The sequence below is a fragment of the Podarcis melisellensis genome (genome assembly GCF_964234715.1).
Source record: "Podarcis melisellensis genome assembly, chromosome: 1".
Lineage (NCBI taxonomy): Eukaryota > Metazoa > Chordata > Lepidosauria > Squamata > Lacertidae > Podarcis > Podarcis melisellensis.
In genome coordinates, this window is record NC_138528.1 from 29,521,312 (window position 1) to 29,665,490 (window position 144,179).

Below are 144,179 nucleotides of genomic sequence, written 5' to 3' on the forward strand. Positions count from 1 at the left end.
CCTTGCACATACAGTGCCTTTGACTGCTAAAATAGCTCACACTTTTGATTCTCCCTCGCCATTCTTGCCACCTAATTGGACACTTGAAAGGCAAGCAGCTCCAAAATCAAGGCAAAAGGGAGAAGAACAATAATATGTTGTACGCAGTGGCGTAGCGTGGGTTGTCAGCACCCGGGGCAAGGCAAGTAATTTGCGCACCCTAACCCGTGGATTTTAGTAGGGGCAGAGAGCTGCGAGTGTGAGTGCGCCCCCCCAGATGTTGCGCCCAGTGCGGCTGGCCCCCCCTGCACCCCCCACGCTACGCCACTCGTTGTACGATCTGAGATGGTTCGCAGAATATGGTTGAGAATGAAAAAATAAGGGAAATACTGGACAAACCCCTCCTCAATATTCTGTTGTATTTTCAGAAGTGCAGGAAAGGCTTATAAATATGCATGAAAAGACATGTGTAGCATGAGACATTTGGTCATTTTTATCTGGCTTGCCTGGTTGGCTCTGTAATATGTATGTGACCCTCCAAACACCACCAGAAAGCATTTCTAGAGCTGCCTCTAGGTGCCGTGTGCAGGTGTGCAAGGCTGGCACACTCAAGAGTAGTGTATGGAGCCGACTCGTACAGCGGGGAGCAGTGCTCTTCCCTCCCCAACTAGGCTGCTTCCACTGCACAGCCAGGTGTGCAGGATCTTTGCCTCCAGGCTGATAATTCCAAGACAGACAATTCCCTGTTTCCCTACAAGCAGCTATGAACTGGTTCTCACTCCAGTCTTGAATGCACAGGCTGCCCTCAAGGAAAGTCACACCAGGAAGCTCAGGAGAGATTGAGCTTGGAGAGGCACACAAAAATTCATTGGCGAAGGTGGTCAAAGACCTAGTGGCTGTTGATTTTACTGCTGGATTGTTTAAGAAGGCATGTAACTGATGATGTGTTAGCCCAAGGTATTTGGGTGTCCCCTAGTTGGCCTTGCATTTCTTCTGTTGGTATGGGTTTGTTGGTTTTGTAGAAGTCTTTTAGACAATGTAAACCTTTGGCTTGCCAGATTTTTATCTGGAGGTTTTGTGCTGCGTGTTAGAATTGTGGGTGACAGGCCAGCAGGGTTAGTGGGCATGGGGACAGCTTGCCTACTTTTCCCTTCCATGCTTTAAAATGATGCATTTTAACTGAATGAGTAAATGAATGTGATGCACCTGCATCAGAGACCTTGTAACAACCTGTGTTCACCCTGAGAAATTACTTTATTAGTATTATGTCAGCATTTTTGAGTCAGCTCCTGCAGCATCACACATTCTTTGAAGAAAAATGTTTAGGAGTTAAAAGCAAAAACTGTGAAACACTTCGTTCTCATGCCTGGGAAGCAGCCCATTTAGGGGCGGGGGTATGCTGTTTACAAGGTGATGCCAGGGACTGTCCCATCAAATGCATGTCAAAGCTGTATTGCTCCAATAATGCTTAAACAGTTTCCTACTCTGTGGCACTGAACCAAAATGGCCTTGTAAGAGTTGAAGTGCCAATAATAATAATAATAATAATAATAATAATAATAATAATAATTTATTATTTATACCCCGCCCATCTGGCTGAGTTTCCCCAGCCACTCTGGGCGGCTCCCAATCAAAGGTTAAAAACAGTACAAAACAGTTAAAAACAGATCAACCAGTCAACAAACACAGGAGGGAGTGGGTAGGGGAAGGGAGCAAATCAGAAGAAACAAAGGAACTTGTAAGATCCAGATGTATCCAGGAAATCTTCATAAATTCTCTCCCCCCCCCATTTTTTTTATTGATTTCCCAAATTTATAACAAACATCAAAAAAGAAAAAAGAAAACAAACAAACAAACAAACATAGATCCTAACTGTAATAATTCCATTTTTGTTAACATTGTTGGGTGACTTCCTCCAATCCCCCTGGCTGACTTTCTATATATATCATTGTACAGTAACAGTTTTCCAAAGCTATTTTCATATAAAATTTACTTAGTCAATTAACATCTTTCTTTCTTTTCATTTTAACTTTAAACATATTGTTCTATGACGTCACATATTTAAATCCTAGGCCAATCTGGTACTTGCAAGTATTTCTAGTTAAATTATCTTAACATATTTAGCTAAATAATCTTTAAATTTCTTCCATTCCTCCTGGTACTCCTCCTCCTTCTGGTCATGGACTCTTCCTGTCAGGTCGGCTAGCTCCCAAAAGTCCATCAGCTTCATCTGCCATTCCTCCACTGTTGGCACTTCTAGTGTTTTCCAATTTTTAGCCAGCAAAATCCTAGCAGCAATTATGGCATACAAAAACAGTCTAACATCTTTCTTGGGCAATTCCAAACCTATTATTCCAAGAAGAAAGGCCTCTGGTTTCTTAATAAATGTATATTTCAACATTTTTTTCAATTCATTATAAACCTTCTCCCAGAAGTCTTTCACCTTGGGGCAGGTCCACCACATATGATAAAAGGTACCTTCTTTTTCTTTACACTTCCAACATAGATTATCACTCTTGTGATAAATCTTTGCAAATTTTACAGGGGTTAAGTACCACCTATACACCATTTTCATAATATTTGGAAGTCCTCATAAATTCAGATACAAATGAGAATGGAACAATTCCAGCAAGTTGATTCCATACATGGAATAAGAACTTATTTTTGCAAAATGCATAGCAAATACCAGAATCCTTGTTTTGTTTTCAGCCAGCGGTTCGCACATGATAAAGGAGTATTCCTGCCTTCACGCTGTAAGCAATTTGCTACAATAATGGGTGTAGGATGCACCTCAATCATTGTTTCCTTAACTTAAAAACCTTACTAGGAATCTGTGACACAATTGTGGGCTTTTGAGCAATCACACAGATTTGTTTTCACAGATGTTGCACAGAGGTTATGCAATGCCGCCATCAAGTGCTTGTTATCGTCCTGCGGAGTTTTTTTGTATTAAAAGAGTTATTCTAATTAATGCAGATGGAGTCCAGAGAGAAAAGAAACAGCTAATACCTTGATGAGAGAATTTTAACAAAACAGAGTATACTTTGAGGAGAAAGAAACAGAGAGGTCTTGTATTTTATAGCATGTCTAGTACAGAGGTCAGGGAGACACAGAGATACAGATACAGATACAGAGGAAAGGCACTTTCTGAATAACACAGCCAATCAGAGCTCAAGTTCTCAGCAAGCATCATGCCACTGACTAGTTCCTAGGCAACACCTACACACAGAGAGACAGACACACATGGTTGGCTGATTAACTGTCAGTAGAATTAACCCAAAGGTTACTGACCAAATGATCCCTGCTGTACTACTTCCAACGTTTTGTCACTTTTCTTACTGCCAAAGTCTAAATTTGGATTCTTTTGGAAATGGATTTGCTACACAAGAACACTATGTTAGTGTTTCTGTTTCTTGTGATGAACCCACTTTCTTTGTGGTGGGTTATGAAGGTTCCCTTTTATCACACAAAGCTCATATACAAATGTAAGAGAGACCTGCGCAAAAGTGAAATGGTGCTGTAACGTCCTTTAATTCTGCTTTTCTGCATTTGGACAGAACATATGCTAGCTCTCTCACTCACATGTATATAGAGCGCATGGGAAGAAAGAAAATAGTTTTAAAGCAATACTTTTCCCTGCTCACAAAAACAGCTAGAATAGCAAGCCAGAGACCACCTGGGAAAGGTTTCAGTCACTGTGAACAACACACTGTAATTGTCGACATGCCATTGCCTTTTTAGCCAATCTTTTTCCTTCTCCTTTTGTTCTCTCCTGAGCTGCAACGAGAGAATATTTATGGGAACATTTCAAAGTCCGTGTTTATCTCACTATCTTCTTTCCAGGTGAGTGGAGCAAAACAAGTTCACCTTAGCTAATTTTTATTCAAAATTCTCGCCAAACTCTTAAAAGAATAGAAAAAATATATAATAAAAGGAGAGTCCCCCGCCCTGGTTTTTTGGAATAGTTTTTGAATAATCAGGAAATTCCAGTGAGACAGATTGTATAGAGCAGGCCAGGATTACCATGGCAACCGTAAGCAAGAGCCCAGAGAGTCAGGTAACAAAATTACAGTTGACTACAAGCAGCTTCACAAAATCTGGGCTGATTTTTTTTTTTTAACCTTTGCAGTTGTGAAGAAATATCTCCTTTGACTCAGTATAGTGGCATGAAGAGGACACTTTGACAGTGATGCTTCCGTTTGCGGTACAGAGATAGATTTCTAAATTATTGCAGTTAGACCTAATCTTCATATATCAAATAGGAGTCTCCAGTAAAAAAAATATATACAGCTGCTTCATACCGTTGAATATTATTATTTTGAATTTAACTAAAGGGGCAATCCTATGGCAAGATCCACCAGGATGAGTAGTTTAGGATGCAATGGATCTCTGGCTCATCCTGCAGATTCCTGGCTCAACCAGTGTCTTGAATTCCTATACCAATAATATAGAAAATTTTGCCACTTTGTAACTAAGCTAGGTTTTACTGCCTGTGCAATTTTTCTGACTGATGTATGGAAAAGCACATGAACCTGGCCTTTGATGGGTTTGTAAGTAAACGAATATGTGGTCTCCTTTCTATACCCCCCCCCCGCACCACTGGCAACCTAGAAAAGAACACCATTTTAAAGGCTTAGCTTATTTTCCCTCTGCCGGGTTTAGGCAGAGCAGTATCCCCACTGCTGAATGGGGTTTGGATCTGGTGTAACTCTATACTTGATTAATTTATTTACACCAACTTGATTTACACAAACTTCCTGTGCATACAATTGCTCCTTAAAACCGATTTCAAGTAATACACAGTATAACCTGCACATGCATGAAGTCTCTCTCCCCATGTGTATGTTCATTGCAGTTTCAATTATTTGAAGCTATTGCATTTCAATTTTCCATTCTCCTTTCTGATTTATCACCAAACATTTTTTCCCCAGCAGTACTTTTACACTGAAAATAAGAAATTTTAAGGGACTTGTTAAAAAGCAATTGAGAAGGAACTTGGCAGTCGTATAAACACATACCTAATAAATTGAGGTAAAAGCTGCAGTAGCTTGGGCATAAAGTGGTTACTGGATGCTCATAGCTTACATGTATTTTACAGGCAAAAGCTCTCCTTTACACAGAAGCACACCAGTCAGAAATGCTCTGTTCTTCTTTATTTTGTTCTCAGGATCAGTTCCCCAAATCTCAAATGTAATGTACTGTATATGGAACAGTCCTCAGTTTCAAGGTTTGAAAGATGTCTGGCAAAACAGATGCTGAAATTACTTCTTTATGTGTGTTCATCATGGCATAGACAGATTTTTAAAAAATGTGGCGCTGTGGGTAAAACCTCAGTGCCTAGGACTTGCCGATCTTATGGTCAGCGGTTCGAATCCCTGCGGCGGGGTGAGCTCCCGTCTTTCAGTCCCAGCTCTTGCCCACCTAGCAGTTTGAAAGCACCCCTAAGTGCAAGTAGATAAATAGGTACCGCTTTATAGCGGGAAGGTAAACGGCGTTTCCGTGTGCTGCACTGGTGCTGGCTCACCAGAGCAGCTTCGTCACGCTGGCCACGTGAACCGGAAGTGTCTGCGGACAGCACTGGCTCCCGGCCTCTTAAGTGAGATGAGCGCACAAACCTAGAGTCAGACACGACTGGCCCGTACGGGCAGGGGTACCTTTACCAGGGACGCGGACTTATAAAAAATATTGGGGGGGCCCGGGAAAGCTCATGAATAATAAATAAGCTCATGAATATGCAAATAAAGTGGCGCCGCCTCCTCGTGAGCGAATAGGGGAGAGCGTGCTGCGCCTATTAATCAGCTCCAAAGGAAATTGGGTGGAGCTTTTGCTCGGGAGGGAGGGCAGGAGGCATGCAGCCCGCCCCTCCCTGTGCATTTTGGGCTGGGGGAGGGGCGGCGATGGCGCTCTGCTGGAGGGGCGCCGGAGATTATTGGGGGGGCAGAGCCCCCCCAAACGAATTTTTGAGGGGGCTCGGGCCCCCTCAAGCCCCATGGAGTCGGCGCCTATGACCTTTACTATATTTTAGATAAAGGTAAAGGTAAAGGTACCCCTGCCCGTACGGGCCAGTCTTGACAGACTCTGGGGTTGTGCGCCCATCTCACTTAAGAGGCCAGGGGCCAGCGCTGTCCGGAGACACTTCCGGGTCACGTGGCCAGCGTGACATCGCTGCTCTGGCGAGCCAGAGCCGCACACGGAAACGCCGTTTACCTTCCCGCTGGTAAGCGGTCCCTATTTATCTACTTGCACCCGGAGGTGCTTTCGAACTGCTAGGTTGGCAGGCGCTGGGACCGAACAGCGGGAGCGCACCCCGCCGCAGGGATTCGAACCGCGACCTTTCAATCGGCAAGTCCTAGGCGCTGAGGCTTTAACCCACAGCGCCACCTGCGTCCCATATTTTAGATAGTACCACTAAAAACCTGGTCTTGATTAGTGAAGGTCTAGTGTGGGCTGATCCCCTTATTTGCAATTTGCTCACTTGAGCTAGGAATCCAACATTGTAAACTCAGATGAACAATCTCTACTGATACGAGATTTTTAATAGACATCCATTAAGATGAATTTTGGAGGATTCAGGGCAGGTACAAAACTCTGATATTTACAAATGGCCGATTCAGCATACCAGTACTGTTATACTCTTGTTGAAATCCTATCAGTAGCCCATCTCTGTTTAGAGACAGAGGCAGCAAAAGCAGTGATAGCCAACATTGCTATATCAAGGGGTCCAAGATTGCTTCCAAAATGTTTGCTATATTGCAGGTGGAATTCAATCTCATGCCAGTCAATTCCGGTTACACAAAGTTGAATTGGGGCTTCTGCACAACATAACTGCTTTCGAAAAATAAAAATGGATTTTTTTGCAGTAAGAAAAATGGCAAAGGAAATGCACTGGAAAGTATGGAGCAACAAATGCTCGATGTGTTTTTGCACAACCTCCCTGCCAGCAAATTGGAGTGAATCCTCAGTGGGTGCCACAAAACCTCCAGGCACACTTTGCACAAGCAAATCAGGATGAACACTGAATAAGCATGTCGTATGGAAGCGACTCAAGTGCTGAGATTTAAACAGCTGGCAATTAAAAGGCATTGCTCAAGAAACGCCCCGTTTCCTTCTGCACACCCTCACAGAAAGCCAAGCCAAACCCTTCCCAAAGAGGCAAGCTTGCATGTCGAGTTAATTTTGCTGGAGTGGCGCCTCAAGCCCCTTCCAAGTGCACTTCCTTCCTGCAATTCATGGGTTAATCTTTTCGAAAAGAGCATTTTTCATTTTGCCATCTCAGGAAGGAGGAAAAGGAGGAAGGAGAAGAGCGAGAGGGGTGGGGGAGGACTGGCGAAGGGAAGAGAGAAAAACCCTGCAGAGCCGAGAGGCTGCAGATCACAGGGCCATTCTGATAGCCTCCCGTTGCCATGGCAACGGCAACGGCATTTATCAGTTCCTTATGAGAGCAGGCACAGCAAATCTGCATTGCACATGGCAGCCTTCCAGCCTTTCAAATGAAAGAGCACTTTGAACCGCTGCCAAGTGGGGAAGGAGCGGGGCTGTCAGGCCTGCTTAATGCCGGCGCGTTGAGCTGGGGAGCCTCTCATCTTCCCAGAATCCTTCAGGGCTGCGGTGGGCAGCCTGCCAAGCCCTTAGCGGAAGCGAGCGGGGAGAGCAGCCAGGCCTCAGCCAGGCCCATTCACTGCGGAAGGGTGCTCAGAAATTTCCCACATGTGCCATGCCACAAAGGCAGACTGCACAATGGAAGCCAGAAGCGCCGCCACCTTCCTTCTTTCCCTCACTGCTGCTGGGGACACACACTAGCAAATGACCTCTTAGTAGCTGCCTGCACAGTGTGGCGTGTGTGTGTGTGTGTGTGTGTGTGTGTACAGCAGGTACGGCCCAAGACATTTTGGCACTTAAGTCAAACCACCAAATAGTGTCCATCCCACAGAAGGGGTGAGTGAAGATTGACATCAGTAACAGGCAAGGAATAAAGATTTACATGGGGATATGCTTCCGCGTGGATCCTGCTGCCTGAGGCAGTTGCCTCACCTGGCCTCATGGGTGGGCCAGTTGTCAGGTAGAGAATCTGCATGGTGAATGCTAAGCATGTCTGGAAGGCAGGCCCTGTAATTGGGGGGACGGGTGGTTGTGGAAGTTCAGCGCCAACACAGTCACGAGCCCTGAAGGTAGGCATTCGATAGAACCAGCTCCAGTGTGCTTCACCAGGACTGGAAGCTTGGAAGGAGAGGGGAATGATGTTCTCTGCTTTCTCAAGGGGGTGTTGTTATACATATGGCCTGGTGGTGTGACTGCAAATTAGCCGGGGAAGGAGAAAGCCCGTCTAAAATTTCACCTCGCATTTCACAATCTTGCTAGATTGCCTGAGACTGCCGCTATTCTTGCAGCCCCAGCGCTGCCTGCTTCTGCAAGGTGAAGATGACAGCACTGGTGGTTGGACGAGATCATTGTAAGAATTCAAGTTACAGCACAATCCTGAATGTACCTCCTAAGAAACAAATCCCATTGAGTTCAGTTGGTGTTTCTCTTAGGCAAGTGGGTGTGGAAGGTGGTTTGTGTTTATTGCCTACCTTTCCACTCTCATATCTTTGATGTGCCTTACATCGCAGTCAAAACAGTTCCATAATTCGATTACACTGCAGCCAGAAGAATAAAGTTCAACAATAGCAAAATCGACAGCAACCTGAAGATCCAAATTCCCATCAAAGGTGCAATCCTTAGGCAGTAATCCTATATATGCCTACTTGGCAGTAAGTCCTTTTGAACAGAGTGCATCTATGTTCTGAGTAAGCCTAGGATTGGGCTGTAAAGAGTGTGGATGTCTCTGGCAAGCATATTTTACCACTGAGGTGCCACAATAGGAGATACCCTGCAGCAGCTGCTCATCTGACTTCTGATGTCAGGGGCATCTAGAACAGGGACTCAAACAATGACTGCCAGCAAACAGGAATACTCCTTCAAGAGAATGCATGTCAGCAGTTTTGGGCATGGTTTACGCGCTTAATAAATGCTTAGCATTATTCATGTCCAAAACTCTCAACTGCGCTTGCATGGTGGAACATGTCTCTAAATGGAAATCCATTACATGCATTAAATTAGTCTCCCCCACCATCAACTCCCCATCAGCCCCCAGCCAGCATAGGTAAGGGTCATGGTAATGGGTGCTTTGGTCGAAAACATCTGGAGGGCACCAGGTTGTGGAAGGCTGCATCAAAAGGATTAATGAATCTCTGCCCATGAGAACTAGAAACTTTCCCTTTAAAAATGAAACCTGATATTTCCTGGATTTGAATCAGGCAAAGTCATGTATGAATATATGTGTGCGGTGTCTGGGTTTGGATGGCAGCGTAAGAGGAGCCGGTAATACGACACAAAATCAAATGTTCCGGCTACCTGTGAGTCTGAAATGTAGCTGTCACCTGTGAAAAATATGACCCTCCTGTGACAACACACACTGCTGAACATCAGTTTGTCACGCAGGACAAGGGAGATCAGAAAAGTAAACCGGGTCACCTATTCTAAACAAACGGCTAGGAATCGCCAGCGGATTAACAGGGTCGTGGTACGGCAGTGTGCCTGATATAACTGGATTTTCTCCCCCTGACCTCGTTCTGCGTTTTGCTGACATTGTGAGAATCTCTGGAACACGCTGGTGATGAATGCTGCAGTGGGGGGGGGGGAGGCTCTTGAGTGCGTTTCTTAAGTTCTCAATGAACAGCTTTCATGGGAACTTTACATTGTTTTGCATTACTCAAAGCACAAGGGCTTTTCCTGGCAATGGAAACAAATTGGCACAATTCTCCGGCTCCCCCCGCCTCTTTCTTTTTTAAATCTCTATGATCAAGGGAGGAACTCCATTTTCCAGTGCTAGTCATAAGCATTTAGCACAAACAGAATGAAAATCGACGCTCAGGCGCTTGGAAGGAGTTCAGGAAAGCAACGTCTGGCATTCATTCCAAAGTGGAGGTTTGGTTCAGTCCCAGCCCCATTAATGTCCACGGACTGTTTTCATTTCTCTACAGCCCACCGTTCAAGAGCTGTTTTCACTACTCTTTACTAAAGAATGTATTCCCAAGCATAAAATCATTCATACACATCCATGTCCAAATATTCTTCTTGCTCTAAATCTATCACCGATCTATGTACAGTGCACAAACACACAGAGGAATTAGTTAAAGATAAACTTGCAGCTGTAATGCTAATATTTTAAGATTTTTTTTTTTCATTTCCTGGCAGCTCAGTCCTATGGATGTTTCTTGGGGACATCCTCTTTTTAGGATGTCAGCCTACGTTTACATTCCTCAGTTCCCTTTTCTTAAAACAACACTGATCCGGAAATCAAATACAGAAACAACTCCGGGAATAAATCATATATTTCGGAATGTTTGGAGTCAAAACAGCAAGCGACAGAGAAGGGGTTGGAAATGAAATAATAGCATTGGACCAGCCCATTGATGAAGAAGCTGATATGGTTTAAAGAAACAAAGAAAAGGATGACCCAAATTTATGAAGATATTCCACTGCTGGCCATTAGTCACGATAGGGTAACAAATGCAGCCTCCCCCAGGCCAGTGTCTTCCAGAAGTTTTGGACTACAACTCCCATCAGTATGGAAGCTGTAGATCAAAAACTCTGGAGGGTGTCAAGTTGGGGGAGGCTGGTTTAATAAAACCTCCAAGTTTAGAGGCAGTATACCTCAGAATACTGTATCAGATAGTGTGGATAAGCAAACTGGATGAGCCAGTAGTGCATCAGCACTGCTGTCATAGTTGTGATACTATGATTTTTGAACTGGCACCGGTTGCCCATATCTGGAGACAGTGTCAGACCAGATGGACCATCAAGGCAGTTGTTTACAGGGCCAATACTTTTTTTAACAAACCCAACAAACTCCACCCAGAAAGTTTCCTAAAATTTCCATTACAGTAATTGGCAAAAGCCCATTTCATCTCTTTCATGGGCATTTTGCTACTGGGTAAAAGGTGTTTTATATCAAACTAGATCAAAGCTTGACCCACAAGCAACAGAGAGTGTTGTGGCACCTTCAAGACTAAACAGATTACATTAGTACCTTGGGTTACATACGCTTCAGGTTACATACGCTTCAGGTTACAGACGCCACTAACCCAGAAATAGTACCTCGGGTTAAGAACTTTGCTTCAGGATGAGAACAGAAATCGTGCTCCGGCGGCATGGCAGCAGCAGGAGGCCCCATTAGCTTAAGTGGTGCTTCAGGTTAAAAACAGTTTCAGGTTAAGAACAGACCTCTGGAACGGATTAAGTACTTAACCTGAGGTACCACTGTATGGCCAAAGCTTCCATGGCTTGAGTCCTCCATGAAGAAACATTGGAAAACTATATCAGAAGCAGGTTTACTTGTTTTCCTGGAGGTGAGAATCACTCAGCACTCCTGGATTGGCATCTTAGACCGAGGATGCGGAACTTGTGGCCCCCCAGTTATTGCTCATTCATTCATTACATTAATTTCCCATCTTTCTCCAAGGAGCTTAGTGTTCTTTGCCCCTGTTTTAGCCCCATAACAACCCTGTGAGGTAGGTTGGGCTGAGCTGGCTGGTGCAAGATCACCCAGTGAGCTTCACAGTGGAGTGGGGATTTGATCATGTGTCTCCACACTCCTAGCCCAACGCTCATCAGTCTCATGAGTCATGACCAATGTGAATATTGGGACTGCGGTCCAACTAGGTCTGGAGGAACACAGGTTTCCTCCCACCTGGGAGATCTACGCCTTCCAAAGTGGTCAGGGGAGCAGTTATGGAGCAATCCCATGTTATTATCACAACAACCTTGAAAGGTCAGGCTGAGGTCACTCAGTGAGCTGCCCGGAAGAACAGGGGAGATAAGGCTTATCTCTCGCCCAGTAACGCCAACAGAAGCAGAGTCCGAGTCGGCGGGAGATGTACGTAGGTATGAATTACGAGGAGGCTTCTTAGGATGCAGTCTCCAAACGTGCTATGAAGGGCGACTCAATCGCGTCTGCAACAAGGCCTTATAGTCCACAGCAGGGGGTTATGCCTGAATCCTTAGATTTCAAGGAAACCTGACACAATTTGCTGACAACTAAGTCTCCCTTAATGCAAGTGAATTAAACCCAAGCAGTTCGGTTTGGTTGCAAGACCCCGGAATAGAAAGGGGTGCACCTCCCTTATCCTGATCAATTGCCCCAATATCTTGCGAACAGAGAAATATCTTGATTCCGAATTCGCCTCGCTCATCTTAGGTAACCACACCATCCTCTCTAAACCACATTCGCCTCTCCAAACATCCTTACGTCCCCCCCTCCGCCAGCTCTTCCTCCTGATGCAAGCGAGCGTTCATAATGAGGAATATACCACTTAATCATACGACGGGTGCGTGTGTATCAGCGAATCTATTATTTTAGGCTGTTGGAGGTAATGAATATAACTCTATTTTGGGTCACGTTTGCTGAACCCATCCGATCCTCCTTTTCCCTTTTGCACCTTGGCTTTCTCTTAGAAATCATCCCCCTCCGCCCAAAATGACCCGTTTCATTCCCACTTAAAAAACAAAAGCCTTTTTCTCCATTCCAGGTTTTTCTTCGCCGTGGGTGTAGGCCAAAGCGAAGCTGCTGCCCCTATTTCGCTCAGCGTCTCGTTCTGATCGCCCATCTTGCTGGCTGAGCTTGCAACGCAAAGCTAATAACGTGCGGCGAATTTTGCACCATCACGAGAGTTGCTAGCGAGGGTCCCTCGGCGGGAATAGCCTTGGGGAAGAAAAATTACCGATGGTGTTGATTTAGTCGTGTTGATTGTTTATGCTCCCAGGAGGAGAGCTGAAAGCAGTCTGTGAAAGCGGGGCGGGCGGGCAGGAGCAGGAGCAGGAGCAGCAGCTGGGAGGGGAGGCCAAGGAAGGAAGGGAGGGAAGAGCAGGCCGCTATCTCGCTCCCTCTCTCTCTCTGCGAAGTACTCAGCAGGAAAATGGCTCTGGCCAACCTGCGGAAGCCGTGAAGCAGAAGGGCCACACACTCGAGCCCTCTTTTATGGGGTCAAGTTCACCGCATGTACTGTGTTAAAGGGAAACATAATGAAAATTATATATTTTGTAACATCTTTCTTGGGCAATTCCAAACCTGTTATTCCAAGAAGAAAGGCCTCTGGTTTCTTTATCATTGTATATTTCAACATTTTTTTTTCAATTCATTATAAATCTTTTCCCAGAAGTCTTTCACCTTGGGACAGGTCCACCACATATGAAAAAAGGTTCCTTCCTTTTCTTTACATTTCCAACATAGATTGTCCCAGTTATGATATATCTTTGCTAATTTTACAGGAGTCAAATACCATCTGTACATCATTTTCATTATATTTTCCTCCAGCCCTCTTTTATGGGTGAGGGGTGCATGAAGGGAGCCAAGAGCTCAGCGCCAGCAGCAGGAGCCCTTTGCACATGCAAGTAGACAGCTGGATCGCAAGCCAGAAGTCGAAAATGAGCCTGCCATCTTAAGCGTGCTTGCTGCTTGACAGGTGATTGCATGTTTAAAAAAAGCAAAGCAGCCTACTAGCACCGGCTTCAAAGGAAAGATGGTTAGGATCCAAAAGATTGTTATGTCTCGTTCCGAAATCTAACATCTGAGACAAATCCGCGCTGCCTATTTTAGTATTTTTAACCCACTGGGCCGTGAGTGACCGGCTCCGCCCCACAGAGTTGTCTGAAGTTGAATGTCACTTCTGAAATCCTAATAATGAGAGCAGCAGTAACCGTGGTGATGGGAAATGGTTTTTTTTTAAAAAATAGGATCCTCAACTCCCTGGTAGCTGTTGCAGAAGCTCGTGATGTTCTAAGGCAGCGTTCGCCAACGTGGCGCCCTCCACAGATTGTTGGGCTACATCTCCTATAAGCCCCTGGGGGCACCAGGTTAGCGAAGGCTGTCCTAAGGGGTCCTGCGTCGCAGAGCTCACAATGGGAGATGTTTTGTTGAGGGAGAATCCTAATCTGTTCATCATTTGTGTCATTTCTTTGGCGCTATTAAATGAGTGGCAGTCAGTATCCGGCATCAGCTGGTACGACGTGTCGAAAACGAAAGCAACTGCTGAGGCTTTTCTTGTCTTTTCTGTTTTTTAAGAGGCAATAATGCATAAGGTTTCAAGGGGAGATGCGGGTGTAGGGGAAGGGAATAAATAAGTCTTGGTTTTGTGTTGTCTTTTTTTAAAAAGAAAACTTTAAAAAAAACTTGTGAAGGGAAAGAAAATGTCACCTGAGCGAAGGGAACAAAGAGATGAAAGCATCGGAGCCACTTAAAACAGAAAAGAGAACATGAACACCTTTTTTTAAAGAGAAGTTTAAAATCTGAAAGGGGCCCAATACTTGAGCGGTTATCTTATCTTTTTTTTTTTAAGCGATGCAAAACACCGTCTGTGCAGTTTACAAGGGAACACCTCTGATGAAACGCAATTTTAAAAACACAGAATGGCGTCATAATTGTTATGCGAATAACTGGGGTGTTTTGACAGACATCTCCTGGCAGCGGAGGGGAGAACTTTTCATCTGACACCGATCTGGAACTGGTTCCTACTCCGAAGCATTTGTGGAATTCAGGAACACATTTCCCTGGCCCTCCGCGCCATACTCTTCTCTCCACCCTCCCCGCGCCGAGCTTGAAAAACAAAACCAGCTGCTTTGGGTCTCTATTTACAGCCATAGGCTTGCACGGAAATTGCCCTCTACCTATTTGTCTCTATAGAAAGGGCTGTCCGCCCCCCTCTCCTAGGACCACAGGATCAGGCGCCCCTTACTGGTGTGGGTTTATTATTATCATTAGTTTCCAGAGAGGGAGAGGTGTCTGTCTGTTGCAGTTTCAAAACACGGCAGGATGGTAGCATCAAGACTAACAACCCGATGATGGCGCGGCCTTTTGTGAACTAGATTTCCTTCATTCTAACTTTAACCCCAGTTGTCAGATGCATACACTCACCTGGCTTGGCTATAGATTTCGAGAGCAGGGTGGGGTTGACTGGGGCAGATTTGTTTTGAAAGACCCCATTAGATGGAAAGACACCTTTTTTGGAGACAGCCAACAGAGAGCCTCTGGTCTACTGCGTAATGATCTCTGCACCCAGGCAGAGATGTGAAACGAGTGTCTGTGTGTGTGTGTCATAAGGAACAACAGGCTGGAGAGCATCTTTTCGCTCCTAAATTTACGACGATGCGGAAAATCTGGAGCCAATATACCGAGCAAAGACAGCCGTCCTGTTTCCCCCATCCTCTTTTTTTTTATTAAATATTTTCCTTAAGACGCATTTAATACTGTCGTGCATTTGTTTTATGACTCCTTAATGGAGCATTGTGCTTTCTACTTCCTCGAGTCACTAATTGCATTGGAAAGGTGGCAGCTGGTTTGGGTTGAAGCAGACAACTCAACCTCGCCAAAACGACAACAACCACCTCCCGCGCACTCTTCCATCCCCTCCCCGATCCATATTTCATCCGTGATCGTCATATTCCCGTTAGTTGCTGCTAACCAACGCGGGAATGAACGGGAGCTTTGGAGAGGCTCGTAAGGAGTCCCCCTGCTCCACCGTGGGGAAAGAGCTGGCGGGGCCAGTTTGCTTTCTAGCGATGATTGATTCCTACAAAGCTGGATCTTCTCCGGCCAAGCGACGTGGGGTCTGCGGGCGAGCTGGAGCCCTAAACCCGAGACTCAAAGGACTGAACCGCTATGTGGGTCCGCTCTCCGCTGCTCCTGCTGCCTTAGCTCGTTCGCTCCTCTCCCCGCCCCCCGTTCATCCCCTCCCCCCCACTCTAATTCTCCTGTTATTCCACCCCCACACCTCGATTTTCTTTGTGTGCTATAAACCCATTCAGGCAGATGCATGGCCCCATTGTTAATAACTATTAATTTCATTTATTTAAATCCCCAGATTACATAAGTGCTAAATAAGCAACATGAGCGTAGCCATGATTTATGTTATAAGCAGGAGAGGCTTTACGTTGGCGGGCGGTGGGGGGGCAGAACCGAGTTATCTGCGACGCAATTGGTCAGTTTGTTAAGTATTTTTTTTTACTTGATTTTTTGGGGGGAGAGGGAAAGCTGCCCCTCCCGCCTTCGCCCATGATAAGGACCGGGGACCGGAGGGCTTTCCTTTTTCCATTTAAAACGTGCACATCTCAGAGGCCGGACACAGCTACAGAGCCAGCAGGACGCAGAAAGAAGACTCATCAGGCGCAACGTGACCCCAGCTCCTTCCTTTCTCCTCTTTTATCTTCGGTAGCTGCTGATAAACCGAGAACCCCTCCCTACTTCCACAACCCTCCTCCGGTAAAGGTGGCTTGGAGAGGTGTGGCCTCGCTTTTTGTGTTGGTTTCCTTTTTGCCTGTTGCACCAACTGTGCTTGCTTTGTGCCAGCTCCTCGCCCTGCAGAAGGTTCGAAGGTTTGCTCTGCTTGGTGTGGGGGCATGATATTTTAAAGCAGCGAGGTGAAGAGACTTAAACCCTCCAACAAGACGCACTACCTGTGACCTAGAAGCATCCCCCCCTTAACCCAAATATGTATCAATGATGGGTGTGACGCTGCACTATTCAGTGCTTGGGTGAACAGTTCATGTTCAAGGGCATTCTCATTCCATCATCACCATTATTTCCAAAGCACTCCCCCCCCAAAAAAAAATAGGGAGGGGGAATTTCCAAGGAAGATAGAGGGTCTCCAGTGTAGGTGCCAGCAGCATGCTCCCAAAGTTGGAAATCAAGGTTGATGAGTCATTGAGTAAAAACAAATAGGTACATGAGAAGGCAATTTTGCCCTGTCACTGAAATACAGGCCCACTCTCTAACTCACCCATTTGAAAGTGCTTATCTGGAAATATTCTGATATTCTTCCGCCACTCCTATCTTAACTGATATGAACGCAGACTTTATGGCTTCAAAACCAATCCAACTTTTTCTCCCTCCTGCTTCACACTTTGCTTGGCTTGTTGAAGAGTTGTGGCATGCTGGATTTCGACTTGGGCTTTGCTCATGCTGCACTGGGGAGCCAAGGAACCTGCCGATACCACCAGAGAGGTGAGGGTTAACCCCTCCCCCAGGGGCTCTATTCGGAAAGTGAGGAGTCGGGTGCTTTTAATCCAGAGGGTGCCTCACCATGAAGGTATCTGGCAATGGAAATCGGAAAGGCAAGCAAGAGAATGCTGCAGCAGAAGAGTGGGGCCTTCCAAGAACTGCCAAGCAGAAAGAGGAAGTCTCAGGCCAGAACCAAAGTTAGGCATCTTTCCCTCATGAAATCTCAATGGACAGAGAGCCCACAGGTCAAAGGAAAGGGAAAGCACAGCAGGAAACCTGCAGCCACACCAAAGTCCTTCAGGCAGAAACCAATTTCATCTGACTTGAGAACAGGACGAAGCTGGCGCAGGTCCAGTTTTGCTTCCATCCAGCTGGGCCAAGAGGCTGGCTGGCTGGCATCCGGGATGTTAAGCTCTTCTTGGACAATCCAGGGAACATCCAGTGAAAGGCGGCCAGACGCTCCCTGGACTCTTGTCCAAGGTCACGCTTGGAGAATCCAGGCGGAATTCCTCCAGTCCAGAAGATATCACTCCACTGCAGTGGTGGCGAAAAGGCAGCCTTGGAAACACTTTGTCGGTGGTCCAAAACAATGCTTTCATCCACTTTCTTTAGAACACACGGATTCTGACCTTGTGTCAAGGGATTCCCACTGCATTTGACAGAATTCTGAGATGTGCGTTAGAAACCAGACCCTTAAATACAGAGCCCAAAGGAGATTCCAGCATTGTAAAAAGCTAGAAAAGGCTCTTGGGAGAGACCTCTGCGAGTGCTTTGCCTTGATGACCATGTCAGTGACATGTTACAATGACCCAATTTCTATTCCAGCCAATTTCATCCTGTCTTCCTGTTGCCTGCTTCCCCCTCTAGCAGACATTTCCATGGCTGGGCCTACTTTTTGCCTTTCCCATACTGCAGTATTAAAGGCCATGCAACTTATCGAGACGGCGGTGGTACCCAGAAGGGAATGAAATGGGCTATTGCAGTGATGTTCCCAAAAGAAAGCCTCCATCCATCCAGGCAACTGGATGGAGAAGTGCTGGTGCCTAGTGTCTTTCCCACAGCTTCCATTACTGGACACTCACCCATGTTAAATGGGGCTACCTTTGAGTTAGCAGAACCAACATTGGAGGGTTGAAGCTTGAGATGACTGTGCGATCCTATGCATCTCTTATTCAGAAGCGAGTCCCCTGCAGTCCCATGGGACTTACTGGTACTATTGGTAAGTAAGTCCCTTTAAACACAGTGGGGTTTATTCAGGAATAAATGTGAAAAGAATTGTGCTGTAACAAAGCAGCCCCTTTATACATCACCTTGGAAGCAATGCCCATTAAGTTCAATGGGACTTTCTCCCAGGGACTTATATAGGACTGCAGCTTAAATCTTGACTGCAAGCATGTAATACTTGAAAGACAGTGGTGCTAATTTTAGCAGATGAAAGCTATTTCCTCAAGATTCCAAACAAGGATTGGTGAATCCTTGACACACACACACAGGGGTTGGTGACTGAAAGCTCTATGCAAACTGGGGAATGAATGTGTGTTCTGGTCCTCCTTGGTGACACTTGTAAACCCAGAAGCAGGTTGCCCTAATGATTCTGGATTGAGATGAAGCAGAAGGGCGTGGCCCTATGCATGCATAAGCACTCTGAATAAAAACAAAGGCTCTTTCAGTGTTTCTTCCCCCACCTCTCTTCCCTCCTCAGCAAAGAGCTAAGTAAATATTATTCCAAGGCAAGGGTTAGCCATCCCAACCCAGCTCATAATATCCTACGGTTTCTCCGCGGATAGCACCCTTTCTTCTCCCCGAGGAATGTTGACTCACCCTCGGGCAGCTCATTACTCTGCAAGGGCAGGAGTGTGAGTGGGTGACGCAACGCGGATCGCAGCCTGCCCAGGGACGCCTGGCAGGCAAGCCTCTTCGCAACCCGAGTCCCGGCAGGGAAAGTTTACGAGGATTGTTCTTTGGGGCGTGGGGAGAGCAGCTCCAGGCTCTGCAGGCACGGAAAGCGGCGAGCTGCGGGGAGAGGAAGCCGGGCTCACAGTCACCCCATTGCCTTGGCTGAGGGAAAGGGGCTTGGGCATGCAGAGCCAGCGAGGGCGGCAACTTCAAACAATAAGGGCGGCCCAGTATCTTAGGTCTTTGCGGTGGGGGGGGGGCGAGGGAGAAGCAGCATCAGAAAGACTCTCACCTGCTTTGGCCCAGTGGAGAGCCTCCCAGTTCCTTGCAATCCCAGGCTGTGGAAGGCAGGAAAATGGGCGCACAATGCTCCCTGCCTCCCTGATTTTACAGATAGATCTCACGGAAGTTCTTCACTCAAGAAAGTCTCTCTTTGAAACGGAGCTGCATTAGAGAGCCCAGCCTTAATAGCAGGGGGCTGCAGCATTGACAAAAATATTTGTGTGTGTCATTACAAGAAGATCCAAAGAGGGAGAAACATTCCGACTTGATACTTTTTGAAAATGATGTTCCTAGTAAGCGAGCGAGCAAGCTCGCTCCTCATGTAATTTTTAAACAAGGCAGACCAGCCTCAGGGTACCAAAGGAAGTGTCTCCAAATCCTCCTACATAGTCGCCTTCCATTTTGACAGCAGCGAATTGTGCCGTTGCCAGAGCCTAGAAGGAGCACTTAGCGCCGCCCAGAGCTGGAAGGAAAACAAAACAGGGCAAAAGCGCCTCACCAAAAAACCCCCCACAACAACCCACAACCCGACACGTTCGTGCAGGCAGGAAAACTCAGCCAGGAAGGCGCAATAGTATTCTCCTCCATGTGCTTTCCTGGCCGCGTTTTCCCTGTGGGGGAAGCTGCCTTGGAGGAGACGGGAAGAAGAGAGGGGCGGAGGAGGGGGAAGAGCCAGTGTTTAATTTTCCAAACATAGCCTTCGGTGTGCGTGTGTGTGAGAGAGAGTTTCCTTGGTTTCCAAGGGGCAGCTCGCCTCGCTTCAGCGGTTGTACACACACAAGGGGAGGAGGGAGGAAATGGGCAGGGTGCCGAGCATGCGCAATTTCCACGCAACAAGTGGGCTCCCTGTCCGTAGACACAGAGGAAGCGCGGGGCGGGAGGGGAGAGGAGAAGACGCGGGAGGGAGCTGCCCAGCCAGCCAGCCAGCCAGCCAGCGAGTGCTACGAAAGGGGAACTGCAAAGGCTGGGGGGGGGGGGAGAGCGCGCGCGCGGCGGTGACGTGAACGCCCCACCCAGGTGGCATCCGAGCTGGGGGGAGCGCGGGAGCGGAGCGAGCGAGAGGCCAATGGAGCGCCGCGCCAGGAGGAGGGGCAGAGCCGCACTCGGAACGCGCGGCGGCGGCGGCGGCGGCGGCGGCGGCAGCAGCAGCCCAGAGTGACACTCCGGCTTCCCCCTCGATTCGAATTCCGAGCGGCGCTCGAGGATGTGAGTGGAGGAGCTGGCGGCGCCGCCGCTGCTGCTGCTACTCGCGAGGATGCCGCCGCCGCCGCCAACCTGAGGCGCGCGCACCCGCCCGCCTGCCAAAACAGCACCCCGCCACCGCCAGACCGCCGAGGTGCTCGCTCCGGGGGCGCCCTTGGTCTCTATCCCGCTCTGTCCACCCGTCCTTCCTTCCCCAAAAACCTCCTCCACCCACCTTGCCGCGCTCGGGTCAGCAGCAGCAGCAGGTAGCGAAGCTCCGCTGGTCCCGTGCCCCCGCCCCGCGCTCAGCTTCCCTCCTCGGCGACGTCTCTTCTCGCCCACCCCTTTCCTCCACGCCGCCAACAGCGCGAAAGAAGAAGAGGAGGAGCAGCAGCAGCAGCAGCAGCAGGAGCCGCTTAGAGACACCGAAGAAGCGGCAGAAGCAGCTGCTGGAGGGAGGAAGGAAGGCGGGAGGGAGCGAGCGAGGGAGGGAGGGGAGCCAACCCCTCCCCGCGCCTCACGCCCCTCGCTCGAGGAGACTCGGAAGCGCTTCCCGCCAGGCCAGGTAAAAGGAAGGCGAGAAGGAAGGAACGGAGAAGCAGGGAAGGTTCCCCCCCCCGCCTCTCGCTCGCCCGCTGCCCCCCGCCCCCTCCAAAGAGCGGGAAAGCGGGAGCCAGTCCCACCCCCAGCGCAGGGTGGCCGGAGCAGGTTAGTGGCTGAGGCAGCAGCGCCCGCGCACCGGACAGAGCCCGAAGCCGCCCTCCTCGTCCCCCAGCAGCCATGTCGGCGGCGCAGGTGTCGTCGTCCCGGCGGCAGTCGTGCTACCTGTGCGATCTGCCGCGCATGCCGTGGGCCATGATCTGGGACTTCAGCGAGCCCGTGTGCCGGGGCTGCGTCAACTACGAGGGCGCCGACCGCATTGAGTTCGTCATCGAGACCGCGCGGCAGCTCAAGCGGGCGCACGGCTGTTTCCAGGACGGGCGATCGCCGGGGCCGCCGCCGCCTGTGGGCGTCAAAGCCGTGGCGCTGTCGGCTAAGGAAGCGGCGGCAGCGGCAGCTGCAGCAGCCGCGGCTGCCGTGCAGCAGCAGCAGCAGCTGAACCATGTGGACGCTGCCTCCTCGAAAGCGCCGTCGGGCCTGGAGCGCTACGGACTGAGCGAGCCGCGCAGCCGCTTCGAGTACCCGCCGCCGCCGGGCAGCCACGGAGGCCGCATGCCCAATGGCCTGGGCGGCCCCAACGGCTTCCCCAAAGCGCCAGACGACGGGCCGCCCGAGCTGAACCGCCAGAGCCCCAACTCCTCGTCGTCGTCTTCCTCGTCGTCGTCGTCGCGGCGAGCGGCGCACGGCGGCTTGGTGAGCGGCCTCCCTCCAGGAGGCGGCGGCGGCGGCGCCCAGCTCAACGTGCCGCCCAACCTGCTGCCGCAGACGCTGCTCAACGGGCCGGCCTCGTCCGGGGTGGCGCTGCCTCCTCCGCGGGGCCCTCCGGCTTCATCGTCGTCGTCCTCGTCGTCTTCGTCGTCGTCCTCGACGTCCTCCTCGGGCGACCCGTGCGGGAAGCGCCCCGGCTCGGTGTCGAGCAGCGGCGACCAGGAGCGGGAGATGAAGGAGAAGCAGCGCAACGCCGAGGCGCTGGCCGAGCTGAGCGAGAGCCTGCGCAACCGCGCCGAGGAGTGGGCCAGCAAGCCCAAGCTGGTGCGCGACACGCTGCTGACGCTGGCCGGCTGCACGCCCTACGAGGTGCGCTTCAAGAAGGACCACGCGCTGCTGGGCCGCGTCTTCGCCTTCGACGCCGTCTCCAAGCCCGGCCTGGACTACGAGCTGAAGCTCTTCATCGAGTACCCCAGCGGCTCGGGCACCGTCTTCTCCTCCGCCTCGGGCGTGGCCAAGCAGATGTACCAGGACTGCATGAAGGACTTCGGCCGCGGCCTGTCGTCGGGCTTCAAGTACCTCGAGTACGAGAAGAAGCACGGCTCCGGAGACTGGCGCCTGCTGGGCGACCTGCTGCCCGAGTCCGTGCGCTTCTTCAAGGAGATGGTGGGCGCCGACATGTTGCCGCAGCCCTACCTCGACGCCTCCTGCCCCATCCTGCCCACCGCCCTCGTCAGCCTGCCCAGGACCCCCACCACCTCCTCCTCTTCTTCCTCCGGCGGCGGCGGCGGCGGGGCGGGCGGGCCGGCCTCCAGCCGCGGGCCCGGAGCGGGAGGCGGAGGCGGCGGCGGCCTGCGCAAGAGGAAGGCCTCTCCGGAGCCTTCGGACTCGGCTTCGGAAGGCGGCCTGAAGCTGAGCGAGGAGCAGCAGCGGCAGCAGTGGATGGCCAGCCAGAGCGAGGCGCTCAAGCTCACCATGTCGGCGGGGGGCTTCGGCGGGGTGCCTCCTCCGCCGCCCCCTCCGCCGCTGGGGCCTCACTCCAACCGGACCACCCCGCCCGAGTCGGCCCCGCAGAACGGCCAGTCGCCCATGGCGGCGCTCATGTCGGTGGCCGACACGCTGGGCAACGCGCACTCGCCCAAAGACGGCAGCTCGGTGCACTCGACCACGTCGACGCGGAGGAACAGCAGCAGCCCCGTGTCGCCCGCCTCGGTGCCCGGCCAGCGCCGCAGCCTGGCCTCGCGCAACGGGGACATGAACCTGCAGGTGGCTCCCCCGCCGCCCAGCGCCCACCCGGGCATGGACCAAGTGCACCCGCAAAACATTCCCGACTCGCCCATGGCCAACAGCGGACCCCTGTGCTGCACCATCTGCCACGAACGCTTGGAGGACACGCACTTCGTGCAGTGCCCCTCGGTGCCCAGCCACAAGTTCTGCTTCCCGTGTTCCCGGGAGAGCATCAAGGCGCAGGGGGCCACGGGCGAAGTCTATTGCCCCAGCGGCGAGAAATGCCCCTTAGTCGGTTCCAACGTGCCTTGGGCATTTATGCAGGGCGAGATCGCGACCATTTTAGCGGGGGACGTGAAAGTGAAAAAGGAGAGAGACCCTTAAAAAACAAAACAATCCCAACAGCCAAGGCGACTCCCTTCAGACGCCTGAAGATGGAGAATTGTGAATATTGAGAAACAACCCGCGGGACAATACTGCAAAAAGTTTAGTCTTATGTATAGACCTTATTTTCGTCGTATGTTTCTATATTTTGAAACAAAGGTATGTACCCTTCTTCATTTGAAGGATAGAGCTGTTCTTTTTTCGTTTTGTTTTTGTTAAAACAGAATATAATATTGTTTGGTTACCACATAATACCTGTTTCTCATTTCTTTGGCAGTGTGTTGGCTAGGTACACAGTTAAATAGCCCTTAGCGATTACCTGCTGCTGGTGTGTATTTTTGTAAATGTATGCACTTCTCTAAAATAAGAAAATTGAAAAAAAAAACCTTTTCTTTTTGCCAAGGCCAGTGTTGATGCCTAAAAAAATGCTACAAAAACGGTGACAGCTTATGTTTTAAAAGCCCAGAGTGTTAGTCTTTTACTTTTACTTTCCATCTTTTATTGTTTGTTTTGTTTTTTAATTTCTTTTTGTTTGTTTGCAAAATGGTGGGAGTGGTATAGGGGTGGGATTTTTTTTGCAACTTTGTAAAGAAAAAAAATGTTTCAGTTTGTTTCTATTGACCTGAACATTTTCGATCTTCATGTTGTTTTTGTTTTTGCTTTATTGATGCACGAAAGCTTTTGAACACTAGAGCAAAATTGCTGTACATGGAAAACTTGCTCTGTTTGTCCTTTATACATTTCTGTAGTTAACAGAACACTGTAATGTGCCTTGGAGCTTAGTAAATTGTAATAAATTCAATTGATATTAATAGTTTCTGAGTAAGTTTTTCTTTTCCCAGTAGTTGAACAATAGGGAAGCCAAAATATGTTGCCCCTTTTGATTGCCTCACTATTCTGCTTCAAACCTGCGTTTTATTCTGTGTCATTTGTACATACACAACTAGAGATTTATCTAATGAGGCTATCTAACATATCTAGCCATTGGCACTGTGCCTGCTTACATTTCACCTTTTAATATTGACAGAACAGTTGCTGACTAAGCATTTCCTATTCACCATTCTTGCCTTTCATTTTCCCTTCCCAGCTGCAAGGATTTTCTGTTCCACAAGAGACATCTTTTGTGTGAGGAATGCAATGGAATTAAATACTAATACTACATTTTCATGCATGTTTACTCAGAGGTTAGTCCCACTGAGTGCAGTGTGGCTTACTTCCTGATAAGTGTGTGTAGGATTATAGCATGAATTGGTTTCAAGCCTTTTTCATTAAAAAGAATAACACAACAGTACTGTATCTAATAACATTACAGTACTAAAATGGTAGTCCTATGCACAGTATCTAAGAGTAAGTCTCAGTGAATTTAGTCAACTATTGCTGAGTAAACATACATAGGGTGATGGCAGTGGTGATCGTGGATGTTATTATTTTCATAAAAAATCACAAAGCTTTTAGGCACTAGCTAATTAGGTAGTGCAGAGGAGTGGTCAGGAAAGGTCTCCACTGAATTTTGGCATTGATGATACACACCATCCTAAGTACAAGGAGGATTGGTGATATGCCAGATTTATGTAGCATGTATTTTAGTTGTATGTAACTTGACAGCTTGAAAATAGTTCTTAATCAAATAAATCCTTATCTGTGTTTGGTAAGCAATAGGGGATGTAAGTTGCTTCCTCTTCCTCCACCCCATTGGAGAGCTTTTATTGACTTCAGTAAATGAAACGGCATTCCTCCTGGCAATGGACAAATGCATTCATTCTTGCTAAGTTTGCGAAAGTAACATTTGCATTTTGAGGAGATCTGGATTGGTAGAATGCCTATTGGGTGACCAGATCAACAGGCAGAGTAAACACACACAGGCCCCTCTGACTGGCTGGAAAATGCAAACAAACCTCGCCTGAACTTTGCCTTTTTTCCCCAGGGAAACAAACTAGAGAAAAGGTACATAACAATCCTCACACCAAAGTATCAACAATGTTTTGGGGCCCCCGGTCCATTGTGCCATAGGTTGCCAGCAGCCAGTAGCATTTGCACTTTTGGTGCACTGAAAAACAGATGTGAAAAGACATTTTAATACAGCCCTCTTGGCCTTTGAGTTTATATTTGGTTACTGCTAGTACTACAGTTTTGGTTTCTGTTCCTGTCAGTAGTGATAAATGAAGCTCTAAGGTTCAGGACTTTACTGTGTACCTAGATTACCAGAGCTGAGCCTCTTTGTAGTGTTTTTCTCTGCCTGTTTGGGATTCACCTCTGGATACTACTATGTTAATTATTCTTATTTTTTTAAAAAAAGATTAACTTTCTTTTTACTTTCTGCAAAGGATTATATTAATGCTATGGATCTCATAACCTACTGAAGTCTTTTTAGATTGGAATAAACATGTACAAAATAAGAATCCTAAGTTTTGTTCTGTTAAAAAATAAAAAGTTTTTTAAAATGTGTGATTAGCATACGGGAATATATATGGATTGAAATTATTTAAGTGACCAATGAGCAATATAGATGTCAGGCTGCAAACATAAATACAGGTACTATTTATTAGGAAGTAAGCTTCACTGAATACATGCTTCTTATTTCTGAGTAAACAGGAATAGGATTGTGCTGTACGTTTATCCTAATCCTAGAATTTTAAATAATAGAAATAATAGCATCAGTCACCAATATGTCATCAGAAATATAGCAAGTTCCTCCCCTCCCTATGGTGGATTTATTGTACCCAAATATTCCCCAGAGACTTCTTTTTAATTTGCAGGGTTTCTCCCCCTTTATTCATATTTATTTTCAAGGTAGTCTGACTCCTTCCCCCTTCCCCCTCCTATTTCTGTTGACAAGGAGACTGTCAAGAGACAGTGGGCATGTGTGAAAAACAAGCTTGCTGTGAATTGTAATACTGTAGTTAATTAAAGTTAACCATAGCTAGAGGGCATTTGTTGTATGGAGGTCTTCTGCAGCCATGTGACCTTTCATTTTACTCTGACCCATTAAGCAGCTAGTCTGGGCATATGAGCCAGCTTTCTTTGATCCTCACTGCAGAGGCTTTTCAAAAGTCATCTAGAGCTGACAAGCCATAATCTTTTCTTTTTGGTGGAGAAGGGTGTGCGTGTGTCACTTACTGGAATTCCTTCATTTCCCCTGCAATGCTAAGGGGTTTCTTTGCTTGGGGGTGGTAACTAAACATTTTGAAAATACAGCTTTCCAAGAGTAGCTTATTCCTTGCTATGTCCTAAAGCAACTGGGGGATTTTCGGGAACAAGGCAGAACATGCATATCAGGGGAGACATTTTTTAAAATGTTCAGAAATTCCTTAGCTGAGAAGCTATGGCAAACACAGCAGATATCTGCAGTAAAGAGGGATGGGCTAATTTTGAGGTGGTGGTGCTGAATCAGGAGGTGTGGTCCTAGTTATTCTGGCTACAACAAACGGAAACGGCAAAGCTGTGCCCTGCATAGAAATGTGGCTCAAGTGTCACTCAGATCCCATAAAGCCCAGTCGTTGTGCTTCAGGTTTCTGGATTTCATGCTCTTTGCACTAAGAGCCAATCTGCAACCGTGTCAGAAGAGATGCATCTCCTTGAGCTTTCTTCTCCAATTAGCCTGTTCTTTGTTTTTAAAGGGAGGCATGTTGTTTCCTGAGAGCAGCAGTGTGCTAGGGGGTTAGCAAGTCTCTCCTGCTTCTGGCCATTTTCTTCCTGCTGATGTGTTTCTCTTTCTCCCCCCCCATCCCCCCTCCCCCATTCATAACAGGGTTGCTTGTATTGTGCGCCGCAGTCCGTGCCAAAGTGACACATCCTGTTGATTTGCATTAGAGGACTGGAGTGTCACTGTTATGCTGACTCTTACAAAGTTAGTCTTGAAAGCAGCACAGCTTCCCCCTTGGCGTCGAGCCATTATTCTCCATTTACAGCGTGTAACTTCTATCAAAGCCACATATCTCCTCATATCAGTTACAAGAGCCGAAGGCCAGTGATTACTCTTTGCATGTCTCTTAAAGAAAACCACCTCTGGATTAACGGTTTGGGTGGAAATAGGATTGCAGCCTAGGATGGATGGCGATGGTGACATTTTTCTTTTTGGAGGGAGGCGAGACATCCTACAGTGAAACACATTAATTCTCCTGCTAGATTGGAAGTCCTTTAAGAGCACATGGAGAGAAGCGCATCTGTTTGTAGTCAAATACGAAAACAGTTCCAGGCAAGAGCATTTCCCTGGTGTGCATTTTTTTTTAAAGGCAAAAAGATGGTGCCTGTTTGTAGCAAGGTGGCTTGGTTCGAGGCGAATAGTATGGGATGGATTGCCCTCCTTGTGTGTGTGTGGGGGGGTGTGAATGTTAGGATGCCTGTTAAACTCAGTCCTTAGTCCTCCAAGCCCCTTTATCTGCTCGTTCGCTTTTAGGTGAGACATCCACGATTTTTTCAGAAGCCCCTTGGTGTTTTAGCCGGATGCTTCAACCAAGGGGAGCAGTATAAACAAAAATGCGGATTGGGGGCGGGGGGCAGGGAATCAAAAACAGCCACTGGCTAGGCTCTCTGGGGTCGTATTATCAGCCAGGACGGCCTGTTTCCCGTTCTGTGTATGTTTGTGTGGTTACACACTGGCACAACTCGGCTCTTTCCAGCTTTTGGCGGTCGTCTGAAAAGCCAAGGCGAAGCGCACATGTCCCCAGATTTCGCTGGCGCCGAGCGGGCAAGGCGGCATCCTTGTTGAGGTCCTCGACCCTTTTCGGAGGAAACTAGTTTCGCCTCAGTCAGCTTTGCCTCTGAAACCCCGCGCAACCCCTTTGCCCCTCACCTCCCCCCCGGCGCGGACGTCTGCTGATCACCCCCAGCTGCTGTCCTCCATTTTTGGAGAGAAAGTCGGCTGCAAAACAAAACACATTCCTGGGTGATCTCTGGGTGGCTCTTCTCTAACTGCAGATTCTCACTTCGCTCTCTCTTCCCGCCCTTCCTTCCCAGAGCGATGATGACTCTGCCCAGCTGTTCAACATTTTCCCCCCCTCCTCCTCCTCCGCCTGCCTGCCTGCCCCATGCCTAGAGCTGCTGAGGCTGGTTTGTTTTCAGGCTAAAAAAAGAAAAGCAGCTTTAACTGTGGCGGGTGAGGGAGGGAGGGAGAGAGGGCGAGCTCCGGCTGGAAACACCGCTCGGCTTGCAGCTTTCGCAGGGAGCTCCGCCTTTGGCTGCTCTGCAGAACCAAACCCTGGGAGAATCAGCCCTGGAATGCCGCGGCCTGCGAACACAGAAGGGAATTAACTCCACTTGACTGGGCCTCGGACTAGACAGTCACGTGTCTCTCTCTCCCCACACTCCCTCCCCCCAACATCGAGAAGGGCTCCGAATGGGGACACGCCACGCGCCTGCGCGGCTTCGAGGAGCCCGGGCAGAATTCCCCGCTGTCATCCTTTTCTTTCCCTGCTCCGGCCCCGCCAGCCAGGCTGCAGCGATGATACAGTCCCGCCATTGTTCCAGTGATATGAGGGGGCGTGGCGTTGTCGTGACAGGATTTGTTAACCTGAACAAACACATCAGGATTATTAATCTCGGGGCTGAAAGGCTCTTTCATGTGGGGCGGGGGGAAGGAGCTCGATCCCTGCCTGAACCATTATTATTATTATTACTCGCCCCCTTCACCCTAAGGTTCCAAATAGTTTTATAAAGCTACAATGGAATCACACACAAAAAACCCCCCAACTAGCGCGGCTCCTGACAACGCACGTCTCAGGTGTCAAAAGCCAGGGCAGAGGTGCCAGGAAAAGCCTTTCTGCGTCAATTCTCAGCAGAGAAATAGGCTCAACAGCTTCTCCATCCATTACTTTAGAAAAAGTGTTAAACCCTGTTGGTTCATCCAAGGCTGGATAAAGATGGTTGGGGGCCTTTCCCTGTCCCCCCGCAAAAGGTTACCCGCCAACTCCAACGAAAGGAATGCATGACACAGAAAACTCATACCGAATTAAAGTTTATTCATTTATTGTAACGTATGAGTATACCGCAGCACACGTAGATGGAGAGGCAAAGCAGTGAGCTGGCAGACAGCAAGAGGGCTTCTTGCAGACACAGGCCCTGGTGCAATTGCATCATTATAGTCCAGCTTTGGTTGCATCAAGTGCTTTCAGTAAAACCTGCACTTGCAAGACTTGTGTTTTCACCACTTGGGACCTGAACGTTGACAGTCTAGGGGTCTGAAGTGTCGCACTTAGTCGTTCACGTCCAGTTCAAATTCAGGGTACAACTCCTTGGTGGTCACCCCTCGGATCACCGCCAGCCTGCCCAACAGCATCTGCCCGGCGTCTTTTATCTCATTGTATTCATGGAGCAGAGAAATGTGGGTTTCTAATTCCTCCGGGCTGTATCCTTCAGCTGTCAGCTGCGCTATTTCCTGATCCAGGGCGAGGTCTTTGCGTTTCAGCTCTTCGATCTCGCGCTGCAAGGCGTCCTCGTCACTGGCGGGCTGGCAGGCCGTCGGAGAGGCGGGGACGGGAGACTTGAACCTTGCACTGCAGGCTCTCGGGGTCCCCCCGGGCGTCCTCCTCGAGAAAGGTCTGGCCGAGGGCCTCCCCCTGACTCCTGGACTCTGCTCCCATCCCCTAGCCAAGGGGCTGCCATCTCCTGGTTTATCCAGCGCGCCTTGGAAAGTGCGGGAAGGAAAGGCTCCAAAGGAAGCCGCGTGCCCTTGCAAGGGAGAGGGGGGAGGAGGAAGCGGCGGCGAGCTGAGAGGCAGGGTCTGCGCTTCACCTCGGCTTCAACTCGTAACCTCCCATCCGCGCTCCGCTCCCTTCCGCCCCGCCCCGTTACTACAACTACGCTAGTTCCGCTGGAATGACTCAGGGTAGGCAGAGCGGGAAGGGGCGGGAGAAGGAGCCGCCGCCGCGGTGCACCCTGGGAGGGTTTTCTCTCCTCTCGCCTGTGTGGGGTGGCTGGACCCAAGTTGCCTGCTTTGCCAGCGCTTAGCTTTGTTCCACGTCGAGGCGTCTCTCTCGTCCTCTTCCCCCACCCCCTCATCCACTTCTCTGTGTGGCTTACAACAGTCTAAAACCGCAGTGCCTTAAACTGCAGAGATGTGAAAGAAAAACAATTAAATGCACAATATTTCAAAATATACATAATGAAGGCAGAGTCTGCAGGGCTTTAGAAAAGGCTAGTCACACGCTTGTCCGAAGGCATTCTGCTGCCTGAGGAGGAACAGCGATTCCACACCCCAAAATTCGGGAAGGCTTAAATCTATTGTGCCGCCTGAGGTAGAAAATGCTGTAAGCGGCTCTCCCTCAATAACAACAATAATAAGGAACAAGAGCTAACAATTTGCTGTCATTTCATGATAATCCCAAATCAGTTGCCTGAATACTCAGTGGTGGGGTTGACCCTGCTACATACCCCCCCCCAAAAAAAAACCCAACCCAAACCTCCAGGAGAGAAGCCCTTGTTTTTTCAAGCTGTGCGTGATTTGGGTGCGCAAAGCACCAAGGGGCTAGGGTTTGCCAGGAGCCCCTGCTGTGCGTACATGCAGGCTGTGCATTATTTGCTGTCAAGTAAGGTTAGTGAAACCATCCTCATGAGACGGCTTCATAATACCTGAGGGACAAGCACCAGTGAAGTCATCTCCCTGCTAAATTATTGTAGGCGAAGCCCCCGTCACTACCAATATGCAGAGAACAATTTTCTGATAAGAAGTGCAGTCCTGTGCATGTTTTCTCAAAAGTAAATCTCACTATATTCAATGGAGTTTACTCCCAGAAATACGTGCTTGGAATTGCAGCCTCAGTCATTTACCCATGTGCTCAAAACATTTAGAAGCACATTTTTAGTTCTTAAATGTCATAAATATTAAATACGTAGTTCCAATGCTTAGATCAGGGAAGGGGAAACTGTGGTCCTAGGTAAGCCTGGCACAGGTTACAGTTTGGCCCAGAGGCTGTTTCCCCAAAACCATGCTTACCTGCCCCACATCTGACATCAGGTACGGAACTAGTAGGGCTATGGCTGTCAATGCACAATCCAGAGCCTTAAACAGTAACATTAGGTGGGAGGTGGGCATTGAGGCATTTAATCCTCTCATCTAGTTGTAGTTTACCCTATTTTTGTGCACGATATAGAAAAGAATCCTATCCCAATTCTGCTGCCTATAGTAACAATGATCTAACACTTCTGAGTGAAGGCTGAGAGTTGATCCTGTGCTCTCTTAACTCCACTGTAGCAGATGGTTTTTTGTCAAGTGAAAGGGGAGCAGCTTGAAAATAGCATAGTGGTCTGCATAGCACAAAAAGAAGAATGATCATGTGTGGACTGGTACATCATTGTTGAATTAACGGAACAGAGAAATGACTGCCTCTGCAGCTGTGTGCATGGAAGTAGGGGAAGGTAAGGTAGAACAGGTCATGTGATGATGATGATAATGATGATAATAATAATGATAATGTATGAAATGAAAGTGTGTACCCCCCAAAATGTTATTTGGCACAAAGCTTTATTCAGCTGGTCCAGGGTCGAATAAGAGCTGTTCCTTGTGTTGGTGCTGACCTTTAAAGCCCTAAACGGCCTCGGTCCAGTATACCTGAAGGAGCGTCTCCACCCCCATCATTCTGCCCGGACGCTGAGGTCCAGCGCCGAGGGCCTTCTGGCGGTTCCCTCATTGCGAGAAGCAAAGCTACAGGGAACCAGGCAAAGGGCCTTCTCGGTAGTGGCGCCCACCCTGTGGAACGCCCTTCCAGCAGATGTCAAAGCGATAAACAACTACCTGACATTCAGAAGACATCTTAAGGCAGCCCTGTTCAGGGAAGTTTTTAACGTGTGATATTTTACTGTATTTTTGGTTTTTATGGAAGCCGCCCAGAGTGGCTGGGGAGGCCCAGCCAGATGGGCGGGGTATAAATAATATATTATTATTATTATTATTATTATTATTATTATTATTATTATGCCGTACATTCTTCCCACAACTAGTTGTCAATTCTGTATTGTGCCACATTTGTTAGGATCCCCAGGAATTGGGAAGAAGGGATATGTTTCAAATGATGAACCCTGGAATAAAGCTCTGCAAGTTTGAAGATATACGCCTCAAGGAACTCAACGGAACTCAGTTTTAAGGAAGTGCACTTTGGATTGCGGCCCAAGTTACTAACCACTGCCGAGATGGAGCTTAGGGTTCATGTAATATGTTACAAAATGTTTACATGTATGCACAATTACATGTGTAGTAGGTTGCATGTTATTTCTTACACAAAAGGGTACATTTTCTATGAGTTTGTAAAACAGAAACAACATACAGCTTTAGAATTTCATGCATATAGAGTTGGGCTGTTATTTGGGGGAGAAAAACTGAATATAAACTGCTAGTTTCAATCTACTTTTCAGTCATTGGTTGGTGGTCTTTAACATTCTCCTGTTCACTCCAGAACTCTGCAGGACCAGGCAGCTCTTCCTTTTCATTTCCATTTGTTTTTAATATGCCTAGACCCCTAGGTAAATATGTCACAAAGACACAGGGAAGAGGTCAAAGTATTGAATATGTATGAAAATAAACAGACATCCCTTAACACCTTCTAGCCAGGAATAAGTCAAAACATTTGTTTTCAATATTTTCATGATTTATTCAGTACTGATAAGGCGCTGTCTGCTGTGCATACAAAAACCGCAGCTGCTTCTTTGAAGAACTTGCAGTGTGAATCTCAAGAGTTCAGTGACTCACTCTGGCTACCCTGGAGCAAGCGATGTTGGCACAACCTGACACTCCTAATATTTGGCAGGAACATTTTATAATGGGGTTCCAGCTGACAGGCAATTTAGTGAGATCAGTAGAATGCTGCTGCTGTTACATTGACACAAACCACCCAGAACTTCACCTCTCTTGCACTGAGGTATCAGAAAGCCTTTCCTGAGATACCAGATAAGAGCTGGAACTGGATGTCACTTCCCATGCCCTTATTTTCTTTTCCTTCTTTCATCCATAGACCTTAAAAGAACAATACACAAGGTTTTTCAATTCTTTCCCAGTTTTTATGGCTGCATAAAAAAGCAAATTGCACATGTTTTACAGGTTAGTACTTGAAACCCCTTTATTGAAGAAGGCTCTGTCATTTTGAAAGACTCCGTCTTCTGTGTCCTTCATCTTTTGTGTGATGATGCACAATTCACTGTTAAGTCTAGACATGTGTAGGGGGCCAGTTAAAGAAGTGTAGATGCAGTGTGGTGCTATACACCAATGTGCTCCATGTGCTCCTTGCAGTGGAGGATTGATTTCTGCATTCCATTCATTAAGCAAACAGAATCCTACAGAAGTACAAAATATTCTACTGACCCAGATTTTTGTCATGTTCAGACAATCCAGGGCAAGGGCAGTGCCCGCTGTAAATGGATTTCCTACTTTTCAGTGTTCTTTTTAATGCTGGCTTTCTCTTTGGCCAACTTGCTAAAGCTTTCTCCTTCAATTTTCTTCAGTTGTGAAATGTGGATATCTCTGATTTCACCACAGGATTGGGAGGCTTAATTATATCTCTATGAAATTCGTTGAGTCATTGAAGGCTGTTTTTAATGCTGTTGCCAAAATTGAAAGCAATGTATTTTTGGTATGGAGCAAAGCCCTTTTTTATTTTTAATTTTTTTACCTCACACCAATTATGGTTAACTTCTTTAGCTTAGGTGGGTGAATCCTCTCAGGAGTTAACCTTCCGCGCAGTAATGGATGTCTTTATAGGGCGTGTGCAACTTCATAAGCTGAAAGAATCAGCAGTTCTCTTTGGACAGAACAACCTAAAGAAAGCCTTGGCAGCCTCCATTTTTGTACTGAGAGGGGCACCTGCTGGTTTATGTGATAGGAACATGACCATAAAGCTGCTAATCTTCCCAAGGTTTATTAACATGATCAGTTAACCTGGGTCAATGGCCTTGTAATTTCTGATTTGTTTACATATTCAATGGGTGGATTAGAGGCTGAAATGAATAGAAAGAGAGGAAAGGAACCTCAGTAAAACTAGAGTTTCTTGATTAACTCCTCTTTCATTACTGGCTAAGGAATGTAAAAAAAAGTGTTTTAGTCTCTACTAAGCATATGTGGGGTTGGGACGCAGGTGGCGCTGTGGGTTAAAGCCTCAGCGCCTAGGACTTGCCGATCGAAAGGTCGGCGGTTCGAATCCCTGCGGCGGGGTGCGCTCCCGCTGCTCGGTCCCAGCGCCTGCCAACCTAGCAGTTCGAAAGCACCTCCGGGTGCAAGTAGATAAATAGGGACCGCTTACCAGCGGGAAGGTAAACGGCGTTTCCGTGTGCGGCTCTGGCTCGCCAGAGCAGTGATGTCACGCTGGCCACGTGACCCGGAAGTGTCTTCGGACAGCGCTGGCCCCTGGCCTCTTAAGTGAGATGGGCGCACAACCCCAGAGTCTGTCAAGACTGGCCCGTACGGGCAGGGGTACCTTTACCTTTACCTTAAGCATATGTGGGGGCACAGAGTTTCCTGAAAATCCATGTGGATGGAAGCTGTAGTCTCAGAGAAATCTGAGAAACAAATGTCAAATGTAGGGGCTTTCTGACATTACTACTTTCTCTTTCACACACACAGCTTGAAATTTGCATTCAGTGCTGACTTTAGTTGAATATATACTTCATTCATTCATTCATTCATTCATTCATTCCAGTCCTTCTGCCTGAAGGAGCCCACTATTGAAAAGGTCCTTTCCACTGATCATATTGGGATGGTCATTTCTGACAATAGTAAATCACCTGTTTAAGGAATGCAGTTCCCTACCCCTCTAAAGAACAGTGACTCTTTAACAGTGCTTCAGATATGGACCTTATTTTCAAATCTAGCCATGGTAATGATGTGAACATTTCCAGAAGGTGCTGAAAGAGAAGTACCACTCATCATGAGAATCATCTATGGAGATTCTATTTGTGTGGGCCATTCATAGTCCTGCAAAATGTAGTTTTGTTTTTGTTTTTGCTGGCTCTGAGTTTTCTACAGGGACATGGATTGCCAAAGCTGAACTTTTATTGCATTCCATTTTCTGGACTGGGCTTTAGCTTTTATGCAAACTTGGCTGCTCCTTTGCAGGCCCCCTTCTCCTGTGGGATCATATGGGCAACACTGAGTATTTTCAAGTAGTGATGTAGGTGTTCTGTGCCTCAGGAGAAGCTAGGGGTTATTTATTTTGATTTCTGGCAAGGTCATTATTTACTATTTTTATTATCTTTTTAGATACTGTGTTACCAAAGCATATGCATAAAGCCCTATGGCAAAGAATAGCAAATGAATGGAAATACATTAAATTAGTTTTAAAAGCCCATTTATAAGGAGCAATACTAAGAGCCTGGATGGAAAGTTCCAGTGTGTGTGTATTGGAAAGTTCCAGTGTGTGTGTGTATATATGTGTGTCTCAGGCAAGATGCCCTTAGTAAGAATAGGGAAGAAATTTGTTTCAGTTAACTGAATACACACTTCCCAGAACAATATGTGAACTGAAACACAGACATCCTTCTAAATTAGCATTTCTCTGAAGTTTAAATCCCAGTTCTCTAGGCAAATATACTGTACAGAAATTCATATACTGGGTAAAAGTCTGCATATAAATACAGGCAACTATCAAGGTGTGCACATTTGATGCACCCACAATGCTTGAGGATGTAAAAAAATAAAATTTACAAACTGATGTGGAAAATGTGGAGAACTGAAAAATGGAAAAATGAGAAACTGAAAGCAATAAAAACTAACAGATTTGCTCAGTTGATCCCTCCTCCCTCTTGATCTCTGGGCCCAGTCCCTGCATCAGCACTCATTTTTCCAGACAGTATAGCAGTAGCTCACATTGTTAATGCACACTTTTTATCAGTTATAGTCAGCAGTACTTGAATTCTGAGGAGAAAATTAGGGAGGTCTTCATTGAAACCAACAAGCCCAACTCCAAATTTAGCAGAATCACCACCCGCTTCCAGCCTCCTAAAAACAACACCTAAGTGTGCTGTGACAAAAGGCAATGGGTCTAACTCCCAGTGATTTTGAGCACAGAGGGCTCAGTTTGAGAGTGTCAGCCCAGCGCCTTCATATCAGCAAAGGCAAGCCCTCCTTCCCTTTGTGAAAGGTCATGGTGTTTAATGTTGAAAATGTAAATCATCCCGAAACTGCTGCTCCTGTAGTTGATGTTCCTGTCTGTACTTGTCAGTTGGAGAAACCTGACCTATTTTTGAAAAGATTTCAGAGTGACATTAGGCTGTGTCAGAGAGTGGAGACTGAGTGAGGAGGGAAGTAATTTATTTCAATAAGAGGCAAAAATTTCAGTGGCTCCAAATTATTGTCACTAGTTTAAGTCCACAAAAAAGAATGAAGCGTTTTCAGAGCAGCTGGCTTTCGGTAGGTGCAGTGATACCACTAGGGCCAGATGAATAGGTGCAGGTCTGGGGTTCCACAAGGCACCCACCCTGTGGGGTGAAACAGGATGGGACTGCCCCTTACCTTAAACATGCGAGATAGTCAAGGGTTGCTGTGTGTCTCAAATCAGTTAAAAGCAGAGGAGCAGACCAGGCAGGGTTTTCATTCCCTTTTTCTGGCCGGATGGCAATCCTGTATATAACCCAGATTCTGAACTAGGTAGTGTCTGCCCTGTTTGGTGAAATCATAGCAATGCAGACTTTAAGACTCCTTGGTCCTCGGTAATAAGCCTATTATTAAATGAAAGTTTAGAGGTATGAATGAATCAGTTATATAAATGGCACCTTGCTGAAGTGTGACTAAATAATGGATGGCGTAGACAGGCCAAGCCAGAATTGTTCAGAGCTGCTCCTCACTTGCTTGCTTTTGCAAGGCAAGCCACGTTTGGGTTTGACGCCATATTGACAAATACAGTGAGGTTTTAACATGGCGGTTGCTTGTGCTCAGATATCCCACCCACAATCTGAAGTCATTCATTCCCCATGATTCTACACAGTAGCACAGCAGTTTCCTGAGAACTGCTGATTAATCAGAGAACAGAGCCACTCTGTCCTACTGCTGGCTCCTGTCCCCCGCCCCCATCTCCCTTCTCTGAAAGACAAACTAGACATGATGCAGGAAGTTTGTGAACAGGATATGCTGCTTTAAACAAAGCAAAAACAAAAAGCAACCCCCTAATTATTAGCAGTCATGCGGGGAGGGAGATTTGCTTCCGATCTATAGTGCTTTCTCTCCCAACAACAACCAGCAGTGTTGGTATATGTATTTGTCATTTCAGTTGGGATGGTGAACTGATTGTGAAACGGATTAAGCCTTCCCTGCAATGTTTATTTGTGAAATCAGGTGTTAGCTCATAAAGCAGCTCCTAGGTCTTAGCTCATGACATTGACCTTCATGACATTGATCCTTCCAGCTGTTTGGTCCATGTCATACAAGTTGGGCAGTAGATTTCATGTTTCAAGTTGCTCAAACTTTTTCTTTTGCTAATTGCCCAAGTCCTCTGATGTGGCGTGGGCAGTGGATTCTCTCTTGGATGAAGGTGGCTGGCTGGAACATCTGAAAAGAAGTGTTGCAGAGGGTCACACTTCTGTCCTAAAGCTATGTGTCATTATTTGGAGTACATATTATTAAAGACCTGTAGTCTATTCTCCATAGCATTAAAAGCCCACCCAACCTCCTAAAGACTCTGTTTCTTGTCCATTTTTCAGCAGTGTACCATTTCCCCTTCAGTTGCAGTTAGGGATGAGCCATTGGTCATTGCTTTGCTATTTGAATTGCAGCACCATCTCAGTGATTCGTATCTCCCGTTCAAATGTTCTCAAGTAAAAGTTTTGGGGAAAGGTTTCTTTTAGACCTAGAAGGGCCATGCCAGTGAGAGTAGACTGGGCTAGATGAACCAGTCTGCTTAGTATCAGGGAGGCCTATGAGTTCATGTGTCCTTGGTCTGAAGACAGGAAGATTACAGACTGACAACAACCCATTTTTAGCCTATATGTTATGGTAAATGTCAGAAATGTTTGTTATCGCAAAGCTGCTATTTTGGACATTTACAAACTAGTCATGATAAATATTCTTTGGTGGTATGAAGGAAACAAAAATGAATTGTTGTGATTTACTGTGGGAACTTGCTTGAGTTTCAGTTTCTATATTAATGCTAGAATTTCTTTTATTTATGTTATTACATTCCAATTTGATGTTCCATATAAAAGATATCCCACTAAGTAATACTTAAGTCAATGAAATATTAAGTATTTATGTCCATTCATTTCAGTGTGTCTACTCTGAGTATGACTTAGTTGGCTTTCACTCACTGACAGATTGGTAAAGGTGTTGGTTTTTTTAAAGGCCTGCTGGACTTTTTTCCATAGCCTGCTTCCACACTCAAAAGAAGAAAAAGACAAACCACCATGTCAGTTACAAGCCAATCAATCCACTCTTGTATAGCTTTTTGATAAATAAAGAAACGGAACACCCTAGAAACACAAACAGCTTTTAAAAATCAAGGGTTTGTCTCACTTTCTGAGGGAAAATTTGCAGCATAAGTGTCTAAACTGTAGTGCCTCTCATGTTACATTTTCTCTCTGAATGCAGAAATCTACATGCAAAATATCAACGTACATACATACAACAATTATTTTCCCCTTTAAAATACATGGAAATTTTTTGGAACTGGTGTGTGTGTGTGTGTTCAATCCTTAAATTAGTTCATTCATTTCCTAGTTTATTTTAAAAGGGAAACTGTCAATTTACCCCACAGACCCCATTTTGCACTGATGTTTTCTGCCTGAATTCATAATGTAGCCTAAGATGCTCTCTAAGAAATAAAAGGCATGTTGACAACCCAGTCCTATGACTCACAGTGGATGCGTGTTAAGTGTTTTTCGAAGAGGAAGTGGCAACGGTTGCGACATCGCAAAGCGCCACATCACTCTGACACTGCAGGAGGATTTGCTGATGAAAAAGTCATCTGATAATAACACATTTTGTTCCATGCAGGCGGGATAGTACTGAGAGTGAAACCCTCCTCCCCTTCAAGCGATTTTATTCAGGATAAAGGAGGCTTTGTTCAGAGGGATGCCCTTCTAGCCGCCCATATACCATACTGGAAACATGCTAATGAGAACACATGTCAAACAGAAGGGGAAACATTTCAAGCCTTGTGCCAATTCACTATTGACTTAGTGTTTTCATTCACTCCAGTTCCCTGACTCACATATAGGACGTTATTTAGCAATGCATCCTCCCTCCCCCCCAGCTCCCCCCCCCCATGAAGGCTTTCCCCAGAGTGCCTCCTGTCTCATCCATGATTGACAACTGCAAGGCCCACACTATTTCTGTACCAATGATAACCGAGCCGGTTGTCAAGGAAATAATTATTTCTTGATTGCCTCCATTCCCACTGAATTGAATACAGAATGCAGTTTTTCTGCCATAATGAAGGAACGGGGGGGGGGGGGGGGAAGCATTTAAAATGTGGAACGCTTTATTCCAGCTTCAAAATAATTGGCTAAAATGTTTACAGTTGAAGCAGTATGTGCAAAAGTGAACATAATGGATATTTGGTTAATGAGTTTACCTCTTCCATACACAGGCATTGATTTTCTGTCATTTTGTATGTGTGTGTGGAATCCATTCAGTGAAAGTTTTCCACTATAAAATACAGCCTCCATTTGCTTCGTGTTTTTATTGTTTCTGAGATTTGTGATGGCACAACGATCGCTCATGTGTAACAGTTGGACCCTTATTACAGTGGAATTGTATACGAATATTGGAAAACATCAAAGAGGGATAATGTTACGGGATTAGTGAACTGATTCAGTGGGTGTTCTTCTGCAAAATGTACTTTTTAATTTTAATTTTTTTAAAAGAAGGTATTTGAAATGAAAAGGTGGTCTGCGACAATGAAAGATGAAAAATATTTGTTCAGACTAATAATTGGAGGATTTGCAACTATTTAATGAGACCCAAACACCTTTCATGTGCTGCAAAAGTGTGTGAAACAGGAAGCGGAATCCTAACTGGTAAAAAAAACATGAAATGAGGTGAAGTCTGACTAACTCATTGAACTATTTTCAGTGGCAGATCACACAAAAGTGTGCTGGACTGGACATATTTAAAAGCCTGCCAGGTTACTACGAGGGGCATGATGAATTCACAGTTGGCAGCACTGACCCTACCATTAAGCAGAGGGAGGCAGCTGCCTCAGGCAGCAGATTTTTGGGTGTCATGAACAGGCAGCAAATTGATAGATGTTTAATTGCTTGTAATTATAATTAATTATTATATTTTTACCGCCAGGGAGTGGAAGAGGTGCTTTCAGGATTTTCTGCCTCTATTGCCAAAATAACTTGACTGCCCTTGGGTTCTGCTGCACATTTTTACTTAGGGATGGGGGGCAAGATTTCTGCTCTAACTCGGGAAACAAAATGTATTGGGCTGGCCCTGGTACAAATGTCATTGTGATTTCTCATGAGGAAGCATATTTGATGCAGGAATATCACTCAATTGTGTATCTATCTAAATAATAATAATACATCCTCCCCCCCCCCCCCGTACACACAACTAATATTTCCATTGTACTAATGGAACATGCTTGGAATAGGTTTCCATAAGTGTTGAAAGCACCTTTAAATGGTACCCATTCTTTCGCTGGGGATTAGCGTAAATTGCCTTTCCTGTGATCACACCATTTTGTGATTTTCGTTTTTAACTTTTAGAAAGCAGCTGCCTGTTCTCCACCTGTAACAGCTGGGTGGGGGTGGGGAATTCATATGACTCTTTAGACTAGAGACAAGTGCTACGCTATCTTTCCAACTGTTGGAGTGTCCTGCCATTTTGGTGATATTATTCTACTGCCTTTTGAAAAGTTATTTGTTTGATGCTCCTCCACTCCAAACCTCCTCCCCACACTGTGTGTGTGTGTGTGTGTGTGTGTGTGAGAGAGAGAGAGAGAGAGAGAGAGAGGGAGAATGGGAGAGAGAGAGGGAGAATGGGAGAGAGAGAGAGAAAGAAAGAACGAAGAATGCTTATGCACATCTACACTTCAATGCTACCTGTTCTGTATGACAGGATACAATAGAATCATAGAATCTTATAGTTGGAAGGGACCCTAAGGGTCATCTAGTCCAACCCCATGCAATAAAGGAATCTCAGGTAGAGGATCCATGACAGATGACCATCCAACCTCTGTTTAAAAACCTCTAAGGAAGGAGAGTCCACCACCTCTCATGGGAGTCTGTTCCACTGCCGAACAGCTCTTACTGGCAGAAGGTTTTTCCGAATGTTTAGTCAGAATCTCCTTTCTTGCAACTTGAAGCCATTGGTTCAAATCTTACCCTCCAGAGCAGGAGAAAACAAGCATTCTCCCTCCTCCATGTGACAGCTTTAAGTTATTTGAAGATGGCCATCGTATCTTCTCTCAGTCTCCTCCTTAAACATACCCAGCTCCTTCAAGCACTCCTCATAAGGCTTAGTTTCCACACCCTTGATCATCTTGGATTCCCTCCTCTGCACACGTTCCAGCTTGTTAACATCCTTCTTAAATTGGACACGGTATTCCAAGTGTGGTCTTACTAAGGCAGAATATAGAATGATACTATTACTTCCCTTGATCTGGACAGTAGACTTCTGTTGATGCAGCCTAGAATAGCATTAGCTTTTTTTGCTGCTGCATCACACTGTTGACTCATGTTAAGCTTGTTGACTTATGTCATGGGTAGGCAAACTAACACCTGGGGGCCAGATCCGGCTCAATTGCTTTCTAAATCCGGCCCACAGATGGTCCGGGAATCAGCGTGTTTTTACATGAGTAGACTGTTTAAAATGTATTTAAACATTTATACATTTAAAATGTATCTCTGGGTTATTTGTGGGGCCTGCCTGGTGTTTTTACATGAGTATAATGTGTGCTTTTATTTAAAACGTATCTCTGGGTTATTTGTGGGGCATAGAAATTCGTTCATTTTTTCCCCCAAAATATAGTCCGGCCCCCCACAAGGTCTGAGGGACAGTGGACCGGCCCCTGCTGAAAAAGTTTGCTGACCGCTGACTTATGTTAAGAACAGGGCTGCAGAGAATGAATGGGAAAGCAACTGGAGATGGTGAAAGACTGAGTGTTCCCCGGTAAGGTTGTGCATGTTCCTGCATCGTGGCCACGGCTGCCTGACTTTTGATGAGAAAGGAGGCAGGCTCATACTGGAAAGCTTAGACTGCACCTTCTGCATTGGAAATAGTGGTAAAGAATGACGTAGCAACCATCTTCTATAGCATACAGTCTTGATCAATGCTGTTGTTTCCTGTGAGCATATAAAGAACGTTTCTGTAGATTCCTGGCCCTTTAAGAGAACACACAGCATCCCTGAGACTGGAATGCATAGAATGTTTCAGTCTTAGGAGAGCACAGATGTATTAACACTAGCCAGCATTCTGTAGTGAGGGAGTGAAAGCCAGTTTGGTGCAGTGGTCATCGTGTTGGTCTAGGACTTGTGAGTCCCAGGTTCAAATTGCCATGATTCTCACGGGTGAGCTTACCATGCCTTCAAAAATATCCCCTGCTGTCTAGATTCACAAACATATTAAGTGTCGCTGTGTAAATTAATAATGGGTATATGTGTTTTAAAGGACGCGGGTGGCGCTGTGGGTTAAACCACAGAGCCTAGGACTTGCTGATCAGAAGGTCGGCGGTTCAAGTCCTTGTGACTGGGTGAGCTCCCGTTGCTCGGTCCCTGCTCCTGCCAACCTAGCAGTTCGAAAGTACATCAAAGTGCAAGTAGATAAATAGGTACCGCTCTAGCGGGAAGGTAAACAGTGTTTCTGTGCGCTGCTCTGGTTTGCCAGAAGCAGCTTAGTCATGCTGGCCACATGACCCGGAAGCTGTACGCCAGCTCCCTCGGCCAGTAAAGCGAGATGCGCGCCGCAACCCCAGAGTCGGGCACGACTGGACCTAATGGTCAGAGGTCCCTTTACCTTTATATGCATTTTATTTATTTATTTATTCAATTTCTATACCGCTTAATTTTTTAAATAAAAACCTCAAAGCGGTGTACAGCATATTAAATCAATAAATCAGTAAAACAATAGCCGGGGGATGTTCCTCCAGCCCCATGAGGAGCTTCTTCAGTGGGGCTGGTGAGTGTGGGCCCTGCCCTCTAGGCCAGGTGGAAAGGGCCTTGTACGGAGCGGCCTTCACTCCTCACAGCCCTAAGTACTTGATGAATGGGTATATGTATGCATAGATGTGTGTGTGTGTGTGTATACACTATCTCTCAACTTGGCCTACCTTGCAAAGTTGTTGTGAGGCTCAAATGGTGTACATTGAAAGAGTCTGAGTTATGTACACCGCTCTGAGCTCCTTCAAAAAAAGCAGGATTTTAAAAAACCAAAAACTATAATATAAATATTATTGAATATTTTCTAGACATCAGAGCTTCATGTGTACAAACATTAATAGACTCACCAGATATGAACAGTGACAATCTCATCTCCTGTAGCATTCACAAGGTTTCACATTTGCAATTTCATACACACCCATTCATCAAGTCTTTCTTTACTCAGAGGCACATAACATGTGTTCAGTAATCTAGACAGCGGAGGATATTTTCGAAGACAGGGTAAGATGACTATAAACACACCCACTGATTAAAAGAAGCCAAGAAAATCTCAGTAGGAAATGAATTTGATCATTAATGTGGAACAATTTTCATTGATGAAGAAAAAGAAAAAAAGAAAGAGCGAGGGACACAAGCGGGTGGATAATTTAAGTCTTGGGTGATTAACAAAGGAACAGAGAAAGGAAACAGCCTTAAAAGAACTCTGCGGAGACATAGATGTGGATGAGACAGTTAATGTTTGCCTCTGGAGGATTATACTGTATCAAGGACTGTAAATGGAAGTGTTTTAAGATTTATATTTGTGTAGCTGAAAGGAAATTTTAGGTCAGAGGATTTGGACTTGTGTATAAAGTCTTGGCAAAAAAGGATAAATTTGTGTGAATAAGATGACATGAATAATATAGGACCATGTGGAAGAAATATGTATGTGAGTAGTACTGAGGAGATCGCTTTGTGGCTCTGTATGAGCCTGAATGCTGTCTGAGTGGGAGAGAAAGAAATGCCTTTGTTTCTAGACTCCTTGGTTCACTGAAAATAGCTCCTGGAAATGCCATTTCAGATTAGAGAGAGATGGCTGGAGAAGGGGAGATTTCATTACCTTCCTCTTTTATGTGATGTTTTCGAGATGGTAATGTAAGAGGAGAGTTATAAATAGATCCAATCACAGCTGCAGCATTCTAGAGTGCATGTTAATACCAGAGATATTTGGGGTGTTTCACTGTGTGCAGTAAAACCAAATGAGAAATGATGGCCGCCAAACAGCAGCAGAGACCACCTGACTTTCTTGATTTACCAGGCTGGAGTGTGAGGACAATAGGAACAGAAGAGGAACAGAAATCTATAAACTGCTGCATTTTCCAATGTCATCATTTAATTTTTTAAAAATGAGAAGCTTTGAAGGAAAAATTGAATTTTGCTGTTTTGAACGTGAAATGTTTGAACTGAAAATTCAAAATATGAATAATATAAATTTGTTGCAATTTCCAGAGGGAGTCTGTGGTATAAAAAACAAGAAGTCTGGTAGCACCTTAATATTCTCTCTCTCTCTCTCTCTCTCTCTCTCTCTCTCTCTCTCTCTCTCTCTCTCTCTCTCACACACACACACACACACACACACACACACACACAGTGATGCTGTAATAAAAGTCCTTATCCTTTAAGAGCCATTTAGCACAATTCATTTAGGATTGTAGGATTTTATATTGTTTTAATTTTGGTAGCCTTCAGATATGAAATCTCATAAACTATCAGATGCCAAATAGCAAATACTAATTACTCTTCTTTATTTATCAAATGCTGTAAATATCACTGCATAACTTGCAAATGCTATGATTAAAAATGCTATTGCATGGCAAGTATAAAATAAAATAAATTTAGGTACACCACTGGTTTGAAAAATCTTTTCCTGGGGAATCCTGGTTTCTTTAGCGTCAGATTACACCATCCTACATACAAATAGGAAAGTATGGATCTTTATGTATCCATAATAGGAGATATCAGCCGAGGGATATAACAGCAGGTGTGGTGAAACTCCAAGCTTTGCAGTACAAAGAGAGAGAGAAAAGCTTTTAGAAAAAAACTCTAAGGGGAGGGCAGAAAAACAGCCTAATTATAGCTGAACATATTCAGTGGGTGTGAATGCCCAACTGCTGATGGGAAGGGGCAAATAAACCAGAACACCAGACCAGAAAGTATGGTTGAGAAGGACATGACAGAGTGCAGAATACTGTACCTGGAACTGTGAACAGAAGCACTCTACACTGCAGCATTGTGTTGCAGGTTCCAGTTGTGTTGCTTTACATGTGTCTGAATGCCATTATTACTTTACTTTCATTATTATTAATAATTAAAAGTAGCTGCAGTGGCGTTGGCGTCCCCCCCATCCATATCCATGAGTGGAAAGTGGGTGTAATCCTTTCCCCTTGCACCATTTTTCCTTCTAACATTCCCCTGAAGCTGCGTATGGCATCCAATAGCTTTAGACTGGGGGATTTTCAGTGTGGGGAATAAAGGGTTAAACCTCCCCATTGTGGTTCCTGGTGTGCCCCAGGCTGTCTTCTCTCTCTCTCTCTCTCTCTCTCTCTCTTTTAAAGTAACATATAAGGAATCCCAAGCATGGAATTTGAAGACACAGTTAAAAGTGCAATTTGATCCGCCTTAGGCTTCCTCTGTGTAAAGATCAGCGAAGAGGCAGCTTGGTCACTGGTTATGTGACTGATTTCCTTCCACCCTGAGCCAGTGATTGGGGAACCCTGGCTGTTTCTAAGGCACACACTCAATTCACAGCGGGCTCTGGCGATGCCCGCCACTGCTCCATGTGAACTTAGTGGGCACATGCCCAGGAATCTTCTGCAAGGCGAGTAGGATGCAGAAGTTTCTTGGCAATGTGGGGAGTCTTCCCTGAAGGTCAGCGCTGGCGTCAGCATTGGCATCCTTGGGCAGCTGCCAGGGCCTTCTTGGTTCTCTCTCTCCCCCCCCCCCCGACCTAACACTCCTAGCAGCTCTCAGGTCATGCTTTTAATTCCTTACATTGCCCCTGTGTGCTGGCATTTGTAGAGGACATTGAGGACAATCAGAAAGGGCGGCAGGTCCCAATCCAGCACTGCTTGGAGCAATGCCACTGCAGTCGGGTAAGCCTTGCAGGGCCCACTGAAAAGGAGGGACATGTAAGAGCTGTTTGACTGTGGAACGGACTCCCTCAGGAGCTAGTGGACTCTCATTCGTTGGAAGCTTTTTAAGCAGAGGTTGGATGGCCATATGCCATGGATGCTTTGCTTGAGATTCCTGCATTGCAGAGGGTTGGACTAGATGGCTCTTAGATGCCTCTATACGGTGGTACCTCGGGTTACAGACACTTCAGGTTACAGATGCTTCAGGTTACAGACTCCACTAATCCAGAAATATTACCTTGGGTTAAGAGCTTTGCTTCAGGATGACAACAGAAATTGTGTGGTGGTAGTGGGAGGCCCCATTAGCTAAAGTGGTGCTTCAGGTTAAGAACAGTTTCAGGTTAAGAACGGACCTCCGGAATGAATTAAGTTCTTAACCCGAGGTACCACTGTAGTTGTATGATTCTATGTAGCCTAGCCCTGGCCCTACTGAAAGTAAAAAGCCCTGGCCCTAGCCCTGGCCCTACTGAAAGTAAAAAGCGTGCAGAGGTGGTTTTAGGGTAGCATGACCAGTTCAGTCATACTGGGTGCCGGCACCACAACAATTGTGTAGAATGCAGCGTGAGAGGCAGGGGCGCGTGCCAAATTTTAGCATCACATAAGGCTCACTGAAATTTGAGAACCCAAAGTCTGCCACTGAACTGTGCATGTCGAATGGTGGTGGGGAATCGCTGTGATATTCATACCATTGCATGTCAGGTACTGTGTGCCATTGCATGTCCCCTTCCAAATACTTGCAGGGGACCAATGATCAGGTATCAAACATCGGTTATCACAGACACCCGTACAAATACACAGTAAGTGTTGGGTATGTGAGCACTCAGACAAGCTGAAGATTATTCTACATCGGCATTTGCACAGGAGGATTTTGAAGAGAATTTTTTGGAGCAAGCATGTTTGCACTCCACAGCTAATACACACACACACACACACACAATGCATGCTAGCCTGGTTTGCTCTATGTCATGGGAATTCGTCCTGCGCTTTCACATACTTGTGTCTCCAAGATGAAGCTGTTCACAATCCGCCTCCAGTGCCTGAACTGAGCAAGGGGGGTGGAGGAAGGGAGCAGAGGTCACAAGAAAAAGGCTTCATGCGTGCAAAGCTTCAGAGGCAGCCAGTGATGTATTTTTAGCTGCTCTAGATTCCCTCTGCTGTCACGGCTGGGATGTGATGCTCATTTTATTGCCACGGGGATATGCCTAGAATATCAGGCTGCCTGAAAAACAGCCTATGCAGCAGAACCAGGGCTTGATTTAGCATTTGTGGCGCTGATCGCCCACATCCACCGTTGAGGAAGGTGAGGGGAAAATAGTCCTCCCTGTGCAGTTCCTGCGAGAGGCAGAGCGGTAAAAGCTGTGACTCACTGAGAAATATGGTTCTGCAGGAGCAGTGCGTCTGAACCACACCTTAATCTCAAGCTGGCTGTGCTTGGTCTGTCTAGAAAGACGAAGTGAGTTTTTTAAATTATGCAATCAATACATTTTCTAATCGTTTTTGTGGCCCGTGATTCAATGTTCTTTACTGCAAAATAAAATGAAGTAATGCAACGTCCCTGAACAAAGGATGCTATTATCTTCTTCACAATTTACAATTAACTCCATGCATTTATTACACAGCTAAGCATATTTACTCAGAGGGGATTCTCCCCCCAACACATATTCAGTGGAGATGATTTCCAGGTGTCATGGAGGGTTCAGAGGAAAAAATCAGGAAGCTAGAAAAGAACTTTATTTTCTCCTTTAAACAAGAACAGAGCAACAACATCCAGATACAACCAAGTTAAGTGCCACCTAGTGACTTAATTACATAATGATACGTGGGTGGCGCTGTGGCTAGGGCTTGCACTATGGGGTGAGCTCCTGTTGCTCGGTCCCAGCTCCTGCCCATCTAGCATTTCGAAAGCACATCAAAGTGCAAGTAGATAAATAGGTACCACTCCAGCGGGAAAGTAAACGGTGTTTCCTTGTGCTGCTCTGGTTTCGCCAGACGTGGCTTAGTCATACTGGCCACATGACCCAGAAAAACTGTCTGAAACCCCAGAGTCGTTCGCGACTGGATCAGGGGTCCTTTACCTGTTTTACCTTTACTATCCACAGGCTAGACAAATGCGCAAAGCAGAGGTTTTCAACCTTTTGGAGTCCTGGGGTCCCTTGACCAACTACATTCTTTCTGCGGCACCCCTGTGCGGTTCAGGAACCCAGTTATGTCACCCTTTGCCTGCAGAGCTGGCAGCCCCTCACCTCACCCCTTTTTGAACACCCTCCCTTGTGGAGTGTTCCCTTAGCCTCCTTTCTTCTCTTCTCTCCCTGGGAGTCCTTTGGGCAGCTGCACCTGCCACCCCTGGTCTCTGAGCTGCCCCCCTGCCCCAAAGAGAGGTGCCTTCTCACAATGCCCCCAGGGGCCTGGGAAGCACCTCCTGGCTAGCTCCAGAGGCACCATCCGTCTGGGGAGCTTGTAGCTAGGGCTGCTGCAGCAAACAGCTGTGCAAGCCTTTGGGAGGCAGAGACACAAGAGGACATCAGAGAAGGGAAGGAAGGAAATAGGAACAGAGACCAGTGTTTCCCATGGCACTCCTGACCATCATTCAAGGCACCCCAGGGTGCCCCAGCACACTGATTGAAAACCACTGGCGTAAAGGATACTTTTGGAGGCAGCAATACTTCTGAATATCAGTTGCTGGAAGCTACAGGAGGAGAGAGTGCTCTTGCGCTCTGATCCCCTATTTTATTTATAAAATACAGTGGTACCTCGGGATGCAAACGGCATCCGTTCCGGAGCCCCGTTCGCACCCAGAAGCAAACATAACTAGCGATGGCACATCTGTGTGTGCGTGCGTCACTTTTTGCCGCTTCTGCGCATGCGCGTGATGTAATTTTGAGCGTCTGCGCATGCGCAAGCGGCAAAACCCGGAAGTAACGCGCTCCGTTACTTCCGGGTTGCCGCGGAGCGCAATTCAAACACGCTCAACATGAAGCATATTCAACCCGAGGTATGACTGTACTTTGTGTTGCGGCAGGCTGTATAAAATGTGGTTGCAAACACGGGCTAACACTCTGCATGTTTGGGTGCACATGTTAGGTGCATGCATAGGGAATATCAGGGATCACCTCTCAGTGGTAGAGCACCTCCTTTCCGTGCAGAAACCTCCTTTCCCAGGTTCAGTTCCTGGCCTCTCCAGTTAATGGATTGGGCAGCTGCTACCTGGTAACTAACAAGCGATGGGAAAGGCCTCTCTATCTGCTCGAGATCTTGGAAAGTCACTGCCCACTCAAGGTGTCAGTACTGGGCTCAAAGAACAAGACTGACTGACAGTATGTTCCCTCAAGTTGTTTTTTAGAGGTTTTAGCGAAACTATTTACGTGAAACTATTTACTGTTGTCTTGTCTGGTCCCATAGAACATGAGCTATCAAAAAATAAAAGATGATGGCTTTGATTTAGGTCTCGTGGTATGCAACAAAGTGTGGCACATGACTTCAGTCTACAAATGGGGGACACCCCCCCTTGCCCACCTCCATGGTCTCAGCCAGCACTTTCAATGGGGTCTGCATGAGAACTGTGATGCCCACACAGAAGCATGTGCAAGTCCTAACCCAGCAATGAATATTTCTGCAAGAGCATCATAGGGCCAACTCTACTTGTTTCACATTTTCAGCACATTTCTGAAACTGGATATGTAGCTATAAGGTTTTGTTTTTTGCTATCTGTCGAAATTTACAAACATTCGACTATCTGTCGAATAATTTTGACATAATCTGTCGAATAATGTACAAACATTCATAGGACTGCAGTAAAGAAGTACAGTATATCTCCTATTAAAAAAATAAATCCATTTGCATTCTGCCTAAAACCATAACAGGCTGGAGTTCAGATTACGCCTGGTGTGTGGAAAGGACAGTTACTGAATGGATCATGTCTATTGCACACCTGCTTGTCCCTTAGATTAGCCTATCCACACAAGGGCTGAGTCACAGTGGCAGGAAGCAGTGATATAGGAAATTTGCTTGGATATTATTTCTTCAGAAGATTTCAGTCACAGTGGATTTCATTCTCCTGGGACGTCAAAGCTACATTCCGTTCTCAGGAGAGAAATAAACCCCAGCAGGCAATAGGCAATGAGACATTCTGCTTGCCTTCAAAGTGCATGAGAGAAAGTAGTTGTCACACAGCAAGGGAAATGTGTGGCAATCTTTAGGAATCTTGCAAGACCTGGTAAACAGAATCTTCATATCGCAGCACAATCTCTGAGAGAAAGCACACTCTCATTTGTCAGTAGAAAACAAAAGAAGGAGCGATGGCAAGCTACCTATGAAGACAGGCATTATGCTTGCACAATGAAGAAACCGACTTTGCAGTAAAATTTTATTAAAATCTCTCCTGATTACCCCCCCCCCACCCTATATTTGCAGCTCCCCCTACTCATATTTAGTCAGTGTCATTGATACAATGCACTGGGCACCAAACACAAAACATTCATTTTATATATGCATCTGCTTTAAAAATCTCTCCTCCCTCCAAAGATTTTGTTCTTTGATTTTATTTTGATAAAGTAGTCAGGCACATCTTTTGGATTCCATAGAACTTACTTTTGAGTAGGATTGTGCAGGTAGCTACAGTATTGCAAGTGAACATACAGAGTTGTGTATGAAACCTTATTCCCTTCCCCTTTCTTTTCTTTCTCCTCCTGTTTTTCTTGTCTGTTTGGATTATAAATTGCCTGGGCAGGAAGCAGTTTCTTCCCCCTTTTTGTAAAAAGAAACCTGGCACATTTTTGGTTCTATAAATAAAATGAAATGCAAAAAATACCGAAATCCCCACATTAGTTTATGACCGATATTTGCTGCAGCTATTCAGATGGTGCTTCCAGATGGGGGTGTTACATTTATTATTATTATTATTATTATTATTATTATTACTACTACTACTACTACTACTTGATTTTCCTATGTGTTTTTTGAGCAAGTTAGATTTCATACGTTTCTATTTTCCCCCAGTGGTAATCTTCATTGGTATTCTCCTGTTTGTCATCCAGCAACAGTGGAGGAAATGTATCAGGGTTATTTTTTGCTTTTTCATTTCTCCTTTCAATCATGCCTCCTCCCAGCCTCCATTTGTTTTTCTGTTCTGAACATGCATGGAGGTATTTCTGTAACTGTGCTTGCACATCTTTTGGGGGGGGGGGAATCCTCAGGAGGTGTGAAAGAGCAAACATTAGCAGCTCTCTCCAGCCAGGGACTGTATCATGTTTCACAATGAGCAAAATGGAAGCTTTTGGGGTTGGATGAGGATATTCATATTCCTTTATTTTCACTTTTGCTTTTTACTACTGAGGTCTTCTGTGCAAGAATGCTAAAGACCTTTATCATCATCATCATCTTTTTTATTTTTTTCAAGGCCACTGTATATACTGTACTGCATTTACCGTCTCCCAGGTAATGTTTCACATTTACTGTGCAGAGATCTTGAGAGAATACCTCTTCCAATCTGGTCATGCCTTTAGCACGCAGCAGCTACTGGAAATATTGATTGATTGACATGTATATCCCGTCCTTCATTGCATATGATGTTAGGATGGGTTAACAATACAGACTGCAGTACAATAAAATAGGAGCTATGGTTACAAGAGTAAAAACAATAAATTGCAATACTGTGGAAGCACAGAGCAAAACACTGATAAATGACTACTGGTTTAGGCCATACTCATATCTGTTCTGAAAGCCTGGCAGAAAAGAAAGGCCTTCAGCTGGTGCTGAAAGATGGGCAACAGCAGCACCAGACAAACATTGGTGGGGTAGGTGCTCCACAACCAGGAAGGCTCTCTGACAAGTCATAGATCCTCTGACCTCCTGTGTTGATGGAATGACCAGAGGTGCCTCCGCAGCAGATTGCAAAGAACACAAGCTTTTTCAGGTAATGGGTCCCAGGACATTTAGGGCTATAGACATCAAAACTAACACAATGAATTGACAAATAGATGACCCTCACTTTGGTACAGGGGATCAATGGAAACAAAATGGGCAAGTTGTTCTCAGCTGAGGAGCAAAGGGAAGTAGGGGTGTCAGTGTGCTACTCAGCCACCCAGAATGGCTGGGGTAACCCAGTCAGATGGGGGACATCTAAATAATAAATTATTGCTATTATTACTCCTACTGCTACCACTACTAGAAACCACATTCAGAATGCCACCACAAAACTGTCCCCTGCAAAACAGCATTAGCAAGTTTGCATATTAGCAACGACAAGTTAATTTCACTCAGCAGCTCTTCTGGAGTAAGAGAAAATGTGGATTAAATGTAAAACGTATGGGCTGCTGTTTGATGACAATGCTGCAATGCCAATACTGCAAAAAACAACATGCATACATGAGTACTTCCGATGCCACAATAAACTCCTATCTCAAGGCACTAACACTTAAACTGCTTCTAGCCCTTGGTATTGGTTTCAGGATCCATTCTGATGATGTTGTAATTCAGGCTGCTTGCAGCCAGCAGGTTCCCACAATGCTGGTTGTGCAATTAGGTGAGACACCACTGGAAACAAACCAGAAACGTGGGAAGCAAATTAGGAATGCAGAAAGCTGTACCTGGGGAAAAGAGGTGCAACATCACAGGCTGTTTTGCATGTACGATAGCCATTTGTTTGGGCTATGCCACCTGTGCTTCCCTTGCTATATACAATGCCGCAAGGCTCCAGCACAGTACTGTATATGCTACATGCTATATGAACGTGGGTGACGCTGTGGGTTAAACCACAGAGCCTAGGACTTGCCGATCAGAAGGTTGGTGGTTCGAATCCCCGTGACGGGGTGAGCTCCCGTTGCTCGGTCCCAGCTCCTGCCAACCTAGCAGTTCGAAAGCACATCAAAGTACAAGTAGATAAATAGGTACCGCTCTGGTGGGAAGGTAAACGGTGTTTCCGTGAGCTGCTCTGGTTCGCCAGAAGCGGTTTAGTCATGCTGGCCACATGACCCGGAAGCTGTAAGCCGGCTCCCTCGGCCAATAAAGTGAGATGAGCACCGCAACCCCAGAGTCGGCCATGACTGGACCTAATGGTCAGGGGTCCCTTTACCTTTTATATGCAATATAGGAAGGCTGCAATGTGAGATCAACACATAAGAGGGAGGATAGAGCACTTGCACTGCAGGCAGAAGGTCCCAGGTTCAGGGTCCTGTACTCCAGGTATGGCTGGGAAAGGGTTCTGCCTGAAGCTCTGGAGAGCCACTACCAGTCGGTAAACAATTCTGAGCCAGATGGAGCCAATAACATGATTCGGTGCAAAGACAACTTCATATGTAGTGGTTGGGTCCCCTTACTTGACATCTGCATCTGGAAAATTCCCAGTCTGTTCTGGAAGTGACTCCAGATTTCTGTCCCTCATTTTAACACAAAGTAACACACTTCAGGAACTGTGCTGTGGAGCAAAAGCAGGCAGAACGGTTGAAACTGAATAGATCCTGTCTGGATCAACTGGCAGCTTTTGCAGTGGATTTCCGCATGGGGCGGGCATGGAAACATTACACATCAGGAAAACACAGCAATTTCTGAAGGGGAAACATAAAGGGTTTGAGAATCCCTGGCTTAACTGGATCAAAATAATACAAAAGATGTCTTCTTTACATGTGCACCAGACTCTCAACAATATATCTCACCCTTCCTTTTCATCTTTATCCAAGTCAATTAAGCATCTTATGAAGCAGAAGGCTTTGAGTGGATTGGAGCTTGTTCTTGCCTTGCAAGGGAAAATGGAAAGTGGGGATTCCTTTTTTCTCCTCTCAGCTGGGCTGGGCAGCAGCATCCTTTTGTGAGCGCCAATGATGTCATCGGTAGCCTGGCTTCCTCCTCCTGTCTCCCCTCCCTTCCCAAGTCCTTTAAGGTGGGGGAGGGAGAAAAGTCATTAAGCACTACAGTAAAAGCTGATTCAGGCCACTGGGGTTTAGTCCTCTCAGAAAATGCGTTTGGGAGGAGAGATTGCAGAGTCTGCTCACTGCTGACCTGCTGAATTATGACTTTAATGCAGTCACTTTAATAACCCGACCACCAGATGCAATTTATGGCAGAGCAGGCGCCCAGGCGTTTTTCCTTTCTCTGATTACTACTCCCCTCCCCCAGCCCATTACTTCTCCCTGCTTGCTCTGCTAATGGAAAAATGTTATGTGTCTGTGTGTGATTTTTCTCTCCCTCCCTCCAAAAGCAAGACTTGTTTTCAGGAACTGGTGGGAAATGAGAACCTAATGCACGCAGCCGAACAAAAAAATGCCTCCTTCTTCCCTCTTCTTTTCTAAGGCTCCAACCAGGAAATCTGTAATGGAGTCTTATCTTCTTGTTCATTCTGCTTCTGGTGCCTTTAAAATCTCGCCTAAGGAAAGACTGGGGCAAACTAAGCAGTGGCCTAACTGAAGAGGAGTGGCACATGCTAAAAATGAATGGTTTTTGCAACGCACAGCCCAGTGTTTCTGCAATTCCTCAGTGATGTCATGATGACATGGATATCAGGACTGGTGAGAGGCATTGCCATCAACAAATCTACTCAAATGTGTTTACAACGGGACATTTACATACTACAGAAATGGGCTGGATAGATACTAAATGTGTTGTGTTTTAAGATTAATGTTTGTTTGTTTGTTTCAAAAAATTGATACACCGCTTGATTGTAAAAAAACCCAACAACCCTCAAAGCAGTTTACAAAAAGATAAAACAAGAAAATCGAGAAAAGTTCACATTCTTTAAAACATACAAAAATTAAATTACTAAAACATATCTCAGCTTTCTAAGTTTCTGGGTAGGCTTGCCTAAACAAGAATGCTTTTAGCAAGTGCTGAAAAGAGTACAGGGAAAGTGTCTGCTTAATCTCAGTTGGCAGGGAGTTCCAAAGTACAGGTACTGCGTAAATGATCGAGTTATTGCAAATGCAGAATGGGTATGAATGAGTCTTTATTTGTGTCAGCCATCAGCCATAGCAAAAAAAACAACAATACGATACACAAAGAATAGAAATAAAAAGTCAATTATATAAAATACATTTTAAGGTTTTGAATCAATAGTCAAATAGTGGCTCTCATTCTGATTGCCCCAGCTTAAAAACCTTGCAAGCTTTGCTGTCATTTGTTCTTCTTGATATGCCAAGAGAAAGGACACTGTGGCAGTGGGTGGGGAGAATGGGTATTATGTGGTAGCGACAATTCCGCCAATGTTTCAATTGTTGCAACAGCATCCCGGGACTGCCCAGAGTTGTTTAACAATCAATCCATCATCCAAGGGAACTCTGGGAATTCTAATTCTGGGAGGAGAACAGGGGTCTCCTAGCAACTGTCAGCACCCTTAACAAGCTGCAGCTCCCAGAATTCCTTGGGTGAGAGGGGGAAAGCCATGACTGTTACCATGGTGCCTTAAATGTATGGCCTGAATGTGGCCACAGGCTTAAAAGCAGTAGCACAGTTAAGTATTTTCAGACTCTAGATATAATGGGTTCCCTCTTTCGATCACTTTGCTTACTTTAAAATATGGCCACCCATTTTGCTGCCTGAGGCAATGGACAAGATGGTGCCGCCCTCTGTTCCATTTACAGAAGCTAACTGGCAGTCGAACCTGACTTCAATGCTGGCAATGGGGCACTGGGCTAGCCTAGGGTGTATATGAGAGGTCTGTGGCAGGCATAGCTCTGATCTCCAATAGAGAGGAATGGCTGGGAGGGCTCAGGAGAAATGGGAGGAAGGGGAAGAGGTCTGTCTCTCAAGCATAGCCTGCAAGTGTCCCCCTGCCCCAAATGGGACATCCCGTTTTCTCACGTGAGAGCACAGCAGACATTTTGGGTGCTGTGATCTTGCACGATTTTGACCTTGCCTCCCAAACAGGTGTTTTTTTCAGAGCCACAATCTTGCATGACCCTGAAAAAGTGAATCTTTTGGGCTCCCCGATTCACATGGGCAGGAAGATGTGCATCCTGGTTTTTTTGGACTCAAAATGTTGGGTGGTATTCTCTAGGTGATTGCCTTACTCATCTCAATGGTAGACTCAGCCCTGCCTGCTGCATTGTGGACCCACCTGCTCATTCTGCTGAGTAGGGCACTAGGCATCGACTCCAAATTCCTGCCCTGAAAACACCGCTACTTAAAAGAGGCGTTCCCTCCTGTGTGACAGAGCAGGAGAAACACCTCTAAAATGGCGTCTGCTGAGACTCAAACGTACTGTGTGTCCTTTCTTTAGAAAGCTATTATTTCTGACATGTGGATTTATGCATATTGGACCAATGGACTAAAATTCATCTGATTTAATCAGTCAAGACTTCTCCAATCTGATGACAGCCCTAAGAAAGCTGGAGAATGTCCCCAGTTTTGTTTCTGAACTTTGGATCTCTCTTTTCTGTTCCCTTCTCATCTAATGTCAAGGCTCTTCCTCCACAGCTTCCCTCTGCTTCATTAGGTAATTTGTATAACTATATTCTAACCCATTAACCTCCATTTGCTGCCAGAGGGTGGAGGGGGGGGAGGCGGAAATCACAAATGTGTCACATTCTGATCAATACATTCAATCTCTTTCTCATACAGAGATGGAAGAAGCTAATAAAGAAAAAGAAAGATTAAGTGCATAATTTTTAAATAACATCAATTGTTCGCTAAAGAAACTTTGACAGAAAAAAAAGCCACAACCCAGGTCTTTGGTGTGTGTGTGTGTGTGTGTGTGTGTGTGTGTGTGTGTGTTAAGAACAAATGTGTTACATTTTACTCCTCCCCACCCTGCAAGTGTAGATTGTTCCTTCTTCAACAATGAACAATGGCATCTTTCAAAAAGCTTCCAAAAATGAAATTTTCGGAGCAGTCCTTTGCAGCCAGTGTTAAATATTTACTAGTGGGTGAGACATCCCTCCTGTTACAGCAAATACACTTTTCTAATGACCTGGATTGTGAACCCGGGTGGATAAATGTAGCAAATTCCTCTAATAATATCCTGCTTCTCTTGCTGTTCAGAAAACACTTTCCCCCAAGCCTTGAAATTTGCCGTGTTATTGCACAACACTGAGCACAGCTCACCCAGTAAAGAGATGTAGAATACAAGATCAGCTACTGTTTGTTAGAGATAGCCATAAATTATGTTTCGCTTTCTGCAGGAATTTGAGCTGACGTTGAGAATTAATTGACCTTCTTACAACGTATTCTGTATCAAAATAACTATCTTGATCACTATAGTATTATTTTCTCTCCTCCAGAGAGAGAGAGAGAGAGAGAGAGAGAGAGAGAGATGCATTAAGCCAGCTCATCACAGTGGTAGCAATAGCCTTTAAATTTGCTGCGGGGGGGGGGGGCTTGCAGCCCTTGGCATCATTTCATGCAGTGTGGATTTCAGAGATTCGGTTGTCGCAGCAACACCACACATTTGCAGCTCTAGTCTAGTGCTTTAATGGCCATGGTTTCCCCAAAAGAATCCTGGGAACTCCAGTTTGTGAAAGGTGCTGACCTCACAGAGTTATAGTTCCCAGCAGTCATATAAGCTACAGCTCTCAGGATTCTTTGTGACGGTTAAAGCAGTATAAGAATGCTTTAAATGCATGTGAGGATGTGACTGAGACCAAGAATCACAGAACTGTAGAGATGGAAAGGGACCCTGAGATCATCTAGTGCAACCCTCTGCAATGCAGGAATGGACACCTCTCCCATACGGTGATCACTATACAATCTGTTATGTACTGAGTTGAATAGGATCCAAAAGGCAGCAGTCTGATTGGTTCTAGAACAATAGGATTCAGAATGCAGCAGTTGGCGATTGGTCCTAGAACAATAGGGTCCAGAATGCAGCAGTCTGATTGGTCCTAGAACAATGCAGCAGTATGATTGGTCTGCAGGAGCCACCCAATCCAGCTCCAGGTGGAAGTGAATCCGCAACTTGATTGGCCTACAGGAGAATCCCAGAATTAGCCAATCACGTGCAGCCTATTGTGTAAATAATGTATATAAAGCTGATATTTTGGAGGAACTTTAATTCCTCACTACTATGAGCTGAATAAAGAGCATGAAATCCACTCTCGATTCCGAGTATTTTTCACAATCCTACAAGGCTTACTGTATTTATAACTCGCCTTGCCTCTAAGTAGTTCAAGGGGAAGTACATGGTTCCTTCCGCACCTCATTTAAACCCTTCAACAACCCTGTGAGGTAGGTTAGACTGAGATAGAGTGATTGGCCCAAGGTCACCCAGTGAGCTTCATGACTGAGTGGGGGGCGGGATTTGAACCCGGGTCTCTCAGGTCCTGAACCGACACTCTAACCACTACACCACACTGGCTATATACATTGTATAGGCTGGCAGAGGACCTGGTAGCCGCTCTGTGGTGGCATCCTTATTATTGTTAATTAAATTTCTATATCGCCCATCCGAGGATCACAAGGCAGTTTACAACATAAAAACACAAAAATACACAGCATAGTAACAAGCACAGGCAGTCAACCGCCCCTATTTGTATGGGGAGGGCATTCTGCAAACATGACAGATGCCGACATTGTAATCTTTTTGGTACCAAGCCAAAATGAAATTTGTTTCCTTAGGGCTCATCCAGACTTCCTTTTATACTGTGTTTCTAGGCACAGGTCCATGCTTTAAAGCTCTGTGCCTGAGTGGGTTTTTCCCCGCGTCCTACATTTTATCACTGAATTGGAGCAAACAGCAATCGGGTTTCCTGCAGATTGCTGTTTGCTCTGATTCAACTCTGAAACACAGTCCTGATCCAACAGCCTCTTCTTCTAGCTAATGGTTGTACTTCTGATTTGTTCATCTGCGGAACAACTCACTATTCTTATTTCCCCACCTCCCGTTTTACAGATCCATGCATCTCATGTTAATGCCATGTCAGAACGAAGATGCTGTATAAACTGATGCAGTGGTATCCAATTCTGCAAGGGTTTCTCTCCCTGAGCCTCCTGCCCCTCCAAAAAAACCCCCTCTTGCTTGCAACATAAATGGTTGTGTGTGTGTTTTTAAAAAAGCATACCTCTTACATCAGAGGTGGGGAGCTGGAAGTGTTTTCACTGCGGAATAAACGGAATAAACGTATGGGCTGTGAAAGCCTGTGATTCAGAAAATTCGCCTGCAATATTCCCCTCAGCTGTTGCCATAGGTAACCAGCCTCTGCAAAACACTATTTACCCTGGAATGCAAGGAGACTTGGAACTCAACAAGGACATTCATTCCAGTTAACCCCTTCCTAGCGGAAAATAAAAACACATCACACTGTGGTTTCAGCAAGAACAAAAGAAACCATTTAAAGTCATCATCTTTTATTGGCCTGGCAGGAGTTCCTGTGTCTTTACCAGTTAGGTGACAGACAGAGATTTAACCAGGTGCCCCCTTTTTGAATTCCTGGGAGAATTTTGTTGAATTCTGCTATGCTGTGCAGGCTCAAGAGCTTTGTCCACCAAAAGTTGGCCATCCTACTCTTACTGTACATTTCATCATACTGCTCTGAATGTTCCCACAATTCTTTGCTGTAGGGTTGCCAACTGACCACAAAACAGCTGCCCAGCTGGCTCATGAGTTCTTCTACATTACCTTGCTATGCAGAAAGGAGCAGGTGGACCCTCTCACAGCACGGAGATAAATACAATCACTAATTGTTGCAGATCAATCTATTGTTAGCTGTAAGGGCAGAGTCAAACAGTGGCAACTCTACATTGTTGTACATGCTGTTATAAAAATGAATGTGGTGGAGAAATAGACTCTTGCTGCCCTGATCCTCCATCTATAGCCACACTGCCTGCCAATTTGCTACCTTTCCTCTCTTTTTGCTCTTGGCTGTGTGGCCAATACATTGATCTGAGTTGTTTGGGGGTTTTTTCCCACTGGCACTGGGAGTGCCAGTTACAGAGAGGTGCTAGTACCCGAAAACTCCAGAGGTGGTCCAATAAATGTAGGTGCCAGTGGCTGAAAATCCAAATCAAACCATCTGTGATGCTAAAAACATTTTAAACAACATTATGATCAACCAATTCTTTTGGCAGTTTGCTGCCCTTTATCAGTACAGTATCTCAAAAACTGCTGCCAGAAGGAAGCTGTCCCACCCTGCCGGACCGGCCAACCTCAGCACATCAGTTTAAGCTAACTGAGGGCAGCCCGTGTGGTGTCAGAATATCAGGCTAGGACCAAAGGGACTAAATTTTAAAAATGATAATATTCTTCACTCGATAATTAAGGTCACAGAGTGACCTTGGGAGAGCCACTATCTCTTAACCTGACCTACCTCACAGGATTGTTGTGAGGACAAATTGCGGCAGTGGAAGAAATCCTATACTTGTTGATCTATGCTGCCCTGATTCCTTGAAGGAAGGACAGAATGAAAATATAATTTATTTTTATTTTTTCATAAAAAAGAAACCTTGAGTAATACTGAACATCTTTTTGAAGTGGTATGATTTTTAACTAGCGACTGTGTTGACATGCTCATATAAGCAGGGTGTACTAGTCCAATCCTCTGCAAAAGTGTACAGGCTGTCTCACTTTTGGCACCAAATTTATTTTCATCACTTCTAGAAAATGCCATGCAGTTTGGCAGCTGGCATCTTCATGATTACCTTCCTTCTGGAAGGGGAAGACTTTTCCAGAAACATTTTTCAAAGCCAACATCTGCACAGGAGGAGGTGCAGTTTTGCCCTGTTTACCAGCCCAGGGTCCTTTGCCGCTTTACTTTGCTCGCAGATGCTGGAAACCTTCAAAGAGCTTAGCTTTAATTATTGCTGACTCACCTGGCCAGGTGTGATTCATTAGCCTGAGGCCCATTTCTTTCCTTCTGACCTTCCCCATCCCCCCAACCACACCTGCAACCCAAGATTCTTGTCTTCATATGAATGCAAATTTTTCGCAAGTCTGTTATGCTCCCTGCAAAGGTGCATATTTCACCCACCCTGGCTTGGATCTATTTATATATTTCCCAGTGCTTCGTCTATACCAGTCAATTGCGCATAAGTGGGGGGAAGCCTGTACTAAAACAGATTAAAATCCAGAGCATTTCTAAGCATAAGGGGAGGCTTGTCTAAACAAGAATGTTTTTAGAAGGCATTGAAAATAATACAGGGAAGGTATCTGCTCGATATCAATAGGCAGGGAGTTCCAAAGATGCTGCCACACTAAATGACTGAGTTCTTACCAATGTAGAATGAGTATTATGTGGCGCTTGTATTAGTGCCAATTCCACTGATCAAAGTGGTCGAATGGGCACATATGAGGTAAGGTGATCTCGTAGGTAGACTGGTCCCAAGTTATTAAGGGCTTTGTATACTAATGGCAAAGGGATGCGGGTGGCGCTGTGCTATAAACCACAGAGCCTAGGACTTGCCAATCAGAAGGTTGGCAGTTCGAATCCCTGTGACGTGGTGAGCTCCCGTTGCTCGGTCCCTGCTCCTGCCAACCTAGCAGTTCAAAAGCACATCAAAGTGCAAGTAGATAAATAGGTACCGCTCCGGTGGGAAGGTAAACGGCGTTTCCGTGCGCTGCTCTGGTTCGCCAGAAGCGGCTTAGTCCTGCTGGCCACATGACCTGGAAGCTGTCTGTGGACAAACGCCAGCTCTCTCAGCCATTAAAGTGAGACGAGCGCCACAACCCCAGAGTCGTCCATGACTGGACTTAACTGTCAGGGGTCCTTTTACCTTTATACTAATAGCAATATCTTGAACCTGGCCCAGGAGCAGATTGGCAGCTAGATTTCAGATCTCTGAGCACAGGTGTCATGACAAGGTCTCATTCCTGTCAGGAATCATGCTGCAGCATTCTAATTTTTAATTTTCCTTGGAGAGCTTACTGACTTCTTTCACAACCAGTATATAACACGTATACTAATTTCCTTCATCCAGTGTTAGAGGATACATATTGATAACACACATATCAGCAATATAGGAAAATAGAATGATTTCCAACCAAATTGTTTACTTCATTCATTCAATTGTGCAAGAGTTCTAGGGTTATCACCTTGGAGGTTTTTTGTTTTTTTTAAAGGCCCAAAGGTGTACAATTTAACAATAAATAGGTTCTGGGCATTCAAAATCCAGCCAGGCCAGCCAGAAACCAGTTGGGGGGAATCCAGTCTGACTGGAAGCCAGGATTGTGCTATGAGGCTCTGGTTGACCAGGAAATGAACCCAAAAGGCAGCCATGGAATTAAGCACCAAGCATGAATGTAATTCCTTGAGCTGAAAGATTGTGATCTGTTCTCCTTCCCTTTGTGCTGTCCTGCCATGCTGCTAAAGAGGTAAAGGGTAGGCATGGGGGAGAAAGGGGATTCAGTTCATATTTAAAGGCAAACCTACCTAATTTGCACCTGCCAAATCAACTGCAAAAACACAGCCGTTCTCTGAAGTTCACACTTAGCCAAATGTTTTGATGGGTTTCTCCAGTCAAGCAACATGTACAAAAATACATATGCTGGGTTGCAATGTCCATAAAGAGGCATATGTTACTGAAAATAGCTTGCACCATGCACAATTGCTTTGCAAAAATGTGCATTTTGGGAAGACTTGCACATAAGCATGTGTAGATTGGCAGAAACTTGAATTGAAATGTTGATGGATTTTCATGAGACTTAAATAAATAAATCAGAACGATATGGAAATGTGAACTATGGATTAGAAAAATGAGTAACTGAAACTGAGAAGCTGACTTCAGTACTACATGAATCCCAGAGGCAACCTGGAGATGCCTAAGCTTCACTAGGGTGCTTACCCCAAGAGCAGACAACTGCCCCTTTAAATTATCTGCTCTAAGGATGCGCGGGTGGCGCTGTGGTCTAAGCCACTGAGCCTAGAGCTTGCCAATTGGGAGGTTGGCGGTTCAAATCCCCGCAATGGGGTGAGCTCCCATTGCTCGGTCCCAGCTCCTGCCAACCTAGCAGTTCGAAAGCACGTCAAAGTGCAAGTAGATAAATAGGTGCCACTCTGGCAGGAAGGTAAATGGCATTTCCATTTGCTGCTTTGGTTTTGCCAGAAACGGCTTAGTCATGCTGGCCACATGATCTGGAAAAACTGTCTGTGGACAAACGTTGGCTCCCTTGGCCAGTAAAGCAAGGTGAGCACCGCAATCCCAGAGTCGTTCGCGACTGAACTTAACTGTCAGGGGTCCTTTACCTTTACCTTTTTAAGGATGCGATGCCTACCTAGGAAACACACCTGAAATATTTCAGCCCTCAGTAGGAGTTGTTTGTGTGTGAAGATAAGGGCATAAGATCCCTGCTGGATCAGACCAAAGGCCTAACTAGTCCAGCACCTTGTTTTCCACAGTGGCTAACCAGATGCCTGTGAGAAGCCCACACAAAGGCAGTAGCCCTCTTCTTTTGCCCTTCCTCAGGAACTGGCATGCTGCCTCTGGCCTTAGAAGGAGGGCCAGTCCAATATATTTTGCTCCCTGTGACCACAGACAAGATGGCACTCCATCCATAGTCCACATACAGAAGCCAACTGGGATGCCAGTCAAATCTTTCTTCAACACTGTTAATGGGATAGAAAGTCTCTTGATTGTATTTGTTTTAAATTGATGTTAACTCTTCAGAAATAAATAAATTGTTGTGTCCTTGGGCCAGTCACAGCCTAACCTCCCTCACAGGATTGTTGTGAGGAACACAGCCAGGTATTCTACATTGAGCTCCTTGGAGGAAAGGCAGGATATAAAATAAAAATAAATAATGACAGGTTACAAATAATCTTCACAACATCATCTTCCACTACCCCTGAAGGCAGTAGGCTAGTTTAGCAAGTCCAGGTCAGCTCTGTTCTCAAGGAAAGGGGAATGCCCTGGCCCTTAGGAGGAACAGGCCGGAGGCTGTCACCAGTGCCTCCAGCATCTACCACCTGAGGTGGCTGATTTACTTTGCCTAATGGTAGGGCTGGCACTGTTTGGAGAACAGTATGTCAGAAAATGTAGGAACAGGATGGACCTGTTCTTAATTCTTTTGTTAGATGGAACAGATTCCCTCATTTAAATAAGCGAAGTAATCTCACTTATTGAACTAACTTCTATCAACACAGGGACATGCAGTAGCTGAAGCTCTGTATAACTCTTCATCAAGCTGATTAAGAGTTCAGTGTAAGCTTGTATATTTCTACTGCAACCACAGATTGGTGCAACAGAAGGATTTATCTTAACCTATTTTACATCTCGTTCTCTGCTACCAGCAGAACATAGACTATTGATTAAACAAGACCTTTCAAAATGAATTTTCCTTTAGGTTAACCTGCATGGAGAATCTCAGGTATATGTTTTATTTAGGGCACATGAAACATCCACTGTTTGCAGGCAGGCACAGTTGTGTATGATAAATGCCTCCCACTCCATACAATTCTTAATGCTGCTGTGAAATTAAGACAAATTCTCTTCCTTGTTTGTTACCCTCTCTAGTGGAAACAGACAGGTATTTATTGGGAGATGGGGAGGAGAGGAATATTTCTTATAGGTTAGCAAGTTAGCGTGCCAGAGAATTTTCTTATGTGGAGCAGCATCTGGTTCTATGATGGGCAAAAGTGTCATTCCTCATAACCTGGAAGGGATGGTTTGAAAATTCTGTGCCCGCTTAGAACAAATGGAGAGAGAGCGAGAGCGAGGGAACACATTCTGAAAGAGAAGCCTGAGCAGCCTGGGCTTGGGCACAAAAGGGTTACAGGCTGTTCTGCTGCATTCTCTGGAGGCAGGCAAAACCAAGTGTGAGACAGTGAGGTCAGCATTACCTTCCACTGCCTAGGGCCCCTCGCCTGACAATGCCGACATTCCAGCACATTCCAGCCTTCCACAATAAGAGCCTTCATTGCTCGTATTTCCTGACCCCTCTAGATTAAAGCATGTGAAGTTTGAGATATATATATTGCTCGGCACCACAAACACATAATACGTTGCACCAGAAATAGACGGATGGGAAACTGTCTGCAGCTGTTGCTGCATAACACTCATTATCTGTGCCAAGCTCATCAGCAGAGGGAAGCATGTGGGGTGAGGGGAGAGAGGAGGCGGCCGCAGGATGTGCAGCCCAGGAGTCCCGGGATGCACAGCCGGTAGGAGAACTGCCATATTGCACAGCACCCGTTTTCCTGATCCTGAAAGCCGCCTGAAAAGCGAAGGGAATGGAGAGATAATAGAGGAAGCGCGAGGTGTAAATACCACCCCTATTAGAGATATTGCATGTTATCTATCTGTTCAAAGAGGTAACCTTTTAGTTCAGCTATGGGACTCACTCACACAGGAGACAGTGATGGCTGTAAGGAGGACTATGCAAGTTCATACAGAAAGCTATCAATGGCTACAAACCACAATAGCTATGCTGTGCCTCCCTGGCGAAAGGCAGTTAATGCTTCTGAGTACCAGTTTATGGAAACCTCGGGAAAGGAAGACTCATCTTGTGCTCAGATCCCGCTTGCCTGTTTCCTGCAGGTATTTGGTTGGCCAGTGTGAGAACAGGATGCTGGACTAGATGGGCCATTGGCCCAATCCATCAGGCTCTTCTTTGGTTCTTCGTAATGTCTTTAAATTAAATGTTTTAAAAAAGAATATATCTATGTAAATGCTGCTCTTATAAATTTGGCTCACTTCCTCACTAAAACAGGAGTGGGAAAGTGGATCCAGAGGTGGCCAACCGTTTGTGCACCCACCTATCAATCGATGTCATATGATGTCAGGGGATTCAAATGTCAAGGAAGAACTGGAAGCCCTCTCTAACAGGCTGTGTACACACCACAAAGCACATCTGAAGCACATTCTTTCCCTCAGAGAGTTCTGGACACTGTCGTTTGCCCCTCACAAAGTTACAGTTTCCAGCAACCCTTCACAAACTACAGTGCCCAGAATTCTTTGGAGGGAGAAAATTGAAGGCTCTGAATATGCCTTCAAAGGTATGAGGGGTATACAGTCTCGGATAATTCAATCCATGGTCCCAAAGAGAGAGTCTTCCTTTGCAGTTCAGTCCAGGGCTACAAAGACAATGAATGTTATTATGCCCATATTAAAGACTGAGGTTGGGTGGACTGAAATGTGCAAAACAACAACAACAACTTGCTTAAATTGTCCAAGAAAGTTCATTGCAGCACAGGGTATTTATATTATTATTTAATAAGTTCAAGTTTAGTATGCCCTGCCTTTAGCTGGTATGTATTATGATTTTTCTTCTGTTCACCTGCCTTTGTGGTTTTATAGTAATTTGAAAACTAATAAAAATAAAGTAAACAAAAATCTCTTGGGCTTACCCCCAGGTAATTTTTTGATATAACTCTCATCTCTATCTCTTAGCCAGGTTTAGATACTGTACTTGGGTTTCCCTCCACTAAAAACCATGAGGCATACCAACCAGGGCCAGGTGCAAGACAGTGGCTCAGCAAGACTGACTTATGCTAAACATGAAGGATCAGGCTGTTTCTTGGCTCAGCCCAGGCTCACAAGTCCTTTCACACAAAAGTCCTGCCCTGATTTCTCCCCAAGCATTCCCTTTTCAGCAACCTAAGTTAGGAGGGGAAAGCTTATTGGTTGTTGCTCATATTAGACAATTAGGAGCCACAGACTCCAAATCTATTTCAAATCATCCAAATATCTATTGACAGATACTGAACTACCTTCTGCTCACTGTCCAATAGTGAGGACCAATAGGTCTGGCCAGTTTCTTTGTGCCCTAGAATGACATCCCAGAATCCTTTAACAGTTGACCTGAAGGAAGGTATTGCCAGGAAGTCAACAGATTAAAGCTTCCTTGAAGGCAGGAATTTTGAAAACCACCTCTACCATAGGAGATGCTTTAAAAAAATAACAACAAATTATGACTTATGGACATACAGTTGGGCTTTCCCCCACAATGTGCTCTTCATACATTCTTCTTTCTCTCTCTCCCCTTCTCTTTTCAGCTTGTGTTGTTGAAGACTTTGATCTCCTGAATTCCTGTGGGCAGCTCTGGCTTGAGCAGTCTACCCTTCATATGGCCCCTGACCAAAAGATCTCAAAGCTTGGAAAGCAACAGAGAGGGGGAAGGCCAGGCAGAACAAAAATAACCTTCCTGTAAAAACAGCTGTGTCTCCCTCCTGCCCACCCCAAGGCACACAAGGGGCCATGTGAACAAGTTTAGAAGGTAAAACTCTAATCGGGTGCTGGGAGGAGTGAGGCCAAAAGTTTAATGTAGGATAAAAATGCAAACCCCTTAAATCTCTTAGTGTTAGGCTTTAACCTTGCCTTGACTCTGCAGAGATAGCACTAAGGAAGGATGAGCTTGTATTAGAAACAGAATTCTCTCTCTCTCTCCCTCCAGCCCTTCTAAGCTGCCTAGCACCATTACTACAACTTATCAATGTAGAGTCAATCTTCCATATTGATTTCTCAGTCTGTTAAGGGTTGGGCACTCGTTCCCCCCACTACTCCATTAATGTAAGTGCAACTGGAGCACTGGTGTGGCTCTAGATTCTGAGCATGCATGTTTTCTTTACGGAGGATTTAATGTGGGCACTTGGTCGCAGGTAATTCTGTCTTAAATCAGATTTACAACTGCACTATATCCTATGCTGCTTTTCAGCTGCTGCCACTCAAGGAAAGGCCTGAGCTGGCAATAGCACAGCAGTGGAAGTACCATCCGGTGCCATCTAGCTGCCTCATGCTTGCCAAAGGGATGTCCTTTGTTTCCTCCTTAGTGCAGAAAATCCTGGGTGCTTCAAAGCAACGTAAGTCATCCAGGACCGCTTCATTGGCTATTTAAACACCACACAGACTGTGGTCAACAACAGCCCTATTTTTGTGTCTGGGGAGCCAGCAGAACAGCCTCTAATTCTGTGCTTGGTTTCTGATAATAAGGAAGAATAAAAATAGAATTTGAGGGTCCTGAGATCCCATCTGTTGCATGAATCATTAATTAAGACCCAGCGTGGTGTAGTGGTTAAAAATGTTAAGAGCAGGATTGGAAAGAGCCAGGTTCAAATCTCCCACAAGTCAGGAAGCTCCTCCTGTGGCACAAGGTTGTTTGGCGGGTAGAAGGCCCAGAGAGGCATGTAAATGGTCCCAAACAGCTTGGAGAAAAGGGCAAGAGAAAAATGCAGTCAACAGTAATAACCAATCAATGTACAAATCCAGCCTCCGTGCTTTTAATAAATTGACACGGCTTCCTAGGAGCTTCTTTTTCTATTTCTATTTTCTATTGTTTTAAATAGAGTTTAAAAGAATACGTAAAGCAAACACTCCAAATGCATACATACACATATGTGTACACACACCGCTCTATATGTCACCCAACATCTATTTATACATATTATTGCGATAAAAGGATTAATTATCACTGTTAGTTCTTCCGCCATGTCTAATGGATTTCCAGTCTCTTAAAAAATCAACAATGGACACTTTGCTCCCCATGTCTCACCCACATTCCTCCTGTAAGTTTCCCCAAGTACGGCTAAATCCCACACTTCAACACAGGGGACCATTATCAGGCATTTAGGAAGATCTGCTGAAGGCCTAAGAGATAGCCTTTTCCGATGGTGGTCCCTCTTTGAGGAATGCTCTCCCAAAACAAAGTCACCTGATATCTAGAATAACAGTGACAGGCAAAGGCTTTCCTCCCCCCCCCCCACCCCCAGGCATTTGATTGTTAATTTTCTCTGCTGTTTGGAGGTTACTACTGCTGGTTAACTTATAGTGGCAATCATGCTGTTATTGTTAGAGGGTGGTAGGCTTTTTCTTATTATCTTGAGAAGTGGTGTATGACCCCATTTTAGTGCTTTGTTGTTTACTGTGCTTTTAAAAAAAGGGGTTTGTTTCCATTTTTCTGTAAGTAGCCTTGAGACAACAATAATATAACAAAGCTTTGTTCTGAATTCATATACTGTATTCCAGTTAACCACATCCTTTCTTTGTGTTTGCACACTGCTTGGACCCCTCCCCCCCAAATACATATATATCAAAGGAGTGCACATTGCTATTCCTTAATTTTGCTTCTTGTTCTAGCAACTGGAATATTTTGCTGCAGAAAACTGATTTTGGGTATAAGCTGCTCATTTTAACAGCTGAAAATTCCCCCCGACCAGAATAAAGTCTGGCCCATCTTTCTAACACACTGAATTTTCTATAATTTAAGGGAACATAAACCCTCATTGTTTTCCTGTCACACAATCCCCAAACAACACATTGTTAATTTCATCCGAAATGCAGCCAGAAATGTGAGCTTTCCTTTACAAGGTGAAGAAAGGTGGCATCCTGAGACAAATTGTGACATTGCAACATTAACAGAATGTCAGTTCTCCAGGATTGGGCGAGAATTGATTTGGAATCGAAAGTGTAGGAAACCGAGCCTCAGTTTTCTCGTTGCCATCTTTTTAAATGCAAACATCCCCTCTCGGTTATTGGGGAGGGGGGAAGAGGCATATTATGGGCGACTGGAGGATGCATTAATTGGGCAAGGGCCGCGTTTCCTTCCTAATAAACAAAGGTGTCGGGCCAAAGAAGAGCAACTGCGGCGGGGCGGGCGCTCCACGCTCCCGTGCCAGGCAGAGGCCGCGGCTGCTCAGCAGATGGATTGATTCGGGTGGCGAGAAAACGATATTTAGAGGTGCCTGAAACCACTTGGCAAATTCCAGGGGCTCGAGTCACCCTAAAAGAGCGGCGGTGTTGTGTGTGTGTGTGCTTGAAACAAGCAATCCCAAAGGAACGCCCCCCCAAAAAAACTGTATTTATTAAATCTTTCAGACAAAAGTAGTTCCCAAGCAGCGTATTGTGTTTGGGGGAAATGAATTATGGGACAACAGCTGAGCACACCAAAGAAGCAGCCGCCGCCATTCTGCCTTTGAGTAGCGGCGAGAGCGCCTGTCAAGGAAAAACCCGGCGTATGAAACAGGGAGCCGAGTGCGGCAGGTGAGGGAGAGAGATGCCATGCAGAAATCTCCCCCCCTGCCCAACTGGGAATCCGGTGGGGGGTGGGGGGAATGCAGTAAATGGGAAATTGGTCCCCGGCACAAAACTCCCCCAAGCCTGAGGGGAGCCCGGACGGCTGCCAAAGAGTGAGAAAGAAAGAGTCCGGATATCGGGTTGCCTCAGGTCCCTCCTGCACACATGCATTAAGCGTCGCCCGGTCTCTCTTGATGGGAGCAGCCATCCTGATCTGCTCGCCCAAAGCTGACGTGGAGATTATAGGCGGCCTTCGCCGAGCATCCCTTGGGATTTCTTGTCTCTTTTTGCAAGGCCGTTATGCAACATAAGAGCCGGCTTGCTGCATTCGCCGCCCCTTGCTTGGAGGTGGGGTGGGGTGTTACTTTAGCAATCTTCCTGCCAGTCGTTCATTCGCAATGCATTTCCCCCTCGCTTTGCACACAAAAAAAGTGCTTATCATAGAATCACAGAATTGTAGAGTTGAAAGGGCACCCTGACTGAGGACCGTCTAGTTCAACACCCTGAAATGATGCTAAAAAAGGGGATATGTCAGTTGCACTAGGGCAACAGAGACCTTTAATCTGCTTTAACCTCGCAAACCTAAAATTCTGCTTGAATCCTTCCTGCGATCTGGTGACAGTCTGGGGCAGGGCCGGATTTAGGTTCGATGAGGCCCTAAGCTTCTGAAGGTAATGGGGCCCTTTATATGTCCTGCTGTCCTCTGTCAACAACAAGTCACTTTTTTGTGTTGAAAATATGTTATACGTGATATGAATATGGTGATATTTTAGAGAGCAGGCTAGCAGGCGGGGCCCATTACTTACATCTTAGGAGCCTACACAACACATAACACTGTTGCTGTATTAGAAAATAAATAAATAAATTGTCCAGTAGCACCTTAGAGACCAACAAAGTTTGTTCTTGGTATAAGCTTTCGTGCGCACACATGAAAGCGTATACCAAGAACAAGTTTCGTGCGCACACATGAAAGCGTATACCAAGAACAAGTTTAGTTGGTCTCTAAGGTGCTACTGGACAATTTTTTTTAATTTTTTAAATATATTTCAACTGTGTCAGACCAACACTGCTACCTACCTGAATCTAGAACTGTTGCTGTGTGTAGGTTTTATTTTATTTGTTTTTAATCTTATATTTTGGAAATGTACATCCAGGTTTTTTTTCTTTAATTTTTGGGGGGGCCCCAAGAGACAGGCCCTATAGGAGCTATAGCTTGTTTAGCTTATGCGTAAATCCGGCACTGGTCTGGGGTGAGGCACCCTCCCTGGTTGGTACATCAGCCTTATTCTCTAGTGAGAAGCTATGTTAAGGCTACCAAAAATCAATCAATCAATCAATCAATCAATCAATAAATCAATGTAGGGCTGGTGACAGTGGAAATTTATTATAATTCATTTATATCTTTTTAAAAAAGGTTTATAAAGTATGGACCCTTGAGTGGAGAAAAGCAAGCAAAGGGAAGTGTTCCTTTTATGCCTCTAACATTAGAAGTAGCATGTAGGATCTGCAACAAAATTTTGCAGAGTAAAGCCCTGCTCAGGTTCCAGCCACCGCCCATGCTCTTTCCTAGGATATTCTACTATGTTCCCTAACCCCTCTGGTTTTTTATCCCCCCCCCTCACTCTGTTCCAACATTCATCCAGCATTTTGTGGCTGCTCAGCATGCTCAGTCTTTGCTGAGCTCTCTTCAGGGATTCAGACCTTAACATGCCCTACGCCACAAATCCCCTTGGATTCCTCCAAGCCTGCAAATATCTTTCTTGTCTCTGTGGATACTACCATTTTGGCTCAGGATCCGCACGTGTAGAATGATATATGATAAGTTGCTGTTGTTATTCATAAATAATAATGATGCTGATGATGCAGTATTTTTGCTTTACAGAGCAGCATCAAAAAAAGAGACAAGGTCCTTCCCCCAAGGATCTTACAGCTGAAATATATTATTCCAAACTTTTCATTTTCAGTCAGCAGAAGATGGCATACATCAGTAATACTTGGCATCTCAGAAGCGTGCCATGCTTGACAAAACACGCTGAGTTTTGCTTTTCTCAGGTGTTGTGCTTGGGAAAAGATGGCATTCCTTCCAAGTGCTGCATTCAGATGACTACTGACAGCTTCCTTTAAGCGACTGTGCAGCAAAGTGTTGACTGAAGTGTAAAAAGCCGTATTTTAAGGCCAGCATAACCAAAGCGTGACTTCTGGATCGAAACCAGAAAACAGAGGAAGGGGGGAAAAAGTAAGGAGAATTCACAACCCCAGGGTTGGCCTACTTTCAGAGTGAGTTGCTAGTTCTCACAGTAGCCACAATCCATTCAAAGCCTCTTCTGTCAAGAACAGCTTTTATTTTTATTCAGATGAGCGAGTTATTATGTGCTAGATTCATTGGTAAACTGTACATGTAAGCACAGCCAATGCGTCACGGCCACACTGTGTTTGACCAAGGGCAGAGGATGCCGATAATCCATGGATCAGCTGTCCCAACTGAAAACAGGAAGAAGGAGGCCTGGACGTTTCTTTAAATGAGCAAATTGGATGAGGCTCTGGCAATGCTGACTTACACTGAGTCAGCAGAACCACACAACTCAACAAAGAATATTTATTCACACATGAATTATTCAGCCAGCTTGAATAGCATCTCTGCAACAGCAATTCTGCAAGCAAGTTATTGCATACACATAGGCAGTTGTCCAACCACAGCTGCAAAGCGGAATCAGGATAGTTCTCTTGACCAGTCAAGTGGTAGTGAGGAAGCCTTTTGCTTCTGGGAGCTGCTGAGGCAAAATAGTAGTCAGAGCTTCCTTTACAAAGTGCTGGAAGTCAGCAAAATGACACGGAAGTGAGCTTTTTATTTAGCCTCCTGTGAAGGTCTTCTGTGACAAATCGAGAGGTTTTTACCTATGCACCACCCCCTGATTTAAATTTTATTTTTAAAGAGACTTTTGAGCAAACTTCTCTTCCAGAGGCTAAGATCCGAACCAACAGACTCAAGTTACACGAAAGGATATTACGACTAAACATCAGGAAGAAAAGAGCTGGTTCAACATTGGAACAGACTCCACTGAGAAGTGGCAGAGGTTTTTAAGCAAAGGTTGGATGGCCATCTGTCATGTATGATCTGGTTGAGATACCTGCAGTACAGGGGGTTGGACTAGATGACATTCAGGGGTTCCCTTCCAACTCTACAATTCTCTGATTCTATTGTATCTTTTTAATAGACTCAAGAAAGACCCACAGAGCTGGAAGAAGCCTTGAAGAAGCTGAGAGGAGCCCTCACCAATTTGGTTCCTATTCCAGTTCGGGGGTAAGGCAGTCAAGAGGTTTCAGGTTTCGGCTCAGTCCTGGTTCACTGAAAGACAAAACCCTTTATGAACTGATTTTAAGGATAGGTTTAGGTTCTGTGTGATTCCCTAGGTGGTTACCATGCACATTTTACAGGCTATATACTGAAGCATAGAAAGCGAGAGGGGCTACAACTTGCTGGAAACCCTCCAAAAAACAATTGCCTACTTGAGGGACTGAAACCCAGGTCTCCCAGATGGGTGTTCACTTCACCACATACCATCTCTGTTTCACATATTTAGGCTGCATACATAATATTCATCTGGATGGAGGCATATTTTCCACAATCTCTGAAGTTGCTTTTCTTGGCTGGACTACTGTCTGGCCAGAGAAGAGACCCAAAACTTTTGTTTGAAGTAGTAGCAAAGCTTTGGCAACCCTAAATGAGGAAAAGGTCGGAACGTTTCAAGAAAGTGTTGGGCTTTGCTTTCTCCAGACAGAGCCCAGTTGTTGGTGATGTCTCTCAATTTCCCCCTGCACATGGAATTCAGGCTTGGCACGAGTTTCACAGCTGCGGTTGCTGCCGCTAGCCTTGTATGCAAGCGAGCTGTTTCCCAAGTCCTGGTCACACATTCATGGCCCTTTTCCTGCTTTGATGCTTGTTCAGATTCCATTAGGATTTAATGAGGAACCCACCAGCTTTGACAAGCAGAGCGGCTGACTCATGGCTGAAACCAAGGGCAAGCCTGAGATTGGGAATTATCCAGCAAATTAGTTTGTCACCTTTGGCTCTATGTTCGTCTGGACAAAAGCATGGGCCTGGTTCCACCCTCTCCCTGGCCACACAAACCCGGAGGGAGCTTGTGTTAGCATGATCGCTTCAATATTGCAAGCAGGAACCTCTTGAAATTCTCCCTATTTGTGGAGAGAGAAACTGGGAGGATGATTTCTCTTGCATTGATAAGAAATTCTCCCAACAGCTCCTTATTTATTTATTACATTACTAGGCAAGGGCACCCGAGGCAGTTTATCAATTTAAAATATTTTTTTAAAATACATTATATAAAATGTAAAGTTGTCCCTGTTGGTGGGCGGGCAGGCTGATGTTGTCTTTGGCTGCTTGCCTGCCTCTTTTTGTTCTCTTCTGCCTTCCCACAGGACAGATGGTGTCCATTTCTTGGGGTGAGGGCTGCAATTCAACAGTGGCAGCAGTTCAGCAACTTTATCTTCTCCAAAGGATGGTTTGGTTTTTGTTCTTTGCTGCTATTGCAAATAGCAAGAGCAGCAGTGTTGGCTGCCTGGCTGCCATCTTGTCTCTTTTATAATGCTCCAGGCTTCACATCATTCCAGAGCCTTTGGGGTGGGGTGGAAATTGCAGCTTCCACAAAAAAATGGTGGAGAATATATTTGGAGAGTATTCTGCAAGGTGGCCATTTTTTTTTAGGAGGCAGCCTTTTTAGGAGGCAAATGTTTGTCAGACCTTTTGTCAAGAAAATGTCTTCTGAGAAGTTATGGGAGGTAAGAACATTAGAAGGAAGGTGGGAACATTAGACGAGTCCTGGTGGATCAGGCCCATCCAGCATCCTGTTCTGTGGCCAAGCAGGACCTGAGCACAACAGCACTCCCGCCGTGACCTGTGCTGGAATTTGCTTTTCACTCTCAGGTTGTTTCCTTTCTCTTGTTTGCAGAGCCACAAAGATACGGGCTCTTTTCTCTACAGGCAGGGACAATCTGGGTCATGTCTCAAATTTTAAATATTCACTACTTCTTAAAAAAGAATTACAGTGGTATCTCGGGTTAAGTACTTAATTCGTTCCGGAGGTCCATACTTAACTTGAAACTGTTCTTAACCTGAAGCACCACTTTAGCTAATGGGGCTTCCTGCTTCCGCGCCGCTGGAGCACGATTTCTGTTCTCATCCTGAAGCAAAGTTCTTAACCTGAAGCACTATTTCTGGGTTAGCAGAGTCTGTAACCTGAAGTGTATGTAACCTGAAGTGTATGTACCCGAAGTACCACTGTATCTCCATCACCCTCAACATATGCCAAACTGCCCAGTAACTTCACACTTGAAGTTCTACATTTTGGTTTTAATACAAAGTGTATTGTTTGTTTTGTTTTGTTAAGTAAACTGGTTTACAGCTTGCAGTCATGCATGTTACACTACGACATGTCAAATGAACGCTTGCCATGTTCACACATCGCATTTTAAAGCATACTCTTAAAACAGCCTCGGTGTACACACACAAATCGCTGCTTTATGAGAATTGGCCCTAAATTTGTTTGCTCAGACCATGGATGCCAACATCTAAAGCTGCAAAGTTGTTGAGGAAGACATTGCTTGATACCTATTAATAGCCTAATGTTTTAGTGTTATGTTTCTATTGTATCATGAAATTGCTTTGGGATGCTTCATAGTAATCAATTTGTAAACAAAATAATGAATAAATTTGCTATCCTGTCATTTGGTCAAGGGAGACCCAAACATGGCCTACAGGTGAGTGAACAACTGCACTTTGAGACGAAACAACTCCTGACAATACCTGTGTGGTTTAAATCAGTAGTGTTTACACAGCCTTTGTCCTCAGCAGGGCTGGCATCAGCACCCAAACTGCTAACGGTCAACTATTGACCCCTGCCCTAGCCCCGTTTTAAAGTTTTGCTGCCATTTTAATTTCCCGCAGTGCTCCTGGTATGGCATTGCTTCAGGGCACTGCAAGAATTTTTAAATGGCAGCTACACAGCACTGCTAGTGTTGGGGCACAAAGTACTGTTAGGTGAGGGCCCACCTGAAGGCACTTTGTCCTTCAGATCAGGAGCAGAGCTTGTCTCTCAGCCATCTCTTGTCCTGTTCTCACCCGGGCAGGGGCTGTGTCAAATGACAGCAGAGGAAGCCTAGTTGAAGAAGGAAAACAACAACAGCCAGCATAAGCTCAGCCTAACCAATCCACTCCCTTCCTCAACTATCCCTGGCTGGCGAGCCTTTGGATCAAAAGCTGTCCTAGACACAGATCTTCTGAATGGAGGTGGTCACCCACAGCCTCCACACAAGGCTCTGGGATGAAGGGAAGGCCAGAAGAATAAAGGCATCGGCTCCCCGATTGCACTCCTCCCTGCAAGCTGGCCTCCCTGATGCTGAGTCAGCAGCGTCTGACAAATTAGTCAACAGGATGACTGCTGGGCTCCCGGCTTCTGGTAATTAACGTTGACAAAGCTCTGTGTGTATGTTTGCTTCTGCGCCTGCTCGCTGCCCAGGCAGGAGGAGAGCCGCCAGGAGGGGAGAGAAAAAATGGAGCAGTGGCTGCTGATGCTTTCTTTGCAAAGGCTGGGAATTTACATTTCCAATCCCAAGACAGGCAGCCCCAGCTCCGTGGCTTTGCCCCCAGCACTGCCTGCATCCTTAAGGGTCCAGGTGGGATGAGGGCAGGAAGGGATGAGCATGGTGAAGGGTTAAAACAGCCTGGAGAGGCAGCTTACAGCTCAAGCAGACACAAGCGCCCTTGTAAAACACAGGCCTGGACGCAGGAAGTGCACAATTCGAAGCCTCCGCAAGGTTGCAGAACGGGATGTTAAATGTTCCGAGCTGAGATTTGTCTCTGGTTGGGCTCTGAGGTTATTTCCTCAAAGCGCTCTGTTAAGATCATGACCTCTGAGATGCACAATGAGGCTGTTGGCTTTGAAGCTTCTGATTCTTTTGCTGCTGTTGTTTGAGTCGTGTGAATTTCTCTCCCCAGCGTGGAATGTCTAAATTGCCTGCGGTCTGCGGATGAGAGGCCCCCGAAGCAAGAGAGGTCAAGGGCAGGAGAAGTTGTTTCTTTAGCTTCTCCATAACTTTATGTTCGCTGACTCCAGATCGTGCGGTTTGTCCCTGCTATTTTAGACTTGTGCTTGAAGCCAAACCTCAGTTGTTCCAAGTGCCAAAAGCTGAAACGCTTTGGTTTGAGCACAGGGAGTTTAAATGGGTGGCAATAGGCTGTTGTGTGAAAGAGCTCTTGGTTGGAAAACTCCCCCGACAAAACCTGTCTGGAAACGTTTAATTCATGCATAACATAACTGCACCAAATCCAGGTTTGCCAATGAATAGTGCTTCCAGCACAGGGAATTACAGTCATGATGCATCTGAAAGAGTGGACTCTAGTCTACAAAAGCTTATGCCATAATACATTTAAGGTGTCACAAGACTCTTAGTTGATCTTGCTGCCACAGAGTAATGTGGCTATCTCTCTGCAAACAAAGGAAAGAACTCTGACTTTCTGATGAGTGCACAGGAACTGCATGATACATTTGTGTTTGCAAATGAATGTTCGTCATGCTCAAGCATTGCACTTTAAAGGGTATTCTTAAAACAGCTTAGGCATGCACACACAAATTGTTGCTTTATGAGAATTGGCCCTAAAATTGTCTGTTCAGACCATGGATGCCAACATCTAAAGCTGCAAAGTTGTTGAGGAAGATGTTGCTTGAAGAGCATAACAGGGGTCATATCTATTATTATCATTATTAATAGCCTAATGTTTTAGTGTATACAAAAAAAAATACTTCCAGTAGCACCTTAAAGACCAACTAAGTTAGTTCTTGGTATGAGCTTTCGTGTGCATGCACACTTCTTCAGATACACTCACTTATTCAGATACACTCGTGCATGCACACGAAAGCTCATACCAAGAACTAACTTAGTTGGTCTTTAAGGTGCTACTGGAAGGATTTTTTTTTGTTTTGACTATGGCAGACCAACACGGCTACCTATGTGTTTTAGTATATGTTTTTATTGCTTCATGAAATCACTTTGAGATGCTTCATAGTATATAATTTGTAAATGAAATGATAAATAAATTTACTGTCCCGTCGACTGGTCAGGAGCAACCCAAACATGGCCTACAGTCGAGTTAAAACAAAGCAAGAAAAATAATAAAGCTATATACAGGAGTGACTAGAAGAGAAGTGACTGCTGGGAGGAATGTAGAAAGAAGAAACATCCTGGTACATCTGTATCAGCACAACTGGATGCCTTCATCTGCCCCAGCTGCAACAAAACATCTCTCTTCCATATTGGTCTTCATATCAACCGCTGTAACTCTCCAACTCTCCAACGGTTTGACTTCACCCCAAAGGCACACTCTTCCATCGTCTCATGAAAAAGACTGATTCCACCACCACCACCGACATAGTACAGTACGAAATATATATAATATGTATGTATGTGTACATATATATAATATATGTCATAGAATCATAGAATTGTAGAGTTGAAAGGGACTCTGAGGATCGGTTAGTCCAACCCCCTGCAATGCAGGAACATGCGGCTGTCCCATATGGGGATCAAACCTGCAACCTTGGCATTATCAGCACTACCTGTAACCAACTGAGCCATCCAGTGTCAAAAACAAAACAACCCCAACAAGGGTTTCAGGTAGGGTTTCACTCCCAGCTGGGGGAGGGAGAGGATTGACCTTTGGCATAAGGTCTAGTGCAGGGGGTGAGCTTTTGCACCCCTGTTCTAGTTTTCCTAGGATTAACTCTTCAAAGGAAGCGTAAGCTAAGAAATCTTCCCCAGCTTGGATTTTAACTTGAGCTAGAGAAGAATCGGGGACATGGGTGGCGTTGTGGGTTAAACCACAGAGCCTAGGACTTGCCAATCAGAAGGTCGGCGGTTCAAATCCCCGCGATGGGGTGAGCTCCCGTTGCTCGGTCCCTGCTCCTGCCAACCTAGCAGTTCGAAAGCACGTCAAAGTGCAAGTAGATAAATAGGTACCACTGTGGCGGGAAGCTAAACAGCATTTCCGTGTGCTGCTCTGGTTCGCCAGAAAGCGGCTTAGTCATGCTGGCCACATGACCTGGAAGCTGTACGCCAGCTCCCTCGGCCAATAAAGCGAGATGAGTGCTGCAACCCCATTGTTGGCTACGACTGGACCTAATGGTCAGGGGTCCCTTTACCTTTAGAGAAGAATTCAGCTGCTGCTAATGCTCGCCTCTTTGAGATGAACATTTCCCAACTCCCGAAATCTTGTTTCTGGGTCTGAACCCGGTGAGCTTTGCTGATATCTCCAGTCTCAAGCTGTGCCAGAGTTTGCTCCCAAATTGGTAGCTATTCTGAGGATTTGCCAGTTCTGTGTGCACCGAATGCCTTCTGTTTCAACTGGTGTGCTATACGTGACATTCCATATCTCACGTGTCCTATATAATTCTTGGAGGAAATAGTAAAACTGTCGCCACCTTTGGTGCTGGGAGATGCTGTCAGGAAATGATGCCCTCCTGTGGCTGAGGCTGCAGACATTGTTTCTTTTCTCTCTCTCTCTGCCTGTGCTGTGTGCCCAAGCATACTGATGGTAAATAATGGAAGTTTATCTTTCAGTTTCCTGAAGATGAGAGAGATTTTTCATTTTATTCCATCAATGTTGGGTTTGTCACTTATAAATAAAACATCGAGGTGTGGAATTTTGCCAGTCGACTGCAGCTGCAGCGCCCCCCCTCTCCCTGGATGGGCACTCTCTTGCCCCCGGTAGCACAAAGACATGGTGTGCCCCAGTTTTCCTGCTATGGAATCATCACTATTGCTGTTTTTGGCTGCAGCAAGGAGTTATTGAGGGATCTCCCTTGCAAGCACTCTAATCGTGCTTAGCTTAAGCGAGCAGCCTAGAGATGGAGAGTGCAAATGTGGGCACAGCACAGCGAGCACATTTAATCCATTCATAGCTCTTCATACCGCTAATAGGAATGTGTTATGAATGCTGTTGGGGGGAGATACAGGGAGCTTCCTGTAGTAGAAGCCTTGAAGGGAACTGACATTGGTTTCTGTAGGAAGCTTACGAGAGCTTCTAAATGTTGCTTTAGTCAGAATTCTGAGGCATAAAACCTCACGTTGCTTTTTCCTGTTTTATTTCCACACACCCCTTTTCTTTTGCAGACAGTGCTTTTTGGACTTCAGATCTAACACAAATCCTGAAGCCAGCAGTGCTGGAAGCTGTTGCCAAGGAGACCCTTATATTTCCCCTGGTAAAAGGTGTTTTCCCAGCTATTCAGTGGGGCCATCAGACCCAAAGAGGATTCCAGGTAGCAATATTCCACTTTTCAGAAAATTACAGCCTTTCCATAAATGGTTATCAATTGTGTGTTGAACAAACAGGCATCACATAGTTATTCCCTAAATGTTAGAGAAGCTTCCCCCTGGGGAGTTGATTTGGCCCCTCTTGCTTTTGTGGCGTGCAAAGGTTTGGAAAATGACGGCGATAGAGAAGCTCTGTCCAGATTAGCCAATTTATTTACATCTTAGTTACAGTTTTAGAACATTTTCCCAAGAGAATTTACAATAAGATACAAAAAACAAAATACATATAATAAAAAAAGCCACAACAATGGCCCAGGACCATTGTTGTTGTTTAGTCGTCTTAGTCGTGTTCGACTCTCCGTGACCCTATGAACCAGCCTTGGAAACTCTTACTTTTTTCTCAAAGCTTCTCCTTTTTTACGTCCATGGAGTTTTCTTGGCAAAATACTGGAGTGGTTTTCCAGTTCCTTCTCCAAGTGGATCATATTTAGTCTAAACTCTCGGCTATGACCTGTCTGTCTTGGGTGGCCCTGCATGGCATACGCATGGGTAGGCAAACTAAGGCCCGGGGACCGGATTTGGCCCAATCATCTTCTAAATCCAGCCTGCAGACGGTCCGGGAATCAGCGTGTTTTTACATGAGTAGAATGTGTCCTTTTATTTAAAATGCACCTCTGGGTTATTTGTGGATCATAGGAATTTGTTCTTTCCCCCCTCCAAAATATAGTCTGGCCCCCCATAAGGTCTGAGGGACAGTGTACCAGCCCCCTGCTGGAAATGTTTGCTGACCCCTGGCATAAAGCTCCTAGCTTCTCGGAGTTATTGAAGCCCCTTCGCCATGACAAGGCAGTGATCCATGAAGGGGCCAGAACCATGAACAGCCCCTCAAAAAAGTCTGCAACTGTTAGGTATTAACAATCTAGCCTGTGTTTACAAAAGACTGAGTAAATGAAAACGTCTTCAGTGGCCACCTAAATTTGTAAATGGAAGAGGGCAAATGTTTCCCAGGGGGAGGGCACTGCAAAGTGGGGGTGGCACCTTGGAGAGCCCTATCAGGTGTCCCCCATACTGTGAATTCCTGTTGGGAGCACCAGTCTGTGGGTAGGTAGAAAAAACACAAATGAAAACAGTTACCTCTTCCTTTAGAAGGTTTGAGTAAGAAGATTCCTTTGCTAGGAGTCTAGATTTTTAAATTTCCTTTTGTGAAAGGATTTTTATAACATTTATTTTTACATATTTGTTTTCAAAAAAAATTCATACCACCACCATTAAGGAGAAATACCAACTATAAAATTGCATCCATTAAATAAGTACAAAATATATCACGTCTGTTTTACTGAACTTGGAGAATAATAGTGTTAGGAGTTTGTGGGTGCCAGAGACCTATGATTCCTGGCTCCAGTAAGTATTAGACTTTAATCAAGGCTTGGGGTGTTAAACTGGTTGCCCGCCCTCTCTAATCACTGGATCCAGCGAGTGTTAACAGCTAATTAAACCAGACTGGCTTCCTGTGTTGAATGATTGCCTGAGTGATGGTCCATTGAGTGAACAAAGGATCAAAGAGGGCTCTGTGCCAGGCAGAAAATGGGGGGGGGGTGCTCCCTCCCTCAACAGATAAAGTCAAGAGTTTAGAGTAGAGAGGTTGGAGTTAGGAGTAACGTGATCTAGAAGAAAATCAGCAACCTGGAGAGGCAGAGCATGTTGTTTGATTTCTGTTTGAATCCAAGGCTGTGGCTATGGGAGAAACAAGATCCTTTTGGGTTGTTAATGCTGTAAACTCCTCCAAAGTAGGTCCAGGTTGTGTCAGGAACTGGGCAAAGGTGCCTTCGGGAGACGAGGGCAGTGGTTTTGCGGGCATCTGAACCAGCCAGGAGGCAAGGGGAAGCTTCAAAGCTGGAGAGTGGACCACAGGATGGCTCAGAAAGGGAGGAGGAAGAGGCTGGACAGGCAAGTGAAGGGCCAAGTGCTTCCCTCCTGCCTTGCCTGCGCCACTGTCTCCCAGAACTAGGAGAGAACTGAAGCAGGAAGAGCAGAGGATGTTTCCACACAGGCATAGTCTCCAGCTACCTGTTCACAGCCTGTCAAGGGAAGGTACATAAAATGGTGGAGGGGGAGTGGTGCCCAGTTGCTGCAACTGCTGCATGGAGCTCGCATCTGGGAGTAGCTACCAAGACTCTAGATTGGTGTGTGCAGCTAACCAGAGCTATAGAAGAGACTGTAAGCATTATCTTTGACCATAAAGAGTGAAGTCTCTGCCGTGCGCCTTCCTTTGGCTACAAGCACCCTTAGCAAGCTGCGTATATGTGTAAATAAACCATAAATCCCAAAGATTCCACTGTGCCTCATTTCCAAAAGGAAACACAAACCTTGCGTAAGCGTCTGGAACCCCTGGAATCTCACACTGCTCAGAAATTAGGACAGTTTGCAACAATATGCATGCCTGTAAATAAAATTCTTTTTTATGTCCTTCCAACCTTGAAGTATAAGTCCTTTTGAAACCATAAGGGCTCAAGGGATCAATCTGTTGCTCCTCAGATCATAGGATTTTAAGTCATGAACATCTACAAATATCAAAGATTTCCCCCCAAGCAAAATAAGACCATTTTCTGACCTAAAAAAGGACACACCCACGTTCTCTGCCTCCAAGAAGCAATATCAACATGACATCACACCATCTATCTGAATTAGCCAATTCTTTCCTATAAAGAGGTTACGGAGTCCAGTCTACCTAAAACAACATTTTTGTAGTTGTTTTTGAATAGGGCTGCAGTCTTAATCACCACTGATTACAGTGGGAGAATAAAGTGTATACGTAAATGTTCCTTTCTAAAATCAATGGGACTTAAGTTGGTAATGTTTGTTAAAATAACTATAGCAAATGCTAACTGAATGGCAGACAAGGAAAAGCAGACAAAGTTAAATTATGCAGCTGCTGGAAAGATACTGGAATATTATTTAAAGGGGCCTAAGAGGGAATGTTTCATTGAAATGCATTTGATAAGAACAGGACAAGACTCAATAACTATCTTCTCTCTATAATCCCAAATCCCCACAAGGTGTTCTGTCAGTGTTGACTGAATGAAAGGGTTGCTTCCAGCTAAGGACGGGGGGGGGGGGAGAAATTTGATTCAGTTCATGTTGAAAGGTGAGCACAGCCATCTTTCAAAATGCACGCTTCTCTGAATTTTGTAATGCAATTATACTAGTGTGAGGTGTGCATAAGAATGCAAATGTATTAGCAAAAGCAACGTTATAAAATGCATTATATCAGGGAAGATTGCAAAAATGTTTACATTAGGCAAAAATGCACACAAATTTGTATATTAGGGGCAATTTACTGGTGAATTTTCAGGTGGATTGCCCCCTTTTAAGTGCAAACCGAGGTAGAAATGGGGAGAACTGAACTTAAGAACTTGGAAGAATGAGAAACGGAAATGGATGGTTTCCCCATCCTTGCTTCCAGAACAGCGTTGTTCTTTCTTTCTTTCTTTCTTTCTTTCTTTCTTTCTTTCTTTCTTTCTTTCTTTCTTTCTTTCTTTCTTTCTTTCTTTCTTTCTTTCTTTCTTTCCTACTCCCTGTAATAATTTAGCAGCAACCTGGCTTCTAGCAGCAGAGATGCCTGGAGGAGAAGAGGAGGGGGGAGTTGTTGATGGAAAGAGGCAGACCCAGGATTTGTCATGGGGCTGTTTGTCCTCTTGGTGACTGCAGCACCAGCTGTGCATGGGAAGGTAAAGTATAGGGAGAAAGGAGCCTCAGGCTCCTTCACAGCTGACCCATAGTTATTTTTAGCTTTGGAATGCTCCTGCCAAGGCCCTCTGGGTCTATTTCTTGTCTCCTGGCAAGTGGCATTGTGTGAGCTTGTCAGGAGAAGTCTACCAGAAACGACCAGGAGAGCCACGTGGGGCTGCCCTTTGGAGGGAGAAGTATTCAGAGTCAGTGCAAGCAGGAGATGGAAGTTAGAGCCACTCTTTTTCTCGTTTCCAAGCACAATTCAAAGTGTTGGTGTTGGCCTTTAAAGGCCTAAACGGCCTTGGCCCAGTATACCTCAAGGAGCGTCTCCACCCTCATTGTTCTGCCCAGACGCTGAGGTCCAGCGCCGAGGGCCTTCTGGCAGTTCCCTCACTGCGAGAAGTAAGGTTACAGGGAACCAGGCAGAGGGCCTTCTCGGTAGTGGCTCCTGCCCTGTAGAACGCCCTCCCATCAGATATCAAAGAGATAAACAACTATCTGACATTTAGAAGACATCTGAAGGCAGCCCTGTTCAGGGAAGTTTTTAATGTGTGACATTTTAATGTATTTTTATTCTTTGTTGGAAGATATCCAGAGTGGCTGGGGAGAACCAGCCAGATGGGCGGGGTACAAATAAATTATTATTATTATTATTATTATTATTATTATTATTATTATTATTAGATGCTACAGGTGCTTCCAGGTGACCTGCTCATTGAGCATTCATCTTGATAGGTTTTCAGGGAGATTAGATAATGTTGACTGTTTAATGAATATTCATTCTGATTTGTTTATGGGGGAGGTTAGATGATATGCGTCAAAACAAGTGCTGTCCCCCCACTGTCTAGTGCATTTCTCTGTCACTTTCCCTTACAGCAAGAAGCCTGACTTTGTGGGGGAAGTGGGTTGGTTGCACAAGACCTCTCAATCCAACACAGTTGCTGGTGAATCCCACCTGAAAATGGTGGGAGATTTTGCAAGGAAACTTCACAATGCATGTCTATGCTTGTTAGCAAATGAAGGGCTTAAGGACTACAGAGCTGTAAATGGCTAGAGAAGGCTTGGCTAGGTCGTGCCCCCTCTCCTTTGGGAAGGGAGGCAGTAAGGCTTGTTTGCTATGTGATTTTTGAAAGACATCTTAAGGCCGCCCTGCTTAGGGAAGTTTTTAGTGTGTGATGTTGTGTTGTAGGGTTGCCATATTTCAAAAAGTGAAAATCCGAACAGAAAAGTATTGGAGCTCTTTTTGCAAAATTGCAAAGAAATTGGACGTTTTTGAGCTATTTCTGAGGGAAATTGATACTGCTGACCTAGGCTGCCATATGCCAGGATTTTCCTGGACGTATAGCCGATTTCTGCCCGGACACTGATTGTGGCTGCAGTATTATTATTATTTTTGCATAGTTTTTTAATTTGATTTTTAAAGGTATATACATAAAACAAAAATCAGTTCTGACTCCGCATGTCAAGATTGCTCTGAATCTCATGTCTCCCCCCCCCCATCCCTTCCAAGGGTCCTAATGGCATTTCTTCTAACTGCATACCAATATTTATCCAAATTTTTAATCCTTCTAAATTATCCATACTTTACAAGTGTGGTTAAATTCCTGCTAATGTGTTAACCTGTTTACAGTGGTCTCGTAAATAAAATATACACTTTTCCCATTCCTTATTAAAGTTCTTGTCTTCTTGATTTCTGAGCTTCCCAGTTAATTTTGCCATTTCGGCATAGTCTATCAACTTGGTTTGCCATTCTTCTCTGGTCAGGATAGTTTCTTCCTTCCATCTCTGGGCTAGTAGCATCCGTGCAGCTGTTGTTGCATACATAAACAATCTTTTCTGATCCTTTGGTATCTCAGTACCTATAATTCCTAGTATAACTTCTGGTTTTTAAACAAAAGTTATTTTAAACATTTTTTTCATTTCATTATATATCATCTCCCATAAATCTTTCGTTACTTTAAACGTCCGCCACATATGATAAAAGGTACCTTCTTTTTCTTTACATTTCCAGCAAATATTTGAACTTGTTCTGTATATTTTTGCTAACTTGACGGGCGTCAAATACCACCTATACGTCATTTTCATATACCTTCAGTGAACAACATGCCGTGAATTTCAATTCTGTTTTCCATAGCTTCCCCCACTTTGCCATTTGTATATTATGTCCCAAGTCTTCTGCCCATTGTATCATTACAGATTTAACCTGTTCATCTTTTGTATGCCACTCCATGAACAAATTACACATTTTCGACAATAATTTTCTAAAACATCTTTTTGAAATTTTGATGATTCATAACTAAAACCTTCCTTTTTATCTGTCATAAAAATATCATTTAATTGATGATACTGTAACCAATCTGTTACCAATTCTCTTATCTCCTCAAAGTCTTTTAATTTTACCTTCCGTTAACAGCTCTCTGTATGTCGGCCAATTAGCCCTCATATTCCATTTTTTCAAAGATAATGCTTCTAACGGGGAGAACCACCATGGTATTTTTTTGTTCTAATAGATTTTTACTGCGGCTGCAGTATTCTGGGTGTATGGCAACCCTATTGTATTGTGTTTTTACTATTTTTGTTGGGAACTGCCTACTGTGGTTGGGGCAACCCAGCCAGATGGGCAGCATATAGATTTTAATAAATCCTCTCTCCCGCTCTTGCTGTGCTTATGTGAAAGATAGAGATGCAATCTTAAGTGCAGTTCCATCAGGTGTTTTCAAAACAGTTGATGGTCGTGTGGGGAGGTGCATCAAGAACCACATTTCATTCTTCCTCGGTTGTTTCCCCAGCAGCTCCATTAACTGCAAACAGGATGAATCCTTGGTAAATAGCTGATTTCATCTAAGTCCCCTGAAACTTTGTGCAAACAAATCAGGATGAATGTTCAATAAACAGGTTGTCTAGAAGCAAATAACAATACTGATGCGCGTTGCAGGGTTTTTACGAGGGTTACTGCTTAATAATGCACACGGAGTGTTCAGAAGACTTGATAGCAATGGTTCAAATGTGGTGGTTATTATTTGTTTAATACAAGCACTCATAAAACCTGCGGAGGCATTCTCCCTTCTCTCACACACAGGGGAGGGCTGCCTCTTATAAGATTATGCCAGCTATGGAGCACACATGTGCATCATCCAAAAAGAAAAAGGAAATACCTTGGTAGTATCTCGCTTCAGAAATATTGTCCCCTTCCCCCCATAAGCACATTCAGTTCATAGACTAATCTGCTAAAACTCTTATAATTAAAATCAACTGTAATAGAAAACACTTGCTATTCTTTTGTTTAGGTTTCAGTTCTTTGTAAAGAAATATTGGAAAAAATATAATTGAATCGTGTTACAGCTTGTGTGTTTGTGGCAAAGATCATATGGGATAACACAACATGGGGAGGCGTATGACAGACAACTCAATTCAAGAACCTGCTTCTCCCCTTCCTCCTCCCCCCAACATGAGATCACTCTTACAAGTGGCTTAGGTGCCGCTGAAGATGCAATGGGTACATGTGTGTGTCGTACATACAATTTGCTTCCTGGATTGGCCAGGAAGTTAATGGTTTATATACATGGGAGTGATTTTTGATGGCCAAATGAATTGTGTGTTTTGATTCCTTCCTCTCCAAGAGGAGGAACTGATTTTTTAAAGAGAGAAATAAACAGATGCTGGGAGTGTTGGAAGTGGGGTACAACTCAGCTTGCTGAGATAAGAGGCTTTGCATGGGGTGAAAACAGACAAAGCAGGAGACTTTCAGCTTCCTAAACTGTCACTGTCCTTTTGAACTGGGTGATCCTCTTTTCTTTGATGCGGAATGGAATTCTGAGGTTGCAACTCCCACTTCTCCCTTCGGACCTCAAGGCGAGGTCATCTGGGATCGCGATCTCTCTCCTGAGGACAAAACAGCAAGCATGGCTGCCTTTGTTTCTCCAACTACTTGAGTTAGCTGGACTAGGAATCTTTTCTATCCAAGTATGTACTTCCTATGATAAGCAGAAGGGTTTTTTTTTACTTAGAAAGCCTCAGCATGAATGCCTTTCCATTAGAAGTGTGCTCCAAATAAGGATTCATTCACAGAAATTCACGTCTGCTGTTGCCTGCAAACTCAGGTCTGTCTGGAAACACCAACCTCTGATCAGGACTGCCCTTCTCTGACATGATTTGAGGAGGACTCCTGGTTGCTAGCGAGAGGAAAAGGAGTTCATTCCCCCCTAGCTACGAATGTTTGAGTTGCTCGTTATTTTTCTTACATGTGGAATTTAAACCTCATTCATTTATCCTACAGGTAAGTGTACTTGGAAGCAGGGTGGCATCTTGAATAAAATATTGGGGAAGGGGGCAGGTAAGCCCTGCCCCACATAATGAATCCCAAGATGCACACCATTTGAATGGCAATGCCTATCAATTTTGCTCCTATGCTTGGGAGCGTTATTCCTTGTTTACGGCCAGACCCCTTTCCTGACATTGAAATCAGCCTTCCACAACCTGGTGCCCTCCAGGTGTTTTTAGACTACAAATCCCATCAGCTCCAGTCACCACCACTTGCCGGGTGTATAGGCAAGACCAATTTAATTGGAGCAGCCTTGAGTTCAGGGCATGGTTCAGAGCTAAAAAGTGGCCGTTTGAAGTTTGGCCATGGCGGCCATCTGTAGCTGGGCAAATGTTATGCCTACAAGAAGGCAGCCAACCTCTCTCTCTCTCCCCACCCTCCTCCCTTCTTGCTCATTTTACAGTAGCTTCTCCTAGTTTTCAAAGCTCCCAGCTGTTTCTGCTTGTCTCAGGCAGGGGAGGCTGGTTGCCTGGATACCAGTCCTTCTGATGAGCAGTTGAGTCCCTCCAGGGATTCTTGCCGCTGCCTCCCCATCCCTGCAGTGCAGTATCACTGCTTGAGTGATGAAGATAGAAGCCAAGCACGTCTGAGTGCCCATGGGGCTTTACAATTTAATAAGAGAAAGGAAGAGCGAGAGCGAGGAAGAAGGTGCAGACTGACAACGCTTTCTGTTTCCTACAAAATAACTGCCAAGAGTAGAGATTACAAAGCAAACCAAAAAAATAAGGGGGAACCTATACATTGGTTTTTTTGGCTGGGGGTGGGGGCAGGCAGTTGTAGGTTGTGGAGGGAACGAAGAAGGCAAAGCCCTCTTGGCAGACAGTATCAGGTGTTTGTTTGTTTGTTTAAAAATGTTCAATTTTTTAAAAAATAAATAAAATTAAACCATGTGCCTGAGCAATAGTACTGAAGGGGATCCACGCCAGTGAAATATTTTAGTGTGTGTATCTGTGGGCATTCATCTTCCAAGAGCTGTCCCATGAAGGACAAATGTTATACGGTGTACTGACTCTGTCTGTTTGGGATTTGGCTTACACTGTGCAGGGTAGCAAAAGTAGTCTCGGCTCTCTCCTACCTTATTGCTCTTCCTTTCTGATTCTTTCTTATGTAAAGAGATTATGCACATATATTGTTTAGGAAGGGGTGTAAAGGAGGGGAGAATTAGCTGTTATAGAAGGATCCTTCACAAATGCACACACCTCATTTCTGCAAGTGGGGGGAGGGGGAGGGAACCCAGAAGAGATTAGAACATCTAAAACAGGGAAACATTCAACATGCTTTTGGCTGAATGAAGGCTAACAAAAATGTGAGCAATGGGAAAGAAATGCATGAATAATGCAGAGCAGGATTTGGATCAAGTAGATTGTCACACTGTCGTGTCTTCTGCTTGCAGCTTCTCAATGTGAAATCAAGGAGAGACGGAAGGAGGGTGAAGAAGTCTGTTCTGTCACCTTCGGAGGATGAGACTTGATTAACAATCCAGCCCATAGCACAGAACATTAGTTTCGTCCTGAGGCAGAGAAATAATCTGTGTCAGAGCCGTGAGTTATGACTGGTTCACACAATCAAGCTCATTGCTTGGTGGCTGTTAGCATCAAGTGCTGGTTTGCATATGTGAACGCACCATCACATACATATTGCCTTGAACCCATTTCACTCGAGGCCATTCACACATTCAGCTGTGCGTCCTCACGTGTTGTGTAAATGTGTGGTGAGAAATCAAGTGATGTAAGTGCATAGGTGAACCACCCCCGACGCATCCACTGAAACAGGTTAGGGGAATGAGGACAATTGTCCCCAAATGTACTCCATTCACACTACAGCACTTTATGGCTTACTGCAAAAGAGAAAAACCATACTGGGCCAAACTAGTAGAGATGCTGGAGAACGTTGATTGGGTCTTTGGTTTCTTAGTGCTTCTCAAACTTTTTTGTAGATCACTTAAAAATTGGTGGCGGTCTTGGTGGATGACTTAATAAACTTAAAAACAACAACCCCCAAATCATATTTTAATAACAATGGACTTGCCTCTCTAGTGTAACAGATATGCCTGCCTTTTTGTTAGGCTTAGCAGGGCTGAGTGCAGTTAAACATGACTGAACCTCAACCTTTCTGCAGATCACCTAAATGGAACTTGCAGGCCACACATGGTCTATGGGCCACAGCTGGAGAACCTGAGGCTTAAATGACTTAAAAAGCAGTTGCAGAGGAAACTTGAATACGGAGCACGCAGCTGGAAGGATAGGGGGGTTTAGCTTTCTTCCCCATGCCGTGCTCTTTTGGCAGAGATCACACCTCTCCAAAGCTGTTTCATTGGGGAAGATGTATGCATGCTCATGTATTTTCCTTAATGGGGCACACAGCAATTTTGGAGAGACAATAAATGCACACACACACCATCAGCCAGTCTGGCTTAGGGGAGAGAATGCTTGATTTAGAACAAGCAGACCTGACTTCAAATTTCTGCTCAGCCATGAAGGTCATTGTATGACTTTGAGCTACTCATCCTTTCTCAGCTTATCTCACAAAGCTGATGTGAGGATGAAGTGTTTTGTGACACAGGACTTTTGCCATGTGCACCACTTATAGCTTGGCTTTGCTGAGGTCTCTATGCCATAAGAATATCCTCTGAAGAAGTATATTTTGAGCTAGCAGGGTGGGTGCAAATGAAGCAATAAATCAGGGATGGAGACCCCATCTGACTCGAGAGAGTGCAGCTTCATTGTACCTGGCATCCTCTGCTCAAATAATTCTTATTTTGTTGAGTTTTTAAGGTTATTATTCCTTTCCTTATTTTGATCAGTTGGTGTACTGAATAGCTGAATTGCTCCCATTGCTTTTTCTTGGGTAGCTTCTGCCTACCTTCCTCTTGTTTTTACTTATCCTTGTTTCACATATTCTTTGGAGCATTGATGGGTATTGGGTCTGTCAGATTTCCACAAAGCAGTTGTTTACTAGCTATAGAACTTAAGCACTCCTGTTCAGGCATAACTATGAGATTTTCCCAGAGAACATTAGGAGATGTTGCATGGTGTGAGTGTGAATCTTTCATTTACTGCTATATTAGAACAGTGAGAGATATAATCCATCACTTTATAAGATGATGGAGCTGACTGAGCCAATAGCATAGATGTCAAGCTATAAAGGATTTTTTGACAGAAGGAGGAGAGCTCATCTGGTTGCTTAACAAACATTGGCTTAGGCTGCGGACATGCAACATTTTATTCTGGAATCAATGAAAACAGAGTACTTGTTTTTTCCAACATGGTCCACACACAAAGTCTAGATCTATGGCATATTTTCTGCCCTTGGAAAGTTCTGATTGAGAAACTAGTTTCATTCCAAACTTAAAATGTCCTTACAGTTTGATTCCACACTATCCAGCAGTGTGTCCACACCTGTCAAATGATGTTATGGTTGGGCATATACCAAGATCGCAATCGCCACTTCCTTTTTTATTCACTTAAGGCATGTGCAGGGAGAAAAAGGTGCAGCTATCTTAATCAAGCAGAGGGTTTTCAAGTAGCCGCAGCCACTCTCGTGGATGGCAGGATCTAGAATCAATCTAGATTGAAAGCAGCATGTTGAAGATGAACACAAACGATTCTGGATTGAGGAAAAACTATACTTTTGCGCATACAAACGGGTTAGCGTGTATGCAACCTTACAGTATTTTCAAAGAAGGAAACGGGAATAAACCAGGAAATGGGCCAAAGAGAGGTAGATTGACAGTGGATATAAAGTTTTGAAGAGGATAAAGTATGAGAAGAAGAAAAGCAGCTGTTGGTTGGTTGGTTTCCCTCCCCAAAGAATACTCTGTCTAGTCCACCAAGTTCTCTGCTGAAATAAATGGTGATCAGGTCTAGGAGCAAACCTATAAAAACCAGAGCTCACTGCTGAAACCCCCACCCCCCACCCCCCCATAAACCAGCCTGCCTGCATCCAAATAATTCTCTCCATTTGGTTCATCTATCGGGCCCAATCTGATAGGAAAGGTCAGACTGTAAAAAGTACAGTTTATTGTAGAGATGTATCGCACAAATGCACTTTTAAATACAGGCAGGAAAAAAAGGGGGGAGCCAGTGATACTGCAGCAGACGCGGCGGAGACAGAAATATACTTGTCGGTTGCTGCATAGAAGGGGAAGGCACAATGGCTGCATTCCATCGTGTAAATCTTCTGTCTACGAGAAGCATGCTATAACCTAGCTAATAAAGGTGTCAAACACTGGCAGAAAACAACTGTCTCATTCCTTTCCATTTGCTCTTACCCTCCACAATCCAAAAACAGGGATGGAGAAAAGAAATGGGGAAGTCTATTTTTTATTATTATATATATAAAAAACCCCCACATAAATTGGATGCTATAGATTCAGTGAAAATGGGAACTATAGATGCAGTGATGATCAGTGGGATAAAACTCCAGGTAAACTGCCTTCCTGGGCAACGTGCTACAGCTGTTATCTCTTTAATTGCTGTGCCCTGAACCACAGTGTTCATCCCTCTCACATAGCAGGAGGACGGGATCAGGATAAGGCCTGTGTTGCTTGCTGCAAGATGGATGCCTGAAATGGCTGCAGTCCTCCGCTTACCTTGGTGCCTACCTTTGCAGCTGTAGACCTGTAGGCTTGTTGTCTCCTCTTCATAGACTCACTCAAACTCAGCAGGGATCAAAAGTGCCCATGGCTGAACACGAGAGAGCATGAGTACTATGCAGGCAAGCTTCTTTCGGAGGATTCATATTGTTGGGGCTCCCAATTTCACTTTGCTGGTGCTGTTCCTCTGCTTTAAGCAAATTAAGCGGATTCGTTTTCTGGTGGAGAGATAACACGACGGGGAAAGCTTTGCCTGCTAAATTATTGCATGTCTTGTTACTGTTAAAAGCACAGGAGCCGGAGCAGTAGAAAGCTGGCAACCCAGGGGTGGGTAACCTCAGGGCTTGCAGGGTCAAATGTGGCTGTCAAGGCCTCCCTATCTGACCCTTGGAACTAGCTGCAGGACACACACCCTCCCCAGACCATAGCTTGTACTACCCTGCTTCATATTGTGGGTGTTTTTGCCTGTCTGGAATATGTCAAACTCTTGATAACACCTCTTTCCTATGTGGATGGAGGAGAGAGGGATTTACATTTGTTGCTCCACCCACTTTGCCTCTAGCCCCGCCCACTGGTGGAAAAAGGCCTCGGAGAGCCGTCCCTGAAGAGTGGGGACCCTTTTTGGATTACTTCAGAAAGTGGTATAGTCAAGTGAAGTCGTGGTTAGGATTTGAAATAGGGGCAGCAGAGGGGAGATGACAGTAGAGGAAATATGTATTAGATAAAAAATATGCCATATAATGCAGCAGGAAAAGGGTGGGACTAGAACAGGCACAGGCAAACTCAGTCCTCCAGATGTTTTGGGACTACAATTCCCATCATCCCTAGCTAACAGGACCAGTGGTCAGGGATGAAGGGGGTTGTAGTCCCAAAACAGCTGGAGGGCCGAGTTTGTCTCTGCCTGGACTAGAAACATCATGGAGGTAAGGGTGGGAAGTCGAAACATTAAGGGAAATTTGTGTTGAAGTTTAATTTTTTAAATTTTCAAAATCCAATAAAAAAATTCAATTTAAATAGACAGCTGCCCTTGGCCTGAAAAAAGTTCCCTAACTAATGCTATGAGAAAAATTGGGAGGAGAGCACATGAGAGGATATTGATCAATGGGAATCTATATAGGGAAGTGGAGGACGCATGAGTTAAGAGGCACATTACTGACGGAAGTAATAATTTGCTGGCATCTGACATGCAAGGAAGAGAGAATGGAGGCGCACTGCAGACAGCGAATCGATGTGCGCTACCTGGGAATTAATGCACAAAGAATTTGCAAAGTAGTTGAGGAAGGAAAGCTTTTCATGCAGTTTCCCCCCAGTGCACCATGAAGGTCCTTCTCTGGAAGGGATCATTCAGAGCCACGCCAATCCAGAATAAGCTGAGTTTAGTATGTTCTCTATGCCAATCACTTGATTTCTCTGTTGCCCCACATTTCCCTGCCAGCTGCTGCCAGCAGAGATGCTTTACATACTCCTCTTGGCATGGTTTAGTTTAGCCCCCCCCCCCCCTGCTAGTGAAGGTCTCTGCCAGAATGGGCTGGTAGGAGGCCCACATAAGATGAGATGGGCAGCTGGTCCTCAGCACTTCTCTTTCCAGTTGAACGCCATTTGCTTATCCCACCAGATTTATACAAAATGGATAAGGCACTGGCCTCCTAAGCCAGGGATTGTGGGTTTTCATCCCATCTGGGGTGACTTTGATGCCACCCCAGTGGTGTAGCAGTAAAACTGTGAGCACGTTTGCAAAGCTAAGCAGGGTCTGGTATGGTTTCAAAGTGGATGGGAGACCGTATGTTGAGATTCCTGCATTGCAGGGGTTGGACTTGAATGACCCTCAGGGTCCCTTCCAATGCTACAGTTCTATGATAATTCTAGGTGAAGCACCCACAGGCCACAACATAAAGCCCTTGCAGTGGAGCATGGCATGGGGGCAGGGAGTGCTTTGCCCATCTTCTCTGATGGGCAAATCCTGTCCCAGTTACAGGTGGGATGAAGAGCAGGAGATGGGGGAAAGAGCCACACCCCAAGCAGCCACTGGTGGATGAATTTGCAGGCACTGGGGGGCAGTAGTCATATGTGGTGGAGGCTAGGGAGATATACCAGATTCAGCCCATCACAGACTGGGAGTGTCTAGTCCAGTCCAGTGGCAAATCATTACCTTAAATCAGGGGTGGAAAACCTCCAGTCTGGGCCAAATCTGGATCACCACAGGTCCTATTTGGTTTGCATGGCAGTTCCCCGAAAAAACTATACCCATTTGTGCCGTCAGGTGTGGTGCAGGTAGAGATGTCGCTGGATTGGCTGCACAGCCAGTGTCCCATGGGGAACTTGATTGCTAAATTGATCCCTACAGAAGGCAGGGCTGAGGTCACCACCCATCAGCTGCTAGGAGGTGAGTTCAGCGGTGCTGCATTGGCTGTGCCATCAAGTTCCCCTTGGGAAGTGATGTTTGAGCAGTTCTTTGGGTGATGCTTTTTGAAGGTACGTGTACTAAGATCTTAGAATCATAGAAGTGTAGAGTTGGAAGGGACCCAAACGGTCGTCCAGTCCAGCCCGCTGCAATGCAGGAATCTCAGCTTAAAGCATCCCAAACAGATGACCATCCAACCTCTGATTAAAAACCTCCAAGGAAGGAGAGTCCACAACCTTGAATGCACACATGGCACAAATCCATGCGTACTAAGAAATACTTGCTCTGGTGCTTAAGATGAGATATCTGGACCTATAGAGATCCGTCTACCACAGGAAAACTGCAAAGCAGGGCTGAGGGGTGCAGAAAGCAGACTGTGCTCCACTTCAGCTGTCATTAAAATATCCAAAGAGCTTAATCACCTCTACCTATTCATTGGAGAGGGAGCCATGAACTTAAGGAAGCCAGTACCTTGCAGACTAACATGTGCCTGTCATTTCAAAAAGGTTGGCTCCTTCCCACAATGCGCTTTGAAAAGTGCTTTACAGTTGGCAGGCTTGGTAAAATGCCAACATCCAGTTCCTCTGCCTGTGCTCATCTCTTTGTAGGAAGCCATTGTCTGGCTTTAGCTGGGGAGATAAAAGCAAGAGAGAAATGGGGGAAAGGATCTGGTTGTTTTCAACAGTCAAGACAGGTTTTGCTCCACATGAAGCATATGGAATTCTAATCTAATTTTTACTTCATTGCATCCTTTAAAACACACACACACACACACACACACACACACACACACACACACACACCATACCCTCCTAAATCTCCAACACTACAGAGTTGCCATGGCAACTACACATATGAGCCAGCTGCAGTTGCTGTGGAAACGGAAAGAAAAGTGAAAGCCAAAGAAATAATCCCATAGGAAAATCTGTTATGACAAAAATAAAAATAAAATCTTGTTCACAATTCCTGGGGCATTGGGGAAAGGGGGAGAAAGCAGAAGGAGGGGGTGGGGAAGAGCCAACACACAGCACTGCTTATACAGCATAATGAAATTTCCTTCATAAATTACTATGAATGCTTGGAAAGTAATTTCCCGCTGCTTACCCCTCTGAAAAGTGAATCCTACCTCCTCAGAGATGTGTCAGTCAGATCCAGATTGGGATTTTTGTGTGTATGTGTGGCCAAGCTGTCCACAGTGGCCTCTGGGTACCTGCCACAACTTGGGCCTCTTGGCAGGGCTTTTGCTGGGACCGTCAGTCTCCCTCTTGCTCACTTGTGGGCTTATCCAGTCACTGGCTTTGCAGTGGGCCAGGAGCCAAACGAGATGAAACAGGGTGTCCCTGCCCTGTTCACATACAAAGCGCATGGCCGTGGGAGCCACCAACAGGGACATACTGGTAAAGGGAGTGAAACCCGTCTCCTTTCTCCTTCTTCTTCAGTAAATTATATATTTATTATTCTTTGATGTATAAAAGTACAAAGGTAGGGAACAACGGTGTTAGCAAAGAGAGAAAACATTTCATGAAGAATAGCAATCACAATCTGTCAAAATTGGTGGGGACGCAGGAGAAGGCCTTCTTGAGGGCAGCCCTCAGACTTTGGAACCCCGTCCCTAGAGAAGTTGGAGTGACTCCTTCCTTGTTGTCCTTCTGCCAGCAGGTGAAGGAAGACCTTCTTGTTCCAACAGGATTTGGGGAACTGACCATTTTTAATGAGGGGGCAGGTGCCATGCTATTCTTCTCTTTATGTTTTTAACAGATCATCGAAGTTCTCCCAGAAGATATGCATTTCTCGTCTGGCTGTTTGAAGATATGGAAATCCTAGCCGACAGGGTGGTCTCTCCACAACTAGGCAGAATACACCCAAGAACACTCTCGCCTATTTCACCACACATTAATATTTTCTCAAAAATATCTACCTGTGATCAAATATCCCAAAAGGCTGAAGAAATTTCCTATAGAATCATAGAGTTGGAAAGGACCCTGAGGATCAATTAAGTCCAACCCCCTTCAATGGAGGAATATGAAGCTGTCCCTGAACCTGCAACCTGGCCATTATCAGCATCATGCTCCAACCAACTGAGCTAATTTCCTTTGCATCTTTGCAAAGCCAAACACCACCAATTGTTCCTATTTTTAAGATGGAATTTAATTACAAGCCAGCAAGTTCAGGTTGCAGAAGGAGAGCTGATTTGAAACAAACCCCTCTTCCCAAGAAGATCAGATTTATTTTTTCCATATGGAAAGTGAAGGGAGAATGCACTGCAAAACTTGGGCTGACACTTGCTTTGATGCACCGTAGTCGAAAATCTCCCCACGAACGAATCAGGATGAATGCACATTAAGTAGCCACCGTAGTCTAATCTCTCTTCAAACAAATCAGGTTGAATGCTCAATAAACAGGCCCTTTTGGAGCAGCCATAGATGTCAGGGGATTTTTGCTTGTTTGTTTACCAGTGTTTTCCCTAAGCTGCAGTTAACATGGAGATTGTCCATTGACATCTTCACTGATCATCCTGTATTCTGACTGGAAATGGACTTTTTAAAAAGTTTGCACAACAGCAGGCATTTTTGATCCGTCCCCACCCCCACAAATTTTTGCAGACTTGCTCCTTTCAGCCTTGTTGCCCTCATTCTCACTCCATAATGAGAAGCCAACGCATTTGGTCTTTGTGGTACCTATACAGTCTATGCAATTCCATACTGAAGTCAGCGGGAATGAATAAATAAAAGGAAGACACAGAGCAGAGTGCTCCCATTTAAGGGAATAAAAAAACTACTCACATTTACTAAAGGGGTGGGGAGAGAAAGGGGGAAAGGAAAGAGGACTCTTTCTTCAAGATATAATTCTCTCTTTACTACTTAGGAGCAAACCCCCAAACCAGCCTTCAGGGTATAAATATTTATGCCTTCTGCATATAAGCAGATGTAACATTTCCAATTAACTGTCGATCTTTCCAGACTCTCTCTTTTTTTTGTCTGCTGCAGTTTCAGTTCAGAATATAAAGATGAAATATGGATGGGGCTTCCTTGATTTGCTGAGCTCAGATGTCTAATGCATTTCCACATTCCTGAAGATAAAAGTTGCATGGCTTGTATGTTTCCTTCTCAAGCTTTCTCTTACATTCCTTCTTACTCTTTAATGTGCATGTATTTTCATGCAAATGGAAAAGTACCATTCCAAAGGTCTCTTGGTGCAATATAAATGTGGGCTAAGAAAGTGGTAAGTGCTAGGGGGCAGCTAATGTGGGAACATCAAGGAAGGTAGGAGAGGATGTATTGTTTTGATATTATCCTTCCTCACTCATGCAAGTGAGTAAACAGCAGAGCACATTCCCTTTGCAACTTATTGGAAGCAAGTTGATGATTCGCTAGAATCCTTTTATGAAGCAATCCAGTCTGGATTGTTCCTGGTAAGTTTCCCCTTTATCTCCCTCTTAAAATAATAACAACGGCACATGGTCTTCTTTAAAAGTAAGAATTAAGTTTTACTCACACTCAGTTCACAGTAGTAATCTGAAGGCAGGCTTTATCTTGTAGCGACAGTGAGAAGAAGTCTGAGCTACATCTCAGACTCTGCTTGTGGGCTCCACCCTATGTGAAGGTTGAGCCATGTACTGGCTAAGAGCCAGGAGAGTCCAAAAGTAAGAGAGTCAAGAGACCAAGAGAGAGATACTTGCATGGCCAGCCCTTTTATCTGGTCAGCTAGGGTCAGGCCCAGCTACCTGTTCACACGCAGGGGGAGGAATCTCCAGAGCAGGTATGACAGGAAGTCCTCCCTGTCTGGAGCCACATTCCCCTGTGTGTCCATTTGAGGCAAGAGGAAAATGTTGTACTTGGCTGCTCTAATATTAATACAACCCATAGCTAACAGTCAGAGGCATAGGAGCCAGCTCCAAGGGGCTGAAGTCCATTTGGCCCTCCCAATAAAATATTTGAGGGGGCCTGGACCCCCAAACTTGATGGTCATTGCCATTCAAATGATGTGTGTGTGCTGCATCATGTGATTGATTATGCAGGGCTTACCTGCTCCTGCTAATATTTCATTCACATTCGCACCTCTGGTGGGAAGCAGTAATGCTTCTGAATACCTGTTGCTAGAAACCTCAGGAGGGGAGAGGGCTCTTGAGCTCAAGTCCTTCTTTGCAGGCTTCCCTCAGACTTCTAGTTGGCCACTGTGAGGACAGGATGCTTGACTAGATGGTCCACTGGCCTGATCCAGCAGGCTCAATATGTTACATCCCATTGATCTCTCCCCCTTTGAATGTTTTTTTTTTTAAAATCCTTCAAAAGTAAAGTTGACCTCCTCTTCCCTTCAGTTAAAAAGGTAAAGATCCAGGACAATACAGGGATGGGTCTTTTTATTTTTGCTTCCAAGGAGGCTATTGCTGTAAGTTGTATCCGCACAGGCCTAAAGGAGAGGTTTTTAGGCTGGGGGAAGAGTTTATGATTTGAGAACAATCTTCTTTTTTTGATGTGTCCGGAAGAGGCCACAGAGGCAAATTTCAGTCCTCCACTAGCAGCTTTTTCAGAAAGACCTAGCCTCATTTTACACAGATAATGCAGTTTTACGAAACTTCTTTTTATACTCACACCAGGAGAAAATGGCTTATCTTCCATCAAGCCCTGTTTATAGTTAGGAAAACAGAAGAAGATGCTTCACTGCTTAATCTGAACCAGGGCTCATCAGAGGCCCTGGGATTGGAATGATTTGGGTCTGTAAATATAAATCGCAGATTGAGGACAGGCATAAAACGCAACTTTAATCTGCGGAATCAGTCAGCAATCTCAGTCCTACCTCTGCTCCAACAGTCCCACTGACCTGGGGCATGTTCACGAATTACTAATTTCTGAGAAAAGGTTGAGCAGTGTTTCAGATAAGAGAATGTCTCTAAATTGCAAACCATCACTTCAGGAACCTGTTTCAAAAGATGCTATTAGGCTGCTGAACCTTTGCTTCCATGCATTATGTTGAACTTTTTAAAAATCCTTTCTCTGTATTTGTGACATGGCTGGAGAAAATTGCCTCTAAGTATGGGCAGAGTGCTCTTTCTTCACCACTGAGGGCTGCTTCAAACATCATATATATATAAAAAAGATATACATATTAGATGTTCAGGTGTCCACTGAAACATGCAACTGTGAATGCAACAAATATATGAAACCATATAGGTACACTCATGAAGTAGCTATGAATGGTTGTGTGTCTCTGGCACCATTTCAGTTGAGCGCATACTCTCTAGATGAAGGTTAGATTCACCATTGCCAAATGCGTGAAGTACCTTCAAAAACCATAGCTAGGCAGTGCTATTTTTCTATAAAAAGAGGTGCTGGATCTGCGTTCCGTCAAGTTCTGGCTGGGGGGGAAAAAAACCCTGCTAATGAGTCCATGACACCTGAGATTATTATTACACCTGAGATAACTTATTTACATCCTGTTTTCCTTCTGTTAGGGTTCAAGGCAACACATTTTACAACAACCATGTGAGGGAGGTGAGGCTGAGAGATCACAACAAGCCTAAGTTCAGCTGGTAAGCTTGATGACTGAATGCAGATTTGAACCGAGGTCTCCCCAGGGCTTGTCTGGCACATTAAGTGCTTCACCACGCTGAGGTTGTGTACATTTAGAGCAGGGGTAGGCAACCTAAGGCCGAGGGGCCAGATGTGGCCCATTCTTCTTCTCAATCCGGCCCACGGATGGTCCAGGAATCAGCGTGTTTTTACATGAGTAGAATTTGTCCTTCTATTTAAATGCATCTCTGGGTTATTTGTGGGGCATAGGAATTCATTTTTTTTCTTCTCCTCCAAAATATAGTCTGGCCCATCACATGGTCTGAGGGACGGTGGACTGGCCCATGGCTGAAAAAGGTTGCTGACCCCTAATTTAGAGCATCCTGAAGAATCCTAGGAACTGTGATTTGTTAAGGGTGCTAGGAATTATTATTCTCTAAGGCCTAAACGATAGCTCCCACGATTCTTTGGAGGAAGCAATGCGCTTTAAATGTGTGGTGTGCATGCAGCCATTCTCCAATTAGGGAGCATGGTTTTGGATCAAGCATCAAGGTCTGCAAAATAATAAAATTGTACTGCAGGAGATTGATTGAACTTCTGACTGCAGGTGGGGGAAAATGATGTACCGGAAAACAAAATGAGGCAGAGCCTGGGAAGAAGGGATACAGAAAGCACAAATACTGATGGCAAGGGGAAAAGGGTGAGAAATGCTTTCTACTGTCACAGTCTGAAAGCTGTTTTCAACAGACTCCGCTTCCTCCCCTCGTCCACAGAAGGCTGTGTTCTTCAGTGCTTCCTCCATTTAACAAGATGGGAAACCCAAGACACGCAATGTGAGGCAAAAGAGGAGAACCATTTCTCCCTGGGACCGTCTTCCATGTTGAGGGAAATGTAGGATGTCCTGGCAGGGGTCTCTCTTGGCTTCAGTTCAGGGAGAACGTCTAAACTGGGGACGGCATAGTTATCTGTAATTCAAAGCCCCCATGAGGCGAGTATGCCTCTCCTTGCTTTTCACCTTCTGAAGCCTCTCAAAGTCAGCTCTTACACATGCTGTTTCTATGGAAACGGCAGAACGGCTTTAAACCCATCCATGCTGCAGTGTTATTAGACGTGACTCTTCTGCACTGATCCTGGCCTTCTCTTGCTTGCCTTTCCCGGCCCCAGTTCAACTGTGCTCTACTTTCTTTTTTTCATTGATTACTTCTCTCCTAGAGACCTTCATCCCCTGTTTGTCCATCCTTAAAGTCCGAAGCGGGAACAGGGCCCAGTACTTGCAGACCTACATTTTTTAACATTATGAATCAACAATCTGAGAAGCACAGCATGGGACCAAGCAGAGGCAGTCAGGGGCTGTCGAGACATTTCACATCGAGGTTCGAAGGCGTGTGCTTGGTTATATTAAAGATTAAATCACAAAAACACAAGAGGTAGCCTGACAGCTGCAAAGCACAGGAGGACTGTGCCATTCCCCTTGGTAATTGCTTGCAGAATTGGGTAAGATGGCACAGCCCGCATCAACAAGTGTGGTGCTACACCTTTTTGTAGTCTTTCCTAGAGGTCCCTTCCCTGCTCTACTTTCTGCTTAGTGCTGTAGGAGCTGAGGGGAAGGTTCTATCTGGCACTGCCCTTGCGCTCCTTGACTTCCCTGTCAATACTCCTTTCTCCATCATTGACCGTAAGAACATGAGACAAGCCTGCTGCATCAGCCCGATGGCCCATTTGTTCCAGGATCCTGTTCTCACAGAAGCCAGATTCCTGTGGGAAACAGAAACCAGCAAGCAGGACACAAGCACAAGAGCACTTTCCCCTGGGATGCTTCCAGCAATGGACACTTCTGAATATCCATGCCTTTGACAATGGAAGCACAGCATAGTCAACATGGCTAGCCGTCAATGACCTGGCAATCCCTTTTCTGATTGTTTCACTTGCTTGGAGAAGTGGTGGAGAATGAATGTTGCAAGAATGCTTACCCTTCCACTTCCTACTGCTTTTTTGTTAAAGGGGGACTTGCATGGATAGCTCAGTTGTTTAGAGTGTGGTGCTGATAGTGCCAAGGTTGCCGGTTCGATTCCCGCATGGGACAGCTGCATATTCCTGCATTGAAGGGGTTCAGCTAGATGATTGCCAGGGTCCCTTCCAACTCTATAATTCTGTGATTCTATGCCTCCCCCATGGGAAAATGCGAAAGCTTCACAAGCATCCAGGGCCTACAGGTCTTCCTGCACAGGAAAGAAGAGAGCTGCCTTATCAATCATTGCAAGATGCAGCCCTTAGCACAGACTCTGTAATCCTTCTGCTTTGAGTGGAAGCCCCTTAACTGCTAAGGAGAGACATTTACAAGCAATAGTGATTCTCTCCATGTGTAAATGCTACGTGGCTACTTTTCGGATTTATTTAGCTTTTCTTCAGCTGTACCCATGAATAAGGCCCAAAAGAAATCAGAGACCCAGGAAATGGTGCAGTCCCCTCGGAACATTTCCCTATGGAGCTAGTCGCAATTGCTGCAGAAAGCCTAGATGTGTGGTTGAACTGCCAGGAAAAAAGCTCTATATTCTCCATAGCACTTAGCAGCACAAGGGGGGGTGGGGGAGAGAAGCCTCATCAACTCTGTACAACTGTGGCCTCATCTACACATTTGTTCGTCCCATGACAACATGTCATGGGTCCAAGAGGCTGGATTTTTTTGTCCCGCCACAAAACCTGCTGTTCACTGCTGAATTGGAACAAACAACAAGCCACAGAACATTACTATTCATTATATACCGCCACCCATATATATTGGGCTTTACAAAGAATGGAGTCTCTTTCCCAAGGGCCTTACAATCTAGATTGTCCTTTGCTTTGATTCAACAGGGCTGCCCTTGCATTCTTGTAGGGAGCTCTAAGAAAAGGCAATCAAGGGATGCAAAGCCCCATTGCCAGAACAATTTAGATCAGTGGCTCCCAAACTCCCTCTCCCACCACAAACCACTTGAAAACTGCCAAGGGTCTCAGCAGCCACTTAAATGAATTCTCTGCCTTTGTAGCAATTGCACTGCGCTGTGCCAGATGCTGTATGATTTTGTCTTTTTGCAGACAGGCCACCGGCTACCTTAATGGACCTTGCTGACCACCAGTGGTCCAGAAACCAGTTTGGGAACCCCCCAATTTAGATCACTGTAATAAGAGAAGGATGCAAACCTCTCTCTTGAGATACAAACAATGTTTCTTGGAGGTTACTGTAGTAGCTGAGGCTGCAGCAGTGAGTGCGATGTGGGTTGTATAATATCTAGCCAGGTGCCAGGTGGGGAGTGCATCTGTTGTATTGAAATCAGTGCTGTCTGTGTTTCTAATAGTGACATCAGCAGCTGGTTATTTCACCCCTGAGGCTGCTTCTGCTGCGTTGCGAAGAAGATGCATACCACGTGCTTGTTGTTGTCCCACAGGACGGCCTTTTGTTGGGGCATTGCACCATTAAGCCTGGATGATTTCTGTCCCTTGCTGCTTTTTGAAGTAGGCTTAGGGTGTTTGCAGCTCTGTGCTGGTGGTAAGTAGGAAAAGATGTTTCAAGATGGCTGAAAGAAACATCGAGCAAGGAACAGAGCAGCAACCACACGGTGCCTGTTGCCTTATAAATATGGAGTGAATTATACGGATGGCAGAATCAGAAAGTGATGGCCTTTCTGAACACTCTTTATTAAGTTTTGTTAAGGGGAGGGGAATCAATATAGCATTTTATACAAACCTTCTCCCAACCCCGATGTGCTTTCAGCTTCACTGTCTCAGGCTGCATACACACTGCACATTTACAGCACATTACCTCTGCCCCAAAATACTGGAAACTGTAGTTCACTCCTCAGAGCCACAGTTTCCAGCACCCTTAACAAACTACCATGCCTAGGATTTTTTAAGTGTGCTTTTAGATTTATGAAGCATACCCTCCAACATTTCTCTGATGAAAATAGGAACATCCCATACCATACTTATAATTTACTATTTATACCCCGCACATCTTACTGGATTGCCCCAGACACTCTGGGCAGCTTCCAACATATATAAAAACATAAAACAGTTTTAAAAAAACTTTTTTTAAAAAAATCCCTATACAGGATTGCCTTCAGACGGCTTGTTTTTCCCATCAAAAACTCCCATCAGTCTCTGTCAGTATGAAGGGCAACAGATTGGGAAGTTTATTTTGGAGGGGGAGGGGAGGGCACTGGAGGGTTAAATTAGGGTTGCCATATTTCTTAAAGTAAAAACTAGGATACCCCAAAAGTTGTTGAGCTATTTTTTACAAAATGCCAACCTGCCCACTCCCTGTGCAATTTTTCAATTGAGTTGCCTAAGATCCAGAGATTCAAAGGAGCTGCATCTATCAGCCAGGAACCTCTTTGCAACGTTCCTATTTGGAAACCATTTTTTAACAACCAGGGCTGGGCATCCAGTACTCCTATCTTCCCCTATTGCTTTGAATTCTTCACCTGAGCATAGAAATCTGAAGCTGTCCCACAGCACAACAGCTGCCCAATGCACAGTGCTCCTTTCCCCTCCCCTGATGAACTGCTCAGATAGGAGAGGAAAAGCCACATGCCCAAAGGGTTCTTTGGAAAGACATTGCCCAGAATACTCCCTGCTGTTTCTGCTCTCCCTCTGCAGCGGTGCTTATGGTATGGATGCTGGCTCAGTCCACAGGCTTTGACAAGATGTATTCAGATCCATTCCAGTCCTGGAGATCTCCAATTCTACATATGCACACAGTGGTTGATGTTGCTTTGTGACTGCTCTGACAGCTCCTTCCTTTTAAATGCATGGGTTTGCAAGCTGGAGTGTTATTAATTGCCAAACAGCTCGCAAGCGCTATTATCGTTTATTCTGTAAAAGTTGTTAGCTCGCTTACTTTGGAAGTGTCCAGCTGTGTCCCAAGTAACCTTCCTTCATTCTGGGAAAGTCAATTGAGTACAGTATAAAAATTCACCTGTATCAAAGCTCGCTTGTTCACTAGACAGTGACTGCTGTCTGATATTTGTTCTGAGTTTTTACTGCTCGGTAAAAACTGTGTCTCTCCTGAATTAATAGCATCCATTAATCATACAGTAATGCCTCTTTGCTGCATCACAGCCTACAATTCAAATTATTCTCCTCCAGCTGTGGTACTGTCCTGCAGGACGAGGGCACTCCTAGGTCAAGTGGTTGCCCAAAATCCTATGTACACTGTACAAACAGTGAAGAATTATTTGTTGGAAAAAGATGACTACTCGCACTGTTCCTAGCTTAGCAGAGATTCTGTCTCACACCTTCCAATGTTGTGATATTGGCTACGACAAATCAGATGTACAAAATAAACTGATGCCTTATACTGGACCAATTTAAATTGTTTAACTAAAAGTATAAACTTTTACCTGTTTTATAGCTCTCAAGCCAGTTTTCAAGTTCCAGTTTTCACTTTGGTTGTGGGAGTGACCTAATTCTTCCTCCAGGAAAGATCTGCTTCCAGACAGAGCCGTTTGCGGTATTAAGACATGCTAACTCAGCACACCTAAATCTGTTTACACACTATATTTTTAAAGCACATTCCAAGCATGCACACACACACACACACACACACACACACACACACACACACACACAATTCTGGTCACTGTGGTTTACCCCATACGGAGTTACACCTCTCAGCAACTTTTAACAAACTACAACACCCAGAATTCTTTGAGGCTAAAATGTGCTTTGAATGTGCTTTAAAGGTATAGTGTCTATGCAGCCTGAGAGGCACAACCCGCAGACGGCTATCATCTCTGTACTTGTTCCTGCTAGCATAAATTTCATAGGACAGGCATGGCATGCTCCAAATAAGGGAACATCCTGCAAACATTGTGCAGTACATTGGTACCTTGGGTTACAAACGCTTCAGGTTACAAACACTTCGGGTTACAAACTCAGCTAACCTGGAAGTAGTACCTCAGGTTGAGAACTTTGCCTCAGGATGAGAACAGAAATCGCGCATTGGCGGCAGCGGAAGGCCCCATTAGTGAAAGCGCGCCTCAGGTTAAGAACGGTTTCAGGTTAAGGACGGACCTCCGGAACGAATTAAGTTCATAAACCAAGATACCACCGTATTATGCCTCTTTTTAATTTTATTCTATTGCAATGCTGTGCCGTACACTTCTGGTTCAGCACCTCCTGACCCAGTGATTGTGACCTTGGTCTCAAAATGTGCTTGCGATCTCTGCAGATGGCTGCCCCGTACTCAGCACTAACTGGAACACAGAACCATGTTCCTGTTGACGCTGCCATTTGAGGGTGGAGAGAGATGGTCCTCACCCTAGAAGGCCTGATGGCATTTTCATTCATGTCACAGCAGGGGAGCTGGTTCACACATGCACAGCCCCATCTTGAATTTCCTCCATGTCTATACAATGACTGGCCAGTAAGAAAAGGAACTAACTCCCCTGAAAAGATACAGAACTTCTATCTGTGGTGCCAAATCTGGCTCATTCACACCCCGAGTAATAAATGCATGTTGCAGTCACCCAGTGATAAGACGGACTTGTGTGCATTGATCAGCCCTTGGCCTCATGCTGGTCAGGTGCATGTACAAATGCTTCACAGAAGTGCAATGAGGGAACCATTTTACAAATGAATGGACATTAATAGCTAGTGCAGATTTTACACCCACTGTACAGGTGCAGAAAATGAAGAGGGGAGAAAAGATGTATCTGTCCTAAACATAGTTCCCTCCCAGTCTCATTGATTTTAGCGACCAGTAACTAGGCACAGCCTCGAAAGAAACTCCATAAAATCCTCCCTTCCCGATTTACTATGTACTGTATGTTCTTGTTTGCTTCAATACGGCTAGGATTTGATCTGCTGGCTCAAATGCAAAACGAGCCCAGTCTGTGATATATATCAGGGAGGAGAGGAAAGGCAGTAGCTTGTTGGCACGAAGACAGAACCTTAACAATATCGGGCAGCTGCCATTTACAAAATGCTCCCCTGCAGTGCCTGGCTCCATCCCTGGAGCGCCTTGCCTTCCTCTGCTTGTGACCTAATCTCTCAACCTGCCCCTCTTCTCCTCCCTCCTTTCCTCCTCTCGCTTTCATTTCAGCATCCAGTCACTCATCACTGGTGGCCTGGCAGGAGCCTGTTAAGGCAAAATCAGACCCTCAGCATCGATCCATCAGAAGCCATTCACCCTATGCTTTATGATGAAACACACACAAAATAATAAAGTGTGTGTGTGTGTGTGTCTTCTACATTGCTTTGGCTTCATAGTGGCATCTCTCTGCACCTCAGGGTGAAATTCATTGAGAAGGGCTGTTTGCGATGGTCATATCTGGTAGAGCGCTTTCCCCCCCATCTTGTAATCTTGCTTTGTTTTTTCTTCCCCAGGGTGGGGATGTTTTGTCAGTACAGTGGTACCTCGGGTTAAGTACTTAATTTGTTCCAGAGGTCCGTTCTTAACCTGAAACTGTTCTTAACCTGAAGCAATACTTTAGCTAATGCGGCCTCCTGCTGTTGCCGGGCCGCTGGAGCACGATTTCTGTCCTCACCCTGAAGCAAAGTTCTTAACCTGAGGTAATATTTCTGGGTTAGCGGAGTCTGCAACCTGAAGCGTATGTAACCCGAGGTACCAGTGTATTGAGCAGTGACAGCCCTGCATAAAGAGAAGCCTGACAACAACAGCAACAGTGATACCAGGAAAGGCAAGGGTAGCCACTCGGTGTCTGCCAAGAGCTGGGGGCTGATGGGAGAGAAACAGAAAAAGAGAGAGAGATTTCCAAGTAAACAAATCCACCAGAACACCAAACCTCGCTGATAAGCCTGGAGCAGGGTATCTCTGGGCAGAGACTTAGGGACACGTTTCTTTCTCAGCTTTGCCAGGGCACGTTGGGAGGGGAGGCAATTACTTGCTCTCCAACACGGTATCGATCGATCTGCTGCCGCCGCTGCGGCATATCGGATCTCAGGCCACGTCCCTGCTGCTTGTGGCTCCCCTCCGCCCTCTATAAACCCCCCTCCTCCTGCTCCCTCCGTAGCAGCACGTGGCTTGCAGCCAGATGAGGCGATGCAGGCATATCGATCAATCTGCTCACTCGCTCCGTCGCCATGGCAACCCCTCGCTGCTGCTGCCCCCGCCGCTACCGCAGTGCTGTTTACCTGGCCCAATTTATTCTCCTCAGCAGCCTCTATTCCACTCCTTCAGTTACTGTTAACCTGGCATGATATTGACAAAGTGCTCAGCAGATGGGGGGCGGGGGGGGGGCGTGTGTGTTGTTTTTAGCTGTTCATTCTGTGGCGTCTGGGATCCTAAGAGCTTGGATCCGGGATCCCATGCCAGCAGAGTCAGACTTTAAAAAAAGACTCTGTGAAATTGGTGCAGTGTCTGTATAAAATCTTTCTGTGTCTCACCGGGACAGAATGTTACTACAGTATTTGGAGGGAAGAGCCATAGTTCAATGGCACAGTCTCTACTTTGCATGCAGAGGTTCAGTCTCCTGCATTTCCAGAACTCCCTGTAAAACCTATTCCTGTGTAGATTATGTAGTTTATTGTACTGCAATCTGCATTGGATCCCTGTTCATTCTGCAGCACGATTCAAAGTGACAGTTATTAAGGCCTTAGTTTGGGTCCAAGGCATTTCTTTTAGGGTTGCCATATTTCAAAAACTAACCCCAGTTCCGTTAAAAATGTGGAAACAGGACTGGAGAAAATAGCAACAACGTATGACAAATCCTACCAATTACATGAGGCATACCTGTTCCTCTATAAACACATACTGCTGCCCTGGTGTCTGCTTTAGTCATCGTTTTGTTTTGGTCCTGTTAGGCTATGCCCACCAGACAGGGATGGGCCAGAAAACTCTCCTCCCTAATTAGCCTATAATTAGCCCCAAAGCTTCCTGGGTACTGGGGTGTGAATAAGACTAGAATCACAGCACACAGTACTCTATCGTGATCTTCTGAGCCTCCAAGGCACCTAGGTAAACTTTATGTGTTGCTCTTACCAGACAGATCCATGCCTGCATGTGGGCCCCCACGATGGATTCTCATCTGGGACTTGCAGCATGTAAACTGGGAGCTGACCCAACTCGCTGGGGCCCCCCCCTGCAGCCTTTGTGCTCCTGGCATCTGTGACTGGTTTCTCGGGGAGCAAGGGAGAAAGAAATTCCTTATCATGGCACATCTGTGGCTGAGTGGTTAAGAAATGAGGCAGGAGCTCTCTCGCTTTTGTCCCTGAAATTGCCTTCCTTCCTTCCCTCCTGGTGGGACTCAAGCTCCCATCTCCTGCTCCCCAGGCCCATGTCCTATGCCATGGGCAGGCAAACTAAGGCTTGGGGGCCGGATCCAGCCCAATCACCTCTAAATCCAGCCTGCAGACAGTCCGGGAATCAGCATGTTTTTACATGAGTAGAATGTGTCCTTTTATTTAAAATGCATCTCTGGGTTATTTGTGGGGCCTGCTGGGTGTTTTTACATGAGTAGAAAGTGTGCTTTTATTTAAAATGCATTTTTGGATTATATGTGGGGCGTAGGAATTCATTCATCCCCCCCAAAAAAATATAGTCCAGCCCCCCCACAAGGTCTGAGGGACAGTGGACCGGCCCCCTGCTGAAAAAGTTTGCTGACCCCTGTCCTATGCAGTTAGCCACCGGATGATACCATGCGAGTCTCTGGCTGCCCTTGTCACATGTCCTGGCCTGTTCTTGGTTGGCAAAAGCGCCCTTCCCTCCCTGGGTGAGTCTTGAATCCATTCCCCCCACCACCACCACTGAGGCCCATGTTTGTTCTCTGCAGACCTCCTGCTCAGAGATATGTGTGTGTGCTGTGTTATGTGGGCTCTTCTTCCTTCCCTATGTAGGTTGTATTTCAAAGCAGTGCTTCTGAGCAGCATAAGGGGATTTGAACCCCAGTCTGGAGAGGTGCCTTGGGACTGCCTGTGCTGGCTGATGGATTGGGGTGCTGTGCTGTGGTTTTGCATATTGTGCTGCAGGGGGTGTGTGTTTCTGTCAGGACTACATTGGCTTCTTCCGTATGTGGGTGGCATGTGGGTATCATCACTCGCATGTTTCCTGACAAGTGGGCATTTCCAGGGATGATGGTGTGTGTGTGTGTTTGTGTGTGTGTGCCATTTTACAAAGCCAAAAGTGAGTGATGACAGCGCTCCCCCTTCTCTCTCTCACACACAATCACACTTCAGCTGAGCAGTGGGACTCTGCACCTCACCACTTCCACATATCTTAGATTCTTCTTGCCAATTATCTTATGACTGCAGGGTGATTGTGAGGGGCAGGGCAGAGAGGTTTAACTGTTTCCTCCTAAAACTTAGTAGAAGCATGTGGGGCAATTGTCCTCAGGTTTGCAGTGGAGAGGGAAGGGTTAAACACCTCCCCTGCGCTGCTCATTTGGTCAGTGGGGAGCAGCTGGGCAGCCCCCCTCTCTTTCCCCAGCTGCTCTGCTATTCCTGCAGGACTTTGTGACCTGCCTAGATGACATGTAGCCTCTATCCTCACCCACCAGCCTAACTGGTGCATAGGATTCCTCTGTTTGCTCTTTATATGTCTCTGTTGAACCCTTTCCTCAAAGGGTACTTTTTTAGAGCCTTACAAGTAATGCATTCTCAGAGACGTACAGCAGTAGGCACTTGGAAGCCTCCCTGCTACAAACATGGCGGGGATGCTGCCTATAGCATATTATTGGGTAGCAAAGCCCCATTCAAACCTAGCCTACAGGGTGTGTTTTTTTCATTTCAAGAATGCCATTGAGTACTGCCACTTGCCAGTACCACTAATGCATGGCAGAAATTGGGTTTTCCACCAGGATTCGGATTGGCCCAGCCACTTTTTTTAAATGTCCTCTTGCTTGGGCCCATTAAGTAAAACAAAGTTTGATAATGCTAGATAGAAAGTAGAAACAAGCTGTTCTTAAATTGAATGATCATACGAGCTCCTTTCATATGATAGATATGGGAAACGCAGCCCGTTTTATCTTCACTTGCAAAAATGGCCTCCAACCTTTTTTTAGCAGCTGGCTCTACTACAGAGCTGTGCTGTAAAACAACCATACCCCCTCAGCCCAATTTGCTTGTCTTGCTACACTAAGCTGAGATACACCTTTTACTCCAGATTCCTTTGTGTGCAGTTTTATTTTCCAGAATGTATTGAGTCGACTGTCTGGGTAGCCGCCCCCACCCTCCAAAACTCTTCAAGGTTGGGGTGGTATTTGCATGTGTGTGTGTGTGCATGTATGGGGGGGGGGGAGAGACTCCTGCTGGGCTCCCCAGACAGGGAAATGTGCATCTCTCCTCACACTGCGCAGGCTGCAATTTCCGGCAGACATTTGAGGTCCTCGACATCTGCATAATGTGCGCTGGTCTCCTAGCAACCGGGAACAGCTGTCTGACATTTCCAAGATTAAACTGTAACTATACACGGCTATTGCCAAGGAGCGGGGGCTGGGGGGGGTGAAGGAGAAAGGCCTTTCGCTTCCTGGCTCTTTCCAAGCTATTTATGTTTCAGTCATTTCCCGCTCAGAGGAAGGAGGCTCCAGCTTTTGAGGTGCGGCCACCATTGCGGCTGAGGAGGCAGATTCTGCACATACATGTTTTTGTTTCAGAGGGATTTCTTTTAGGAGGGGCAGGAAAGGAGGCCACGGAAAAGCTCCACAAGCAGATTCCCCCTCTCCTGCGGAACCACAAGCATAGAAATCATAGAAATCCCTGCTCTTCCCCTTTTGGATTCCTACTGTTTTGACAGCAGTCCTCCTTTGGAGTAATAGATGTAGTAGATGCTAGCTGTCCCCCACATTGACCCTTTTCGATGACAGCAGCATAACCGTATAGATGTTAGACCAGATGTTCCCAAACTGTGGCCTGAGGACTACCAGTGGTCCATAAGCTCCATTCAGGCATGTCTGTGGATTTGTGGTGGAAGCCAGGAGACGGCGCATGCATCATGTTAAATATTCAGATTGACTTTTAATTGAAGTTTGCATTTTGTTTGCGTTACAAATTGCATTTTATTGCATTACAGTTTGAATTCAAATTGGAATACCATAAAATGCAACACATAAGAAATAAAAGAAGCAATAAACTTACACTTAAAAACCATACAGCATCTAGCACAGTTGGAACGAGCATTGTTGTAGACAAATTCTTCAAAGAAACAGCAGTGAAACATAACAGTATAAGGCACGCTCCAGTTCTAAATGTCTTTAGGCTGTGATTCTTAGCACACTTACCTGTGGGTAAGCCCCACTGAATGCACTGGGACTTACTTCTGAGCAAATGTGCTGTACAAACTTACTTGGGAGTAAATCTCATTAAAGCCCAGGCAGTGGCGTAGCAAGGTCAGGTGGTACCCGGTGCGGATTTTTTTTGGTCAACCCCCCCCCCCATTGAAATTGAAATCTGTCAAAGAGAGCCGTGCAGGCAACCACGATGCAGATCCTGCCTTCTCCCCCTTCCTCCCTCCACCCCCCATCAAAGAAAGCCACGCAGGTGATGCTGTTGCTGGTCCTGATCCCGCCTTGCCTTGTCAGAGACACAGCTCCTTCTCACCTCCCTCCCTCCACCCCCAAACCAGTGTGTTTTGTCCCTTAAATGAAAGGCGAAAACAGGCGACCACAGCCTCTCTCGCCTCCGCGCCCTTCTCGGGAGTCTGCGTCAGCCCCAGAAGGACCCTGCTTTGCCCTGTGAGCAGCACAGCTTTGACCACGGCATGCACGGCCACACAGACACACACACAGCCCCTGAGCGAGGGCGAGACATGGACGGGCAGGGAGAGCAGGGTCCGGCCCACTGTGCATGCGCCCAGCCACAGAGGTGGGAAAGAGATGCGTTGGTGTTTGCGATGCAACTCAACCCCACTTGGTTCCATTACACAGACAGTGTCAAGTTCAGCTGGCATTTTGTCACCCCCTCGTGATGGCACCAGGGGTGGCCAGCACCCCGGCACCCCCCTTCCTACACCCCTGAGCCCAGATTGTCAGGGCTTGTATAGCTCTGTGTGTGGCATTTTGGAAGTCCAGATTGTAAATCGGGGATTGTTTATCCATGTGCCATATCTACCCCATTTAGCTTTTTTTAAAGACCAAAATGATTTTCTGCTTACTCCTCATCCACACAGTCCTTGCTAGTTGCTTCAGGCGTTTTAAGGTGCCCAAAACTCATTCAGTCCCCAAATCAGGTGGCTCTTCTTGCCTTTAAAAGGGATCTCTGCTCTCTCTGGGGTGCCACCATTGCAAGAAGGTCTTACAGCACAGGAAACAGGAATTTGTCCTGTTTTCTAAGACCTTCTTGCAATGGTGGCACCCCAAAGAGAGCAGAGATCCCTTTTAAAGGCGACAAGAGAACTTCCTGCCTAGTTCCCCCTCCCCTCCCACTGCTGTACAGTGAAGGGCAGAGATTCCCCTGTTCTACTGCTGGTTAACAGAAGAATGATAATGCTGTCTGAATGTGTGTTTCTGTTTGACTTGATGTGTTTGTGCAAGCATGCCTGCTTGTCTGCCTGCCTGCTCACAGAAAGAGGTGGAAAAAGAGAGAAAGGGAATACCGTATTTTTTCTGTCTATAAGACGCTCCCATGTAGAATCATAGAATTGGAAGAGACCACAAGGGCCATCGAGTCCAACTCCCTGCCAAGCAGGAAACACCATCAGAGCACTCCTGACATATGGTTGTCAAGCCTCTGCTTAAAGACCTCCAAAGAAGGAGACTCCACCACACTCCTTGGCAGCAAATCCCACTGTCGAACAGCTCTTACTGTCAGGAAGTTCTTCCTAATGTTTAGGTGGAATCTTCTTTCTTGTAGTTTGGATCCATTGCTCCGTGTCCGCTTCTCTGGAGCAGCAGAAAACAACCTTTCTCCCTCCTCTATGTGACATCCTTTTATATATTTGAACATGGCTATCATATCACCCCTTAACCTCCTCTTCTCCAGGCTAAACATGCCCAGCTCCCTTAGCCGTTCCTCATAAGGCATCATTTCCAGGCCTTTGACCATTTTGGTTGCCCTCCTCTGGACATGTTCCAGTTTGTCAGTGTCCTTCTTGAACTGTGGTGCCCAGAACTGGACACAGTACTCCAGGTGAGGTCTGACCAGAGCAGAATACAGTGGCAGAATATAAGACTCCTCCTATTTTTGGGGACTCAGATTTAAGAAAATGGCGGGAGATGGCCCAGAATATAAGACGCCCCCTAATTCTTGACATTATTTTTTAGGAAAAAACCCTAGCCTTATACATGGAAAAATATGAAGTTATAAAATAAAGTTATGCTCACTTTTGATCTGCCCCTGCCTAATGCTGGCTTCTACACTACTCACTGCCAGCATGCAGCCCTTAACAGATTACCCATGTTGGAGGGTTCTACTCCCGAAGGAACATGACCCTTGCATTAGAACCTCATACGTACTAAAGGATAGAATCATAGAGTCGGAAGGGACCCCATGGATTATCTCATTCAACTCACTGCAATACAGGTATATGCACCCATACAGGGATCTAACTTGTGACCTGGGCATTGTCAGCACCACGCTCTAACCAATCAAACCAACTAGCAAGGCTAGTGCAGCTTGTAACACTGAAAAAACTAATAACAAATGCATTGTGGCATGACCTTTTGCAAATTGGAAGCCAACTCTTCAGGTATGTGAAATGTTATCTTCAGCTGGTTACACTCTATTCATAAATTGGAAGGGGAGAGATGAGTTTGTCATGAAATACAAAAGTAGAGACAGGGTCTCACTAGTGGTGGCCCCATGATTACAGCACTTCCTCTGAACTGAAGTGCAGATGGCTCCATCAATACAAGCCTTTAAATAGATTTTTAAAAATTCCATTTATTCCAAGTAGTTTATTCTGAAAGATATGATGCTGTTATTTTTGTTGTTTTTATTGTAAAATATTGCTGTTTTAAAGAACGGCTTTTCTAGATAATTTTGGTGGCATTTGATGCTTCGATATATTTATTTTATATATCATAGAATCATGCATAGGGAAGCCATTTTGACAAGTCTGTGGCCTATAATTTTCTTTTTAAAATCATCTGCAGATCTCAGACCTCTGTAACAGTTGTGAAAGTGACTGCATGTAAAATTATATCTATATATACACCATTTCCACCAGATCGCATCAAAAATGACAAGTGAACTATTGGGTGCAATGTGGTCAAAGTAATCAGCTCAAGGGGGACACTGACTTGAGACCAGCTCAACTTGTTGCACCAGTTGTAATTTAAACCAGGTGAAAGATTCATGCACGTATCCAAAGGCTGAAGTTCCAGACTTTATTTTAAGCCAAATAAACAAAGCCTCTGGTGATGTAATTCCGTGTCCCCAGCCCACCCTGAAACCCAGTGAGCTGTTTTCCTTCCCAAAGGCCAGAAGAGACAGTCCATCTCCACCCCGCACCTGCTGACGCTGAGCTCTGTTATTGCTCTGTAATCATTGACTAACTTCACATTGGATTTGTTTTGCTTTTAATTCTTTTGCTCTGTTTTTAAGCAAACAAGAATGGAAAAGCACGCGCTCTGTGCACAGTTTGGCTGCAGCTGTCAGTTCCTTTTGGCTACTCTCTAGTGCCAAGGGCAGCAGGATCCAGGAATTTATCTGCTGGTGCCAGCAAGAAATCACTGACCCAAACAAGGGAGTCAGGAGGACTTGGGCTGGAGTTCTTGCCAGGGATCAACAAGCGGCCAGAGAGGGAGAGGCTGCTGAGTCATCACTGTTTCAGCTGCTGCAAGCCTTTCCAGGGGACACTGCTCCTGCTGCTGCTGTTGCTAAGATTCTTGGGAGCTGACTGATTGCTCCTTCTATAGTCATGTAAAACACACATGCAAGTCAGAGGAGTAAGAAAATACCAGCTGGGTTTGGCTTGCATCAAGGAAACAGCTTGCTGTCTACGGTTGGCCAATCTCTGTCTGCTCTTCCCCTGCCCCCTCAGGTATCCTGGGACTACTGAATCTAGTGCTGGTTTGAAACATGGGGCCTAAAGATGGGAGGGTAGCCTTGAACTCCGGAGACCGAGTTCAAATTCCATTGCAGTAATGGGATTTAAGGGATAATAACTTTCCCAAGGCCACTCGTTGGGTGGCCTTGGGCAAGTCATGAGCGTAATGGAACGCAGTTAAGTTTCCTGAAGATCTGAAAAGTCATGAGTGAAAGGATATGAGATGGGCAAGAAAAAATGCTTTGCTGGATCAGGCAAAGTGATCCTTGCCCCATTCTGAGGTGTGAGAGGCTCGGAAAAGGCTTGAGTCACACTAAGGAAGAGCACACTTGAATTGAATCGCAGCATTCCATAGGGTCATTAGGATAAATCGCTCAATCCTGGCTTTTTAAAAGGCAAAAGTAATGGGAAAGCGCACAAACTCCTTTAGCAAAGGTGTTCCTGTGGCCATTTAACAATCGCCTCTTTGTTTCTTTTACGGACTTAGCTTCAGTTTTCCCTTGCTTTCTTTTGGTATGCCTTTTGTCATACCAACAGTTATTTGGACAGTGCTCTGCTTGAAACTGGATATGCTGATCTGATGCTTCAGGAAATTGCTGGCTGAGGTCACAGAAGGGTAGTGGAATGTTAATATTGGGCAGGATGAAATGATGCTGAACCAATACACACCCATTTACCTCAGAAAACTAGTGAGTTTTGTTCACATGCTCCGATCAAACCAAATCTGGCCTGAGAAACTTGGACCAGGCTAGCTGGCTTTATTTGCTTTTGTTAGCTTCTGATAAGTTTGCTTTCCTCAGTAGACTGGAGCTTACCTTGTCTTGCTCAAGTCGACTGGGCTTATATTATGAAATTACTTTCCCTCCTGTCGGAGGGCCTGCAGCATGCATGCATCTTGACCTATCAATTTATTTGCAATTACTATGCTATAATATCTTTTGATGAAGGTTCTATATTTTAAATAACTGGTTATTTATATAGGAGCATGGTAGCATACTTTTGACTCGTGTGCTATACATGGTGTAATACTTAGCATTCAGTTCCTTTCTGACCCTGGATGCTATAAAGCATCTTATTCATTCTCCCTACAGATTCAGTCTCTTTGTTCTTGATATCATAAGGGAGCAGAGAGATTCACAGATGAGAAAAACGTTTCACACTCTACGTGGGGCTACCTTTGAAGATGGCTCAGGAACTGCAGTTGGTGCAAAAAAACGAGTCCTCAGTGCAGCTTGCAGCATGGAATGCCTGCTTGCAATGTTGTTCTGTACAAATTGTTCTTGGGCTCAATTCAATGTACTGGTGTTTGCCTTTAAAACATGAAATGATTTAGGGCTTGGATACGTAAAGGACCATGTCAAGCAGTAGGTGCTGCCCTTCCAAATAAACATAGGCAGGTGGGAATGGAAGACAAGCCTTTCTTGGCAGTGGAACCTACAAACAAACAAATCTGGACAAATGCTCAGGTCATCTGGAAGTTACTCTAGTCTCCTGCATAGCACATAATCTGGCCCCATCTCTGCTGTTGGCCTATTCCGATATTTCAAACCTCCTACCCATTTGTCCCCCAGGTGGCACCCTCACCCCTACTGCTCCTCCCCCATTCCTCTGCTGGATCTGGAGAGGCAGAAAATACTTTCCCTGCCACACAGGGCACATCTAGACTTCTCCATATCTGTTTATGCCTCAGGGCAAAAAGGCTTTTCTTCTTACCTCCTTTTATGAAATCATGCACGCCAATTGGTACATAAATAAACCAACAGCCTAATTAATAATAAAATTAATCACCCCTGCTCCTAATCTTTTTGTTTGTCGTCTTTGATTTCCCTGCAGGGCTGCAAAGGGCTTGGAGTCAAGTACTACAGAATAATGTTTTTCTAACCTAAGTTCAGTTTAGCAGTTTATCCACATCCTGGATATATGTGATGGACCTACCAAAAACAATTTAAGGATGGAATACTGAGGGAGTCTGTGTCCCCTCTAGATTTTAGATGAAGTACAAACATTTATTCTTCTTGAACTCTTTGAAGGAATAACCATAACGAACAGTACATTGTCTCAAATAAATAGCAAGAGGCAACAGAAAACCCATGGGGTAGCATTCTCTCCTCCTACCCACCTCACTGACTGGGATATATGTTCATCTCCTTCATTTATGGAATCTCAGATACTAACATTGTTCCCCAACCTTTCAGCCCAACAATTTTCTATTTGGGAGTGTTCCCCACCCAAATGTGTAACATAAAAACTTATCGCATTCTGATAAACTTGTGTGATGCCATGACAGATACCCTCTATTACTGTATTCTAAGGACATATTAAGAAACAGACTAAATCAGACTGAAGGCCCATCACATTCTCACACCAGATGCCTATGGGAAGCCCACAAACAGGACTTGAACACAAGAGCCCTCTCTCCCCCTGTGCTCTCCAGCAACTGGTTTTCAGAGGCATAATTCTCCAACTGTGGAGGTAGAACATCTTGGCTAGTAGTCATTGATAGCCTTATCACCCAAGAATTAGTCACATCCTTTTTTTTTTTTAGACCTATCCAAGTTGGTGGCCATCATGACATATTGAGGAAGTGAACTCCATAGTTTAACTCTGTGCTGTGTGAAGAAGTCCTTCCTGTTGTCTGTCCTGAATCTTCTAGTATGCAACTTCACTGGTTAGTCCCAAAGCACACGAGGCCAACTGGAATCACCTTGATCTATATACTTGTTGCCACTCTCAGGGAATGCTTAAGGTTAGTGAGACAGGACTTACCATAGCAGAAACCAGGATGTTACTGCTTCAGCAAGACTTGTTCTTCTCTATATTTGGCACTTCTGTCTTTAACAATACTTGCCACCAGTTTTCCCAAAAGAGAAAGCTAGCTAGCATGTAATTTCCCAGATTCTCCCTAGATCCCATTATAAAATTTGGTGTTGACCCCTTTCCGGTCCTCTGGTACAAGTTACAGGCTTGTTTTGTTTGTTAGAAGATCAGCAGTTTCACATTTTAATTCTTTAAGTAAAGGTTCTCTCTTGATTTCCATTGTGTCAGGGACTGCAGTCACATGCAAATGCATTCAATGCATGAAATAATTTTAAGAATCCAAAACTTATTTTGTAAAAATAAAAACTGAGGACTTCTAAGCTCTTAGCAAGCCTTTGTCTTACTTAGAAAACGACATCTAATTCCAGCTTCCAATTCTGTGTTTCTCTTCTTGATTCCTTAAGAGTTTGGCTGCAGCTTCTAGGTGTCAAAAGATCAGCAAACCACGGCCTTGACTGTTTTGATGGCTTGCCTAGAGACAGGGTGAGGGTGGGGTAAAGGGAGTGGAGAGAAGCCCTGAGTACAGTCACTGAGGCACTCAAAGCTTTTGTTCTGTGCTGAAGGTCATCGAAGGCAGATAGTGATCTCCAAAGACAGTGACTTTGCTTTTCAGAGAGGGGGAAAACAGAGCAGTGGCCACCAAATAACTTGGGAAAATAATTTCAAACATGGGTGCCTATTAATGTGTTGAGCGTGCACAACCACCGCTAGCCATGCAACACATAAATATTTTCATGGCACAGCAACGAGGGGTCATGTTCAACTGATGACAGCGGCTGCCTTCAAAACAAGTCAGTGACAATGTTGCTTCTGCCTTTGCAAAGGAAAACTGCTCTGTCTGTCTCCCAAGAATTCCAGTGGCCAGATCTGCTGACACAGACTGCAGCTAGCCCCCCATCCCTAGGTTAACACAACAACAGTGCTATGGATAACTAAGCTGAATTGTAAATTCTTTTTTTCTTTTTCTTTTGGCACAGACTGTTGCATCTTGGTTTGTAATCAGAACCATTTGTAGGTAGAGTGCATAAAATTCCAAGTCACAGGTCCCTTGGTGAAGATACAGAATGCTTTTAGAATTTATACTAGTTGTATTACTTGTGGTATTCTTCCAGTGGAAGAATGCAAAGCAGAATCTGATTTCAGTGGCTTTGTAAACAAGGCTTCTATTCTGAAAAAAATGTGCCAGGTAAGTAAATAAATCTAAACGAGTCATTGTAGAAATAGGATACCGCCTGCTGTGGAGTGGAAAGACACTTGAACTGGCATGGCAAGGGTTCAAATCCTCCTTTAGCCATGGAATCACTGGGTGGCTTTGAACAACCTACTTGAAGACACCAGCAGGCTTAAACCAGGAAGTCAGGGAACAGGAACCAGGTTTGCACTACCAGGACCATGAATGGCTCATCCCATTTTGCTGCCCAAGGTGAAATGGGAAGGTGCTGCCTTGCACATGTTCCACCTTGCCACCTCCACCGAAGCCTTGTGGCTGTGGCTTCCAAGTTCCATCGTGATCTCATGACAGCCTCATGAGAGGCCTCACATGACCTTCCCTAGCCCCTAAGTGGTGGTCTCCACTGGAGAAGCAAGAAGTGACTGCAGCTGGTTCTGGTGAGATCTCATGAGAGACCCACAAGATTGTGTGGAGGCAGTGGTGGAGTATCGTGGCGGAATACTGTGGAGTATTACACCACCTGAGGCAGCTGTCTCGGTCTGCCTCATGGTTGGGCTGGCCCCAATGAAGACAGATTGCTGGTTAAGGAAATGGCTGGCCTGACTCCACACTTCATAGTGCCAGGAAGAGGCTGGTCAGTCCAGAACCAATGCCTGCGGAGAGGAGTAGAAGGCCAGAGGTGCCTGCATGGGGGTGCCTGCTTCGTGCCCCCTCAATAATCTGTACCCAGAGTCATGGCCCCTCTGGCACCCCTGATGCTACACCCCTGGATTTTGCTGGATTTTGCTGCACAAGAAGCACTTCTAGTGGGAAAATAGGAGCCAGGTTATCATGAAAGGTTGGCAGTTCACCAGACATTTCTTCTCTCGAAAGCTTAAATGTGAACATGGAAACACCATGTTTCATGGTGTCCATGGGCCAATTTCAATGAAACACAGCTATCTTTCAAAATCTGTACTTCTCTGAATTTTACGACTTAGGTTCTCCAAAAGTATATAGAAAAAAATCATATATGTACTTTAAAATGCTTTATATTAGGGGAAATTGCTTGCAAAATGTATATGTAACACCAAAATGTGCTTATTGGGGAAAAAAATCACATTAAAATTTGATGAATTTCCATGAGGATTTTTTTAAAATTGCAAATTGCTGTACAAATGTGGAGAAATGAATTTGAGATAGGAAAAAAGAGAAACCCATAGAGCTGAAATTCCTTGTTCCTAGTTAGCAGTGCCCCTACCTGGAAAAAAACAAACCCACGTGATGGTCCATGTATCAGAATGCAACCTTCCAAATGGATGCTAAATATCAGATTTTGGCAGTAGCTCTCCACATTCTTGCCTGCTCCCTCACGCTCTTGCATCTACAAAATGCATGTTGATTTTCCGTTCCAAGGTAATATCATACTACTACTTAGTGTGCATATATTCTGGCACGAGTATTCCCCACAAAGGAGCAACGCGTTATCAGATTCTGCCACAAAGCTGCTTGACTTCCTTTGTGTGTTACAGCTGAAGATGTGCAAGAACAGGAGTTTTTCCAGGCCAGCCATTCGGCCTCCCCCCTTCCCACAAACAGATCACAAGATTAGCCCCCAGCAGTGCTGTCAGATTTTGTTTCTTTTAAAAATTCCACTCTGACTTCCTTGGAAGAAAGGAAAAAGCAAGATGGCTTATAAAACATCAGCATTATAAACATCAACATTGCATGTCAAACCACAAGAAGTCATCCCACTCTGAACTCATTTTTTCCCTTCTGGAAATGTGTGACAAAAATGATGCAGCCTTTGTTCAATAAGAGTATTTCATGGTAATTAAAATGTGTGCTGCATGACAACAAATTCCAGTTAATTTTAGTTAGATTAATGCAGATGTAGCACTTCTTTGTTTTATCAGTCAAAAATGGTGCCTTGTGTGGAGCACAGAAAGTGTGGCCATTTCACCTCAGCCGTAGGAGAACTAGGGGCACAGACAGTGTGGCCATTTCACCTCAGCCGTAGGAGAACCAGGGGCACAGACAGTGTGGTCATTTCACCTCAGCCGTAGGAGAACCAGGAGCACAGACAGTGTGGCCATTTCACCTCAGCCGTAGGAGAACCAGGGGCACAGACAGTGTGGCCATTTCACCTCAGCCATAGGAGAACTAGGGGCACAGACAGTGGCCATTTCACCTCAGCCGTAGGAGAACCAGGGGCACAGACAGTGTGGTCATTTCACCTCAGCCGTAGGAGAAGTAGGGGCACAGACACTGTGGTCATTTCACCTCAGCCGTAGGAGAACTAGGGGCACAGACAGTGTGGCCATTTCACCTCAGCCGTAGGAGAACCAGGGGCACAGACAGTGTGGCCATTTCACCTCAGCCATAGGAGAACTAGGGGCACAGACAGTGTGGTCATTTCACCTCAGCCGTAGGAGAACCAGGAGCACAGACAGTGTGGCCATTTCACCTCAGCCGTAGGAGAACCAGGGGCACAGACAGTGTGGCCATTTCACCTCAGCCATAGGAGAACTAGGGGCACAGACAGTGGCCATTTCACCTCAGCCGTAGGAGAACCAGGGGCACAGACAGTGTGGTCATTTCACCTCAGCCGTAGGAGAAGTAGGGGCACAGACACTGTGGTCATTTCACCTCAGCCGTAGGAGAACTAGGGGCACAGACACTGTGGTGATTTCACCTCAGCCATAGGAGAAGTAGGGGCACAGACACTGTGGCCATTTCACCTCAGCCGTAGGAGAAGTAGCACCCTTAGTGAGAAGTGACTTTGGTGCCTCCCCACCTGGTGGTCAGCTTTGCCTTGCCACCTAGAGGGTTTATGGGCCCTGGTGCAGGTGTGATGTTGGAGGCCCTGATGCTGCACCCTACCAGGATCCATAACAGCTAGTTGGTGCAGTGGTTAGAGTGTTGGACTAGGACCTGGGAAACCAGGGTTCAATTCCCCTGTCAGGAGCTGGAGTCAAGCGTAGGCCATCTTCCCCATCACTACCCTTTGTACCCTTGAAACTGGACAGCCTATTCTGAGGATCTTATCAGGGCATGGGTAGGTCCATGTGGGAAGCAGAAATCATTTAGACCTTGAGGTCCTTGGCTATGCATGGCATTTAAAACCACCACTTAGAACTGTATTTGGCTGAGAAATTGGGCAATCTAATAAAATGTGGACCAGTAGTCTCCATCAAAGCTCCATCCTGTTAGTTTTTAGGTCTTGGGACATTTAACCTGTTCCAGCAAATGTTTATTGACATGGAAGTTCTCTACTAAGGCTAAATATGCTGGAGGTCTGTGTGTAAACTGTCCTGGAAGAATGACGGGAGTTGTATTTTAAAAAATGCATTCCAGTACACACATGACTTTAAATTAAGGCAAATGTGTTTGAAAGGTTGGAACCAAAGTCTAATCTAGCCATCTTCTTTGTCATTTTTGTTTACATGTTTTCATGTAGATTCACATTTTGATCACAAATTCATAATTACTTGAGTATAAGGAGCAGCAAGCACACGAGAGGTCCCCGTTTCCCAGGGACAGTCCCCGGATTGACAAATCAGTCCTCATACAAAATCCATTGAAGTTGAAAAGTGTCCCCGGATTCACTGAAAAAAATCTGGTTACCTTATTCTAGGTGCTATTGTAGTGTGACAGCTCTTAACACTGGAGTCACCCCTCCAAAGCATCTCCCAAATCAGAGCTCACCTGGATTGCAAACCTCACAAGTGCTAAGTCCTCTTACAATATCTGATGCATAACTAGTTTTCACAGGAGATTGTTCCAGTATTTGAAAGTCAGGACTGATTATAGAATAAATATGCTTTCCAAGTACAGAAATATTAGGGTTCAAAATTCCCCTTCAATATATATTTATTACATTTCCGCTACTACTACTGATTGACTATTTTTATTTTTATTTTGTGCACCAAGGGAAATTTCCCCGCATCTGGTACTAAAACTGGCCTGCCGACTGGTAGTGCTGCCCAGTTGGAGCCACAGCGCCACCCAATGGACAGTTGGTGGCAAAACAGGACGGCAAGCCTGGCAAGCCTTCCAAAGTGTACAGTACTGTAAAATTGCCTCCGAGCTTTGGGCAATGGAATCCTTTCAAGATGAAGAAGCAGCTCCTCCGTGATTGATTCTGGGTTAGATCTTTCTCCTGCTTTGCGCTCTTTGTAGTCTGACGCAGCTGCTATGAGCATAATGGACATCTTCAGCGACTTGATATTTGGGATGTTCAAGCAATCGGGCACTTAGGCGATTGTAGATTCAAGACTCTTATGATCTTACAGGGCCCATCTTTTTAGGTGGCAATGTGCATTCCCCCCCCACTCCCCCCCCACACTCATTCTGCTGCTCATTGTGCCCCACAGTCCTGCTCCAAGTGCAAAGCTAACCCAAGGCATTTTGCTGCCTGAACGTGTGGACAAGTCAGACCAGAAATATGCCTTTATGGAGAAAACAATTTTTAAAGGTTGGGCAATGGACTCCGTGGACCTCTGTAAGTTATTGGGCAATGGCTTCCATGGTCTCTTGTCCAGTGAGATGCTTCCTAGGGCTGATGGGAACTGGGACCCAACATCTGGACAGGAGCTGCAAGTCAGGAATGGATGTCCCTAGCTGCAAGAACCAGCACGTTCCTATTTCAAGGGTAGAATCATAGAGTTTTAGAGTTGGAAGGGACTTTGAGGATCATCAACACTCTGCAATGCAGGAATATGCAGCTGTCTCATATGGGGATTGAACCTGTAACCTTGGCATTGTCAGCACCACGCTCTAACCAATGGAGCTATCCAAGCTGAATCTCTTGGCAGCCAAAACAGAAGTAGCCTGGAAGTTAATTGTGCCCCTTCAAAGGTGAATCCTAAGGCCACACAAAGACACAAGGGCTCAGAGGAACCATATTGCGCTCAAGATTGGGGGCGGGTGTTGCATGTGCATGTGGTCATGTGCGTGTTGTGCATCACATGCATGGTAGCCTGATCAATAAATCTGCCCACATTAAAAATGGCCATCTATCTCCATTGTTGGGATGGGGTGGAGCGGAGAGGGGGAATCAAGTTTAGGACTATTTTGGAACTCTTCTGTGAATCATCTGAATGGAGCTAATGGGTGACCAGTGCTCCCCAGGGGATAGTTTGGGAACTTCTGATACAGGCCATCCTGAAGACAGCTGAGGGAGTAAAAAAAAAAAAGCTTTGAGGAGAAAGGGCCCTTTCTGCTAACATTCTGGATTTGGGTCTCTGGTGTGTTCTCCCTATCCTTGTGCCTTTCGCAGCCTGGAGTGTCTGTTTTCACAGGCTGCAAAATCAGACATCTCTGCCATTTCCAATGCTTTCTTTGCAGTCGTAACCAGCTCCTTTCCTGGAAAAGTCTGCAAAGAGCACAGGAGCCTTCCAAAACTGGTATGCGAAACTTTGTTTTCACAGTCAGGCCCCTGGAGGGTTCTGATAATTACTTCACCAGTATTCATTAATACTGCATCAAGGAAAAAAACCCGCCAGCACTCTGGAGAAATAAAGGGGCTCCATTGCTTCATCTTCTAACCAGTGAAGTGACTGTGAATATTATGAGAACATAAAGGCTGTCAGTGACGTAGGCACACACACACACACACACACACACACACACAACCTCTCACAATGGCATTCATAATGCCATAACACATTCTACGCTCATAAAAGCATTTTTTTTAAAGTCATGAAACTTCACCAACACAAATCAACAGAAAACTCACAATCCTTTCCTCATATATAGCTATTTATGCACTCAGTTTCACTCAGATACAATCCCACAGACAGGTATTTTTAAATGTGCACACACATACAGATAGAAAATTGCACCCTAACACAGCATGTGCATCTACACACGTCACTTTTTCAGGGGGGGGGGGGAGGAGAGAGAGAGAGAGACTAAAGTGAAGATGTTACTGCATTCATCTGAGTGGCTTTAAAACCGTATTCCCTCAGTACCCATGAGTGAGGTGATAAATATATGAGGCCATTTTGAAAGCTGACAAAATGCCATTTCCCACATGCTAGCTCTCAAATACAGAGCAAATAAAGGAGGACAGTGGCATTGTAAATGGCAAGGGTTTTTGCTTTTCTTATTTTTAACAGACTGCCCCTAATGTAAGATGCTTCAAGGCTGTGTAGAAAACTCTGCGGAGTCTTGCGGCACACCATCCTGTAGTCTTGAGTTTTTGACCTAGCAGCCTTCCCTTCCCCACAGTGCATTGGCCTGTATGAATTATAGGCACTCCACATGCACATAGATTCCTTGGTGAACTGGGGTTGGCGCTTTCGCAAGGGTGCTTTAAATCTAAAGAGATTTCAGGCAGTGAAATCTCTGGCCCCTACGCTCTGCTCCCTCTTTTGCCTGCATTCACATGGGCGCATGCAGACCGCCATTCTGCCCCCCACCCACCCACCCACCTCAGGGCACTCACCTCAACATGTGGTGGATTTGAAAGGTGTAGGAGTGATGGAAGAATGAGTGAAAAGCCTTTCCTTGCTTTTGCCATGCGCAACATTTCTTCCTCTCTTTGGAAGCCCAAAGCTCTTTGGAGATCCCAGAAGGCGGTGTCATTTGGGCATGTGTGTGTGTTCAAAGATTTATTGGATTTGACAAACAATGATTTATGACAGGGCAGCCTGGGCAGGGTGCAGTGAGGAATATCTGCGCCTCATCATGACTCGGAGATCCATTTCAATCCCCGTCTCGGTCCTCTGCTGCCTCTTATTAAAACGCTGAGAGGATCAGACTTGACAGATGCAGACAATTTATTTCTTAGTGCAGAGAAGGAATGAGAGAAAAGAAAACCAGGAGGGGCCAGCCTAGTGTGTGTGTGTGTGTGTGTGTGTGTGTGTAAATGAGGGACTTATATATCAGAGTTCCTTATCTCCAAGGCTCTTGGTACCTGCTTCAGATCCACTTGGACACTTTTAAAATATTTAAAATTAGCTTTCACTTATCAGAAGCGTTGGGTTTCAGGCCAGGTTCTTGAGGGTTCTGCGTGCCCACGAGCTTGATGTGGTTTGAATTCTCAAGCTCTCTCTCTTCTTCCCGGTAGGTCTTTAGGTTTCCAAAAATGTGACATGAGTTGATATGAAGGCCCCATTCCTCAGGCTACTTTCAGCTTCGCCATCCAAAGCTTGTCCAGGCTATGACTGCCAGATGAAGAAGAAAATAGATAGAGGGATCATGTCACTTCTGCTCCATCCTGCAGAGCTTTATTGGGGCCGCAGGGTTCTGAGATAAAGGATGGTTGCTCTGTTTTTCTGTGCTGTTGTTTTGAAGGAAGCTGCTAGACCTGTCTTTTGTTTATATAGATGTATTTGATTTTTTTTAGGTCCTTACTGATTGCGTTTATTGTACAGTGGTACCTTGGGTTACATATGCTTCAGGTTACAGACGCTTCAGGTTACAGACTCCGCTAACCCAGAAATAGTACCTCAGGTTAAGAACTTTGCTTCAGGATGAGAACAGAAATCGTGCTCCGGCGGCACAGCGGCAGCTGTAGGCCCCATTAGCTAAAGTGGTGCTTCAGGTTAAGAACAGTTTCAGGTTAAGAACGGACCTCCGGAAGGAATTAAGTACTTAACCCGAGGTACCACTGTAATTAGTTTTCAGTACAGTGGTACCTCCGGTTGCGGACGGGATTCATTCTGGAGGTCTGGCCGGATCCCGACGTTTGTGCAACCTGAGAGACTGCTTCTGTGCACACACGCATGGCAAAAACCTGGAAATATACTTCTGGCTTTGCCGCTTACGTATCCCGAAGTTTATGTAACCAGAGGGATACGTAAGCGGAGGTACGACTGTATCTCTGTTGTGTTTCCAAGTTGATTTGAGTCACCATCATCTTCATAGAGCCTGCTTGGCTCCTTGGCATACTCCAAGTTCAATGAAACAAGCTGGAAGAGGCTTGAATACAAGTGGAGGAAAACTCCTGATAAATGCAACTGAACTCTGGTGAGGGCTCATTATCAAGCATACTCAGTGGCTGTGAAGGTGACAAAGAAGGCATACTTTGCTGTCTCAATCCAGATAAGACTGAGGTGAAATCTAGACACATATAAAAAATGCTGTGAAAATGCCTTTTTAAAAAATGTTTTGAAAAATGTATTGCATTTGCCATAGCTCACCATCGCCATCTAGTGTCACATTTGTATAATGCACTTTACAACGCACTTAAAATGTTTTATTTGCAGCTTTATAGCTGAGTCCTGAGTCACTGTTAGTGGGCAGTTCCCTAGATCAGATGGTTGGGAGGTGGCCTGCTCTGGATAGGGTTACACTCCATCTGAATGAATGGTCACATAACTTTGGTGTACTTCTGGATCCTTTGCTGTCACTTGAGGCTAACACTTGGCGCAGAGTGCCTTCTATCAGCATCTGGACAGGGATAGCCTAACATCTGTTGTATATGCTCTGGTACCTTCTAGGTTAGATTACTGCAATGCATTATACATAGGGCTACCCCTGAAGATGGTTTGGAGATTGCAGCTGGTGCAGAATTCAGCAGCCAGACTGCTCACCAGGGCGAGACGGTTTGAGTGCTTCACACCAATCTTACCAGAAATAGGCATAGAAATTATCTAAATGAAATAAGAACAACACAGATGCAGGACATCAGTATTATGAAAAATGAGGACAATGTGACTATTTTTAATTCCCATTTGGCAAATGGAGAACCGAGAGTGAAGGTAGCCACTTTTGCAAACACCTCCATAAATCTGTGGCTTTGCAACCCAAAACTCAAAACCTTCTCACTGTCTGGCATTGTTGACTGAACCAAACCAACCAAACCAAAGACCGAAAAGACATTCTGAGTGCAACACATATGGTTTGAACACATATCAGCTGCCTTGAAAACAAATGTCTAGGAATGAATGAAATGCCTATCAAAATCACTTCCAATCCCAGGCTACAGGTGAAGACAGGGAGGTATTTTAATTGCCACCCATAGGCTGAGATTGCCTGCTCCCTGACTAGGGCTGAAGGCTGGTTTTGCATTTGGAGAGTCATCTAAAACCAGCATTGGATTTCTCCCATTTCTCTTCTTTTACCTTTTGAATACCAGCTCTAGGCCCCTTACTTGACCACGCCAAATTGGCAGCAACAATTCCCCTCTATTTTAGTATCCTTTCCCTGAAATATTCCAGTTCTAAATCTCCAGCATAAAAACATTGCTAGTGCCCTTTCATCCTTGTCGGCAGCATCCCTGGCAGCTCCTGCCCCCATAAATCAGATTCCATACTTAGAACTGGCTTAAAACTAAGTCAGCTCACATAGGTGCCTTGGCTTCTGCCAAGCTACTATCTCTCCACATGCGCATGGGATGTTTTACTTAATAAAAAAATAAGATCTTTTGGAGACTCTTTTGAGAATGTGGTCAGCACACAGTGAGCAGCAAGGCTTTGCAAGGGTACAAGAGTCACTGTAGCCTTGCTCAGAGATGTGGGCCTCTAAGAGGGGTAGAAAGCATCTCTGCTCAAATGCCACCATAAGGGTGGCGTGTTTGCTTCTTACAGATGGGGCTGATTAGCCGGGAATGTTAGCGATGCAATTTGGGGCAGAGTAAGCAACTTATGCATTACTCTGAACCTCATAAAGCAGAACTGGAAAAGGTCACGTTCCCTTTCTTCCCCAGTCGCTTCTTCTACTTCCTCCTGCTCTTCAAAGATAGATAGATAGATGATAGATAGATAGATAGATAGATGATAGATAGATAGATAGATGATAGATAGATAGATAGATAGATAGATAGATAGATAGATAGATGATAGGTGATAAATGATAGATAGATAGATATGGTTTTGCTGTTTTATTTCTCTGCCATAAATTGACTACTATATGTGGCCAGTCATCAATTTTGATGATTATGATGATGATGGTGGTGATAAATTGTTTATCTGAGTTGTCATAATTTTTTTTGAAATAAATTGTTTTTAGACTGTTACAGCCTGTCACTTTCCTCCCCCTACTTCACACACCCATGGAAATTTCTGTTTTCAAAATGCCCCTAACTTTTGAAATCTTATCCAGCCGTTCTGGTCCACTGTATTGAATCAAAGGTGAACAGTTCCAGAAGCTCTGCAAACGCCATCTTGGTAGTCCAGAGGACCCCACAATTAACTGGTAGTTGTTGTAGCAATGAGCTCATATATGTTTATATTCACTTGCATTGATATTGGCTAATTGGCATGGTTTGATGCTATCCTTATCTGTGGGCTTGGGGTGCTCAGCTCTGAGCCCAGAAAGGGGAACTATCTATAAGATTTGGGCATTTGCCATCTATGCCCTCATCTGGGCAGGTGAAGTGATGGGAAATCCTAGACAAAGTGGCACATGCTGCTTTGTGTAGAAAGAACATATGAATGTTTGCTTGGGTGCAGACAAGCCATCTCCTTGCTGCGGTGTCCTCCCCACATGTGTAACGGCTAGGAGACCTGGCAGACTATAAGTCCACACCTTTCTTTAATAAAGCACTAGAACTGATCACTCTGGCATTGTTGGCATCCTTCCTTGGTATACCCATGCCCAACCACTCTCCTCCGTTGGACCTACAGGTCAGAACATCAACCCCTGCATTCATGCCTGCTTGCACCCATGACTGTCCACAGACTGTGCTTCACCTGTTGTGAAAAGCTGATCTAAATGCCCTCTCCAGGACTGGTTATGTGCCTCAGCACAAACATTAGGTATATGGAATTTTTAATTTGCAAGGTACGTTACGTTAGCTTGATTGTCTTTCCATCAGTTCTGTTAATTTTAAGATATGGGGAGCAGAGGCTGAAATACGACTCAGGACTATCCAGGAAGTCCACTGCAAAGCGAAGATTTCAGCCTGTGTGTTTACAACCCAACCAGTGTCCACCCACTGGATCACACTCACAGAATTTAAGAGTTTGCAATACTCCATTTGCTTCTTTATGTCTATGAAGTCAGTATCCTGAAATCTCAGTGCTAGTTGGACCACCATGGCCACAATTCAACGTGCCTCTTAGATCTGCCAAGGCTTTCACCCTTTGAACGGCTTCCTTTGAAAGCAGGACAAGCACATTACTGTGGAAAAGAAGTGCCAAAGGCACCTCTGGGTGTGTATATGGAATGAATCACTCGGTTCTCTAGATTATGACCTATATTCTGAATCTAATATTTGGATTTTCTCAACATTTTATTTTTTATGAGTTGTAACTGATGCTGGTCCTGCTCAGAGTAGACCCACTGAAGCTAATGAACATGACTAACTGAGGTTCATTGATTTCAGCGAGTCTACTCTGAGTCTAATGTAGTTGGATGCAACTTTATGTTTACATGAGTCATTGTGATATTAGGGACTAATTCATTATGGATATTTCTGCTCCATGGGTTTTGATTGTAGGGTAATTAGTGCCACCAAGTGAGCATTGAAAATAATGCTGGCTTACACAGAAGAAGGTGGCGGACATGGCCAAGTGGGTGTATTGACAGAGATAAAGCAGATCTTCTGGTGCTCTCTGCTACGACCAGTTCCTCTCCCCAGAACCTCTGGGGTGGCGATTGGAGCCATCTCCACTGGACAGACCCCAGAGACCCCCTCCAGCAACATGCGTTCCAGGAAATGGCACAGCTAGGTAGCAAAATGGCTTTTGATGGAATCTAATACGCAGGGCAGTACCTCGAATGAAAGCAGACGTCAGGCAGAATCAACCCTGGCTTCCGGGATCAGTGCTTGGTTTTGACAGCAGCCTAATATCTCTTCCCAAACACCTCCAGCAGGGTGTCTTGGCTAATAGGGCTCCTTTTTGTTAACAGCCCTTCTCAGTTGTCTCAGAAGCCACAAAGCAAAATTGCTTTGGGGTAGAAAAGAAAACATATAAAGAAATGGGCAGTGCTAAGGGAAGGGCCTCTCCTGCAGAATTAATCTCTTGCTGTGTGGGTTACCAAGACATCTCAACTGCATGAAGCCAAGAAAATCTCATTACAGTATATGCAAGAAACATGGATACCCCAGGTTTAAGGCCACGGACGCACTGTACATTTAAAGCACATTTGAAGCACATGGCGCCTGCCCCAAGGATCCTGAGAACTTCAACTTCAACAAAGCTACAGTTCCCAGGAAACTGCAGTTCTCAGGATACTTTGGGGGAAGTCATGTGCTTTCAATGTATGGTGTGCAGCCTAAGTTTCTACTAATGTCATTTTCTTCATTTGCCATTTTCTAGTGTCATTTGAATTATGGTGCTGGAGGAGACTCTTGAGAGTCCCATGGACTGCAAGAAGTTCAAACCTATCCATTCTGAAGGAAATCAGCCCTGAGTGCTCACTGGAAGGACAGATCGTGAAGCTGAGGCTTCAATACTTTGGCCACCTCATGAGAAGAGAAGACTCCCTGGAAAAGACCCTGATGTTGGGAAAGATGGAGGGCACAAGGAGAAGGGGATGACAGAGGACGAGATGGTTGGACAGTGTTCTCGAAGCTACCAACATGAGTCAGACCACACTGCGGGAGGCAGTGGAAGACAGGAGTGCCTGGAGTGCTCTGGTCCATGGGGTCAAGAAGAGTCGGACACGACTAAATGACTAAACAACAACAAGTGTCATTTTCCTTTGCTTAGGGATTATCTACACTTCCACTTGTCCCCATCTGCCTTGCTTCTTTCCCTGGGAAAACCCACTCTTTAGTGCTGAATTGGAGCAAATGTCAATCTGTAGAAAACCCCACTGGCACTAAAAAAGCTGGTTTCCTAGAGGGGGAAGGAGCGGGATGTGTGGATGAGCCTTCACAACTATAACTCTTCACATCAGAAAGTGGTTACGTGGAATGTCATTTTGCTCCAAAGATTTCAAAACAACTGCAGCACTGCGCTACGTTTCACTGAGAATAAATCTGGGCCAAGTGTTAGACCAGATGCAAAATTCAGAAAAGGTATACAGGGATGCTATTCTTGCCAGTTGCCAGGGAAGAGCAAAAGATGTCAGTCCTCTCTAGATTCCCAGGTTGCACAGTATTAATAGCAGCATCATGTCACAGCGATGGCATCAGGCACTGCATAGGGATAATGTGGATGACAAATGCACGACAAATGGATTATTTTTTTTTAAAAGAAATGTTTTGATTTTGATTTTCCAGCATCAATATACAAAACAACAACAACAACAACAAAATTGTAAGTCTCTCCCCACAGCTGAGCATAAGTTTGATGAAATACATTGCTCCTTAGTTGTAGATGTGTCAGACAGTGGATGCCAATATATTTCTTCATGTCAGTTATAAGCAGACATCCGGTTTCAATAAAGTTTTCATCTGACTTGTCCTTTAAATGTTCTCACCTGTTTCCTAAGTTTCTCCATCAATGCGACTGTCCGCACTTTCTGCCCCCAGTTGTGAATTTGTAAATTGTGCAGATCTTTCCAATTGGGGGCTATGAGTTGTCTCACTGCCAGCAAGAGGAAGGTGAACAGTTCCTTGTGTTGATGATCTTTCTAGTCTCTGTGAAAAATCATTAATAAAAGCAAGCTGTGGAGTACCTAGCATAGTTTGCTGAATTACTGAGCTGTTTTCTGTGAAAACATTCTTCTAGAAAGGTTTGATTAAGCTGCATGTCCACCACACAGATTAAGAGTTATGGTTAGTTATGGAGAGAGAAAACTTCGCTTACATTTAAGGATGAGGGGGAAATCTGAAAAATTCACAGCAGATAAGGCTATCAATGGCTGATAGCTATGCTCTGCCTCCATGTTCGGATGCAGTAGTGCTTCTGAATGCCAGTTTCAGGAAACCACAGGAACGGAAGAGTCCTCTTGTGCTTTGCGCCTGTTTGTAGGTTTCCCACAGGCATCTGGTTGGCCACCGTGAGAACAGGATTTTGGACTAGATCCTATGTTCTTATGTTCACGGCTAGTCTTCCACAGGCTAGCTAGATTCTTAACATTTGCTTTTCTTGTAGTACCAATCTGTTTTTCCTCTTTGTGCCTCTTAGTCTTATTCTTAATAGCATTTCTCTAATTTGGCTTTGTCTTGGCTTGAGATTGTGTTCTGCGACTGGCTCAAGGGACTATGTTCCTCACATGTGCCTAGATCTGTCGGCTTCAGGCTACCCGCAGAGACTAAAGGGATTCACAAGAAAAGCAAGCTGTGCTGCTTTTGTGGAGATGGGGAGGTGATTGGGGTTGCTCCCTCCTCCCAGGCAAAATAATCCTGGTTTATACAGTGGTACCTCGGGTTACCTCGGGTTACAGGACATGGGTGGCGCTGTGGGTTAAACCACAGAGTCTAGGACTTGCCGATCAGAAGGTCGGTGGTTCGATCCCTGTGACGGGGTGAGCTCCCGTTGCCCGGTCCCTGCTCCTGCCAACCTAGCAGTTCGAAAGCACGTCAAAGTCCAAGTAGATAAATAGGTACCGCTCCAGCGGGAAGGTAAACGGCATTTTCGTGCACTGCTCTGGTTCGCCAGAAGCGGCTTAGTCATGCTGGCCACATGACCTGGAAGCTGTACTCCGGCTCCCTCGGCCAATAAAGCGAGATGAGCGCCGCAACCCCAGAGTCGGCCACGACTGGACCTAATGGTCAGGGGTCCCTTTAGCTTTTACCTTGGGTTACATACACTTCAGGTTACAGACTCCGCTAACCTAGAAATAGTACCTCGGGTTAAGAACTTTGCTTCAGGATGAGAACAGAAATTGTGCTCTGGTGGCGTGGCAGCAACAGGAGGCCCCATTAGCTAAAGTGGTGCTTCAGGTTAAGAACAGTTTCAGGTTAAAAATGGACCTCCAGAACGAATTAAGTACTTAACCCGAGGTACCACTGTAGCCCTGGAAACTCCTCTCTGCCTTGCGCTAAAGGGGAGGTGGTGTTAGACTATCAAATGCATTTACACCTGGCTTGAACCTAGGGCAGTTTTGGCAGAAGCGGAAGTGCTGTTCCTTTACACCAGGGGTTAGCAAACTTTTTCAGCAGGGGGCTGGTCTACTGTCCCTCAGACCTTGTGGGGGGCCGGACTATATTTTTTGGGGGAGAAAATGAACAAATTTCTATGCCTCACAAATATCCCGGAGATGCATTTTAAATAAAAGGACACATTCTACTTATGTAAAAACACCAGGCAGGCCACACAAATAACCCAGGGGTGCATTTTAAATAAAAGGGCACATTCTACTCATGTAAAAACACGCTGATTCCTGGACCGTCTGTGGGCCGGGTTTAGAAGGCAATTGGGTCAGATCCGGGCCCTGGGCCTTAGTTTGCGTACCCATGCTTTACACCATCTGAAGAGACCTCAACATAAGACAATAAAGTCTAAAATTACCTAACTGCACCATTTCCCCCCACAGAACCTGAAAATTTGAAATAATAGATCCATCCATCTCCCTCTCTCTCTCTCTCCCTCCCCCCCTCTCTCTCCCTCCTTTCAGGTGTAGTTCATGCATATGTAAAAGATTAATTGCAAGAACTGTAGAGCTCTATGACATCATGCACTCTGTGGTAGTTATTTTCAGTCGGTATAGTTATGGCAGTTAGTAGAACAGTCTTAATAGAGCAGCAGATGTGTTGTGCTGCTGTCTGCCTAATAGTCTATGTGGGACACATTAGCAATTTAAGAAACATTCACCTGCGTTGTATATATTTTAATCTGCAACTGCAAATACACTAAGAAAATATTGTTTGTTCTTTAAACTTTAAAAGAGAATGTGTTGCATAGTTTTTTATGGGGGGGGGGGGAAAGAGAACTAATTAAAGGATCAAACGACCCAGGCCTGTCTTCTTCATCTTCTGCAAATGGGAATGAGAGTCCAATTCCCACAGTTCAGACAGTTTTGAAGTAATTCAGTAAACTCTGTGAAACTGAATGAGTTATCTCCTTCACCAATAGATTTCTGACAACAGCACCTAATATAGTCACTAGGCTTCAGTTCATCTTCTCAGCTAGGAAGTTGCCACCGCCCACGACACAAGATCAGTTTCAGAGATGCTGTTGCCATAACAACCAGGCTTTTTGGATTCTCTCTCTCTCTCTCTCTCTCTGCCGAATGGTTAGAAGAAAAGCAATACCACATCTGGAGCTGCAGTAACTCTTCCCCTACCCTCATTTTCAGACTGAAACAGCAAAGCAGATGCAATTATCTTGCAAGCTTTGAATGAAATGTACCAAATAGCAGAGAGCAACAATCACCATCTCAGGCTCAGGCAATATAGAAATGCTTTATTGTACAGTCTGGGATCAACCTCACAGCTCTCTGATGGGGTGCATTGCTAGTGGAAACTGATATTCTTCTGTTCAGCTACTGTGTATCCATCATATGCAGCAATTAAAAAATATTGCATGTAGATGGAACAAATTTTCATAGCCTCCAGTTGTCGAGCAGTGTTAAACAAATCCCACAGATTCAATTGTACAGGTATCAGAGGAAAATAATGTTCTATTTTTAACACACCACTCCCCATTCATTTTCCATAATCAGGATTTTAGAATACAGCTCCAGATCCCCTTTCAGGTGGATCTTTCACTTCAGAGTCAGATAAAGATCAGTACCTAATTTCCAAGGCAGTAGTCGACATGAGTGTGTGTTGTTTTGATCCTACTGAGTTAGAAAATGAGGGCAGACATCTCACGTGCATTCTAAAATGTGTTACTTATCACTTGTGAATCTTCTCTTGCTTCAGTATATGAACATTTCCCCAGTTCACAAGTTATTCTTTCCCAGTACAAAATGTTGCCAATGCCATGCACTGCAGCAGAATCAGGTCTGTGTTAATGGAACCTGCTTAGTCTTGCCATGGTCTGAAGGTGATTGGCTTGTGGTAGCATAGAGGTGAGCTTTTCACAAGTGCTGTGGGATGTCTTCACTGCTGAGATGCACGAGGCCCTTCCCACAGGTGATACAAAAAATGCAGGACAGCTGAAAATTTGACTGTAAATCTACTTACGGTACCTGTATGGTCACGGATAGGATTTAAAGACTGGATACAAGCGCATTTTAAACTGCATTTCTGCCTTTCACACATGCACACCAATGGTAGAGGGAGGGAGACAGCACCAACAGCACTTTCGGAGACACACATGAAATGGGAGGTCATAAGAACAGAGGAGGAGTCATGGGAAAACAAGGAGAACATACCTAGAGACATCACCTTGCCAACAAAGGCCCGTATAGTTAAAGCCATGGTTTTCCCAGTAGTGATGTATGGAAGTGAGAGCTGGACCATAAAGAAGGCTGATCGCTGAAGAATTAATGCTTTTGAATTATGGTGCTGGAGGAGACTCTTGAGAGTCCCATGGACTGCAAGAAGATCAAACCTATCCATTCTGAAGGAAATCAGCCCTGAGTGCTCACTGGAAGGACAGTTCCTGAAGCTGAGGCTCCAATACTTTGGCCACCTCATGAGAAGAGAAGACTCCATGGAAAAGACCCTGATGTTGGGAAAGATTGAGGGCACAAGGAGAAGGGGACAACAGAGGACGAGATGGTTGGACAGTGTTCTTGAAGCTACCAGCATGAGTCTGACCAAACTGCGGGAGGCAGTGGAAGACAGAAGTGCCTGGCGTGCTCTGGTCCATGGGGTCACGAAGAGCCGGACACGACTAAACGACTAAACAACAATGGTGAATATTAAAAGACACATACTTGGTGAGCTTTTCTCTGTATCCAGAAAAAAGGAAGGCCAATGAGAAGCAAAAGCCAAGAATCGCAAGATGCTCCCCCCCTCCATTCTGGCAGTTGGAATACATTTAGCACTCAAATGTGAATGTAAGGCATTTTTGTGATGGGCTCACCCCCTCCTGGCCCGGCCCTTACATGGATTCCTCCTTATGGCAAATGTGTCTTGCATTCTCAAAAGAGAGAGGCTTTGGCTATTTTGTTCCTCGGTTTCCATCTCAAGCAAGCAGATGTGCTAAAAGAGAAGCTGACGGCACATGGCAACAATAGAAGGAGACAGAGGGATCAGGCTCTGTGCCGCAGTCCGCTTGCTTAAGCGGGAGGGATGTGGGAAGAGCACATTCCAGACCTTCCCAGCCAAGTCAAATTGGCCTGAAAAAGACTTCCATTCCTAAGGATCTTTTAGATTAAACAGTGGCCTGAGCCAACCAGATTCCACACAAAAAAAATTAATGTAACAACTGGTGTTCAATTACAGCTGTTCACTTGTATATTTTTATTCCCCTCATCATTGTTTGATTTCTCTATTTTTAGAGTCCTAAAAATGTGACTCTTGAGCTCGTTGCCTGGTTTTCCCAACTCCTCCACAGATATTTTTTCAGTTCCTATTAGCTGATTTCAAAATGTATGATTAAAACCTTATGATAAAGATGTTGGAATTAATGTCAAGTCAGAAAACTGCAGTTACACATCTAAAAGGCAGACCAAGCATGCTTCCACACTCAGGTCATAAGGATATGATTTTGTCTGTGTGGAAATTGGGCACATTTCCATCTTGTTGCTGTTCCACTGCTGCTTGCCAGCCACAGCCGTAGGTGGAGTTTGTGGAATGCATTTGGACAATGTTTTCCTCCCCTTTCCCTCAGACGCTCCTCCTCTGCTCTCCACGGCCTTTTTCCAATATGGGGGTGTGAGCAGGTGTGTATGGCCCCCCCTTAAAGAAAACAAGAAAGTGTGCAGGCCAGATTTTCCTATGTATGGTTCCCAAAAGCTGACCACCCTCGCTGCCTACCCATAAATAGACTGCAAATACCGTAATGTTAGTCAATAGGCTAGGATTAGTCAAGTTTTAGAGCCACAGTGCTACATTTTGCTCCAGCATGAACAAGCTGATAGTCTAACCTCCCTGAAAACAAATGAGGAGGAATGCTCAATAAGCAGGTTGTCTGGAAGTGGCCTATATCTCCATCTCATTTCCTTTGCAAGGAGCAGCAAAAGAAATCACACAGGGAAGGGAGACTTTTCCCTCCCTGACACAGTCAGAGCCAACATTTCCCCTTTGTGTGGCTTTCATGTTTAGGAAAAAAACTTCTGATTGGTGTCAGTAAGACATTTGCCCCTCCCCAAGCATTGCAGCTGTCCACAGACAGTGAGTTTAGCTTTGACTGCAGTAGGAAGAAAAGAGACAAGCCTTTTCTGCCACTGTCTCCCTTCCCTGTAACGTGCCTAAAATGAAGGATATGTAGCTACATGCTGCACTGTAAGTGTAACATGTAGTTTGACCCTCTTTGTTACTTATTGTGGATGAAGGCGGAACAAAGGCTTCCTCTTAAGGGAGAACAAATTGAGATACCTGCAAGCATCAGATAACTGTTGGAAACCCTTGTTTTATAGTACACATTCTTCATATCCAAGGCTGAGTGGCTGTAATCAACTCCCACTTGTTGGAGAAGCGGCAGAAGAAACGACCGCTTGTTCTTCCAGTCATGCTTACCTCGAGGGCCATCCAAGTGTGGTCTCACGCAAGGCTGCAATGGAAAACTGGCAGGAGCACAGAGGTCGCACTTCATTTGTGTGGCGGGTGCTTACCAGCATGCAGGCTGCTACCCTTTTCCTCCAAGATAAAAAACACTTGCCTAACAAGTAATGTCTCAGTCACAACAGATTCCACCTCCACTCGAGTGAGAATAAGGAGCAGCAGAAGTCTTGGGCAAAGATTCCTTCCGAAGAAAAGAAATCCCCCAATGGGTAGATAAGCTTAATAAATTCATTTAGCTGTGTGAGAGGTGAGAGTGAAGACAAAAGAAAAAGGCATTTGAACACTAATGGAATTCATTTTGTTTTTATACAATGACAATATAAGAGAGGACATTCATATGGACCTTTCTCTCTCTTTATTTGCTGGTAAAGGTATTCAATAACTATGTCCTAGGATTCCTGAGCTATAGATTTTTGTGCTACCCATCTACCCTTGCTACACAAGTGGCTACAAGGCTGCCAACAGGATTTCCTCGGTCTGATATATGTGTATTAGGCCCTCTGCCTCACCCACAACCAAGGGCAAAAATGTGCATAAAATTTGCATGTATATGCAGAAATATGCAAATTTGTATCTTTCTTTGTTGTAGTAGAGGGCCCAAAAATTAAATCAGGGCCCACACACCAGTAATACATTGTCCACAAGACAGAATGCCAACAAGTGAAGCTTTTCCCATGATTGTATTTCCAGGTCTTAAGCTGTTGAGCTTCTTCCTGCCCAACAGCTATTAAGGACACCAGAACCTTTATGAGTTGTGAGTTCATTACATTACTGGAGGTTTTTCATAATTTGCTCTTAAGCTGGCAATACTATGCACGAGACCAGGTATTACATATCAGATTGTGGTGCAGAAGGGAATGGTCAAAGGGATTCAAGATTTATTGCAACCAAGGTCCCGATTCCTCTGCAAGGCAAGGCAGTGTATTCTAAGAGAAGGTCTTTATAAAGTACTAGAGCAATGCTAGTGTATATCCTAGAAGCAACTTGTACCAAAATTTAGATTGTGAGCTTCTCATGCACACTGATGATATTCTCATTGGTTTAACTGAACATGCCATTAATAACTTTAAGAACCATAGTCCAGGACTGAGCCGTTCTGTAGCAATGCTGTCACATTGAACCAAATCTGCTTTAAGTGCTTGGCAATGCCTGCTGTAGTTGTTATGAAGCTGACGATGATGTTGAACTTATATGCCACTTTCCTACAAAGCATATGAGGTGAATTACTGCTGTAAATGCAACACAATCTCAGCTCAGAGGTACTGTACTGAACAGGGAGCTACTGTACTGTTGCTAGGGAGAATTCTTTGGCTGAGCCAGGTTGCCTGGCTGAAAGAGAGTAGACTCAATTTTCCAAGGGCCTTTACCTCAGCTGTGCTGTAGTCCAACCATCACCACCAGGGCCACTCTGAGACCTTTTGGTCCCTGAGGCCAGCTGTACTACCAGTGCTCCTAACCAACAGATCCAGGCCCATGTCCTGGTCATGCCACCCAAAGCAGCTGCCTCAGGTTGCCTCATTGGTGTGCCAGACATGATAAGGCAGCAAGCTAACTTAGGGTCTGCAGGGCAGAACACATGGCACTGCTTTCTAGCTGCTTTCCAGCCTTCAGAATTTGCCGCCTGAGGCAGCTGTCTCACGCTACCTCATAACAGGACCAGACCCTGCTCCCTCCCTCCCTCTCTCTCATACATACTCCATTAGCATCATTCCAGCTTCTATTGAATAAAGAAAGAATAACCCGGCAGCCCTCATTTGGAGCCTCTGAGCCAAGGGGATTCATCAGTCAGGCTGGTTTCTTCTGAACCCAAAATAGGCTTTATTAATAGTCCAGGCAGGGATTTTTTTTATCAGCTGGTGGCTGCCCTGAGCCAGGAGCAGAGTCAAGTTACTGCATCCGTCTGGGAAACTCGACTACTCCAAGAGTAGGAGTGAGCTGCTGACTCAGGAGGTTTTCTGGTATTTCATGGGAGGCCCACAGACCCTCCAGAGCAAAGCGAACTATGGAATTGACTCCCTTTCTTTCTGGCTCCATGCCTGACACTCAAAGTGGAGTGAGGCCATTTGAGCTGGTCTGATTCCTCGTCACCAAGCCACTTCCACATGTGCAGGCAAAGAAAAAACTCTTTGAGAAGCACAACAGGGCAGACTTCCTTTTAAGGACTTCTCTGATCTGGATCTTCCCTTAGTCTGTGACATGTCTCCTCATGGTTCCATTATTTAAGGAGCAGTTTTCAAACTGTGCAGGGCCAGCCCAAAGCCATCTTCCTGCATGAGATGGAAGACAAAATGGCGCCTTTCCCTCACCTAAGTCCGGCCAAATGTTTATTGCAGCAATTTCCCTATCACTTGTTAGACCTGATGAATTTCAGCCTACTGCATCTGTAACAAGGCAGACTTCTCCCCCACGAGGGACATAAAAGGTAAAGGTAAAAGGACCCCTGACCATTAGGTCCAGTCGTGACTGACTCTGGGGTTGCGGTGCCCATCTCGCTTTATCGGCCAAGGGATCCGGCGTACAGCTTCCGGGTCATGTGGCCAGCATGACTAAGCTGCTTCTGGCGAACCAGAGCCGTTTACCTTCCTGCCAGAGTGGTACCTGTTTATCTACTTGCACTTTGATGTGCTTTCGAACTGCTAGGTTGGCAGGAGCAGGGACCGAGCAACAGGAGCTCACCCCGTTGTGGGGATTTGAACCACCGACCTTCTGAGCGGCAAGTCCTAGGCTCTGTGGTTTAACCCATAGCACCACCCATGTCCCTGAAAAGGCTGCAATTTCCATTCTGACCTGTCTTTATCACTGATTGTAAAGGTTTTTTAAAGTGAACTTTTTAAAGTAAACTTAAGCATGGCACACCATTCTTTAAAAGCGCATTAGACAAAATCATGGAGGAGAGGGCCATTGATGGCTACTAGCCATGCTGGCTATGCTCTGCCTCCATGTTGGGAGACCGCAATGTGCTGAATACCAGCTGCTGGAAACCACAGGAGGGGAGAGGCCTCTTGAGCTTGAATTCTTTAATGGTTTCCCACAGACATCTAGTTGGCCACCGTGATAACAGGATGCTGGACTCGATGGACCATTGGCCTGATCCAGCAGGCTCTTCTTATGTTCTCTTGTGAGGATTTTATTTCCAGCTCTCCTGTAGAGCTGCCTGGCTCTGGAGAGTGAGATTTCTGCCATGGATGTGCTCCTCCAGGAGAGAAGTAATGCAAAACACAAGTTCCTCAAACATGGGATTTAGTGGAGAATGCAAATATTTTCTATGCTGTCCATGTTTAGCAGGAGACATTTTCAGAAATAAAACTCATAATATTTCCAGGAAATGACTTTTCAATAGAGCTGAGCTAAACCTAGCCAACAAATGCTCACATTCATTTTTTGCCATTGCTAAGAAGGGAACAATGGTTTTGAGATTTGTTCAGAGCTAGATTGGAAATGTTGCTCTGCATTTGGGATGATGTCGCTGACATTGTCATGTAATATACATAGGCAATTATTCTGCAGTATGCTCTCAGCATGGCTGATGCAGTTTGCCGCCCCAATTCATGAGATTTATGACCTAGTGTACTGATCCTTTGATGTGCTGATCCACCTACTCGATCATGTAATCTGACA

The 144,179-nt window shown here is 45.3% G+C and overlaps 1 protein-coding gene and 4 long non-coding RNA genes across 8 annotated transcripts in view; all 5 read left to right on the forward strand.

Moving 5' to 3' along the window:
• Positions 1 to 1,983: 1,983 nt before the first annotated feature.
• On the forward strand, positions 1,984 to 4,542 carry LOC309373401. The gene is made up of 2 exons (XR_014170016.1): positions 1,984 to 3,375; positions 4,109 to 4,542. It is a non-coding gene; the product is annotated as an uncharacterized lncRNA (long non-coding RNA).
• Positions 4,543 to 15,860: 11,318 nt separating this feature from the next.
• IRF2BPL (interferon regulatory factor 2 binding protein like) lies at positions 15,861 to 24,162 on the forward strand. The gene has a single exon (XM_081911249.1). It carries the CDS (start codon positions 21,152 to 21,154, stop codon positions 23,348 to 23,350), a length of 2,199 nt encoding a protein of 732 aa, XP_081767375.1. The 5' UTR covers positions 15,861 to 21,151; the 3' UTR covers positions 23,351 to 24,162.
• A 6,755-nt stretch (positions 24,163 to 30,917) lies between these two features.
• Positions 30,918 to 67,231, forward strand: LOC309373384. The gene is made up of 3 exons (XR_014170010.1): positions 30,918 to 31,301; positions 32,317 to 32,431; positions 67,117 to 67,231. It is a non-coding gene; the product is annotated as an uncharacterized lncRNA (long non-coding RNA).
• Positions 67,232 to 67,390: 159 nt separating this feature from the next.
• Positions 67,391 to 108,563, forward strand: LOC309373052. Of its 4 annotated transcripts, none has more exons than XR_014169769.1 (4): positions 67,391 to 67,597; positions 76,534 to 76,862; positions 80,572 to 80,717; positions 108,349 to 108,563. It is a non-coding gene; the product is annotated as an uncharacterized lncRNA (long non-coding RNA). The 4 variants fall into 4 exon arrangements; XR_014169771.1 differs by lacking the exon at positions 67,391 to 67,597 and adding an exon at positions 70,323 to 70,356; XR_014169772.1 differs by lacking the exon at positions 67,391 to 67,597 and adding an exon at positions 73,497 to 73,690.
• A 28,093-nt stretch (positions 108,564 to 136,656) lies between these two features.
• The window catches only part of LOC309373356, a 10,334-nt gene continuing 2,811 nt past the window's right edge, over positions 136,657 to 144,179 (forward strand). The window contains exons 1-2 of the long non-coding RNA XR_014169993.1: positions 136,657 to 137,638; positions 141,252 to 141,315. This is a non-coding gene — a long non-coding RNA (uncharacterized lncRNA). The remainder of the gene's footprint in view (positions 137,639 to 141,251; positions 141,316 to 144,179) is intronic.

Coding starts and splice junctions, on each gene's coding strand:
- IRF2BPL (XM_081911249.1), top strand. CDS start 21,152: ATGTCGGCGGCGCAGGTGTCGTCGTCCCGGCGGCAGTCGTGCTACCTG.